This window comes from Entelurus aequoreus, linkage group LG04, assembly GCF_033978785.1.
Source record: "Entelurus aequoreus isolate RoL-2023_Sb linkage group LG04, RoL_Eaeq_v1.1, whole genome shotgun sequence".
Lineage (NCBI taxonomy): Eukaryota > Metazoa > Chordata > Actinopteri > Syngnathiformes > Syngnathidae > Entelurus > Entelurus aequoreus.
Genome location: NC_084734.1, coordinates 3,794,100 through 3,910,934, shown reverse-complemented (window position 1 = coordinate 3,910,934; position 116,835 = coordinate 3,794,100). Strand labels below are relative to the sequence as shown.

General features: G+C 39.0%; 20 protein-coding genes and 2 pseudogenes across 20 annotated transcripts; all 22 read right to left on the bottom strand.

Annotated features, from left to right (window-relative positions):
• Positions 1–438: 438 nt before the first annotated feature.
• LOC133648116 (protocadherin beta-16-like) lies at positions 439–2,880 on the bottom strand. The gene has a single exon (XM_062043897.1). It carries the CDS (start codon positions 2,878–2,880, stop codon positions 439–441), a length of 2,442 nt encoding a protein of 813 aa, XP_061899881.1.
• Positions 2,881–3,873: 993 nt separating this feature from the next.
• On the bottom strand, positions 3,874–7,650 carry LOC133648115 (protocadherin beta-16-like). The gene is made up of 2 exons (XM_062043896.1): positions 5,159–7,650; positions 3,874–3,927 (listed from the first exon to the last, which is right to left on the bottom strand). The coding sequence occupies exons 1-2, from the start codon at positions 7,550–7,552 to the stop codon at positions 3,874–3,876; spliced, it is 2,448 nt and encodes an 815-aa protein (XP_061899880.1). The 5' UTR covers positions 7,553–7,650.
• Positions 7,651–10,344: 2,694 nt separating this feature from the next.
• LOC133648114 (protocadherin gamma-A12-like) lies at positions 10,345–12,664 on the bottom strand. Its single transcript, XM_062043895.1, has 3 exons — positions 12,645–12,664; positions 10,602–12,438; positions 10,345–10,365 (listed from the first exon to the last, which is right to left on the bottom strand). Exons 1-3 carry the CDS (start codon positions 12,662–12,664, stop codon positions 10,345–10,347), a joined length of 1,878 nt encoding a protein of 625 aa, XP_061899879.1.
• A 679-nt stretch (positions 12,665–13,343) lies between these two features.
• On the bottom strand, positions 13,344–15,997 carry LOC133648113 (protocadherin beta-16-like). The gene is made up of 2 exons (XM_062043894.1): positions 13,601–15,997; positions 13,344–13,355 (listed from the first exon to the last, which is right to left on the bottom strand). Exons 1-2 carry the CDS (start codon positions 15,995–15,997, stop codon positions 13,344–13,346), a joined length of 2,409 nt encoding a protein of 802 aa, XP_061899878.1.
• Positions 15,998–17,236: 1,239 nt separating this feature from the next.
• Positions 17,237–20,039, bottom strand: LOC133648112 (protocadherin beta-16-like). Its single transcript, XM_062043893.1, has 2 exons — positions 17,646–20,039; positions 17,237–17,332 (listed from the first exon to the last, which is right to left on the bottom strand). Exons 1-2 carry the CDS (start codon positions 20,037–20,039, stop codon positions 17,237–17,239), a joined length of 2,490 nt encoding a protein of 829 aa, XP_061899877.1.
• Positions 20,040–21,314: 1,275 nt separating this feature from the next.
• LOC133648111 (protocadherin beta-16-like) lies at positions 21,315–24,772 on the bottom strand (annotated as a pseudogene).
• Positions 24,773–26,434: 1,662 nt separating this feature from the next.
• Positions 26,435–30,293, bottom strand: LOC133648110 (protocadherin beta-15-like). Its single transcript, XM_062043892.1, has 2 exons — positions 27,800–30,293; positions 26,435–26,506 (listed from the first exon to the last, which is right to left on the bottom strand). Exons 1-2 carry the CDS (start codon positions 30,191–30,193, stop codon positions 26,435–26,437), a joined length of 2,466 nt encoding a protein of 821 aa, XP_061899876.1. The 5' UTR covers positions 30,194–30,293.
• Positions 30,294–32,006: 1,713 nt separating this feature from the next.
• Positions 32,007–34,521, bottom strand: LOC133648109 (protocadherin gamma-A11-like). The gene has a single exon (XM_062043890.1). The coding sequence runs from the start codon at positions 34,392–34,394 to the stop codon at positions 32,007–32,009; it is 2,388 nt and encodes a 795-aa protein (XP_061899874.1). The 5' UTR covers positions 34,395–34,521.
• Positions 34,522–37,508: 2,987 nt separating this feature from the next.
• On the bottom strand, positions 37,509–41,271 carry LOC133648108 (protocadherin beta-16-like). The gene is made up of 2 exons (XM_062043889.1): positions 38,776–41,271; positions 37,509–37,520 (listed from the first exon to the last, which is right to left on the bottom strand). The coding sequence occupies exons 1-2, from the start codon at positions 41,170–41,172 to the stop codon at positions 37,509–37,511; spliced, it is 2,409 nt and encodes an 802-aa protein (XP_061899873.1). The 5' UTR covers positions 41,173–41,271.
• A 1,423-nt stretch (positions 41,272–42,694) lies between these two features.
• LOC133648107 (protocadherin beta-16-like) lies at positions 42,695–45,193 on the bottom strand. The gene is made up of 2 exons (XM_062043888.1): positions 42,800–45,193; positions 42,695–42,709 (listed from the first exon to the last, which is right to left on the bottom strand). The coding sequence occupies exons 1-2, from the start codon at positions 45,191–45,193 to the stop codon at positions 42,695–42,697; spliced, it is 2,409 nt and encodes an 802-aa protein (XP_061899872.1).
• Positions 45,194–46,403: 1,210 nt separating this feature from the next.
• On the bottom strand, positions 46,404–49,466 carry LOC133648106 (protocadherin beta-16-like). Its single transcript, XM_062043887.1, has 2 exons — positions 46,963–49,466; positions 46,404–46,415 (listed from the first exon to the last, which is right to left on the bottom strand). The coding sequence occupies exons 1-2, from the start codon at positions 49,354–49,356 to the stop codon at positions 46,404–46,406; spliced, it is 2,406 nt and encodes an 801-aa protein (XP_061899871.1). The 5' UTR covers positions 49,357–49,466.
• A 522-nt stretch (positions 49,467–49,988) lies between these two features.
• LOC133648105 (protocadherin gamma-A4-like) lies at positions 49,989–53,531 on the bottom strand. The gene is made up of 2 exons (XM_062043886.1): positions 51,046–53,531; positions 49,989–49,997 (listed from the first exon to the last, which is right to left on the bottom strand). The coding sequence occupies exons 1-2, from the start codon at positions 53,437–53,439 to the stop codon at positions 49,989–49,991; spliced, it is 2,403 nt and encodes an 800-aa protein (XP_061899870.1). The 5' UTR covers positions 53,440–53,531.
• Positions 53,532–56,029: 2,498 nt separating this feature from the next.
• On the bottom strand, positions 56,030–58,554 carry LOC133648104 (protocadherin beta-15-like). The gene has a single exon (XM_062043885.1). It carries the CDS (start codon positions 58,460–58,462, stop codon positions 56,030–56,032), a length of 2,433 nt encoding a protein of 810 aa, XP_061899869.1. The 5' UTR covers positions 58,463–58,554.
• A 1,382-nt stretch (positions 58,555–59,936) lies between these two features.
• LOC133648103 (protocadherin beta-15-like) lies at positions 59,937–63,844 on the bottom strand (the record flags this gene model as incomplete). The annotated part of the gene is made up of 3 exons (XM_062043884.1): positions 59,937–60,053; positions 61,091–63,452; positions 63,816–63,844. Coding segments are annotated over 3 exons (2,508 nt in total), but the record flags the coding sequence as incomplete, so codon positions are not given.
• A 556-nt stretch (positions 63,845–64,400) lies between these two features.
• On the bottom strand, positions 64,401–68,512 carry LOC133648102 (protocadherin beta-15-like). The gene is made up of 2 exons (XM_062043882.1): positions 66,077–68,512; positions 64,401–64,505 (listed from the first exon to the last, which is right to left on the bottom strand). Exons 1-2 carry the CDS (start codon positions 68,468–68,470, stop codon positions 64,401–64,403), a joined length of 2,499 nt encoding a protein of 832 aa, XP_061899866.1. The 5' UTR covers positions 68,471–68,512.
• Positions 68,513–69,942: 1,430 nt separating this feature from the next.
• On the bottom strand, positions 69,943–73,865 carry LOC133648101 (protocadherin beta-15-like; the record flags this gene model as incomplete). Its single annotated transcript, XM_062043881.1, has 3 exons — positions 69,943–70,059; positions 71,111–73,472; positions 73,837–73,865. Coding segments are annotated over 3 exons (2,508 nt in total), but the record flags the coding sequence as incomplete, so codon positions are not given.
• A 440-nt stretch (positions 73,866–74,305) lies between these two features.
• Positions 74,306–78,576, bottom strand: LOC133648100 (protocadherin beta-15-like). Its single transcript, XM_062043880.1, has 2 exons — positions 76,134–78,576; positions 74,306–74,332 (listed from the first exon to the last, which is right to left on the bottom strand). Exons 1-2 carry the CDS (start codon positions 78,525–78,527, stop codon positions 74,306–74,308), a joined length of 2,421 nt encoding a protein of 806 aa, XP_061899864.1. The 5' UTR covers positions 78,528–78,576.
• Positions 78,577–81,307: 2,731 nt separating this feature from the next.
• LOC133648099 (protocadherin beta-15-like) lies at positions 81,308–83,755 on the bottom strand (annotated as a pseudogene).
• A 1,648-nt stretch (positions 83,756–85,403) lies between these two features.
• LOC133648098 (protocadherin beta-15-like) lies at positions 85,404–90,393 on the bottom strand. Its single transcript, XM_062043879.1, has 2 exons — positions 86,558–90,393; positions 85,404–85,520 (listed from the first exon to the last, which is right to left on the bottom strand). The coding sequence occupies exons 1-2, from the start codon at positions 88,949–88,951 to the stop codon at positions 85,404–85,406; spliced, it is 2,511 nt and encodes an 836-aa protein (XP_061899863.1). The 5' UTR covers positions 88,952–90,393.
• A 183-nt stretch (positions 90,394–90,576) lies between these two features.
• Positions 90,577–93,700, bottom strand: LOC133648192 (protocadherin beta-15-like). The gene has a single exon (XM_062044029.1). It carries the CDS (start codon positions 93,612–93,614, stop codon positions 91,176–91,178), a length of 2,439 nt encoding a protein of 812 aa, XP_061900013.1. The 5' UTR covers positions 93,615–93,700; the 3' UTR covers positions 90,577–91,175.
• A 2,195-nt stretch (positions 93,701–95,895) lies between these two features.
• Positions 95,896–98,564, bottom strand: LOC133648097 (protocadherin beta-16-like). Its single transcript, XM_062043878.1, has one exon. It carries the CDS (start codon positions 98,332–98,334, stop codon positions 95,896–95,898), a length of 2,439 nt encoding a protein of 812 aa, XP_061899862.1. The 5' UTR covers positions 98,335–98,564.
• A 217-nt stretch (positions 98,565–98,781) lies between these two features.
• Positions 98,782–102,568, bottom strand: LOC133648096 (protocadherin gamma-A12-like). The gene is made up of 2 exons (XM_062043876.1): positions 100,174–102,568; positions 98,782–98,787 (listed from the first exon to the last, which is right to left on the bottom strand). Exons 1-2 carry the CDS (start codon positions 102,559–102,561, stop codon positions 98,782–98,784), a joined length of 2,394 nt encoding a protein of 797 aa, XP_061899860.1. The 5' UTR covers positions 102,562–102,568.
• Positions 102,569–116,835: the final 14,267 nt, after the last annotated feature.

Below are 116,835 nucleotides of genomic sequence, written 5' to 3'. Positions count from 1 at the left end.
CAACAGCCTTAATCAATGCAACTATTTTACACCTGTCCCAAAAATGCTAAGTAAGAAATATGACAGCTGGGAAAGTAAATTATTTCTAACAGTTTATAAGTGTCACTGATTACTTTGGATGCATATTAAAATATTGAACAACAGCAGTCAATGAAAATGTACTTATATGAATAGGAATGTTCAAGCACAAAAATAGCTTAATAAATATAACCACTGCTGACACTGAACCTGTGTTGGATCACAACAGGGAAGCACACTAAAAAATGGGACAACAAACTCCTATCTTGTCGTGGCTAAATTGGAAAGCAGATCTAAAGAAACACAAATATATTCAGCAGAATAACTGCAAGATTAAAATCAACATTCAAATTGAGAAAATATTTTGAACTGTTGAGAAATGGCTCAATTACATTAATGTTTGTTTTTGAAATGACAGGTTTAAGCGTATCCTGCACAATAATGGTTTATAATGATAAAGGTTCCTACCTCCAAAGGATCAAAAGAGTCATGAAGTTCATCATCAAAGTCAGAAGGAATTTTCCTCAGAGTCTGGTCAGCAGGCAGCGTGTTGTCATTGTAAGAAGACACAAACTTGAAGTCACTGGTTCTAGAACCTGTTGTCAAGTAGGCGTCATAGTTGTAGGTGCTGCGTAAAGTTCCTGTGCCATCAACATCTGCGTAATTAGGAGGCAGATACGCGCTGGGGATGGCAACTGCTCCATCAAACAACAGTCTGGGCTTTCTCCTGCGACAAAACCTCACACCCAGGACGATGATGATGAAGGTCAGAAAGAAGGTGGACACAGACACCAGCGCGATGATCAGATAAGACGTCAGTTTGGAATTCTTCTCCTCATAAGAAATGTCCTTCAGTTCTGGCACCTCAGCCAAGTTATCAGAAATAAGTAAATACATGGAGCAGGTGGCAGAGAGAGGGGGCTGTCCGTTATCTTTCACTGCCACAATCAGGTTCTGTTTCATGCTGTCAGATTCAGAAATGTCCCGCTGGGTCCTGATCTCGCCACTGTGGAGACCAATGGTGAAAAGTCCTGGATCAGTGGACTTGACTATATGATAGGACAGCCAGGCGTTCTGTCCGGAGTCTGCATCCACCGCTATCACTTTGGACACCACAGAGCCTCCGTGTGCAGCTTTGGGGACCAGCTCGGTCATGAAGGAGTTACCCTCTGGGGAGGGGTACAGTATCTGAGGAGAGTTGTCATTCACATCCGATATGAACACACTGACGCTCACGTTGCTGCTCAGTGGAGGAGAACCGTTGTCTCTGGCCATGACGTGGACTTTAAAACTCCTCAAGTGTTCATAATCAAATGACCTGACAGCGTGGATCACACCTGTGTCTCCGTTAACAGACACATAGGAGGACACCGAGGCACCGTTCACATCAGCGGCTAACAGTGAATAAATCACGGTACCATTCTGTCTCCAGTCGGGGTCTTGAGCACTAACGGAACATAAAGTGGATCCAGCTTTGTTATTTTCACTCACATATGCACTGTAGGACTGTTCCTCAAACACAGGTGGGTTGTCGTTGATGTCTGCTACAGATAAGTGAAGACTTTTAGAGGAGGATAGAGGAGGAGAGCCCTCGTCAGTGGCACTGATTGTAATGTTGTAATCAGACGCTAGTTCACGGTCCAGTTGTCCAGTAGTCACCAGAGAATAATAGTTTTTAACAGAAGGAACTAACTTGAAGGGTACATTTTCTTGAACGGAGCAGCGGACTTGTCCATTCTGCTCAGAGTCTCTGTCCTGAACATTAATGATGCCCACCTCTGTACCAGGTGACACATTCTCTGGTACTGGATTAGACAGTGACTTTATATTAATCAAAGGAGCGTTGTCATTTACGTCAATAAGATCAATAATTAATGTTGAATAAGACACTAATCCAAGACCATCTTTAGCGCTTATTTGCATTTCATATGATGACATTTTCTCATAATCAACAACACCAGCAACTCTAACATCTCCAGTTTTGGGATGCAATGTAAATGCATGTCTTTTGTCATCAGAAACATGATCAAATGCATATGTAATTTCACTATTCAATCCTTCATCTGCATCACTTGCACTCACTGTGATCACCAATGTATCAAGAGGAGAGTTTTCAGGCAGACTGGCTTTATAGACTGTCTGACTAAACACTGGTACATTATCATTAGCATCCAGCACAGTGACATGTATGACTACTGTACCTGATCTCTGAGGAGAGCCGCCATCATATGCAGTCAGAGAGAGCGTGATGTCTTTTTCATCTTCTCTATCTAATTCTTTGTCTAAGACCAATTCACAGTACTTCCGTCCACCTGGTTTAGTGTTTACATTTAATTTGAAATGATCATTCTGCTGCAAAGTGTAGCTTTGAACAGCATTTTCACCAATGTCTCCATCCTGTGCTTCCCCAAGAAGAAAACGAGCACCTTTGTCTGCTGATTCTCCGATTTCAAATTTGAGTGAATCCTCATTGAACTGTGGTGAATTATCATTAATATCTACAACACGAATATTAATACGCTGCAGCTCTAATGGATTTTCCAGCACAAGTTCTTGTTTTAGAACACATGAAGCCTTTTTGTCACAAAGCCCTTCTCTGTCAATCCTCTCCTGAACAACCAAGTCACCAGTGTTGAGGTTGATGCCGCAGTGCTGAACGTTGTCATCCTCAGGATCAATGCGTGCTTTACGAGCAGATAACTGGCCCAAATCAAGTCCCAAATCCTTGGCGATATTCCCAATTACAGATCCACGTTTCATCTCCTCTGGGATAGAGTAGCTCACGTCTCCATTGATGGTGTTGAGGAAAAGGAAAAGAAAGGCGAGGCAGTAGCCATTGGATGCAAATCTTTTGTTCTCCATTGCATCAAAAAATGGATGAATCAAAATCTAAAACAATATGGTTATAATATCCTCAAATATCCACAGATTTTTGCATCACCGTCATGTTAACAAGCGTCTCAGCCAGAGCTAAATAATACTAAAATATGGTACGTGTGCTGCTATATATGGATGGGAAAATAACATTTGTTCATGAGTGCATACTGACCCCTAGAGTGCAATAGTTGACATAGCATTTAGTTGTGTTGATAAGATTCTCCATAAAATTGTCACAACCCCACATCAGTGGTACGTATGTTTTGCATGACTGTTCATTTGGGAAATTGTGCAGTTTTTAAAGCAATTGTAAGCATTCTACAATATCAACATTTATATGTTAACAAATAATAAAGGTTACTGCAACACACATCCAAAGTTTTACAATAGAGAAATTGGGTAAAAATACATAAGAATCAGCAGAGAAAAGTCAGACAATATTGAGTTCAGCACAATGGACAGAGATATGTGCTTTTATGTGCTCGTTAAATGTTCATAATGTGTTCAAAGCCAGCAACGCAGATAATAAAGAGAAGACACTTATTGAACTTGTAAATGAGCAATTCAAACTGCACATTTTCAATTATTTATGTATCACACAATTCATCGCTTCGAGCCTTTCTCCCTTAGTTTGTAACAATAGCCACCTGTAGCTCCAGCAATTCTCAACACATTTCCAAGTGTTTTCACTTAGCCACAAAGTAATATGAATAAAAATAAAGTTACAACGTGATGCCTTGTGATTTTCACTTGGTAAATTTAGATACATGCTTTTTTAATGGATTGGAAAGCAGATATAACCTATGCACTGTAAATAGACTTGAGTCTTTCAAAGCACAAAACAATCTTTGAAAAAAAAAAAAAATCATAATTTTTCGACTGAAGTTTAAACTTGACCCTATTTTTTGTATAATTTTTACATGTTTTTCTACCTATAAGAAATCAGGAAATATTACAAAACAATGCTTTTTTTTTTTTTTAAACGAAGGCCCTGTACTTGGCCTCTTGATGGGAGAGTGGGTTGCCTTTTAGCTTTAGAGTCAGGGGTTTGAGCATTTAACACCCAGTGTGGGCATTTCTATTTGGAATTTACATCTCCTCATGCATGGGTTTTGTACAGGTGCTCTGGTTTCTAGCTCTTAATTTACCAAAATATGCTCTTTGTCTTTGTGTGTCCTGCCATTGGCTGGAGACCAATCCAATGTGTACCTCTCTTCTTGCATAAAGCCATCTGGGATAGACTCTAGCTTAACTGTGACCCTAATGAGAATAAGCGGTATAAGTAATAATGAAAATAATGAAGACCCTGAGCTGTTAAAACATGACTTTGTGCCAGTGAAGCATGAACCATAAGGCATTTTTGTATGAGTTAAGTGTAGAAATAATGAGGAAGTCTGAGCTTAGGATTCAGACAATCGAGATAGTGAGCCAACATACTATCAAACTTAATATCAGTGACCGCTAACCTCAAAAACTACTGAATGAACCAACATTTGCCATGGACACAATTCAACAATATGCATGTATATACTATTTCCAGAAGAGTGGAAACTATTGTCTGAATGGTGGACCCAAGGTTTTTCTCTATTTTCAATTCAATTGGATGTAGTGACCATATGTTTCATTACTATTAGTGATTAAAAGGAACAAAGCAACAACCTTTATGTATTGTACATCTGCCCAAAATATGCTAAGAAAGAAATATGACAGCGGGATAGTCATTTTCTATACATTAGTAGTCAATAATAAAGTATTTACCTGCATATGAATGTTCATGCACACAAATAGCTTAAAAAATACAACCATTAATTACATTGAATTTAGGTATAATCAAAACAAGGAAGCCCAATAAATACATGGGATACAAAACTACTATTTTGTCATAGCTGTATAGTAAAGCAAGTATAAAAAACACAAATATCGTCAGCAGAACAATTGCAATATTCAAATTAATATTCAAATTGAGAAAGCATTTCTACTTCATAAAGAATAGCGCAACAAATGATTATATATATTTTTTTGTTTTTAAAATGGCAGGTTTTAGCTTATTCAGCACAATTTAATTCATATTGATAAAGAAATGTGAGTGTGAATGTTGTCTGTCTATCTGTGTTAGCCCTGCGATGAGGTGGCGACTTGTCCAGGGTGAACCCAGCCTTCCGCCCGATTGTAGCTGAGATAGACTCCAGTGCCTCCCGCGACCCGAAGGGAAAAAGCGGTAGAAAAATGGATGGATGGATGGATGGATGATAAAGGTACCTACCTCCAAAGGATCAAACGAGTCATGAAGGTCATCATCGAAGTCAGAAGGACTTTTCCTCAGAGTCTGGTCAGCAGGCAGCGTGTTGTCATTGTAAGAAGACACAAACTTAAAGTCACTGGTTCTAGAACCTGTTGTCAAGTAGGCGTCATAGTTGTAGGTGCTGCGTAAAGTTCCTGTGCCGTCAACATCTGCGTAATTAGGAGGCAGATACGCGCTGGGGATGGCAACTGCTCCATCAAACAACAGTCTGGGCTTTCTCCTGCGACAAAACCTCACACCCAGGACGATGATGATGAAGGTCAGAAAGAAGGTGGACACAGACACCAGGGAGATGATCAGATAAGACGTCAGCTTGGAATTATTCTCCTCATAAGAAATGTCCTTCAGTTCTGGCACCTCAGCCAAGTTGTCAGAAATAAGTAAATACATGGAGCAGGTGGCAGAGAGAGGGGGCTGTCCGTTATCTTTCACTGCCACAATCAGGTTCTGTTTCATGCTGTCAGATTCAGAAATGTCCCGCTGGGTCCTGATCTCTCCACTGTGGAGACCAATGGTGAAAAGTCCCGGATCAGTGGACTTGACTATATGATAGGACAGCCAGGCGTTCTGTCCGGAGTCTGCGTCCACCGCTATCACTTTGGACACCACAGAGCCTCCATGTGCAGCTTTGGGGACCAGCTCGGTCATGAAGGAGTTACCCTCTGGGGAGGGGTACAGTATCTGAGGAGAGTTGTCATTCACATCCGATATGAACACACTGACACTCACGTTGCTGCTCAGTGGAGGAGAACCGTTGTCTCTGGCCATGACGTGGACTTTAAAACTCCTCAAGTGTTCATAATCAAATGACCTGACAGCGTGGATCACACCTGTGTCTCCGTTAACAGACACATAGGAGGACACCGGGGCACCGTTCACCTCAGCGGCTAACAGAGAATAAATCACGGTACCGTTCTGTCTCCAGTCGGGGTCTCGAGCACTAACAGAACATAAAGTGGAGCCAGCTTTGTTATTTTCACTCACATATGCGCTGTAGGACTGTTCCTCAAACACAGGTGGGTTGTCATTGATGTCTGCTACAGTCAGGTGAAGCCTTTTAGAGGAGGACAGAGGAGGAGAGCCCTCGTCAGTGGCACTGATTGTAATGTTGTAATCAGACACTAGTTCACGGTCCAGTTGTCCAGTAGTCACAAGATGATAATAGTTTTTAATAGAAGGAACTAACTTAAAGGGAACATTTTGCTGAATAGAGCTGTGGATCTGTCCATTCATCTCAGAGTCTCTGTCCTGAACATTAATGATGCCCACCTCTGTACCAGGTGACACATTCTCTGGTATTGGATTAGACAGTGAGTTTAAATTAATCACAGGAGCGTTGTCATTTGTGTCAATAACTTCAATAATCAAAGAACTATATGAAATCAATCCTAGACCGTCAATTGCGCTTATTTGCATTTCATATGATGACATTTTCTCATAATCAACAACACCAGCCACTCTAACATCTCCAGTTTTGGGATGCAATGTAAATACATTATTATTGTCATCAGAAACATGATCAAATGCATATGTAATTTCACTATTTAATCCTTCATCTGCATCACTTGCACTCACTGTGATCACCAATGTATCTAGAGGAGAGTTTTCAGGCAGACTGGCTTTATAGACTGTCTGACTAAACACTGGTACATTATCATTAGCATCCAGCACAGTGACATGTATGACTACTGTACCTGATCTCTGAGGAGAGCCGCCATCATATGCAGTCAGAGAGAGCATGATGTCTTTTTCATCTTCTCTATCTAATTCTTTGTCTAAGACCAATTCACAGTACTTCCGTCCACCTGGTTTAGTGTTTACATTTAATTTGAAATGATCATTCTGCTGTAAAGTGTAGCTTTGAACAGCATTTTCTCCGATGTCTCCATCATGTGCTTCTCTAAGAAGGAAATGAGCACCCTTCACCGCTGATTCTTGGATTTCAAATTTAACTGAATCCTCGTTAAACTGTGGTGAATTGTCATTAATATCTAAAATACGGATATTAATATGTTGCAGCTCTAATGGATTTCCCAGCACAAGTTCTTGTTTGAGAACACATGAAGTCTTTTTGCCACAAAGCCCTTCTCTGTCAATCCTCTCCTGAACAATCAAGTCACCAGTGTTGAGGTTGATGCCGCAGTGCTGAACGTTGTTACCCTCAGGATTAATGCGTGCTTTACGAGCAGAAAACTGGTCCAAGCTAAGTCCCAAATCCTTGGCGATATTTCCAATGACAGATCCACGTTTCATCTCCTCTTGGATGGAGTAGCTCACGTCTCCATTGATGGTGTGGAGGAAGAAGAAAAAAAAGGCGAGGCTGTAGCCTAAAGACGCTAATCTTTTGCTCTCCATTGTAACAAAATCATAAGAAGAAAATGTCTCACTCTAGAACAACATTGTTATAGTCTCCACGGATATTAAAAGCCTTTTACAGGACATATGTGTTACCGAGCGTTTCCACCGGAGCTACACAAATACTAAAATCTGGTACGTGTGTTGATGTAAATGGGTGGGAAATAGGGATTTTTTTTTCATTAGTGCATACTGACCCCTAGAGTGCAATTGTCGACATCGCAGCTTGTGTGATTGAAATAATATCAGTAAGATTGTCATGTTTATTTGTTTAAGATAATTCATGATGGTTTATTTAGCAAAAGTGTGACATTTTAAAGTAATTCTGGTTATACAGGACTAAATCAATCAAAACGAATATGTGTTTTAAAAACATTCAAGAAAACGTTATCACAAATGTAAAGTCAAAATGATTTAAATGTGATATTCTGAAAAAAATGGTTTCAATGACACGGAAGAAAAGGTGACAATAATTTCAGCACCATGGACAGAGGTACATGCACTGGCAGCTTCTTAAAGAGTCAGACTAAGTTTAAAACCAGTAAAGTAGACACACATTCCAAAGCTTGTCTTCTTCCTTCAAAATATAATGTAGCAGCTCTGACAGTTACATTTACGCATGTTTTAAACGATAAATATTGTGAAGTTCTTCTCTTTCAGGTCATACCAACAACAAACTCCAGCAACATGTCTTAATATTTGGTTAAAGTTTGTCTATTGAGCTGACAGACAAAACTTGTATAATACAAATTTAAATGGATGGATGAGTGTAACATGAAGCTTAAAGGGGAACTGCACTTTTTTTTTGGAATGTTTTTTTGGAATCGTTCAAAATCCTTATGAGAGACAACAACACAAGTACATTGTTTTGGTTTGTTTTGTTTTTGCATGGATATCAATGCTGCTAATGGCAGCAATCTATTCTGCTTCCAAATCACTCTAAAAATACACCGAAAAAAAGTCAGCAATCCTTAATTTAAGTTCTTTAACCTGCATAATAACTAAGCTGTATAGCGACATTGTCATTATAAGCACAAACACTGCGGTACTGTTTGTTTTAGCGTAGTAACACATCACCTTGTGAGGACGTGCTATAGCATTTGCCATAAGTTAGCTTCTGCGTCAAAAGCTGAATGGCTTTTGAGTTTGTAATGCACAACACAATGTGATAGGACACCAATTTGTACTGACTAAAACGTGAGTAATCATATTACGGTATCTATAAAGTATCAGACCACATTTCGCGTTTTGTTTGAACACAGCCAGCTTGCCCGAGGGCAGGTGTGGCACGCTTCCGTGAAGCAATGCAACAGTGGAGCCTCACGGACAGTGCCCACTGTAAATGTGGAGAACCCCAACAGAATGTGGAACATTTTATAACCAGCTGCCCAAAACACCGCACACCACATGGCGACCGAGGCCTGATAAACTTAGATGACGAGACGCTGGACTGGCTTACTGCAAAGGAGCTGGCGATCTGAGGACATACACAAGAAGAGGAAGCTAAAGCTCGACAGTGTTTGTAGTTGTACTCACAACAAGCATGACCTACTGCATGTATTATGGGCTATATTATAGTGACTCACTCGATACATGGACATGTTTCCTTTTGGTCAAGCGGGCTGGAGATGTTGTTTTGTTGTTAACTTTGGGTATGCACTCCATTTCGTTCGGCATATCTTGGCTTCAAGCTCTATATTTAGATTGTCAGGTCACGGCGGTTCTGACTCTTTTGGCTTCCGTTTGTGCCACTGTTTCACCCTCTCTTTGTGGTCGCTCAGCTTCTATAACCAGCAATTCAGCCTCTGTATGTTCAGGTTCAAAAATATTAGGTTGTAAATCGTAATTTTCCAAAAATAGCCATCTTTATCGTGTGTTACCAAGTCCGACATGATAGAAAAACCCACACGTGTGTTGCCCGAAGTCAGAAGTGCGTTGCTATGGGCACTGAAAGAAATGTGCATAGGAAGTAAGTTCAGGTAATGTTTAAAATGACGAAAGTAGGTAAATATTGTACACATTACAATATGTCATGAACATGACTGTTACTATATTATATAATAATAATACTAATACTAATAATACATTTTATTTGGTATACCACTTTTCAGGGTAAAAATGTAAATATAAAACAGTTCAAAGTAATAATTATTTTACTTGCAGTGTGCATGTAAAACATTGAAGGAGGGTTTTGAAGTGGATTTAGAGGGCTTTGAAGACGACAATGGTGCCATTAGTCGCATCTTGGAAGCGTTTTTATTTTCTTTAGCTTAAATAATGACGTGTGTTTGTGTCTCACATAATGATTGTGAATGACAGGCAAAACCCCAATAAAGTGCAGTTTCCTTTAATTACATATCATTTTCTAAATGATTTCCAAAGGAATCATAAATCAACTTAAATATTCCGGATTTTCTCAACAATGAAAGAACAACAACACTATAACAACACAACTATATGTGTAGCCCGTATTCTAAAATATAATTCATTTGTCTAAAATTTAATTGGATCCTATAATCTCATATCATATTTATTGTCTTAATACCATTTTAAGACAATACAAGACCATGTTCCCAATGTTTTATTAAACTAAAAACAAAGGGGTGCCCTGTACATGTCCAGCATGACCAAGCATGGAACATGAAAACATTCTTAGGTGAGTTTGATACAAAACTGATGAAGAGGCCAAACCTTAGCATCAAACAAAAGCAATTGTAAGCAGGCAACACCCTTAATAATGTCTAACATCAGTGACATCTGACCTCACAAACATTTTGAATTAAACACAAATCTCAAGCATTGAGCTTCTCTAACTGTAAAAAAGTCAGAAGTAGGAAAAACAAAAGGTTAATTGACATGGTAGCACATCAAATAAAACAAAAACATCATAAGCGAGGAAAAACCTTGTTATCTCAAACATTAACATTCATATTGAGAGAATATTTGAGTGGATGAGGAAACGACCAAAACAAATTACAAAAATATTTGTGTATGTAAAATACAAAATCTTAACTGGCACCATCTGGTCTATATTGTCAAAGGTTCTTACCTCCAAAGGGTCAAAAGAATCATGAAGATCATCATCAAAGTCAGAAGGGTTTTTCCTCAGAGTCTGGTCCGCAGGCAGCGTGTTGTCATTGTAAGAAGACACAAACTTAAAGTCACTGGTTCTAGAACCTGTTGTCAAGTAGGCGTCATAGTTGTAGGTGCTGCGTAAAGTTCCTGTGCCGTCAACATCTGCGTAATTAGGAGGCAGATACGCGCTGGGGATGGCAACTGCTCCATCAAACAACAGTCTGGGCTTTCTCCTGCGACAAAACCTCACACCCAGGACGATGATGATGAAGGTCAGAAAGAAGGTGGACACAGACACCAGCGCGATGATCAGATAAGACGTCAGTTTGGAATTCTTCTCCTCATAAGAAATGTCCTTCAGTTCTGGGACCTCAGCCAAGTTGTCAGAAATAAGTAAATACATGGAGCAGGTGGCAGAGAGAGGGGGCTGTCCGTTATCTTTCACTGCCACAATCAGGTTCTGTTTCATGCTGTCAGATTCAGAAATGTCCCGCTGGGTCCTGATCTCTCCACTGTGGAGACCAATGGTGAAAAGTCCTGGATCAGTGGACTTGACTATATGATAGGACAGCCAGGCGTTCTGTCCGGAGTCTGCGTCCACCGCTATCACTTTGGACACCACAGAGCCTCCGTGTGCAGCTTTGGGGACCAGCTCGGTCATGAAGGAGTTACCCTCTGGGGAGGGGTACAGTATCTGAGGAGAGTTGTCATTCACATCCAATATGAACACACTGACGCTCACGTTGCTGCTCAGCGGAGGAGAACCGTTGTCTCTGGCCATGACGTGGACTTTAAAACTCCTCAAGTGTTCATAATCAAATGACCTGACAGCGTGGATCACACCTGTGTCTCCGTTAACAGACACATAGGAGGACACCGGGGCACCGTTCACCTCAGCAACTAACAGAGAATAAATCACGGTACCATTCTGTCTCCAGTCAGGGTCTCGAGCACTAACAGAACATAAAGTGGATCCAGCTTTGTTATTTTCACTCACATATGCACTGTAGGACTGTTCCTCAAACACAGGTGGGTTGTCGTTGATGTCTGCTACAGATAAGTGAAGACTTTTAGAGGAGGACAGAGGAGGAGAGCCCTCGTCAGTGGCACTGATTGTAATGTTGTAATCAGACAATAGTTCACGGTCCAGTTGTCCAGTAGTCACCAGAGAATAATAGTTTTTAATAGAAGGAACTAACTTAAAGGGGACATTTTGTTGAACGGAGCAGTGGACCTGTCCATTCTGCTCAGAGTCTCTGTCCTGAACATTAATGATGCCCACCTCTGTACCAGGTGACACATTCTCTGGTATTCCAATATTCAATGATTTTAGTTGTATAACTGGGGTGTTGTTGTTTTTGTCAGTGACTTCAATAATCAAAGAACCATATGAAATCAATCCAAGACCATCTATTGCGCTTATTTGCATTTCATATGATGACTTTTTTTCATAATCAACAACACCAGCCACTCTAACATCTCCAGTTTTAGGATGCAATGTAAATACATTAATATCGTCATCAGATGCATGATCAAATGCATATGCAATTTCACTATTTAATCCTTCATCTGCATCACTTGCACTCACTGTGATCACCAATGTATCAAGAGGAGAGTTTTCAGGCAGACTGGCTTTATAGACTGTCTGACTAAACACTGGTACATTATCATTAGCATCCAGCACAGTGACATGTATGACTACTGTACCTGATCTCTGAGGAGAGCCGCCATCATATGCAGTCAGCGAGAGCATGATGTCTTTTTCATCTTCTCTATCTAATTCTTTGTCCAAAATCAAGCGTAACAAGGGGCTTAAAAAAAGCAAGTGTAAGTCAAGTTCCTCAAGTGAGAAATATTATTCCTACAGGAACCGTTAGTCAACATAATTACTCCACATATTCACAACAATAAAAAACTAAACTATGACAACACAACTGTATGTGTAGCCCTTCATTAGTCATTAGTCTAAGTTTGAACCAGACCCTATATTCACTTCATAGCAAATGTATTATCTTACTGATAACGTAAAACATCCATCTATCCATCTATTTTCTACCACTTATCCGGAGGGTGTTGGAGCCTATCCCAGCTGCACTCAGGCGGTAGGCGGGGTACACCCTGGACAAGTTGCCATCTCATTGCAGGGCCAACATAGATAGACGGACAGCAATTACACTCACATTCACACACTAGGGCCAATTTAGTGTTGCCAATCAACCTATCCACAGGTGCATGTCTTTGGAGGTGGGAGGAAGCCGGAGTACTCGGAGGGAACCCACGCAGTCACAAGGAGAACATGCACACAGAACGACCCCAAGCCCAGGGGGGTCACACACTAACCCCAATACCACCGTGTTCCCCTAACTTAAGACAATACAAGACAAATCCAACTCCGTTACAGTATAAACAGGCAGGATCCATCCATCCATTTTCTACCGCTTATTCCCTTCGGCGTCGCGGGGGGCGCTGGAGCCTATCTCAGCTACAATCGGGCGGAAGGCGGGGATGCGCTATTTTATTCCAGCACTACCAAGCGTGGAATAGAAAATAATTATTGGATGAGTTTTGTATGGAAGTAAGGAAGAGCCTGAACCAATCATCAAACAAAAGTGATTGTGAGCCAGCACACCCTTTATCATGTCTAATATCAGTGCACTCTGACCTCACAAATATTGTTGTGAATGAAATGAATATTCGAGCAAAAACACTCAACATCTCAAGCATTGAGCTTATAGCAACACAATAATGTGCAATAAATCAGAGTAAGGACAAATAACCAATTGGTTGACACGGAAGCTTATCAAAAGAATCAGAAAGATATTAACCAATAAAGTGTAATTTCAACATTGACATACATATTGAGAGATATTTTGCCTGTTTAAGGAAGTGAGTGAATTAAATGAACACATTAATATGTTGTGTGTGAAATACACTTACACAATATGGTCTACAATATATTGTAAAGGTTCCTACCTCCAGAGGGTCGAACGAATCGTGAAGATCATCATCAAAGTCAGAAGGACTTTTCCTCAGAGTCTGGTCAGCAGGCAGCGTGTTGTCATTGTAAGAAGACACAAACTTAAAGTCACTGGTTCTAGAACCTGTTGTCAAGTAGGCGTCATAGTTGTAGGTGCTGCGTAAAGTTCCTGTGCCGTCAACATCTGCGTAATTAGGAGGCAGATACGCGCTGGGGATGGCAACTGCTCCATCAAACAACAGTCTGGGCTTTCTCCTGCGACAAAACCTCACACCCAGGACGATGATGATGAAGGTCAGAAAGAAGGTGGACACAGACACCAGCGCGATGATCAGATAAGACGTCAGTTTGGAATTCTTCTCCTCATAAGAAATGTCCTTCAGTTCTGGCACTTCAGCCAAATTATCCGAAATAAGTAAATACATGGAGCAGGTGGCAGAGAGAGGGGGCTGTCCGTTATCTTTCACTGACACAATCAGGTTCTGTTTCATGCTGTCAGATTCAGAAATGTCCCGCTGGGTCCTGATCTCTCCACTGTGGAGACCAATGGTGAAAAGTCCCGGATCAGTGGACTTGACTATATGATAGGATAGCCAGGCGTTCTGTCCGGAGTCTGCATCCACCGCTATCACTTTGGACACCACAGAGCCTCCATGTGCAGCTTTGGGGACCAGCTCTGTCATGAAGGAGTTACCCTCTGGGGAGGGGTACAGTATCTGAGGAGAGTTGTCATTCACATCCGATATGAACACACTGACGCTCACGTTGCTGCTCAGCGGAGGAGAACCGTTGTCTCTGGCCATGACGTGGACTTTAAAATTCCTCAAGTGTTCGTAATCATATGATCTTACAGCGTGGATCACACCTGTGTCTCCATTAACAGACACATAGGAGGACACCGGGGCACCATTCACCTCAGCGGCTAACAGAGAATAAATCACGGTACCGTTCTGTCTCCAGTCGGGGTCTCGAGCACTAACAGAACATAAAGTGGAGCCAGCTTTGTTATTTTCACTCACATATGCACTGTAGGACTGTTCCTCAAACACAGGTGGGTTGTCGTTGATGTCTGCTACAGATAAGTGAAGACTTTTAGAGGAGGACAGAGGAGGAGAGCCCTCGTCAGTGGCACTGATTGTAATGTTGTAATCAGACACTAGTTCACGGTCCAGTTGTCCAGTAGTCACCAGAGAATAATAGTTTTTAATAGAAGGTATTAACTTAAAGGGGAAATGTTGTTGAATGGAACAGCGGACCTGTCCATTCTGCTCAGAGTCTCTGTCCTGAACATTAATGATGCCCACCTCTGTACCAGGTGACACATTCTCTGGTATTGCAATAGACCGTGATTTTAGTTGTATAACAGGAGTATTATCATTTACATCAGTAAGATCAACAAGTAATGTTGAATAAGACACTAATCCAAGCCCATCTTTAGCGCTTACTTGTATTTCATATGATGACATTTTCTCATAATCAACAACACCAGCCACTCTGACGTCTCCAGTTTTGGGATGCAATGTAAATGCATGTCTTTTGTCATCAGAAACATGGTTAAATGCATATGTAATTTCACTATTTAATCCTTCATCTGCATCACTTGCACTCACTGTGATCACCAATGTATCAAGAGGAGAGTTTTCAGGCAGACTGGCTTTATAGACTGTCTGACTAAACACTGGTACATTATCATTAGCATCCAGCACAGTGACATGTATGACTACTGTACCTGATCTCTGAGGAGAGCCGCCATCATATGCAGTCAGAGAGAGCATGATGTCTTTTTCATCTTCTCTATCTAATTCTTTGTCTAAGACCAATTCACAGTACTTCTGTCCCCCTGCTGGTTTAGTGTTTACATTTAATTTGAAATGATCATTCTCCTGTAAAATGTAGCTTTGAACAGCATTTTCACCGATGTCTCCATCATGTGCTTCCCCGAGAAGAAAACGAGCACCTTTGTCTGCTGATTCTCGGATTTCAAATGTAAGTGAATCCTCATTAAACTGTGGTGAATTATCATTAATATCTAAAATACGGATATTAATACGATGCAGCTCTAATGGATTTTCCAGCACAAGTTCTTGTTTAAGAACACATGAAGCCTTTTTGCCACAAAGCTCTTCCCTGTCAATCCTCTCCTGAACAATCAAGTCACCAGTGTTGAGGTTGATGCCGCAGTGCTGAACGTTGTCATCTTCAGAATTAGTGCGTGCTTCACGAGCAGATAATTTTCCCAAATCAAGTCCCAAGTCCTTGGCGATATTCCCAATGACAGATCCACGTTTCATCTCCTCTGGGATGGAGTAGCTCACGTCTCCATTGATGGTGTGGAGGAAGAAGAAAAGAAAGGCGAGGCTGTAGCCTAGTGGCGCAAATCTTTTGTTCTCCATAGTGGCAACAAAACAAAAAATACAAATGTCTAAATGTAAATCAAAACAGGTTATAATCTCCCACTCGATGGCCAGAGCCTTTTACACGGTAGAGATGTTCACGAGCGTCTCCAAAAGATTTTCACAAGACTAAAATCCGGTACGTGTGTTGATATAAATGGGTGGGAAATTAAGGACATTCTGTCAATGAGTGCATACTGACCTCTAGAGCACAACTGTCGAAATGACAGCTTGTTTGGGGAAAAGAATAACAGTAAGATTGTCATATATCTACATCTGTGGTATTTAAACATGTCAATGCCGTTCATTTGAAAAACTGTGTTATTTTGAAGCAGTTCATTTCTAATTTTGAAATAATAACTATTACAACTAAAATGTTTCTGAAGATAAAAAGGAATACTCTATCACAAATATAAAGTCCAGTTCATTTTAAAATGTATTATCTAAAAAATAAGTTGGGTAAAAAGACTCAAAAGAAACAGCGACAATGAATTCAGAACCATGGACAGAGATCACGCATGCAGTCGTTTGTAAAAGAGTCAGAATATGTTCAAAGTGAGTCAAGTAAATAACAAATGAACAGGTAATCTCTTTCTTTGACACTGTAATGTAGCAACATTTCAGCATGTTTCAAACATATTTCATGAAGTTTTCCTAGCTCAGGTCATAATAATTATTGCACACAGCAATATTTCTCAATATTTGTTTAAGTAGTTTTTCTATCAAATTGATGGACAAACTTGTGTCAATAAAATTCAAATTGTAAGTTGAATTTTAAATGCGTGTCATTTTCTCAAGTAAAATACATTATTTCAGAAAGGATCATAATTCAAATTAATTATTCAGCATATTCACTACAATTAAAAAAACAACAACATATGTGTTGGCCCTGCGATGAGGTGGCGACTTGTCCAGGGTGTAACTCGCCTTCCTCCCGAATGCAGCTGAGATAGGCTCCAGCACCCCCCGTGACCTCAAACAGGACAAGTGGTAGAAAATGGATGGATGGATGGACTATAACAACACAACTATATCTGTAGCCTTTATTACAAAGGATACTTCAGTCGTGTAAGTTTGAACTGGACTGTTTATATTCTTCTTATATCTTATTCATTGTCTTACTAGTAACTTAAAACAATACAAAACAATCATCCCAACTTTGAAGTTGTAATAAGCAGAGTACATCCTATACTTTTACATCATGACCAAGCATGGCATATAAAACTGTTATTGAATGTGTTACGTATAGAAATGAGGAAGAGCCTGAACATTAGTGTCAAAGAAAGGGTATTGTGAGCCATCAAAACCTTTTATCAAATCCAATATCAGTGACCTCTGACCACACAAACATGTTTTGCTTAAACGAAAATCCCAACAGAAACAGTTCAATAGCTCAAGCAGTGAGCTTCTCTGTATTAAATCTAAAATGAAAGCGACAAGCGGTAGACAATGGATGAATGGAAGTTTTTTGATATGGAAGCACATCAAAACAATAAGAAAGACTGTCTGCAAGAAACTGTAATCTCAAAATTGACATCTGTATTGAGAGATGACTTGACTGTAAACACATTAAAACATAAATATTACTTAATGTGAAATATAAAAGATTAACTGGCCCAATATGGCCGATAATATTAAAGGTTCCTACCTCCAAAGGGTCGAAAGAATCATGAAGCTCATCATCAAAGTCAGAAGGACTTTTCCTCAGAGTCTGGTCAGCAGGCAGCGTGTTGTCATTGTAAGAAGACACAAACTTAAAGTCACTGGTTCTAGAACCTGTTGTCAAGTAGGCGTCATAGTTGTAGGTGCTGCGTAAAGTTCCTGTGCCGTCAACATCTGCGTAATTAGGAGGCAGATACGCGCTGGGGATGGCAACTGCTCCATCAAACAACAGTCTGGGCTTTCTCCTGCGACAAAACCTCACACCCAGGACGATGATGATGAAGGTCAGAAAGAAGGTGGACACAGACACCAGCGCGATGATCAGATAAGACGTCAGTTTGGAATTCTTCTCCTCATAAGAAATGTCCTTCAGTTCTGGCACCTCAGCCAAGTTGTCAGAAATAAGTAAATACATGGAGCAGGTGGCAGAGAGAGGGGGCTGTCCGTTATCTTTCACTGCCACAATCAGGTTCTGTTTCATGCTGTCAGATTCAGAAATGTCCCGCTGGGTCCTGATCTCTCCACTGTGGAGACCAATGGTGAAAAGTCCCGGATCAGTGGACTTGACTATATGATAGGACAGCCAGGCGTTCTGTCCGGAGTCTGCGTCCACCGCTATCACTTTGGACACCACAGAGCCTCCGTGTGCAGCTTTGGGGACCAGCTCTGTCATGAAGGACTTACCCTCTGGGGAGGGGTACAGTATCTGAGGAGAGTTGTCATTCACATCCGATATGAACACACTGACGCTCACGTTGCTGCTCAGTGGAGGAGAACCGTTGTCTCTGGCCATGACGTGGACTTTAAAACTCCTCAAGTGTTCATAATCAAATGACCTGACAGCGTGGATCACACCTGTGTCTCCGTTAACAGACACATAGGAGGACACCGGGGCACTGTTCACCTCAGCAGCTAACAGAGAATAAATCACGGTACCATTCTGTCTCCAGTCGGGGTCTTGAGCACTAACAGAACATAAAGTGGAGCCAGCTTTGTTATTTTCACTCACATATGCACTGTAGGACTGTTCCTCAAACACAGGTGGGTTGTCGTTGATGTCTGCTACAGTTAAGTGAAGACTTTTAGAGGAGGACAGAGGAGGAGAGCCCTCGTCAGTGGCACTGATTGTAATGTTGTAATCAGACACTAGTTCACGGTCCAGTTGTCCAGTAGTCACCAGAGAATAATAGTTTTTAACAGAAGGAACTAACTTGAAGGGTACATTTTCTTGAACGGAGCAGCGGACTTGTCCATTCTGCTCAGAGTCTCTGTCCTGAACATTAATGATGCCCACCTCTGTACCAGGTGACACATTCTCTGGTACTGGATTAGACAGTGACTTTATATTAATCAAAGGAGCGTTGTCATTTACGTCAATTAGATCAATAATTAATGTTGAATAAGACACTAATCCAAGACCATCTTTAGCGCTTATTTGCATTTCATATGATGACATTTTCTCATAATCAACAACACCAGCAACTCTAACATCTCCAGTTTTGGGATGCAATGTAAATGCATGTCTTTTGTCATCAGAAACATGATCAAATGCATATGTAATTTCACTATTTAATCCTTCATCTGCATCACTTGCACTCACTGTGATCACCAATGTATCAAGAGGAGAGTTTTCAGGCAGACTGGCTTTATAGACTGTCTGACTAAACACTGGTACATTATCATTAGCATCCAGCACAGTGACATGTATGACTACTGTACCTGATCTCTGAGGAGAGCCGCCATCATATGCAGTCAGAGAGAGCATGATGTCTTTTGTATCTTCTCTATCTAATTCTTTGTCTAAGACCAATTCACAGTACTTCCGTCCACCTGGTTTAGTGTTTACGTTTAATTTGAAATGATCATTCTGCTGTAAAGTGTAGCTTTGAACCGCATTTTCACCAATGTCTCCATCCTGTGCTTCTCCGAGAAGAAAGCGAGCACCTTTGTATGCTGATTCTCTGATTTCAAATTTGAGTGAATCATCATTGAACTGTGGTGAATTATCATTAATATCTACAACACGAATATTAATACGGTGCAGCTCTAATGGATTTTCCAGCACAAGTTCTTGTTTAAGAACACATGAAGCCTTTTTGTCACAAAGCCCTTCTCTGTCAATCCTCTCCTGAACAACCAAGTCACCAGTGTTGAGGTTGATGCCGCAGTGCTGAACGTTGTCATCCTCAGGATCAATGCGTGCTTTACGAGCAGATAACTGGCCCAAATCAAGTCCCAAATCCTTGGCGATATTCCCGATTAAAGATCCACGTTTCATCTCCTCTGGGATAGAGTAGCTCACGTCTCCATTGATGGTGTTGAGGAAAAGGAAAAGAAAGGCGAGGCAGGAGCCAATGGATGCAAATCTTTTGTTCTCCATTGCATCAAAAAATGGATATATCAAAATCTAAAACAATATGGTTATAATATCCTCAAATATCCACAGTTTTGTGCATCACCGTCATGTTAACAAGCGTCTCAGCCAGAGCTAAATAATACTAAAATATGGTACGTGTGCTGCTATATATGGATGGGAAAATAACATTTGTTCATGAGTGCATACTGACCCCTAGAGTGCAATAGTTGACATAGCATTTAGGTGTGTTGATAAGATTCTCCATAAAATTGTCACAACCCCACATCAGTGGTACATATGTTTTGCATGACTGTTCATTTGGGAAATTGTGTATTTTTTAAAGCAATTGTAAGCATCCTACAATATCAACATGTATATATTAACAAATAATAAAGGTTACTGCAACACACATCCAAAGTTTTACAATAGAGAAATTGGGTGAAAATACATACGAATCAGCAGAGAAAAGTCAAGACAATATTGAGTTCAGCACAATGGACAGAGATATGTGCTTTTATGTGCTCGTTAAATGTTCATAATGTGTTCAAAGCCAGCAACGCAGATAATAAAGAGAAGACACTTATTGAACTTGTAAATGAACAATTCAAACTGCACATTTTCAATTTTAAATTTTGAATGTATCACACAATAAATCGCTTCGAGCCTTTCTCCCTTAGTTTGTAACAATAGCCACCTGTAGCTCCAGCAATTCTTAAAACATTTCCAAGTGTTTTCACTTAGCCACAAAGTAATATGAATAAAAATAAAGTTACAACGTGATGCCTTGTGATTTTCACTTGGTAAATTTAGATACATGTTTTTAATGGATTGGAAAGCAGATATAACCTATGCACTGTAAATAGACTCGAGTCTTTCAAAGCACAAAACAATCCTTAAAAAAAAAAAAAAAAACATAATTTTTCGACTGAAGTTTAAACTTGACCCTATTTTTTGTATAATTTTTACATGTTTTTCTACCTATAAGAAATTAGGAAATATTACAAAACAATGCTTTTTTTTTTTTTTTTTTAAAGCGAAGGCCCCGTACTTGGCCTCTTGATGGGAGAGTGGGTTGCCTTTTGGCTTTAGAGTCAGGGGTTTGAGCATTTAACACCCGGTGTGGGCATTTCTATTTGGAATTTACATCTCCTCATGCATGGGTTTTGTACAGGTGCTCTCGTTTCTAGCTCTTACATTACCAAAATATGCTCTTTGTCTTTGTGTGTCCTGCCATTGGCTGGAGACCAATCCAATGTGTACCCCTCTTCTTGCATAAAGCCAGCTGGGATAGACTCTAGCTTAACTGTGACCCTAATGAGAATAAGCGGTATAAGTAATAATGAAAATATAGAAGACCCTGAGCTGTTAAAACATGACTTTATGCCAGTGAAGCATGAACCATAAGGCATTTTTGTATGAGTTAAGTGTAGAAATAATGAGGAAGTCTGAGCTTAGGATTCAGACAATCGAGATAGTGAGCCAACATACTATCAAACTTAATATCAGTGACCGCTAACCTCAAAAACTACTGAATGAACCAACATTTGCCATGGACACAATTCAACAATATGCATGTATAAACTATTTCCAGAAGAGTGGAAACTATTGTCTGAATGGTGGACCCAAGGTTTTTCTCTATTTTCAATTCAATTGGATGTAGTGACCATATGTTTCATTACTATTAGTGATTAAAAGGAACAAAGCAACAACCTTTATGTATTGTACATCTGCCCAAAATATGCTAAGAAAGAAATATGACAGCGGGATAGTCATTTTCTATACATTAGTAGTCAATAATAAAGTATTTACCTGCATATGAATGTTCATGCACACAAATAGCATAAAAAATACAACCATTAATAACATTGAATTTAGGTCTAATCAAAACAAGGAAGCCCAATAAATAAATGGGATAGCAAACTACTAATTTGTCGTAGCTATATAGTAAAGCAAGTATAAAAAACACAAATATCGTCAGCAGAACAATTGCAATATTCAAATTAATATTCAAATTGAGAAAGCAAATCTACTTCATAAAGAATGGCGCAACAAATGATTATATATATTTTGTTGTTTTTAAAATGGCAGGTTTTAGCTTATTCAGCACAATTTGATTCATATTGATAAAGGAATGTGAGTGTGAATGTTGTCTGTCTATCTGTGTTGGCCCTGCGATGAGGTGGCGACTTGTCCAGGGTGTACCCAGCCTTCCGCCCGATTGTGGCTGAGCTAGACTCCAGCGCCCCCCGCGACCCGAAGGGAATAAGCGGTAGAAAAATGGATGGATGGATGGATGGATGAAAAGGTACCTACCTCCAAAGGATCAAACGAGTCATGAAGGTCATCATCGAAGTCAGAAGGACTTTTCCTCAGAGTCTGGTCAGCAGGCAGCGTGTTGTCATTGTAAGAAGACACAAACTTAAAGTCACTGGTTCTAGAACCTGTTGTCAAGTAGGCGTCATAGTTGTAGGTGCTGCGTAAAGTTCCTGTGCCGTCAACATCTGCGTAATTAGGAGGCAGATACGCGCTGGGGATGGCAACTGCTCCATCAAACAACAGTCTGGGCTTTCTCCTGCGACAAAACCTCACACCCAGGACGATGATGATGAAGGTCAGAAAGAAGGTGGACACAGACACCAGCGCGATGATCAGATAAGACGTCAGTTTGGAATTCTTCTCCTCATAAGAAATGTCCTTCAGTTCTGGCACCTCAGCCAAGTTGTCAGAAATAAGTAAATACATGGAGCAGGTGGCAGAGAGAGGGGGCTGTCCGTTATCTTTCACTGCCACAATCAGGTTCTGTTTCATGCTGTCAGATTCAGAAATGTCCCGCTGGGTCCTGATCTCTCCACTGTGGAGACCAATGGTGAAAAGTCCCGGATCAGTGGACTTGACTATATGATAGGACAGCCAGGCGTTCTGTCCGGAGTCTGCATCCACCGCTATCACTTTGGACACCACAGAGCCTCCGTGTGCAGCTTTGGGGACCAGCTCTGTCATGAAGGAGTTACCCTCTGGGGAGGGGTACAGTATCTGAGGAGAGTTGTCATTCACATCCGATATGAACACACTGACGCTCACGTTGCTGCTCAGTGGAGGAGAACCGTTGTCTCTGGCCATGACGTGGACTTTAAAACTCCTCAAGTGTTCATAATCAAATGACCTGACAGCGTGGATCACACCTGTGTCTCCGTTAACAGACACATAGGAGGACACCGGGGCACCGTTCACCTCAGCAGCTAACAGAGAATAAATCACGGTACCGTTCTGTCTCCAGTCGGGGTCTCGAGCACTAACAGAACATAAAGTGGAGCCAGCTTTGTTATTTTCACTCACATATGCACTGTAGGACTGTTCCTCAAACACAGGTGGGTTGTCGTTGATGTCTGCTACAGATAAGTGAAGACTTTTAGAGGAGGACAGAGGAGGAGAGCCCTCGTCAGTGGCACTGATTGTAATGTTGTAATCAGACACTAGTTCACGGTCCAGTTGTCCAGTAGTCACCAGAGAATAATAGTTTTTAATAGAAGGAACTAACTTAAAGGGGACATTTTGCTGAATGGAGCAGTGGACCTGTCCATTCTTCTCAGAGTCTCTGTCCTGAACATTAATGATGCCCACCTCTGTACCAGGTGACACATTCTCTGGTATTGGATTAGACAGTGAGTTTAAATTAATCACAGGACCATTGTCATTTGTGTCAATAACTTCAATAATCAAAGAACTATATGAAATCAATCCTAGACCGTCAATTGCGCTTATTTGCATTTCATATGATGACATTTTCTCATAATCAACAACACCAGCCACTCTCACATCTCCAGTTTTGGGATGCAATGTAAATACATTACTATCGTCATCAGAAACATGATCAAATGCATATGTAATTTCACTATTTAATCCTTCATCTGCATCACTTGCACTCACTGTGATCACCAATGTATCGAGAGGAGAGTTTTCAGGCAGACTGGCTTTATAGACTGTGTGACTAAACACTGGTACATTATCATTAGCATCCAGCACAGTGACATGTATGACTACTGTACCTGATCTCTGAGGAGAGCCGCCATCATATGCAGTCAGAGAGAGCATGATGTCTTTTTCATCTTCTCTATCTAATTATTTGTCTAAGACCAATTCACAGTACTTCCGTCCACCTGGTTTAGTGTTTACATTTAATTTGAAATGATCATTCTGCTGTAAAGTGTAGCTTTGAACAGCATTTTCTCCGATGTCTCCATCATGTGCTTCTCTAAGAAGAAAATGAGCACCCTTCATTGCTGATTCCCGGATTTCAAATTTAACTGAATCCTCGTTAAACTGTGGTGAATTATCATTAATATCTAAAATACGGATATTAATATGTTGCAGCTCTAATGGATTTCCCAGCACAAGTTCTTGTTTAAGAACACATGAAACCTTTTTGCCACAAAGCCCTTCTCTGTCAATCCTCTCCTGAACAATCAAGTCACCATTGTTGAGGTTGATGCCGCAGTGCTGAACGTTGTTACCCTCAGGATTAATGCGTGCTTTACGAGCAGAAAACTGGTCCAAGTTAAGTCCCAAATCCTTGGCGATATTTCCAATGACAGATCCACGTTTCATCTCCTCTTGGATAGAGTAGCTCACGTCTCCATTGATGGTGTGGAGGAAGAAGAAAAAAAAGGCGAGGCTGTAGCCTAATGGCGCTAATCTTTTGCTCTCCATTGTAACACAATTATTTTAAAAAAATATGTCACTCTAGAACAACATTGTTATAGTCTCCACGGATATTCAAAGCCTTTTACAGGACATATGTGTTACCGAGCGTTTCCACCGGAGCTACACAAATACTAAAATCTGGTACGTGTGTTGATGTAAATGGGTGGGAAATAGGGAATATTTTTTCATTAGTGCATACTGACCCCTAGAGTGCAATTGTCGACATTGCAGCTTGTGTGATTGAAATAATATCAGTAAGATTGTCATGTTTATTTGTTTAAGATAATTCATGATGGTTTATTTAGCAAAAGTGTGACATTTTAAAGTAATTCTGGTTATACAGGACTAAATCAATCAAAACGAATATGTGTTTTAAAAACATTCAAGAAAACGTTATCACAAATGTAAAGTCAAAATGATTTAAATGTGATATTCTGAAAAAAATGGTTTCAATCACACGGAAGAAAAGGTGACAATAATTTCAGCACCATGGACAGAGGTACATGCACTGGCAGCTTCTTAAAGAGTCAGACTAAGTTTAAAACCAGTAAAGTAGACACACATTCCAAAGCTTGTCTTCTTCCTTCAAAATATAATGTAGCAACTCTGACAGTTACATTTACGCATGTTTTAAACGATAAATATTGTGAAGTTCTTCTCTTTCAGGTCATACCAACAACCAACTCCAGCAACCTGTCTTAATATTTGGTTAACGTTTGTCTATCGAGCTGACAGACAAAACTTGTATAATACAAATTTAAATGGATGGATGAGTGTAACATGAAGCTTAAAGGGGAACTGCACTTTTTTTTTGGAATGTTTTTTTGGAATCGTTCAAAATCCTTATGAGAGACAACAACACAAGTACATTGTTTTGGTTTGTTTTGTTTTTGCATGGATATCAATGCTGCTAATGGCAGCAATCTATTCTGCTTCCAAATCACTCTAAAAATACACCGAAAAACAGTCAGCAATCCTTAATTTAAGTTCTTTAACCTGCATAATAACCAAGCTGTATAGCGACATTGTCATTATAAGCACAAACACTGCGGTGCTGTTTGTTTTAGCGTCGTAACACATCACCTTGTGAGGACATGCTATAGCATTTGCCATAAGCTAGCTTCTGCGTCAAAAGCTGAATGACTTTTGAGTTTGTAATGCACAACACAATGTGATAGGACACCGATTTTTACTGACTAAAACGTGAGTAATCATATTACGGTATCTATAACGTATCAGACCACATTTCATGTTTTGTTTGAACACAGCCAGCTTGCCTGAGGGCAGGTGTGGCACGCTTCCGTGAAGCAATGCAACAGTGGAGCCTCACGGACAGTGCCCACTGTAAATGTGGAGAACCCCAACAGAATGTGGAACGTTTTAAAACCAGCTGCCCAAAACACCGCCCACCACATGGCGACCGAGGCCTGATAAACTTAGATGACGAGACGCTGGACTGGCTTACTGCGAAGGAGCTGGGGATCTGAGGACATACACAAGAAGAAGAAGCTATAGCTCGACAGTGTATGTAGTTGTACTCACAACAAGCATGACCTACCGCATGTATTATGGGCTATATTATAGTGACTCACTCGATACATGGACATGTTTCCTTTTGGTCAAGCGGGCTGGAGATGTTGTTTTGTTGTTAACTTTGGGTATGCACTCCATTTCGTTCGGCATATCTTGGCTTCAAGCTCTATATTTAGACTGTCAGGTCACAGCGGTTCTGACTCTTTTGGCTTCTTTTTGTGCCACTGTTTCACCCTCCCTTTGGGCTCGCTCAGCTTCTATAACCAGCAATTCAGCCTCTGTATGTTCAGGTTAAAAAATATTAGGTTGTAAATCGTAATTTTCCAAAAATAGCCATCTTTATCGTGTGTTACCAAGTCCGACATGATAGAAAAACCCACGCGTGTGTTGCCCGAAGTCAGAAGTGCGTTGCTATGGGCACTGAAAGAAATGTGCATAGGAAGTAAGTTCAGGTAATGTTTAAAATGACAAAAGTAGGTAAATATTGTACACATTACAATATGTCATGAACATGACTGTTACTATATTATATAATAATAATACTAATACTAATACTAATAATACATTTTATTTGGTAAACCACTTTTCAGGGTAAAAATGTAAATATAAAACAGTTCAAATTAATAATTATTTTACTTGCAGTGTGCATGTAAAACATTGAAGGAGGGTTTTGAATTGGATTTAGAGGGCTTTGAAGACGACATTGGTGCCATTAGTCGCATCTTGGAAGCGTTTTTATTTTTTTTAGCTAAAATAAAGACGTGTGTTTGTGTCTCACATAATGATAATGAATGACAGGCAAAACCCCAATAAAGTGCAGTTTCCTTTAATTACATATCATTTTCTAAATGATTTCCAAAGGAATCATAAATCAACTTAATAAAATAGTCCAGATTTTCTCAACAATGAAAGAACAACAACACTATAACAACACAACTATATGTGTAGCCCGTATTCTAAAATATAATTCATTTGTCTAAAATTTAATTGGATCCTATAATCTCATATCATATTTATTGTCTTAATACCATTTTAAGACAATTCAAGACCATGTTCCCATTGTTTTATTAAACTAAAAACAAAGGGGTGCCCTGTACAGATCCAGCATGACCAAGCATGGAACATTAAAACATTCTTAGGTGAGTTTGATATAAAACTGATAAAGAGGCCAAACCTTAGCATCAAACAAAAGCAACTATAAGCAGGCAACACCCTTAATAATGTCTAACATCAGTGACATCTGACCTCACAAACATTTTGAATTAAACACAAATCTCAAGCATTGAGCTTCTCTATGTCAGAAATATTGTATAACTGTAAAAAAGTCAGAGTGAGGAAAAACAAAAGGTTATTTGACATGGAAGCACATCAAATGAATCAAAAACATCATAAGCGAGGAAAAACCTTGTTATCTCAAACATTAACATTCATATTGAGAGAATATTTGAGTGTATGATGAAACGACCAAATCAAATTACAAAAATAATTGTGTATGTAAAATACAAAATCTTAACTGGCACAATCTGGTCTATATTGTCAAAGGTTCTTACCTCCAAAGGGTCGAAAGAATCATGAAGATCATCATCAAAGTCAGAAGGGTTTTTCCTCAGAGTCTGGTCAGCAGGCAGCGTGTTGTCATTGTAAGAAGACACAAACTTAAAGTCACTGGTTCTAGAACCTGTTGTCAAGTAGGCGTCATAGTTGTAGGTGCTGCGTAAAGTTCCTGTGCCGTCAACATCTGCGTAATTAGGAGGCAGATACGCGCTGGGGATGGCAACTGCTCCATCAAACAACAGTCTGGGCTTTCTCCTGCGACAAAACCTCACACCCAGGACGATGATGATGAAGGTCAGAAAGAAGGTGGACACAGACACCAGCGCGATGATCAGATAAGACGTCAGTTTGGAATTCTTCTCCTCATAAGAAATGTCCTTCAGTTCTGGCACCTCAGCCAAGTTGTCAGAAATAAGTAAATACATGGAGCAGGTGGCAGAGAGAGGGGGCTGTCCGTTATCTTTCACTGCCACAATCAGGTTCTGTTTCATGCTGTCAGATTCAGAAATGTCCCGCTGGGTCCTGATCTCTCCACTGTGGAGACCAATGGTGAAAAGTCCCGGATCAGTGGACTTGACTATATGATAGGACAGCCAGGCGTTCTGTCCGGAGTCTGCGTCCACCGCTATCACTTTGGACACCACAGAGCCTCCGTGTGCAGCTTTGGGGATCAGCTCGGTCATGAAGGAGTTACCCTCTGGGGAGGGGTACAGTATCTGAGGAGAGTTGTCATTCACATCCGATATGAACACACTGACGCTCACGTTGCTGCTCAGTGGAGGAGAACCGTTGTCTCTGGCCATGACGTGGACTTTAAAACTCCTCAAGTGTTCGTAATCAAATGACCTGACAGCGTGGATCACACCTGTGTCTCCGTTAACAGACACATAGGAGGACACCGGGGCACTGTTCACCTCAGCGGCTAACAGAGAATAAATCACGGTACCGTTCTGTCTCCAGTCGGGGTCTCGAGCACTAACGGAACATAAAGTGGAGCCAGCTTTGTTATTTTCACTCACATATGCACTGTAGGACTGTTCCTCAAACACAGGTGGGTTGTCGTTGATGTCTGCTACAGATAAGTGAAGACTTTTAGAGGAGGACAGAGGAGGAGAGCCCTCGTCAGTGGCACTGATTGTAATGTTGTAATCAGACACTAGTTCACGGTCCAGTTGTCCAGTAGTCACCAGAGAATAATAGTTTTTAATAGAAGGAACTAACTTAAAGGGGACATTTTGTTGAATGGAGCAGCGGACCTGTCCATTCTGCTCAGAGTCTCTGTCCTGAACATTAATGATGCCCACCTCTGTACCAGGTGACACATTCTCTGGTATTGCAATATTCAATGATTTTAGTTGTATAACTGGGGTGTTGTCGTTTTTGTCTGTGACTTCAATAATCAAAGAACCATATGAAATCAATCCAAGACCATCTATCGCGCTTATTTGCATTTCATATGATGACTTTTTTTCATAATCAACAACACCAGCCACTCTCACATCTCCAATTTTAGGATGCAATGTAAAAACATTACTATCGTCATCAGATGCATGATCAAATGCATATGCAATTTCACTATTTAATCCCTCATCTGCATCACTTGCACTCACTGTGATCACCAATGTATCGAGAGGAGAGTTCTCAGGCAGACTGGCTTTATAGACTGTCTGACTAAACACTGGTACATTATCATTAGCATCCAGCACAGTGACATGTATGACTACTGTACCTGATCTCTGAGGAGAGCCGCCATCATATGCAGTCAGAGAGAGTGTGATGTCTTTTTCATCCTCTCTATCTAATTCTTTGTCTAAGACCAACTCACAGTATTTCCGTCCACCTGGTTTAGTGTTTACATTTAATTTGAAATGATCATTTTGCTGTAATGTGTAGCTTTGAACAGCATTTTCACCGATATCTCCATCATGTGCTTCTCTAAGAGGAAAACGAGCTCCCCTGACTGCTGATTCTCGGATTTCAAATTTGAGTGAATCCTCATTAAATTGTGGTGAATTATCATTGATATCTCCAACACGAATATTAATATGGTGCAGCTCTAATGGATTTTCCAGCACAAGTTCTTGTTTAAGAACACACAAAGCCTTTTTGCCACAAAGCCCTTCTCTGTCAATTCTCTCATGTACAATCAAGTCACCAGTGTTGAGGTTGATGCCGCAGTGCTGAACGTTGTTTCCCTCAGGATCAATCCGTGCTTCACGAGCAGATAACTGGCCCAAATCAAGTCCCAAATCCTTGGCGATATTCCCAATGACAGATCCACGTTTCATCTCTTCTTGGATAGAGTATCTCACGTCTCCGTTGATGGTGTGAAGGAAGAGGAAAATAAAGGCGAAGCAGTAGCCGTGAGGCGCTAATCTATTGTCCTCCATTGTAATACATATATCAAGAAAAAATCTCCAAGTGTAAAACAAAATGGTTAAATGTAGTCTTGGAAATCTAATTTCTTTCACAGATCGGACATGTTCACAACAGTCTCCACCAGAGCTGCACAATAGTAAAATATGATACGTGTGCTTAAACAAAAGGGTGGGGAATTAAGCACTTTCCGTTCATGAGTGCATACTGACCCCTAAAGTGCAATTGTTGACATAACAACTAGTTTGGTGGAAATAATAACAGTTAGATGGTCATAAACCTATATGAGGTATTTAAGGAAATTATTATCATTAATTTGCAAAACTCTGCTGTGTTCATGCAATTATGGGCATGAAATAAATAAAAGTTAACATATTTTCTTAAGTATATAAAAGGATACTTTATCACAAATGTAAATTCTAGATGATCTAAAATGTGTTTTCCAAAAAAAGAGGTTGGGTAAAAAGAGCACATAACAATGATTCCAACATTCTGAACAGAGAAGCATGCATGCAGTGGTTTTTAAAAGAGTCAGAATGTGTTCAAAGCGAGGAAAACAGATACAAAATGAACAGTTAGTTTACTTCCTGCACAATAAAGTAACATCTTGCTTCGCTATATTTCAGCATGCATGTTCCCCACAATACATTGTCTGAAGTTTTCCTTCCTCGGGTCATAACAACAATCACATGCAGAAATATATATTAATTCTTGTTTAAGTAAGTTTTTTTTTCTCTGGACAAACTTGTGTCAATAAAAATCAAGCGTAACAAGGGGCTTAAAAAAATCAAGTGTAAGTCAAGTTCCTCAAGTGAGAAATATTATTCCTACAGGAACCGTTAGTCAACTTAATTACTCCACATATTCACAACAATGAAAAAACTAAACTATGACAACACAACTGTATGTGTAGCCCTTCATTAGTCAATAGTCTAAGTTTGAAATGGACCCTATATTCACTTCATAGCAAATGTATTATCTTACTGATAACGTAAGACATCCATCCAGCCATCTATTTTCTACCACTTATCCGGAGGGTGTTGGAGCCTATCCCAGCTGCACTCAGGCGGAAGGCGGGGTACACCCTGGACAAGTTGCCATCTCATTGCAGGGCCAACATAGATAGACCGACAACAACTACACTCACATTCACACACTAGGGCCAATTGAGTGTTGCCAATCAACCTATCCACAGGTGCATGTCATTGGAGGTGGGAGGAAGCCGGAGAACCCGGAGGGAACCCACGCAGTCACAAGGAGAACATGCACACAGAAAGAACCCAAGCCCAGGGGGGTCACACACTAACCCCAATACCACCGTGCTGCCCTAACTTAAGACAATACAAGACAAATCCAACTCCGTTACAGTATAAACAGGCGGGATGAGCTATTTTATTCCAGCACTACCAAGCGTGGAATAGAAAATAATTATTGGATGAGTTTTGTATAGAAGTAAGGAAGAGCCTGAACCAATCATCAAACAAAAGTGATTGTGAGCCAGCACACCCTTTATCATGTCTAATATCAGTGCACTCTGACCTCACAAATATTGTTGAATGAAATGAATATTCGAGCAAAAACACTCAACATCTCAAGCATTGAGCTTATATCAACACAATAATGTGCAATAAATCAGAGTAAGGACAAATAACCAATTGGTTGACACGGAAGCTTATCAAAAGAATCAGAAAGATATTAACCAATAAAGTGTAATTTCAACATTGACATACATATTGAGAGATATTTTGCCTGTTTAAGGAAGTGAGTGAATTAAATGAACACATTAATATGTTGAGTGTGAAAAACACTTACACAATATGGTCTACATTATATTGTAAAGGTTCCTACCTCCAGAGGGTCGAACGAATCGTGAAGATCAACAAAGTCAGAAGGACTTTTCCTCAGAGTCTGGTCAGCAGGCAGCGTGTTGTCATTGTAAGAAGACACAAACTTAAAGTCACTGGTTCTAGAACCTGTTGTCAAGTAGGCGTCATAGTTGTAGGTGCTGCGTAAAGTTCCTGTGCCGTCAACATCTGCGTAATTAGGAGGCAGATACGCGCTGGGGATGGCAACTGCTCCATCAAACAACAGTCTGGGCTTTCTCCTGCGACAAAACCTCACACCCAGGACGATGATGATGAAGGTCAGAAAGAAGGTGGACACAGACACCAGCGCGATGATCAGATAAGACGTCAGTTTGGAATTCTTCTCCTCATAAGAAATGTCCTTTAGTTCTGGCACCTCAGCCAAGTTATCAGAAATAAGTAAATACATGGAGCAGGTGGCAGAGAGAGGGGGCTGTCCGTTATCTTTCACTGCCACAATCAGGTTCTGTTTCATGCTGTCAGATTCAGAAATGTCCCGCTGGGTCCTGATCTCTCCACTGTGGAGACCAATGGTGAAAAGTCCCGGATCAGTGGACTTGACTATATGATAGGACAGCCAGGCGTTCTGTCCGGAGTCTGCATCCACCGCTATCACTTTGGACACCACAGAGCCTCCGTGTGCAGCTTTGGGGACCAGCTCGGTCATGAAGGAGTTACCCTCTGGGGAGGGGTACAGTATCTGAGGAGAGTTGTCATTCACATCCGATATGAACACACTGACACTCACGTTGCTGCTCAGTGGAGGAGAACCGTTGTCTCTGGCCATGACGTGGACTTTAAAACTCCTCAAGTGTTCATAATCAAACGATCTGACAGCGTGGATCACACCTGTGTCTCCGTTAACAGATACATAGGAGGACACCGGGGCACCATTCACCTCAGCGGCTAACAGAGAATAAATCACGGTACCGTTCTGTCTCCAGTCGGGGTCTCGAGCACTAACAGAACATAAAGTGGAGCCAGCTTTGTTATTTTCACTCACATATGCACTGTAGGACTGTTCCTCAAACACAGGTGGGTTGTCGTTGATGTCTGCTACAGATAAGTGAAGACTTTTAGAGGAGGACAGAGGAGGAGAGCCCTCGTCAGTGGCACTGATTGTAATGTTGTAATCAGACACTAGTTCACGGTCCAGTTGTCCAGTAGTCACCAGAGAATAATAGTTTTTAATAGAAGGAACTAACTTAAAAGGGGCATTTTGTTGAATCGAACAGCGGACCTGTCCATTCTTCTCAGAGTCTCTATCCTGAACATTGATAATCCCCACCTCTGTACCAGGTGACACATTTTCTGGTACTGGGTCATTCAGCGATTTCAAGTAAATAATTGGAGCGTTGTCATTTGTGTCAATGATTTCTATAATTAATGTGGCATATGAGGCCAATCCTAGACCATCTTTGGCACTTATTTGAAGCTCATAGGATGTTTCCCTTTCATGATCAATGGAACCTAACACTTTGATGTCACCTGTTTTCGGACTGAGAGAGAAAACTTGATGTTCATCAACATTGTCAAATCCATAGAAAACATCTCCATTTACTCCATCATCAGGGTCAGTAGCAGTCACTGTGATCACCAATGTATCAGGAGGAGAGTTTTCAGGCAGACTGGCTTTATAGACTGTCTGACTAAACACTGGTACATTATCATTAGCATCCAGCACAGTGACATGTATGACTACTGTACCTGATCTCCGGGGAGAGCCGCCATCATATGCAGTCAGAAGAAGTATTATTTCATTTTGATTTTCTCTGTCTAATTCTTTATCGAGTACTAATTCACTATATTTACGTCCAGTTCCCTTTGTTTTGACATTTAATGAGAAAAAGTCATTCTTCTGAAGGGAGTAGTCCTGGACAGCATTTTCACCAATATCTGCATCATGTGCCTCATCCAAAAGAAAATGTGCACCCTTGTCAGCAGATTCATGGATTTCCAATTTTAGAGAATTTTCTTTAAACTGTGGTGAATTATCATTTATATCCTGAACACGGATGTTAATGCGATGCAGTTCCAGCGGGTTTTCCAGAAAAAGGTCCTGTTTCAGCACACAAGACGGCTTTTTTGCACACAGCCCCTCTCTGTCGATCCTTTCTTGCACAACCAAGTCTCCGGTACTGAGATTAATTCCGCAGCATTTCACATTGCTATTCTCCGTGTCGATGCGGGCTTTGCGAGCGGCGAGCTTGCCTGAATCAAGGCCCAGATCCTTAGCAATGTTCCCGATTATAGATCCACGTTTCATCTCCTCGGGAAGAGAATAGCTCACAGCTCCTTGGACGGATTGCAGGATGAAAAACCCAAACGTGAGGACAAAGAGTAGCGCCATTATGTTGTGTCCTATTGCACTGCAGGGCAGACACAATATTCCAGGTCGAATATTCAAACTTAGCTGCTAAAAAATGTTCACAAAAAATATAATTTATCAAGTAAAAGAGAGTCCCAGCAGTCAAACAAGAAACGATGGTGGACAACAGCGGCACAAAACCAGACTGAGCCTATAAAGTCATTCACACAAAGAAAGGTGCGGCCAACATGTGTTGGTGTATACTGACATCAAGAGCATGTCTTTGGTATAACAACAGAGTTTGTGCTTCCATTTGGTTTAAACAAATGTTAATGTTAAAGTACCAATGATTGTCCCCATTATCCATGAATAAATATTTTTTGTAGAACTCTGCACGACATGTACGTTGGTTTACTTTGTGCTTATAATACATAATAATGATGATAATAGGTGTCAGAAAGGAGGAGGAGTCATAAGGATATATGTCCTATAATGTTATACCTGAGCTCCTTCCTTTCAGTTTCAGTTGGTCATGTTGTCCAATATCTAAAAAGTTGTTACTTATTAAAATCAGAAGAAGTCCAGAAACTATTCGACTCTTTAGTCCTGAACAAAAAAATAATAATGTTGTTCGAATAGAAAATACATTCCAACGGCGTATCAGCAGGGTGAACAAAAACACATTTTAGAGGTCATAATAAATATGAAAATGTTAGCAAGACATCTCACAATAATATAAACAACTTTAAGGGGCATGAAGGAAAACTTAAATTTTGAATTAAGCAAAACATAACAAACATACATCTGTATTGTGCCTATATTTACCGTTGTTGTCTGGGTGGATCGGAATTATTGTGTGTGGGAAAACAACTACAAATGTGCTTTTCATTCACTAACTAAACAGAAAAACGTCAGCATAGTTTGGTACAATTTCAAACAACTCAAATGATGAGAATTAACGCAAACAAGAACCTGCTACATAAAGTGTACAACATATTACTTATTATGTCAATCAAAAATACATTCATTTTCTTTCTAAATCAGTATTTATCTCATTAATTTGGTTAATTAATTTGGTGATTAATTCTAACTATTTAAAATAATAATTATATTATTATTGTTATTATTATTATTAGTATTACTATTATTATTACAGTGTTATTATTATACTACTAATACAACATTAATAATGTATTAATAGTATTGTTATTATTACTATTGTTATTATTGTGTTATTATACTACTACTACTACTAATAATAATAGTATGCTATTATTATTATTATCATTATCATTATTATACTTATGTTAAAGAGACAAAGCTGCTGGGAGATAGCCTGAAAAACAAAATATATGCAACACTTTGACCAAAGAACCACCTTTTCGTGTTATGTAAACCACAAGGAAAACATTTAAATTTAGAAAAATATTATGACCCCTTTAACATAAAAAATAATGACATCACAAAATCAAATGTTATTGTTTTAGGTCCCTCATAAACTTAGCTAAGTCACTGCATCTCACATCAGTGAATGTGAAGAGCCTCCTGCTCCTCGCCCAACTTTTTTTTTCCAGGAAAAACCAGCAAATGAGGTTTTAAGGTGTGGGCGTAAATATTTACTGCAGAAGTCCTACAGCCATGTTCTAGTATTTAGCGCTTTCATATCGAGTCTACTACTACATTGACAGACATTATGCTATTGTTTATTAGAAATTGCAACAGCGGATGATTTTAAAATGTATGTGCTTACACGAGCCAGTGTGCCCCACAAATGGATAAAGGAAAAGCAGGAACTAATTGACTACACTTTCGACTCAATAGTGATTGCTCCAGGGCTGCAAGGGAGGCTAAAATATTAAAAAAGGGGTCAAATATGTAATTTTGTGGTTACATTTCATTTACTTTGCACTAGAATAATGTCAAATTTTGTTAAGAATCATCTACTTTGTGACAGCTGACACAGCTTTCTTCTCATTCATTCTTGTAGCGTCACAGTCCATGAAAGAGTGTTGAAGCCGAGCGTCCATTGACTTCAACGGGGGAGCATAAAGTGGGTTGTTTCACTGCAGCAAAACGAGACAATCATTGGATGAATGCTCGGTTTTGTCCCGCCCGCAAACGTCACGTGTCTGCAAGTGCATGAAAATTGGGCTCGGCTTCTGCTGGCCTGGACACCAGACTCCTGCATGATTGGATACTCTGAGGTGGAATCCTTTTCAATTGACATTAAAATGAGCACATCAGCAGGCTTGAAATGTTAACCACTGCCAGAGCAATTTTCAAGTTTCATTCCGTTGTACCATGTTCATATGGAGCATTTTACAATTATGTTAGTTTGTTTTCTATGTAAAATCCAGCGTCTTTATATCATGTATCTGTTATTATTCGTGTTTAGAGAGTAGCTGAAAATGAGCTTACTTTACTAGAAAGACCAGCAGTCGCCACTGAACTACAACTGAATAAAAATGAGTCGCATGAGGTAAAGCTCTGCCATGTATGGAAATAACCACTGAAGTAACAAAGGCAAAATGTGTCAATAAAGTCTCAAATTCTAAAGCAATGTCATCCTACAAATATCTCTTCCATTCCTCCATGGTTTGATATCAAATCTTCAAGACTCACGGGGATCCCAAATACAGAAACACAGCTAACAAATGTTGGTTTTGCTCATAAAGAACTTAGATTATTTGGCACATTTGCCTTATTTTTGCAAGTATACCTGACATCGTATACAATAAAGTTGAAGGAAGTGGGCACCTTGAGGGAGACTCAAGTGCTGGGAACCTTAATCATTAGTTGTGAGAACAATCATGTCAAGAAAATAATTTACCACGTACACCACATCATTATATAACCCTTGCCAAATTATTCCTAACCCTTCAACCTTTACAAATGTTGCCTCGTTACAACTACAGAAATAAATGTTGTATTCTGATTTAATGTGAACAACGGATGAAAAGGGCTCACAGTTGTGAAGTAAAAGGAAAATGATACAATGTTTGTTTTTCTTTGTTTTTTTCAAATTAAAACAGTCAAATACTCAGCCCCTTTACTCTAAGTGCAACTATGCTTCTTTCATAGTTGCCCGATGATTGCGGATTAAATGTTGACACACTTAAATCGAGTCCACCTCTGTGTAATCTAATCCCAGAATAATTACAGGTGTTCCTGTAACACAGACACAGAGGTTTGTTAAGACGGTATTCAGGAACAAACAGCATCATTAATCAAAGGAACAGGCACTATGCAGGACAGGGATAACATTGTGGAGAAGTTTTAAAGCATGGTCGTCATCCAACAATAGAAAGACTATGGTACCACTGTAAGCCAACCAAAACACACTGACACACATTTCAGGTGAGGCAATATGTCCACCGGACAACAACCCGTCATGCACTACACAATACTGACCTTAACGAACGAGTGGCAAGAAGACAGCCAGTGTTAAAAGAGAACCATGGGATGTAATGTTTGCAGTTTACCAGAAGTTATGAGGGGGATCAGCCAACATGTGGAAGGTTCACCGATCAGATGAGACCAAAATTGAATAGTTGTAAAGTACATGTTATTGACACAGCGTGAATGTAAACACACCATAACAACTGTCAGACATGGTGGTTGTGACATTGTGCTGTGCATTGATGCTTTTCTTCAGCAGAGAATATGCATAGTTAGAGTTCATGGGAAGATGCCAATTACAGGGCAATCTTGGAGAAAAAAAAAACCTTGGAATCTGCAAAAGGTTTGAGAGAGCGGCAATGATTCACCTTCCACACCAGCCAGAGTTATTGCCATATTTAAAACAAGACATATTCAGTTGTAGAAATTTCCCAGTCAAATTCTACACTTAAATTCAACCATGGATTTGTGACAGTGTCTGGAAAATGTTGTTCACGAACACACTTAGACTTAAACTTAGACTAAGACTTAGACTTCCTTGTATTGTCATTCAAATTTGAACTTAACAATACAGATAAGAACAACATTTTGTTGCATTAGCTCGTTCCATGAAATCTGACTGAGCTTGAGATGTTTTAAAAAAAAATGGGCGAACATTTCAGTGTCCAAGTGTGGAAAGTTGCACCATTAAAAAAAAAACCTAAAACATGCAGCTGTGATTGTAGTGAAAGGCAGTTCCAAAAAATGATTAAATCAGTAAGATGAAAAGAATTGCATTTTTTTCATTAATAAGAAATATTGAAAACTGCATGACCTATTTCCTCTACTTCATTTTATGTTGGTCTTTCTCAGCGAGTCCTGATGAAATATATTTATGTTGTGGTCATATAGAGAAATACGTGTGAAACAGTTAAAGGGGTAGGGAAACTTCTATAAGCCACTGTGTGTAACGGAACACGTATACTGTAGTTCTTATTAGATAAAAACATTGCATTATTTAAAAAGTACTTTAAAATGTATCTACCTCAAGAGGATCCAAGGAGTCATGAAGCTCATCATCAAAGTCAGAAAGACTTTTCCTCAGAGTCTGGTCAGCAGGCAGCGTGTTGTCATTGTAAGAAGACACAAACTTGAAGTCACTGGTTCTAGAACCTGTTGTCAAGTAGGCGTCATAGTTGTAGGTGCTGCGTAAAGTTCCTGTGCCGTCAACATCTGCGTAATTAGGAGGCAGATACGCGCTGGGGATGGCAACTGCTCCATCAAACAACAGTCTGGGCTTTCTCCTGCGACAAAACCTCACACCCAGGACGATGATGATGAAGGTCAGAAAGAAGGTGGACACAGACACCAGCGCGATGATCAGATAAGACGTCAGTTTGGAATTCTTCTCCTCGTAAGAAATGTCCTTCAGTTCTGGCACCTCAGCCAAGTTATCAGAAATAAGTAAATACATGGAGCAGGTGGCAGAGAGAGGGGGCTGTCCGTTATCTTTCACTGCCACAATCAGGTTCTGTTTCATGCTGTCAGATTCAGAAATGTCCCGCTGGGTCCTGATCTCTCCACTGTGGAGACCAATGGTGAAAAGTCCCGGATCAGTGGACTTGACTATATGATAGGACAGCCAGGCGTTCTGTCCGGAGTCTGCGTCCACCGCTATCACTTTGGACACCACAGAGCCTCCGTGTGCAGCTTTGGGGACCAGCTCGGTCATGAAGGAGTTACCCTCTGGGGAGGGGTACAGTATCTGAGGAGAGTTGTCATTCACATCTGATATGAACACACTGACGCTCACGTTGCTGCTCAGTGGAGGAGAACCGTTGTCTCTGGCCATGACGTGGACTTTAAAACTCCTCAAGTGTTCGTAATCAAATGTTCTGACAGCGTGGATCACACCTGTGTCTCCGTTAACAGATACATAGGAGGACACCGGGGCACCGTTCACCTCAGCAGCTAACAGAGAATAAATCACGGTACCGTTCTGTCTCCAGTCAGGGTCTCGAGCACTAACAGAACATAAAGTGGAGCCAGCTTTGTTATTTTCACTCACATATGCACTGTAGGACTGTTCCTCAAACACAGGTGGGTTGTCGTTGATGTCTGCTACAGATAAGTGAAGACTTTTAGAGGAGGACAGAGGAGGAGAGCCTTTGTCAGTGGCACTGATTGTAATGTTGTAATCAGACACTAGTTCACGGTCCAGTTGTCCAGTAGTCACCAGAGAATAATAGTTTTTAATAGAAGGAACTAACTTAAAGGGGACATTTTGTTGAAGGGAGCAGCGGACCTGTCCATTCTGCTCAGAGTCTCTGTCCTGAACATTAATGATGCCCACCTCTGTACCAGGTGACACATTCTCTGGTATTGCAATAGACCGTGATTTTAGTTGTATAACAGGAGTATTATCATTTACATCAGTAAGATCAACAAGTAATGTTGAATAAGACACTAATCCAAGCCCATCTTTAGCGCTTACTTGTATTTCATATGATGACATTTTCTCATAATCAACAACACCAGCCACTCTGACGTCTCCAGTTTTGGGATGCAATGAAAATGCATGTCTTTTGTCATCAGAAACATGGTTAAATGCATATGTAATTTCACTATTTAATCCTTCATCTGCATCACTTGCACTCACTGTGATCACCAATGTATCAAGAGGAGAGTTTTCAGGCAGACTGGCTTTATAGACTGTCTGACTAAACACTGGTACATTATCATTAGCATCCAGCACAGTGACATGTATGACTACTGTACCTGATCTCTGAGGAGAGCCGCCATCATATGCAGTCAGAGAGAGCATGATGTCTTGTTCATCTTCTCTATCTAATTCTTTGTCTAAGACCAATTCACAGTACTTCTGTCCCCCTACTTGTTTAGTGTTTACATTTAATTTGAAATTATTATTATCCTGTAAAGTGTAGCTTTGAACAGCATTTTCACCGATGTCTCCATCCTGTGCTTCCCCGAGAAGAAAACGAGCACCTCTGTATGCTGATTCTCGGATTTCAAATTTAAGTGAATCCTCATTAAACTGTGGTGAATTATCATTAATATCTAAAATACGGATATTAATACGGTGCAGCTCTAATGGATTTTCCAGCACAAGTTCTTGTTTAAGAAGACATGAAGCCTTTTTGCCACAAAGCCCTTCTCTGTCAATCCTCTCCTGAACAACCAAGTCACCAGTGTTGAGGTTGATGCCGCAGTGCTGAACGTTGTCATCTTCAGAATTAGTGCGTGCTTCACGAGCAGATAACTTTCCCAAGTCAAGTCCCAAATCCTTGGCGATATTCCCAATGACAGATCCACGTTTCATCTCCTCTGGGATGGAGTAGCTCACGTCTCCATTGATGGTGTGGAGGAAGAAGAAAAGAAAGGCGAGGCTGTAGCCTAATGGCGCAAATCTTTTGTTCTCCATAGTGGCAACAAAACAAAAAATACAAATGTCTAAATGTAAATCAAAACAGGTTATAATCTCCCACTCGATGGCCAGAGCCTTTTACACGGTAGAGATGTTCACGAGCGTCTCCAACAGATTTTCACAAGACTAAAATCCGGTACGTGTGTTGATATAAATGGGTGGGAAATTAAGGACATTCTGTCAATGAGTGCATACTGACCTCTAGAGCACAATTGTCGACATGACAGCTTGTTTGGGGAAAAGAATAACAGTAAGATTGTCATATATCTACATCTGTGGTATTTAAATATGTCAATGCCGTTCATTTGAAAAACTGTGTTATTTTGAAGCAGTTCATTTCTAATTTCAAAATAATAACTATTACAACTAAAATGTTTCTAAAAATAAAAAGGAATACTCTATCACAGATATAAAGTCCAGTTCATTTTAAAATGTATTATCTAAAAAATAAGTTGGGTAAAAAGACTCAAAAGAAACATCGACAATGAATTCGGAACCATGGACAGAGATCACGCATGCAGTCGTTTTTAAAAGAGTCAGAATATGTTCAAAGTGAGTCAAGTAAATAACAAATGAACAGGTAATCTCTTTCTTTGACACTGTAATGTAGCAACATTTCAGCATGTTTCAAACATATTTTATGAAGTTTTCCTAGCTCAGGTCATAATAATTATTGCACACAGCAATATTTCTCAAAATTTGTTTAAGTAGTTTTTCTATCAAATTGATGAAACAACTTGTGTCAATAAAATTCAAAGTATAAGTTGAATTTTAAATGCGTGTCATTTTCTCAAGTAAAATACATTATTTCAAAAAGGATCATAATTCAACTTAATTATTCAGCATATTCACTACAATTAAAAAAACAACAACATATGTGTTGGCCCTGCGATGAGGTGGCGACTTGTCCAGAGTGTACCCCGTCTTCCGCCCGAATGCAGCTGAGATAGGCTCCAGCACCGCACGTGACCTCAAACGGGACAAGCGGTAGAAAATGGATGGATGGATGGACTATAACAACACAACTATATCTGTAGCCTTTATTACAAAGGATACTTCAGTCGTGTAAGTTTGAACTGGACTGTTTATATTCTTCTTATATCTTATTTATTGTCTTACTAGTAACTTAAAACAATACAAAACAATTATCCCAACTTTGAAGTTGTAATAAGCAGAGTACATCCTATACTTTTACATCATGACCAAGCATGGAATATAAAACTGTTATTGAATGTGTTACGTATAGAAATGAGGAAGAGCCTGAACATTAGCGTCAAAGAAAGGGTATTTTGAGCCACCAAAACCTTTTATCAAATCCAATATCAGTGACCTCTGACCACACAAACATGTTTTGCTTAAACGAAAATCCCAACAGAAACAGTTCAATAGCTCAAGCAGTGAGCTTCTCTGTATTAAATCTAAAATGAAAGCGACAAGCGGTAGGCAATGGATGAATGGACGTTTTTTGATATGGAAGCACATCAAAACAATAAGAAAGACTTTCTGCAAGAAACTGTATTCAGAGATGACTTGACTGTAAACAAATTAAAACATAAATATTACTTAATGTGAAATATAAAAGATTAACTGGCACAATATGGCCAATAATATTGAAGGTTCCTACCTCCAAAGGGTCGAAAGAATCATGAAGCTCATCATCAAAGTCAGAAGGACTTTTCCTCAGAGTCTGGTCAGCAGGCAGCGTGTTGTCATTGTAAGAAGACACAAACTTAAAGTCACTGGTTCTAGAACCTGTTGTCAAGTAGGCGTCATAGTTGTAGGTGCTGCGTAAAGTTCCTGTGCCGTCAACATCTGCGTAATTAGGAGGCAGATACGCGCTGGGGATGGCAACTGCTCCATCAAACAACAGTCTGGGCTTTCTCCTGCGACAAAACCTCACACCCAGGACGATGATGATGAAGGTCAGAAAGAAGGTGGACACAGACACCAGCGCGATGATCAGATAAGACGTCAGTTTGGAATTCTTCTCCTCATAAGAAATATCCTTCAGTTCTGGCACCTCAGCCAAGTTATCAGAAATAAGTAAATACATGGAGCAGGTGGCAGAGAGAGGGGGCTGTCCGTTATCTTTCACTGCCACAATCAGGTTCTGTTTCATGCTGTCAGATTCAGAAATGTCCCGCTGGGTCCTGATCTCTCCACTGTGGAGACCAATGGTGAAAAGTCCTGGATCAGTGGACTTGACTATGTGATAGGACAGCCAGGCGTTCTGTCCGGAGTCTGCGTCCACCGCTATCACTTTGGACACCACAGAGCCTCCGTGTGCAGCTTTGGGGACCAGCTCGGTCATGAAGGAGTTACCCTCTGGGGAGGGGTACAGTATCTGAGGAGAGTTGTCATTCACATCCGATATGAACACACTGACGCTCACGTTGCTGCTCAGTGGAGGAGAACCGTTGTCTCTGGCCATGACGTGGACTTTAAAACTCCTCAGGTGTTCATAATCAAACGACCTGACAGCGTGGATCACACCTGTGTCTCCATTAACAGACACATAGGAGGACACCGGGGCACCGTTCACCTCAGCAGCTAACAGAGAATAAATCACGGTACCGTTCTGTCTCCAGTCGGAGTCTCGAGCACTAACAGAACATAAAGTGGATCCAGCTTTGTTATTTTCACTCACATATGCACTGTAGGACTGTTCCTCAAACACAGGTGGGTTGTCGTTGATGTCTGCTACAGATAAGTGAAGACTTTTAGAGGAGGACAGAGGAGGAGAGCCCTCGTCAGTGGCACTGATTGTAATGTTGTAATCAGACACTAGTTCACGGTCCAGTTGTCCAGTAGTCACCAGAGAATAATAGTTTTTAATAGAAGGAACTAACTTAAAGGGGACATTTTCTTGAATGGAACAGCGGACTTGTCCGTTCATCTCAGAATCTTTGTCCTGAACATTAATGATGCCCACTTCTGTACCAGGTGACACATTCTCTGGTACTGGATTCGACAGTGACTTTAAATTAATCACAGGAGGGTTGTCATTTACATCAATAAGATCAATAATTAATGTTGAATAAGACACTAATCCAAGACCATCTTTAGCACTTATTTGCATTTCATATGATGACATTTTCTCATAATCAACAACACCAGCCACTCTAACATCTCCAGTTTTGGGATGCAATGTAAATACATTCATATTGTCATCAGAAACATGATCAAATTCATATAAAATTTCACTATTTAATCCTTCATCTGCATCACTTGCACTCACTGTGATCACCAATGTATCAAGAGGAGAGTTTTCAGGCAGACTGGCTTTATAGACTGTCTGACTAAACACTGGTACATTATCATTAGCATCCAGCACAGTGACATGTATGACTACTGTACCTGATCTCTGAGGAGAGCCGCCATCATATGCAGTCAGAGAGAGCATGATGTCTTTTTCATCTTCTCTATCTAATTCTTTGTCTAAGACCAATTCACAGTACTTCCGTCCACCTGTTTTAGTGTTTACATTTAATTTGAAATGATCATTTTGCTGCAAAGTGTAGCTTTGAACAGCATTTTCTCCGATGTCTCCATCATGTGCTTCCCCGAGAAGAAAACGAGCACCTTTGTGTGCTGATTCTTGGATTTCTAATTTTAGTGAATCCTCTTTGAACTGTGGTGAATTATCATTAATATCTACAACACGGATATTAATACGATGCAGCTCTAATGGATTTTCAAGCACAAATTCTTGTTTAAGAACACATGAAGCCTTTTTGCCACAAAGCCCTTCTCTGTCAATCCGCTCCTGAACAATCAGGTCACCAGTGTTGAGGTTGATGCCGCAGTGCTGAACGTTGTTGTCCTCAGGATCAATGCGTGCCTTACGAGCAGATAACTGGCCCAAATCAAGTCCCAAATCTTTGGCGATATTCCCAATGACAGATCCACGTTTCATCTCTTCTGGTATAGAGTAGCTCACGTCTCCATTGATGGTGTGGAGGAACAGGAAAAGAAAGGCGAGGCAGAAGCCACAGGACACAGATATTTTGTTCTCCATTGGATCAACAAATAAACCACTTCAAATTCGGTAGAAGCCCAGCAAAAATAGGATTTTTTCTTACACCGTGGCAGACATGTCGACCATGGACGCCCAACACAAAGCAAAAATCTCGTTTGTGTAACTGCCATACATTCAGTGTGAGAGCAGGTTGAACAGCTCCTGTTCATGATCCCACACTGACCCCTAGAGTGACTTAATCGTTATGACACCCAGTTGCTGCCAACATCCATCCATCCATTTTTTTACCGCTTGTCCCGTTCGGGGTCGCGGGGGGTGCTGGAGCCTATGTCAGCTGCATTCTGGCGGCCAACATATTAAAAGATAATTAAAAACCTTAAATTTAATTGTGGTTATGTATAATTTCCAAAATACATATCCAGTACATGTTAACTATTTGTGTTGTCGTTGCAGGCGTTACATACAATTACGAGGAACTTAATTTCGAGAGCAAAGATAACTAAAAATAAACTACTGTATATACTCGACATATGAAAATAGAAAGCAGTGGAAATGTTGAAGATACAGAAACAATAAATTACAAACATTCAGCACCATGGACAGAGAATGAGGTTGCGATAACTGCAGTATTTAACAGTTACTTTTCAACAATTTACCAGCATATTTGATTCAAGTGATAAATATGGGTCACAGGCAGTTTTGTAAAAAGGTCAATTTACTTCACCTGTGATTTTCAACAGCTCGTAGTCAGAAATAGAGCACACTCTGTTTAGCTTCAGGTGATAATTACAATGATACAATTTAAAACTACAAATCAATACACTATTATCAAAGTGTACAAAATGATAATGCATATTAGTAAAGGCTTATCATTAGATATGAAAGTGAAGACAGAACTTGTAGCATATATAGCAAGTTTGTCTGGTGTAGGACATTCATTTACACTACATTGGATCATTTGTAAACATTTTGTCAAAAACAATGTGACCAATAACTAGCAAAAGCACTTTTACCCATGGCCAAACCTGTCAACATTTAAGAAAATAAAATAGTAAAATATGATTAAAACTGGTAAAACGATGTTGAGTAAACTGAGTAAATGTGTCATAGATAAGAATTTTACAATTTAGTAGATTGTTTTAGTTGTCTGATTTTTTTTTTTTTCAGAGTCTCACCTCCCTCGGATTCCAGATGAAAATACACAACATAACTAATAGTGTTTACCACCATATTACTGAAAAACACAGTCTCATGATTGATGCTGCACGAAACACAAAGTCAAACGTAAGCATTTAAAAAAAAAAAAAATTAGTGATACAACTTCATATGCAAAACTAATTAAATAAATCATTATGACTATTGCAAGAAGACCAAAACTCAGTATGTGTGTCCAAAGACATTGCTCAAGCTAATAATTGAGGAAAACTCACACAAGGATGAAACATATGAAGATCCTAATGGACATTACAGATTGCTGAAGCATAGCATCAACAAGTATGACAAAAGTCAAAAATCTGCATACAGATATTTTCAAGTCACAACTGAGATAATCAAAAGCACCCACTCAAGCGAAACCATGACAACATGTTATGAATGTGTCACTTTAGTCTTTTTTCAGCTTTTCAGGATTTGTCATTTCAGTAAAAGTATATCTTGAGACAAAACTTGATATAAGACTCAGTATATTCAAACCATGAAAACAGTATTGCCCAAAGAACTGCCATTATATTCATTAAATCAATATTGATCTTCCAAAAATATGGGTTACTGTATCCAGGCATTGTCATTAAAACACAAAACGTTCTTACCTCCAGAGGGTCAAACGAATCATGAAGATCATCAACAAAGTCAAAAGGACTTTTCCTCAGAGTCTGGTCAGCAGGCAGCGTGTTGTCATTGTAAGAAGACACAAACTTGAAGTCACTGGTTCTAGAACCTGTTGTCAAGTAGGCGTCATAGTTGTAGGTGCTGCGTAAAGTTCCTGTGCCGTCAACATCTGCGTAATTAGGAGGCAGATACGCGCTGGGGATGGCAACTGCTCCATCAAACAACAGTCTGGGCTTTCTCCTGCGACAAAACCTCACACCCAGGACGATGATGATGAAGGTCAGAAAGAAGGTGGACACAGACACCAGCGCGATGATCAGATAAGACGTCAGTTTGGAATTCTTCTCTTCATAAGAAATGTCCTTCAGTTCTGGCACCTCAGCCAAGTTATCAGAAATAAGTAAATACATGGAGCAGGTGGCAGAGAGAGGGGGCTGTCCGTTATCTTTCACTGCCACAATCAGGTACTGTTTCATGCTGTCAGATTCAGAAATGTCCCGCTGGGTCCTGATCTCTCCACTGTGGAGACTAATGGTGAAAAGTCCCGGATCAGTGGACTTGACTATATGATAGGACAGCCAGGCGTTCTGTCCGGAGTCTGCGTCCACCGCTATCACTTTGGACACCACAGAGCCTCCGTGTGCAGCTTTGGGGACCAGCTCTGTCATGAAGGAGTTACCCTCTGGGGAGGGGTACAGTATCTGAGGAGAGTTGTCATTCACATCCGATATGAACACACTGACGCTCACGTTGCTGCTCAGTGGAGGAGAACCGTTGTCTCTGGCCATGACGTGGACTTTAAAACTCCTCAGGTGTTCGTAATCAAATGACCTGAAAGCGTGGATCACACCTGTGTCTCCGTTAACAGATACATAGGAGGACACCGGGGCACCGTTCACCTCAGCAGCTAACAGAGAATAAATCACGGTACCGTTCTGTCTCCAGTCGGGGTCTCGAGCACTAACGGAACATAAAGTGGATCCAGCTTTATTATTTTCACTCACATATGCACTGTAGGACTGTTCCTCAAACACAGGTGGGTTGTCGTTGATGTCTGCTACAGATAATTGAAGACTTTTAGAGGAGGACAGAGGAGGAGAGCCCTCGTCAGTGGCACTGATTGTAATGTTGTAATCAGACACTAGTTCACGGTCCAGTTGTCCAGTAGTCACCAGAGAATAATAGTTTTTCATAGAAGAAACTAACTTAAAGGGGACATTTTGTTCAATGGAGCAGCGGACCTGTCCATTCTGCTCAGAGTCTCTGTCCTGAACATTAATGATGCCCACCTCTGTACCAGGTGACACATTCTCTGGTACTGGATTAGACAGGGTATTCAGCAATATAACGGGAGTATTGTCATTTACATCAGTAAGATCAATATATAATGTTGAATAAGACACTAATCCAAGACCATCTTTAGCACTTATTTGCATTTCATAGGATGACATTTTCTCATAATCAACAACACCAGCCACTCTCACAGCTCCAGTTTTGGGATGCAATGTAAATACATTAATATTGTCATCAGAAACATGATCAAATGCATATGTAATTTCACTATTCAATCCTTCATCTGCATCACTTGCACTCACTGTGATCACCAATGTATCAAGAGGAGAGTTTTCAGACAGACTGGCTTTATAGACTGTCTGACTAAACACTGGTACATTATCATTAGCATCCAGCACAGTGACATGTATGACTACTGTACCTGATCTCTGAGGAGAGCCGCCATCATATGCAGTCAGAGAGAGCATGATGTCTTTTGTATCTTCTCTATCTAATTCTTTGTCTAAGACCAATTCACAGTACTTCCGTCCACCTGGTTTAGTGTTTACATTTAATTTGAAATGATTATTCTGCTGTAAAGTGTAGCTTTGAACAGCATTTTCACCAATGTCTCCATCATGTGCTTCCCCGAGAAGAAAGCGAGCACCCTTGACCGCCGATTCCTGAATTTCTAATTTAACTGAATCTTCATTAAACTGTGGTGAATTATCATTAACATCTAAAACACGGATATTAATTTGATGCAGCTCTAATGGATTTTCCAGCACAAATTCTTGTTTGAGAACACATGAAGCCTTTTTGCCACAAAGCCCTTCTCTGTCAATCCTCTCCTGAACAATCAAGTCACCATTGTTGAGGTTGATGCCGCAGTGCTGAACGTTGTTGTCCACAGAATTAATACGTGCTTTACGAGCAAATAACTGGCCCAAATTGAGTCCAAAATCCTTGGCGATATTCCCAATTACAGATCCACGTTTCATCTCCTCTGGTACAGAGTAGCTCAAGTCTCCATTGACGATGTGAAGGAAATGAAAAAGAAAGGCGAGGCAGTAGCCACAGGACACAAATCTTTTGTTCTTCATTGCATCCAAAAACTAAAATAATCCACTTCAAATTCGGCAGCAGATGAGCAAAACCTATGAATATGAGCTCCAATAATAACCACAGTTTTTTACACTGTGGCAGACGTGTCGACCAGATACACCCTACACAAAATAAAAATCTCGGTTTTGCGACTGACTTATTCAGTGTGAGAGCAGGTTGAACAGCTCCTGTTTATGATACCACACTGACCCCTAGAGTGACTTTATCGACATGACTTCCAGTTGCTGTCAAAATATTAAAATGTTATCAAAAACCTAACATTTAAATGTGGTTATGTATAATTTCTGACATATATGTATATATATATATAAATGCCAATTATGAGTGTTGTTGTTGTAGGCACAATACAACATTAATAGCAACTTAAATTCCAGAGCAAATGTAACTGTATGGTAAGTAGTATTACCTATGTTTTGTTCTACATACAAAATTAAAAATCAGGGAAAATGCTGAAGATACATAAAAGATACGGCCCAAACACTTCATCACCATGGGCGGAGAATGATGTTGCTACAACTGCAGTATTTAAGAGTAATATTTCAACAATTTACCAGAAAATATGATTCAAGTAATAAATATAGCTCACAGGCAGTTTTGTAAAAATATTAATTTACTTCACCTGTGATTGTCAACAGCTGGTGGTAAGAAAAGTTCACACTCTGTTTATCTTCAGTTGATTATTTTAATGATATAATTTAAAACTAATAATGTATACACTATTCTCAAAGTGTACAAAATGATAATGCGTATTAGTAAAGACCTATCATTAGATATGAAAGTGAAGACGGAACTTTTAGCATGTATGACACATTTGTCTGGTGTATGATGTCAATTTACACTAGCTTGGGTAATTTTAAATAGTTTTGTCTAAAACAATGTGACCAGTAACCAGCAAAAACATTTTTACCCATGGCCAAACTTGTCAACATTTCAAAAGATAAAAAAAGTAAAATATAAATAGAACTGGCAACACGATTTGGAGTAAACTGAATAAATGTGTTTTTACTTAAATAACTATGCTTGTTACAATATAGTATATTTTTAGTTTGCTGATTTTTTTTCGGATTCGCAGTTCCCTCTGCAATCAGAGGAAAATCCAATAATTACCTGTAAAACACAGTCCAACCTTTGATGATGTACAACATCCAAAACACAAAAGCATACACAAACAAAATGAGCAAAACACCTCATTTGCAAAAAAAATAATAAATAGGCCATTTCGACTATTACAGTCAGAAGGTCCAAGGTGTCCATAGACATCGCTCAAGCTGATATGTTACCGAAATCACACAATAATAACAACTTTGGAGATCGTGATGAATGATGTTAGTGGAAGAAGCATAGCTTTAGTAAGTATTGTAAAAAAATACAATTGTGTTATCAGTATTCTCAGGTCACAACCAAAAATAAAAGCAACCTGACAAGCAAAGCCATTGCAAAAAAGGTTATCAATGTGTCACTTTAGTATTTTTTCAGCTTTTTAGAATTTTTCATCTCAGAAAAACGATATATTGACCCAAAACTTTATATAGGACATCAGCATGATAAAATCATGATAACAATATTTCTCAAGAAACTGCCATGATAATTACTCAATGGAAATGTAACTTCATAAACAGTAGGTGAATTAATCCGGACATTGACATGACATTGCAAAAGGTTCTTACCTCCAAAAGGTCAAAAGAATGAGGAAGATCATTATCAAAGTCAGAAGGACTTTTCTTCAGAGTCTGATCAGCAGGCAGCGTGTTGTCATTGTAAGAAGACACAAACTTAAAGTCACTGGTTCTAGAACCTGTTGTCAAGTAGGCGTCATAGTTGTAGGTGCTGCGTAAAGTTCCTGTGCCGTCAACATCTGCGTAATTAGGAGGCAGATACGCGCTGGGGATGGCAACTGCTCCATCAAACAACAGTCTGGGCTTTCTCCTGCGACAAAACCTCACACCCAGGACGATGATGATGAAGGTCAGAAAGAAGGTGGACACAGACACCAGCGCAATGATCAGGTAAGACGTCAGTTTGGAATTCTTCTCCTCATAAGAAATGTCCTTCAGTTCTGGCACCTCAGCCAAGTTGTCAGAAATAAGTAAATACATGGAGCAGGTGGCAGAGAGAGGGGGCTGTCCGTTATCTTTCACTGCCACAATCAGGTTCTGTTTCATGCTGTCAGATTCAGAAATGTCCCGCTGGGTCCTGATCTCTCCACTGTGGAGACCAATGGTGAAAAGTCCCGGATCAGTGGACTTGACTATATGATAGGACAGCCAGGCGTTCTGTCCGGAGTCTGCGTCCACCGCTATCACTTTGGACACCACAGAGCCTCCGTGTGCAGCTTTGGGGACCAGCTCTGTCATGAAGGAGTTACCCTCTGGGGAGGGGTACAGTATCTGAGGAGAGTTGTCATTCACATCCGATATGAACACACTGACGCTCACGTTGCTGCTCAGTGGAGGAGAACCGTTGTCTCTGGCCATGACGTGGACTTTAAAACTCCTCAAGTGTTCATAATCAAATGACCTGACAGCGTGGATCACACCTGTGTCTCCATTAACAGACACATAGGAGGACACCGGGGCACCGTTCACCTCAGTGGCTAACAGAGAATAAATCACGGTACCGTTCTGTCTCCAGTCAGGGTCTCGAGCACTGACAGAACATAAAGTGGATCCAGCTTTGTTATTTTCACTCACATATGCGCTGTAGGACTGTTCCTCAAACACAGGTGGGTTGTCGTTGATGTCTGCTACAGATAAGTGGAGACTTTTAGAGGAGGACAGAGGAGGAGAGCCCTCGTCAGTGGCACTGATTGTAATGTTGTAATCAGACACTAGTTCACGGTCCAGTTGTCCAGTAGTCACCAGAGAATAATAGTTTTTAATAGAAGGAACTAACTTAAAGGGGACATTTTGTTGAAGGGAGCAGCGTACCCGTCCATTCATCTCAGAGTCTCTGTCCTGAACATTAATGATGCCCACCTCTGTACCAGGTGACACATTCTCTGGTACTGGATTAGACAATGACTTTAAATTGATCACAGGAGCGTTGTCATTTACATCATTTATATTAATTACAACTTTTGTCTCAGTAGAAAGTCCATAACCATCTTTAGCTTCGACATACACTTCATGCGTTGATCCCTCTTCATAATCAATCTCGCCTGTAACAAATATACCTCCAGTTTTATCACTGAGAGAAAAAATATTTCGTGATTTAACAGACATTCTGCTGAACCGGTAGGTTACTTCGCCATTTACACCCTCGTCTGCATCTGATGCACTCACAGTAATAACTGGTGTTTTAAGTGCAGCGCCTTCTTTGACAGATGACGTATAAACAGCCTGAGTAAAAACTGGGGCGTTGTCATTAGCATCAAGTACAATGATATGTATGACTACTGTACCAGATCTGGGAGGAGAACCACCATCCACTGCTGTAAGGAGTAATTTTAATTCCTGCTGTTCTTCTCTGTCTAATTCCTTATCCAAAATCAGTTCACCGTATTTACTGCCAGAATTGGTCGTCTGAATATGGAACACAAAATTAGCATTTCGTTGTAAAATGTAGCTTTGAACAGAATTTGTGCTGATATCTGCATCATGTGCTGCATTAAGGCGGTATTTAGCTCCTTTGACAGCAGACTCACGAATTTCCAGCCTCACAACATCATTAGGGAAAATCGGCACATTGTCATTCACGTCCTGCACTTGCAGAGACAACCTGTGTAGTTCCAAAGGATTCTCCAGCAGCAGATCGAATCTTAGAACACATGAAGGTTTTTCAGCGCAATGCTCCTCTCGGTCGATCCTGTCAGCAACCATTAAATCTCCTGTCCGGAGGTTTATTCCGCAATACTGTTTGTCATTTCTTTCCATGTCGACACGAGGCTTGCGAGCAGACAGTTTCCCCACCTCCAATCCGAGATCCTTGGCGATATTTCCAATGATAGATCCACGTTTCAGCTCCTCTTGTACAGAATAGCTCAGGTCCCCGTGTGCGCAATCGAGCAGAACAAAGAAAAAGATGAAGCTGCATCTGTGATCCATGCGTCGTGTGTGCGCCATCCTCTGATATTAACGCACAAAATGCAACACACTTCCAATTTTCAAAAGCTCATTCGACCATTAAAAACCCTTTTGCCTTCGTCCTCCTCCTTTAACGCTCTGAAGAACACTAGAATCCAACAATGAGTGTTGCACAGCACAAACGAAGCCTGCATGAATCTGCTGCTGGTCTCTACTGACACCATGTGTACTTTAAGAAAATTGCGGTTGTCATATATATGCTGCATTGTATTCATATCAACATACAATAATGAGAGAATATAGTTTTTTGTACAGCTATCGTCCGCTTTAATAATGATTTATGTTTCAGTCTTTCTCTTTGCTACTTCTGACCATTATTCCGCAAATGTCCGAGACCTTAGATAATTGTTTAATATTCAAAAAGAGTTAAAAAAAATGTATACACATTTTTAAAATCACGTCTTTAAAGAATTAAAACATTACACAATTATCATGTTATCTCACTGTTGTACAACAGTAGACTACTAAAATATTTAGGCGGTTACATCTTGCCAGCTTCCTTCTTAAAGCCTAAAATTGAATGATCTGCATCTTTAGCTTAGAAATGTTCTTTTAAAAATACATGTACAAACAAATTCAATGAATTCAAAATTTTACAAAGCATACACATTTTTCAGTGTTACAAAGTAATTAGGGGAAAGTTATGATATGATTATAAGAAGGAAAAGCAAGATAAAAACAAAGTCACTTTAAAAATACATTTAAAAAACAACAGCTGGTTTCAGCCCCAAAGCCACATTAATGAAGTATACATTATTGATCCATACACAACAGGAAGCTTTACCAATAGGATGTTTTGTTTCCTATCAGAGAAAAAAGGCAAACAAGGTCAATGTTCAAAAGATCTACATTGTTAGTGGTTAGAGCAGGTGCAAGATAAGAAAATAACAATTTTCAACACAAAGGCGAAATATTGAGGATTCCATACATGTATCGGTTTTCACTCAGAGTCATGATGGAGTCTATCCCAGGTGACTTGGTCAGAGAAGGTGGAACACCCTAAATAGATCACCAATAAATACTGTCAGATTACACCTTGGCAATTTAGTTTTTTTTTTTTTTTTACTGTAGACCTATAATATTTATAAAACAGAAAATTACAACAAATTACCACATTTTGCGAAATGTAATGTTGTGTAAATGTAAATGTTCATATAGGATGATCTGTATTTGAACGATACTGAATGTGTCATATTCACAATGTGCTAGTTTGCCAAAGGACTTATGAGTAAAGACAGACTACTGCATGTTTACGTTCTTTGCATTTTAACACAATATATATATTTACATACAAGTTGAACATCTTCTTAAAAATGTTGAATTAACGTTTTGTTTTGTGTGTTTTTTTTGTTTTTTTTTGTTACGGCATTTTCGCTTGATGTCCGTGATACACCCATAACTGTTTCCCACCAGTTCAAAAGGGCAAAAATAAAAAATATACAAACTCAAAAGTCTCAATTGAACAAGGACAGTGAGATCTGAAGCCAATTAGCCTCAAAAACTTTTAAAGGGGGGAACGTCATCCTCCCTTTCGATAGCTGGTAGCCAGAAATAGAGTCCACTTGGTTAAGCTTCAGTTGACGATAACAATGATACAATTTAAACATGATAATTGACATCTAAACTCAAAATGTACGACATGTTAAAAAACGAAAAACTAAAGGCCTACCAATTGATAAGAAAGTGTTGAGACATCTTGTAGCATATACAGAAAATCGCAATTGTCTGATGTGCGATAATATATCATACCACCTTCAATTGTAAACATTTTGTCAAAAACAAAATAACCAGTAACCAGCAAAAACATGTTTAGTTTAGTCCAAACCTGTTAACTTTTCAGAAAACAAATAGTAAATATATAATGATAACTGGTAAACCGATTTTGAGTAAACTGAGTAAATATGTTTTTACTTTCATAAATATGATTTTTACAATTTAGTGTTTGTTTTCAGTGCCTGATTTGTCTTTTCTTTTTACAGATTCTCACTTCCCTCTGCCTTCAGAAGACAATACACGGAATAACTATTTGTGATTGGCACCGTATTATTTAAAAAATGAAAAATAAAATAAAACAGTAAAACCGTTGATACTGTACAACATCCAAAAACCCGCTTCATTTTACAAACCCAAAATGAACAAAACACTTAAATTGCAAAACAAATTAAAAAGGCCGTAATGACAATTTCAGTCAGATTTAAATATAAAGGTCAAAGGTGTCAACAACCATTGCTTAAGCTGATAATTGAGACAATACCACAAAATTATAAAAAAATATAAAGATCTTGATTAACAATGTTGTTGGCAAAGACATGTACAATCAATTCTTCTCAAAGCAAAACTGAATAAACATAAGTGACCACACAGGTAAAGCCATTACAAAAAGGTTATGATTGTGTCATTTTAGTCTTTTTTTTACTTTTCAGTATAAGTTATCTCAGAAAAATGATATCTTGACACAAAATTATACATTAGGATATCAGTAATATCAAACCATGATAATAATGTTGCTGAAGAAACTGCCATGATAATCAATTAATAAATATATGTTCTTCCTAAGCAATGAGTGCATTTATTCAGGCATTGTCATAAAATGGCAAAAGGGTCCTACCTCCAAAGGGTCGAAAGAATCATGAAGCTCATCAACAAAGTCAGAAGGACTTTTCCTCAGAGTCTGGTCAGCAGGCAGCGTGTTGTCATTGTAAGAAGACACAAACTTAAAGTCACTGGTTCTAGAACCTGTTGTCAAGTAGGCGTCATAGTTGTAGGTGCTGCGTAAAGTTCCTGTGCCGTCAACATCTGCGTAATTAGGAGGCAGATACGCGCTGGGGATGGCAACTGCTCCATCAAACAACAGTCTGGGCTTTCTCCTGCGACAAAACCTCACACCCAGGACGATGATGATGAAGGTCAGAAAGAAGGTGGACACAGACACCAGCGCGATGATCAGATAAGACGTCAGTTTGGAATTCTTCTCCTCGTAAGAAATGTCCTTCAGTTCTGGCACCTCAGCCAAGTTGTCAGAAATAAGTAAATACATGGAGCAGGTGGCAGAGAGAGGGGGCTGTCCGTTATCTTTCACTGCCACAATCAGGTTCTGTTTCATGCTGTCAGATTCAGAAATGTCCCGCTGGGTCCTGATCTCTCCACTGTGGAGACCAATGGTGAAAAGTCCCGGATCAGTGGACTTGACTATATGATAGGACAGCCAGGCGTTCTGTCCGGAGTCTGCGTCCACCGCTATCACTTTGGACACCACAGAGCCTCCGTGTGCAGCTTTGGGGACCAGCTCGGTCATGAAGGAGTTACCCTCTGGGGAGGGGTACAGTATCTGAGGAGAGTTGTCATTCACATCCGATATGAACACACTGACGCTCACGTTGCTGCTCAGCGGAGGAGAACCGTTGTCTCTGGCCATGACGTGGACTTTAAAACTCCTCAGGTGTTCATAATCAAACGACCTGACAGCGTGGATCACACCTGTGTCTCCGTTAACAGATACATAGGAGGACACCGGGGCACTGTTCACCTCAGTGGCTAATAGAGAATAAATCACGGTACCATTCTGTCTCCAGTCGGGGTCTCGAGCACTAACGGAACATAAAGTGGAGCCTGCTTTGTTATTTTCACTCACATATGCACTGTAGGACTGTTCCTCAAACACAGGTGGGTTGTCGTTGATGTCTGCTACAGATAAGTGGAGACTTTTAGAGGAGGACAGAGGAGGAGAGCCCTCGTCAGTGGCACTGATTGTAATGTTGTAATCAGACACTAGTTCACGGTCCAGTTGTCCAGTAGTCACCAGAGAATAATAGTTTTTAATAGAAGGAACTAACTTAAAGGGGACATTTTGTTGAAGGGAGCAGCGTACCCGTCCATTCATCTCAGAGTCTCTGTCCTGAACATTAATGATGCCCACCTCTGTACCAGGTGACACATTCTCTGGTACTGGATTAGACAATGACTTTAAATTGATCACAGGAGCGTTGTCATTTACATCATTTATATTAATTACAACTTTTGTCTCAGTAGAAAGTCCATAACCATCTTTAGCTTCGACATACACTTCATGCGTTGATCCCTCTTCATAATCAATCTCGCCTGTAACAAATATACCTCCAGTTTTATCACTGAGAGAAAAAATATTTCGTGATTTAACAGACATTCTGCTGAACCGGTAGGTTACTTCGCCATTTACACCCTCGTCTGCATCTGATGCACTCACAGTAATAACTGGTGTTTTAAGTGCAGCGCCTTCTTTGACAGATGACGTATAAACAGCCTGAGTAAAAACTGGGGCGTTGTCATTAGCATCAAGTACAATGATATGTATGACTACTGTACCAGATCTGGGAGGAGAACCACCATCCACTGCTGTAAGGAGTAATTTTAATTCCTGCTGTTCTTCTCTGTCTAATTCCTTATCCAAAATCAGTTCACCGTATTTACTGCCAGAATTGGTCGTCTGAATATGGAACACAAAATTAGCATTTCGTTGTAAAATGTAGCTTTGAACAGAATTTGTGCTGATATCTGCATCATGTGCTGCATTAAGGCGGTATTTAGCTCCTTTGACAGCAGACTCACGAATTTCCAGCCTCACAACATCATTAGGGAAAATCGGCACATTGTCATTCACGTCCTGCACTTGCAGAGACAACCTGTGTAGTTCCAAAGGATTCTCCAGCAGCAGATCGAATCTTAGAACACATGAAGGTTTTTCAGCGCAATGCTCCTCTCGGTCGATCCTGTCAGCAACCATTAAATCTCCTGTCCGGAGGTTTATTCCGCAATACTGTTTGTCATTTCTTTCCATGTCGACACGAGGCTTGCGAGCAGACAGTTTCCCCACCTCCAATCCGAGATCCTTGGCGATATTTCCAATGATAGATCCACGTTTCAGCTCCTCTTGTACAGAATAGCTCAGGTCCCCGTGTGCGCAATCGAGCAGAACAAAGAAAAAGATGAAGCTGCATCTGTGATCCATGCGTCGTGTGTGCGCCATCCTCTGATATTAACGCACAAAATGCAACACACTTCCAATTTTCAAAAGCTCATTCGACCATTAAAAACCCTTTTGCCTTCGTCCTCCTCCTTTAACGCTCTGAAGAACACTAGAATCCAACAATGAGTGTTGCACAGCACAAACGAAGCCTGCATGAATCTGCTGCTGGTCTCTACTGACACCATGTGTACTTTAAGAAAATTGCGGTTGTCATATATATGCTGCATTGTATTCATATCAACATACAATAATGAGAGAATATAGTTTTTTGTACAGCTATCGTCCGCTTTAATAATGATTTATGTTTCAGTCTTTCTCTTTGCTACTTCTGACCATTATTCCGCAAATGTCCGAGACCTTAGATAATTGTTTAATATTCAAAAAGAGTTAAAAAAAATGTATACACATTTTTAAAATCACGTCTTTAAAGAATTAAAACATTACACAATTATCATGTTATCTCACTGTTGTACAACAGTAGACTACTAAAATATTTAGGCGGTTACATCTTGCCAGCTTCCTTCTTAAAGCCTAAAATTGAATGATCTGCATCTTTAGCTTAGAAATGTTCTTTTAAAAATACATGTACAAACAAATTCAATGAATTCAAAATTTTACAAAGCATACACATTTTTCAGTGTTACAAAGTAATTAGGGGAAAGTTATGATATGATTATAAGAAGGAAAAGCAAGATAAAAACAAAGTCACTTTAAAAATACATTTAAAAAACAACAGCTGGTTTCAGCCCCAAAGCCACATTAATGAAGTATACATTATTGATCCATACACAACAGGAAGCTTTACCAATAGGATGTTTTGTTTCCTATCAGAGAAAAAAGGCAAACAAGGTCAATGTTCAAAAGATCTACATTGTTAGTGGTTAGAGCAGGTGCAAGATAAGAAAATAACAATTTTCAACACAAAGGCGAAATATTGAGGATTCCATACATGTATCGGTTTTCACTCAGAGTCATGATGGAGTCTATCCCAGGTGACTTGGTCAGAGAAGGTGGAACACCCTAAATAGATCACCAATAAATACTGTCAGATTACACCTTGGCAATTTAGTTTTTTTTTTTTTTTACTGTAGACCTATAATATTTATAAAACAGAAAATTACAACAAATTACCACATTTTGCGAAATGTAATGTTGTGTAAATGTAAATGTTCATATAGGATGATCTGTATTTGAACGATACTGAATGTGTCATATTCACAATGTGCTAGTTTGCCAAAGGACTTATGAGTAAAGACAGACTACTGCATGTTTACGTTCTTTGCATTTTAACACAATATATATATTTACATACAAGTTGAACATCTTCTTAAAAATGTTGAATTAACGTTTTGTTTTGTGTGTTTTTTTTGTTTTTTTTTGTTACGGCATTTTCGCTTGATGTCCGTGATACACCCATAACTGTTTCCCACCAGTTCAAAAGGGCAAAAATAAAAAATATACAAACTCAAAAGTCTCAATTGAACAAGGACAGTGAGATCTGAAGCCAATTAGCCTCAAAAACTTTTAAAGGGGGGAACGTCATCCTCCCTTTCGATAGCTGGTAGCCAGAAATAGAGTCCACTTGGTTAAGCTTCAGTTGACGATAACAATGATACAATTTAAACATGATAATTGACATCTAAACTCAAAATGTACGACATGTTAAAAAACGAAAAACTAAAGGCCTACCAATTGATAAGAAAGTGTTGAGACATCTTGTAGCATATACAGAAAATCGCAATTGTCTGATGTGCGATAATATATCATACCACCTTCAATTGTAAACATTTTGTCAAAAACAAAATAACCAGTAACCAGCAAAAACATGTTTAGTTTAGTCCAAACCTGTTAACTTTTCAGAAAACAAATAGTAAATATATAATGATAACTGGTAAACCGATTTTGAGTAAACTGAGTAAATATGTTTTTACTTTCATAAATATGATTTTTACAATTTAGTGTTTGTTTTCAGTGCCTGATTTGTCTTTTCTTTTTACAGATTCTCACTTCCCTCTGCCTTCAGAAGACAATACACGGAATAACTATTTGTGATTGGCACCGTATTATTTAAAAAATGAAAAATAAAATAAAACAGTAAAACCGTTGATACTGTACAACATCCAAAAACCCGCTTCATTTTACAAACCCAAAATGAACAAAACACTTAAATTGCAAAACAAATTAAAAAGGCCGTAATGACAATTTCAGTCAGATTTAAATATAAAGGTCAAAGGTGTCAACAACCATTGCTTAAGCTGATAATTGAGACAATACCACAAAATTATAAAAAAATATAAAGATCTTGATTAACAATGTTGTTGGCAAAGACATGTACAATCAATTCTTCTCAAAGCAAAACTGAATAAACATAAGTGACCACACAGGTAAAGCCATTACAAAAAGGTTATGATTGTGTCATTTTAGTCTTTTTTTTACTTTTCAGTATAAGTTATCTCAGAAAAATGATATCTTGACACAAAATTATACATTAGGATATCAGTAATATCAAACCATGATAATAATGTTGCTGAAGAAACTGCCATGATAATCAATTAATAAATATATGTTCTTCCTAAGCAATGAGTGCATTTATTCAGGCATTGTCATAAAATGGCAAAAGGGTCCTACCTCCAAAGGGTCGAAAGAATCATGAAGCTCATCAACAAAGTCAGAAGGACTTTTCCTCAGAGTCTGGTCAGCAGGCAGCGTGTTGTCATTGTAAGAAGACACAAACTTAAAGTCACTGGTTCTAGAACCTGTTGTCAAGTAGGCGTCATAGTTGTAGGTGCTGCGTAAAGTTCCTGTGCCGTCAACATCTGCGTAATTAGGAGGCAGATACGCGCTGGGGATGGCAACTGCTCCATCAAACAACAGTCTGGGCTTTCTCCTGCGACAAAACCTCACACCCAGGACGATGATGATGAAGGTCAGAAAGAAGGTGGACACAGACACCAGCGCGATGATCAGATAAGACGTCAGTTTGGAATTCTTCTCCTCGTAAGAAATGTCCTTCAGTTCTGGCACCTCAGCCAAGTTGTCAGAAATAAGTAAATACATGGAGCAGGTGGCAGAGAGAGGGGGCTGTCCGTTATCTTTCACTGCCACAATCAGGTTCTGTTTCATGCTGTCAGATTCAGAAATGTCCCGCTGGGTCCTGATCTCTCCACTGTGGAGACCAATGGTGAAAAGTCCCGGATCAGTGGACTTGACTATATGATAGGACAGCCAGGCGTTCTGTCCGGAGTCTGCGTCCACCGCTATCACTTTGGACACCACAGAGCCTCCGTGTGCAGCTTTGGGGACCAGCTCTGTCATGAAGGAGTTACCCTCTGGGGAGGGGTACAGTATCTGAGGAGAGTTGTCATTCACATCCGATATGAACACACTGACGCTCACGTTGCTGCTCAGCGGAGGAGAACCGTTGTCTCTGGCCATGACGTGGACTTTAAAACTCCTCAGGTGTTCATAATCAAACGACCTGACAGCGTGGATCACACCTGTGTCTCCGTTAACAGATACATAGGAGGACACCGGGGCACTGTTCACCTCAGTGGCTAATAGAGAATAAATCACGGTACCATTCTGTCTCCAGTCGGGGTCTCGAGCACTAACGGAACATAAAGTGGAGCCAGCTTTGTTATTTTCACTCACATATGCACTGTAGGACTGTTCCTCAAACACAGGTGGGTTGTCGTTGATGTCTGCTACAGATAAGTGGAGACTTTTAGAGGAGGACAGAGGAGGAGAGCCCTCGTCAGTGGCACTGATTGTAATGTTGTAATCAGACACTAGTTCACGGTCCAGTTGTCCAGTAGTCACCAGAGAATAATAGTTTTTAATAGAAGGAACTAACTTAAAAGGGATATTTTGTTGAAGGAAGCAGCGGACCTGTCCATTCTTCTCAGAGTCTCTGTCCTGAACATTAATGATGCCCACCTCTGTACCAGGTGACACATTCTCTGGTACTGGATTAGACAGTGACTTTAAATTGATCACAGGAGCGTTGTCATTTACATCATTTATATTAATTACAACTTTTATCTCAGAAGAAAGTCCATAACCATCTTTAGCTTCAACAAACACTTCATGCATAGATCCCTCTTCATAATCAATCTCGCCTGTAACAAATATTTCTCCGGTTTTATCACTGAGAGAAAAAATATTTCGTGATTTATCAGACATTCTGCTGAACTGGTATGTTACTTCGCCATTCACACCCTCGTCTGCATCTGATGCACTCACAGTAATAACTGGTGTTTTAAGTGCAGCGTCTTCTTTGACAGATGATGTATAAACAGCCTGAGTAAAAACTGGGGCGTTGTCATTAGCATCAAGTACAATGATATGTATGACTACTGTACCAGATCTGGGAGGAGAACCACCATCCACTGCTGTAAGGAGTAATTTTAATTCCTGCTGTTCTTCTCTGTCTAATTCCTTATCCAAAATCAGTTCACCGTATTTATTGCCAGAATTGGTTGTCTGAATATGGAACACAAAATTAGCATTCCGTTGTAAAATGTAGCTTTGAACAGAATTTGTGCTGATATCTGCGTCATGTGCTGCATTAAGGCGATATTTAGCTCCTTTGTCAGCTGACTCACTAATTTCCAGCCTCACAACATCATTAGGGAAAATCGGCGCATTGTCATTCACGTCCTGCACTTGCAGAGACAACCTGTGTAGTTCCAAAGGATTTTCCAGCAGCAGATCGAATTTTAGAACACAAGAAGGTTTTTCACCGCAATGCTCCTCTCGGTCGATCCTGTCAGCAACCATTAAATCTCCTGTCCGGAGGTTTATTCCGCAATACTGTTTGTCATTTCTTTCCATGTCGACACGAGGCTTGCGAGCAGACAGTTTCCCCACCTCCAATCCGAGATCCTTGGCGATATTTCCAATGATAGATCCACGTTTCAGCTCCTCTTGTACAGAATAGCTCAGGTCTCCGTGTGCGCAATCGAGCAGAACAAAGAAAAAGATGAAGCTGCATCTGTGATCCATGCGTCGTGTGTGCGCCATCCTCTGATATTAATGCACAAAATGCAACACACTTCCAATTTTCAAAAGCTCATTCGACCACTAAAAACCCTTTTGCCTTCGTCGTCCTCCTTTAACGCTCTGAAGAACACTAGAATCCAACAATGAGTGTTGCACAGCACAAACGAAGCCTGCATGAATCTGCTGCTGGTCTCTACTGACACCATGTGTACTGTTAGAAAATTGCGGTTGTCATATATATGCTGCATTGTATTATTATCAACATACAATAATGAGAGAATATAGTTTTTTGTACAGCTATCGTCCGCTTTAATAATGATTTATGTTTCAGTCTTTCTCTTTGCTACTTCTGACCATTATTCCGCAAATGTCCGAGACCTTAGATAATTGTTTAATATTCAAAAAGAGTAAAAAAAAAATGTATACACATTTTTAAAATCACGTCTTTAAAGAATTAAAACATTACACAATTATCATGTTATCTCACTGTCGTACAACAGTAGACTACTAAAATATTTAGGCGGTTACATCTTGCCAGCTTCCTTCTTAAAGCCTAAAATTGAATGATCTGCATCTTTAGCTTAGAAATGTTCTTTTAAAAATACATTTACAAACAAATTCAATTAATTCAAAATTTTACAAAGCATACACATTTTTCAGTGTTACAAAGTAATTAGGGGAAAGTTATGATATAATTATAAGAAGGAAAAGCAAGATAAAAACAAAGTGACTTTAAAAATACATTTAAAAAACAACAGCTGGTTTCAGCCCCAAAGCCACATTAATGAAGTATACACTATTGATCCATACACAACAGGAAGCTTTACCAATAGGCTGTTTTGTTTCCTATCAGAGAAAAAAGGCAAACAAGGTCAATGTTCAAAAGATCTACGTTGTTAGTGGTTAGAGCAGGTGCAAGATAAGAAAATAACAATTTTCAACACAAAAGCGAAATATTGAGGATTCCATACATGTATCGGTTTTCACTCAGAGTCATGATGGAGTCTATCCCAGGTGACTTGGTCAGAGAAGGTGGAACACCCTAAATAGATCAGCAATAAATACTGTCAGATTAAGCCTGGGCAACTTAGTTGTTTTTGTTTACTGTAGACCTATAAGATTTATAAAACAGAAAACCAATAAATAAATACCACATTTTGCGAAATGTAATGTTGTGTAAATGTAAATGTTCATATAGGATGATCTGTATTTGAACGATACTGAATGTGTCATATTCACAATGTGTTAGTTTTCCAAAGGACTGAGTAAAGACAGACTATTGCATGTCTACGTCTTCTTAAAAATGTTGACTTAACGTTTTGTTTCGTGTGTTTATGTTTTTTTCTTTTTGTTAGTTTTTTTTTACAGCATTTTCGCTTGCTGTCCATAATGCACCCATAACTGTTTCCCACCAGTTCGAAAGTGCAAAAAGAAAAAATATGCACACTCAAACTCTCAATTAAACAAGGACAGTGAGATCTGAAGCCAATGATCCTCAAAAACCTTTAAAGGGGGAAACGTCATCCTCCCTTTCAACCGCTGGTAGTCAAAACTAGAGTCCACTTGGTTAAGCTTCAGTTGATGATTGCAATGATACCATTTAAAGATGATAATTGACACAAAACTTAAAGTGTACAAAATTTAAAAAAAATAAAAAATAAAGGCCTACCAATCAATAGGAAAGTCTACAGAAACACAATTGTCTAATGTACGATAATAAATCATACTATACCTTAGATCTTTTGTAAACATTTTGTCAAAAACAAATTGACCAGTAACCAGCAAAAACATGTTTAGTTAAGTCCAAACCTGTTAACATTTCTGAAAACAAATAGTACAAAAAATAATAACTTGTAAAACGATTTTGTGTAAACTGAGTAAATGTGTTTTTACTTTCATAAATATGATTTTTACAATTAAGTATATATTTTTAGTGCCTGATTTTTTTTGTTTTTTTTCCAGATTCGCAGTTCCCTCGGCATTCAGAGGAACATATATGGAAAAAGCTATGTGTGATTACCACCGTATTATTTAAAACATACAAAATAAAATGCAATGGTCCAAAGTTTGATACTGTACAGCATCCAAAAACCTGCAGCATTTTACAAACCCAAAATGAATAAAACACTTAAATTGCAAAACAAATTAAAATGAGCTGTAATGACTATTTCAGTCAGACATAAACAGAAAGGTTAAAGTTCACTATCTGTGTCCACAACCATTGCTGAAGCTGATAATTGAGACAATACCACACAATTATAAAAAATATATATAAAGATCTTGATTAACAATGTTGATTGACAATGCATAGCATCAAAAAATATGATTAAAATCGTAAATGTACAACAAGTTCTTCTCAAGTCACAACCTACTAAACAAAAGCGACCACAAAAAGGTTATAAATGTGTCATTTTAGTCTTTTTTTTGCTTTTCAGCATTTGTCACCTACGAAAAATATCTTGACACGAAATTATGCAATAGGATATCAGTAATATCAAACCATGATAATGTTGCTCAAGAAACTGCTGTGATAAACAATATATGAATATTGTTCTTCCTTAAAAATGACTGCATGTATCCAGGCAGTGTCATAAAATGGCAAAAGGGTCCTACCTCCAAAGGGTCGAAAGAATCATGAAGATCATCAACAAAGTCAGAAGGACTTTTCCTCAGAGTCTGGTCAGCAGGCAGCGTGTTGTCATTGTAAGAAGACACAAACTTAAAGTCACTGGTTCTAGAACCTGTTGTCAAGTAGGCGTCATAGTTGTAGGTGCTGCGTAAAGTTCCTGTGCCGTCAACATCTGCGTAATTAGGAGGCAGATACGCGCTGGGGATGGCAACTGCTCCATCAAACAACAGTCTGGGCTTTCTCCTGCGACAAAACCTCACACCCAGGATGATGATGATGAAGGTCAGAAAGAAGGTGGACACAGACACCAGCGCGATGATCAGATAAGACGTCAGTTTGGAATTCTTCTCTTCATAAGAAATGTCCTTCAGTTCTGGCACCTCAGCCAAGTTGTCAGAAATAAGTAAATACATGGAGCAGGTGGCAGAGAGAGGGGGCTGTCCGTTATCTTTCACTGCCACAATCAGGTTCTGTTTCATGCTGTCAGATTCAGAAATGTCCCGCTGGGTCCTGATCTCTCCACTGTGGAGACCAATGGTGAAAAGTCCTGGATCAGTGGACTTGACTATATGATAGGACAGCCAGGCGTTCTGTCCGGAGTCTGCGTCCACCGCTATCACTTTGGACACCACAGAGCCTCCGTGTGCAGCTTTGGGGACCAGCTCTGTCATGAAGGAGTTACCCTCTGGGGAGGGGTACAGTATCTGAGGAGAGTTGTCATTCACATCCGATATGAACACACTGACGCTCACATTGCTGCTCAGCGGAGGAGAACCGTTGTCTCTGGCCATGACGTGGACTTTAAAACTCCTCAAGTGTTCGTAATCAAATGACCTGACAGCGTGGATCACAGCTGTGTCTCCGTTAACAGATACATAGGAGGACACCGGGGCACCGTTCACCTCAGTGGCTAACAGAGAATAAATCACGGTACCGTTCTGTCTCCAGTCGGGGTCTCGAGCACTAACAGAACATAAAGTGGATCCAGCTTTGTTATTTTCCCTCACATATGCACTGTAGGACTGTTCCTCAAACACAGGTGGGTTGTCGTTGATGTCTGCTACAGATAAGTGAAGACTTTTAGAGGAGGACAGAGGAGGAGAGCCCTCGTCAGTGGCACTGATTGTAATGTTGTAATCAGACACTAGTTCACGGTCCAGTTGTCCAGTAGTCACCAGAGAATAATAGTTTTTAATTGAAGGAACTAATTTAAAAGGGACATTTTGCTGAAGAGAGCAGCGGACTTGTCCGTTCTTCTCAGAGTCTCTGTCCTGAACATTAATGATGCCCACCTCTGTACCAGGTGACACATTCTCTGGTACTGGATTAGACAGTGACTTCAAATTGATCACAGGAGCGTTGTCATTTACATCATTTATATTAATTACAACTTTTGTCTCTGTAGAAAGTCCATAACCATCTTTAGCTTCAACAAACACTTCATGCGTAGATCCCTCTTCATAATCAATCTCGCCTGTAACAAATATTTCTCCAGTTTTATCACTGAGAGAAAAAATATTTCGTGATTTATCAGACATTCTACTGAACTGGTATGTTACTTCGCCATTCACACCCTCGTCTGCATCGGATGCGCTCACAGTAATAACTGGTGTTTTAAGTGCAGCGTCTTCTTTGACAGATGATGTATAAACAGCCTGAGTAAAAACTGGGGCGTTGTCATTAGCATCAAGTACAATGATATGTATGACTACTGTACCAGATCTGGGAGGAGAACCACCATCCACTGCTGTAAGGAGTAATTTTAATTCCTGCTGTTCTTCTCTGTCTAATTCCTTATCCAAAATCAGTTCACCGTATTTATTGCCAGAATTGGTTGTCTGAATATGGAACACAAAATTAGCATTTCGTTGTAAAATGTAGCTTTGGACAGAATTTGTGCTGATATCTGCATCATGTGCTGCATTAAGGCGATATTTAGCTCCTTTGACAGCAGACTCACTAATTTCCAGCCTCACAACATCTTTAGGGAAAATCGGCGCATTGTCATTCACGTCCTGCACTTGCAGAGACAACCTGTGTAGTTCCAAAGGATTCTCCAGCAGCAGATCGAATCTTAGAACACAAGAAGGTTTTTCACCGCAATGCTCCTCTCGGTCGATCCTGTCAGCAACCATTAAATCTCCTGTCCGGAGGTTTATTCCGCAATACTGTTTGTCATTTCTTTCCATGTCGACACGAGGCTTGCGAGCAGACAGTTTCCCCACCTCCAATCCGAGATCCTTGGCGATATTTCCAATGATAGATCCACGTTTCAGCTCCTCTTGTACAGAATAGCTCAGGTCTCCGTGTGCGCAATCGAGCAGAACAAAGAAAAAGATGAAGCTGCATCTGTGATCCATGCGTCGTGTGTGCGCCATCCTCTGATATTAACGCACAAAATACAACACACTTCCAATTTTCAAAAGCTCATTCGACCACTAAAAACCCCTTTTGCCTTCGTCGTCCTCCTTTAACGCTCTGAAGAACACTAGAATCCAACAATGAGTGTTGCACAGCACAAACGAAGCCTGCATGAATCTGCTGCTGGTCTCTACTGACACCATGTGTACTGTAAGAAAATTGCGGTTGTCATATATATGCTGCATTGTATTCATATCAACATACAATAATGAGAGAATATAGTTTTTTGTACAGCTATCGTCCACTTTAATAATGATTTATGTTTCAGTCTTTCTCTTTGCTACTTCTGACCATTATTCCGCAAATGTCCGAGACCTTAGATAATTGTTTAATATTCAAAAAGAGTTAAAAAAAAAATGTATACACATTTTTAAAATCACGTCTTTAAAGAATTAAAACATTACACAATTATCATGTTATCTCACTGTCGTACAACAGTAGACTACTAAAATATTTAGGCAGTTACATCTTGCCAACTTCCTTCTTAAATCCTAAAAATGAATGATCTGCATCTTTAGCTTAGAAATGTTCTTTTAAAAATACATGTACAAACAAATTCAATTAATTCAACATTTTACGAAGCATACACATTTTTCAGTGTTACAAAGTAATTAGGGGAAAGTTATGATATAATTATAAGAAGGAAAAGCAAGATAAAAACAAAGTGACTTTAAAAATAATTTTAAAAAACAACAGCTGGTTTCAGCCCCAAAGCCACATTAATGAAGTATACATTATTGATCCATACACAACAGGAAGCTTTACCAATAGGCTGTTTTTTTTCAGAGAAAAAAGGAAAACAAGGTCAATGTTCAAAAGATCTACGTTGTTAGTGGTTAGAGCAGGTGCAAGATAAGAAGATAAAAATGTTCAACACAAAAGCGAAATATTGAGGATTCCATACATGTATCGGTTTTCACTCAGAGTCATGATGGAGTCTATCCCAGGTGACTTGGTCAGAGAAGGTGGAACACCCTAAATAGATTACCAATAAATACTGTCAGATTACACCTTGGCAATTTAGTTTTTTGTTTTTTTTACTGTAGACCTATAATATTTATAAAACAGAAAATTACAAAAAATTACCACATTTTGCGAAATGTAATGTTGTGTAAATGTAAATGTTCATATAGGATGATCTGTATTTGAACGATACTGAATGTGTCATATTCACAATGTGCTAGTTTTCCAAAGGACTTGTGAGTAAAGACAGACTACTGCACTTTTACGTTCCTTGCATTTTAACACAATATATATATTTACATACAAGTTGAACATCTTCTTAAAAATGTTAAACTAACGTTTTGTTTCGTGTGTTTTTTTTTTTTTTTGTTTTTTACAGCATTTTCACTTGCTGTCCATAATGCCATCATAACTGTTTCCCACCAGTTCGAAAGTGCAAAAAGAAAAAATATGCTCACTCAAAGTCTCAATTGAACAAGGACAGCGAGATCTGAAGCCAACTATCCTCAAAAACCTTTACAGGGGGAAACATCATCCTCCCTTTCAACAGCTGGTAGTCAAAAATTGAGTCCACTTGGTTAAGCTTCAGTTGATGATTACAATGATACAACTTAAAGATGATAATTGACACTAAACTCAAAGTGTACAAAATGTTAAAAAAATAAAATAGAATAAAGGCCTACCAATGAATAGGAAAGTGTAGAGAAGCATATATACCACAATTGTCTAATGTACGATAATAAATCATACTATACCTTAGATCTTTTGTAAACATTTTGTCAAAAACAAATTGACCAGTAACCAGCAAAAACATGTTTAGTTAAGTCCAAACCTGTTAACATTTCTGAAAACAAATAGTAAAAAAAGAATAACTTGTAAAACGATTTTGTGTAAACTGAGTAAATGTGTTTTTACTTTCATAAATATGATTTTTACAATTAAATATATATTTTCGGTGCCTGATTTTTCTGTTTTTTTTCCAGATTCGCAGTTCCCTCGGCATTCAGAGGAACATACATGGAAAAAGCTATGTGTGATTACCACCGTATTATTTAAAAAATACAAAATAAAATACAACAGTCCAAAGTTTGATACTGCACAACATCCAAAAACTTGCAGCATTTTACAAACCTAAAATTATTAAAACACTTAAATTGCAAAACAAATTACATGAGCCGTAATTACTATTTCAATCAGACTTAAACAAAAAGGTAAACAGGTCACTATCTGTGTCCACAACCATTGCTGAAGCTGATAATTGAGACAATACCACACAATTATAAAAAATATATATAAAGATCTTGATTAACAATGTTGATTGACAATGCATTGCATCAAAAAATATGATTAAAATCGTAAATGTACAACAAGTTCTTCTCAAGTCACAACCTACTAAACAAAAGCGACCACAAAAAGGTTATAAATGTGTCATTTTAGTCTTTTTTTTGCTTTTCAGCATTTGTCACCTACGAAAAATATCTTGACACGAAATTATGCAATAGGATATCAGTAATATCAAACCATGATAATGTTGCTCAAGAAACTGCTATGATAAACAATATATGAATATTGTTCTTCCTTAAAAATGACTGCATGTATCCAGGCAGTGTCATAAAATGGCAAAAGGGTCCTACCTCCAAAGGGTCGAAAGAATCATGAAGATCATCAACAAAGTCAGAAGGACTTTTCCTCAGAGTCTGGTCAGCAGGCAGCGTGTTGTCATTGTAAGAAGACACAAACTTAAAGTCACTGGTTCTAGAACCTGTTGTCAAGTAGGCGTCATAGTTGTAGGTGCTGCGTAAAGTTCCTGTGCCGTCAACATCTGCGTAATTAGGAGGCAGATACGCGCTGGGGATGGCAACTGCTCCATCAAACAACAGTCTGGGCTTTCTCCTGCGACAAAACCTCACACCCAGGACGATGATGATGAAGGTCAGAAAGAAGGTGGACACAGACACCAGCGCGATGATCAGATAAGACGTCAGTTTGGAATTCTTCTCCTCATAAGAAATGTCCTTCAGTTCTGGCACCTCAGCCAAGTTGTCAGAAATAAGTAAATACATGGAGCAGGTGGCAGAGAGAGGGGGCTGTCCGTTATCTTTCACTGCCACAATCAGGTTCTGTTTCATGCTGTCAGATTCAGAAATGTCCCGCTGGGTCCTGATCTCTCCACTGTGGAGACCAATGGTGAAAAGTCCCGGATCAGTGGACTTGATTATATGATAGGACAGCCAGGCATTCTGTCCAGAGTCTGCGTCCACCGCTATCACTTTGGACACCACAGCGCCTCCGTGTGCAGCTTTGGGGACCAGCTCTGTCATGAAGGAGTTACCCTCTGGGGAGGGGTACAGTATCTGAGGAGAGTTGTCATTCACATCCGATATGAACACACTGACGCTCACGTTGCTGCTCAGCGGAGGAGAACCGTTGTCTCTGGCCATGACGTGGACTTTAAAACTCCTCAAGTGTTCATAATCAAATGACCTGACAGCGTGGATCACACCTGTGTCTCCGTTAACAGACACATAGGAGGACACCGGGGCACCGTTCACCTCAGCAGCTAACAGAGAATAAATCACGGTACCGTTCTGTCTCCAGTCGGAGTCTCGAGCACTAACAGAACATAAAGTGGAGCCAGCTTTGTTATTTTCACTCACATATGCACTGTAGGACTGTTCCTCAAACACAGGTGGGTTGTCATTGATGTCTGCTACAGATAAGTGGAGACTTTTAGAGGAGGACAGAGGAGGAGAGCCCTCGTCAGTGGCACTGATTGTAATGTTGTAATCAGACACTAGTTCACGGTCCAGTTGTCCAGTAGTCACCAGAGAATAATAGTTTTTAATTGAAGGAACTAACTTAAAAGGGATATTTTGTTGAAGGAAGCAGCGGACCTGTCCGTTCTTCTCAGAGTCTCTGTCCTGAACATTAATGATGCCCACCTCTGTACCAGGTGACACATTCTCTGGTATTGGATTAGACAGTGACTTTAAATTGATCACAGGAGCGTTGTCATTTACATCATTTATATTAATTATAACTTTTGTCTCAGAAGAAAGTCCATAACCATCTTTAGCTTCAACAAACACTTCATGTGTTGATCCCTCTTCATAATCAATCTCGCCTGTAACAAATATTTCTCCAGTTTTATCACTGAGAGAAAAAATATTTCGTGATTTTTCAGACATTTTGCTGAACTGGTATGTTACTTCGCCATTCACACCCTCATCTGCATCGGATGCACTCACAGTAATAACTGGTGTTTTAAGTGCAGCATCTTCTTTAACAGATGATGTATAAACAGCCTGAGTAAAAACTGGGGCGTTGTCATTAGCATCAAGTACAATGATATGTATGACTACTGTACCAGATCTAGGAGGAGAACCACCATCCACTGCTGTAAGGAGTAATTTTAAATCCTGCTTTTCTTCTCTGTCTAATTCCTTATCCAAAATCAGTTCACCGTATTTATTGCCAGAATTGGTTGTCTGAATATGGAACACAAAATTAGCATTTCGTTGTAAAATGTAGCTTTGGACAGAATTTGTGCTTATATCTGCATCATTTGCTGCATTAAGGCGATATTTAGCTCCTTTGACAGCAGACTCACTAATTTCCAGCCTCACAACATCATTAGGGAAAATCGGCACATTGTCATTCACGTCCTGCACTTGCAGAGACAACCTGTGTAGTTCCAAAGGATTCTCCAGCAGCAGATCGAATCTTAGAACACATGAAGGTTTTTCACCGCAATGCTCCTCTCGGTCGATCCTGTCAGCAACCATTAAATCTCCTGTCCGGAGGTTTATTCCGCAATACTGTTTGTCATTTCTTTCCATGTCGACACGAGGCTTGCGAGCAGACAGTTTCCCCACCTCCAATCCGAGATCCTTGGCGATATTTCCAATGATAGATCCCCGTTTCAGCTCCTCTTGTACAGAATAGCTCAGGTCTCCGTGTGCGCAATCGAGCAGAACAAAGAAAAAGATGAAGCTGCATCTGTGATCCATGCGTCGTGTGTGCGCCATCCTCTGAAATTAACGCACAAAATGCAACACACTTCCAATTTTCAAAAGCTCATTCGACCACTAAAAACCCCTTTTGCCTTCGTCGTCCTCCTTTAACGCTCTGAAGAACACTAGAATCCAACAATGAGTGTTGCGCAGCACAAACGAAGCCTGCATGAATCGGCTGCTGGTCTCTACTGACACCATGTGTACTGTAAGAAAATTGCGGTTGTCATATATATGCTGCATTGTATTTATATCAACATACAATAATGAGAGAATGTAGTTTATTGTACAGCTATTGTCCGCTTTAATAATGATTTATGTTTCAGTCTTTCTCTTTGCTACTTCTGACCATTATTCCGCAAATGTCCGAGACCTTAGATAATTGTTTAATATTCAAAAAGAGTTAAAAAAAATGTATACACATTTTTAAAATCACGTCTTTAAATAATTAAAACATTACACGGTTATCATGTTATCTCACTGTCGTACAACAGTAGACTACTAAAATATTTAGGCGGTTACATCTTGCCAGCTTCCTTCTTAAATCCTAAAAATGAATGATCTGCATCTTTAGCTTAGAAATGTTCTTTTAAAAATACATGTACAAATAATTCAATTAATTCAACATTTTACAAAGCATACACATTTTTCAGTGCTACAAAGTAATTAGGGGAAAGTTATGATATAATTATAGGAAGGAAAAGCAAGATAAAAACAAAGTGACTTTAAAAATACATTTAAAAAACAACAGCTGGTTTCAGCCCCAAAGCCACATTAATGAAGTATACACTATTGATCCATACACAACAGGAAGCTTTACCAATAGGCTGTTTTGTTTCCTATCTGAGAAAAAAGGCAAACAAGGTCAATGTTAAAAAGATCTATGTCGTTAGTGGTTAGAGCAGGTGCAAGATAAGAAAATAACACCATTTTCAACACAAAAGCGAAATATTGAAGCTTCTATACATGTATCGGTTTTCACTCAGAGTCATGATGGAGTCTATCCCAGGTGACTTGGTCAGAGAAGGTGGAACACCCTAAATAGATCACCAATAAATACTGTCAGATTACAGCTGGGCAACTTAGTTTTTTTTTTTTTTTACTGTACACCTATAATATTTATAAAACAGAAAATTAAAAAAAAACAACACATTTTGCGAAATGTATTGTGTAAATGTAAATGTTCATATAGGATGATCTGTATTTGAACGATACTGAATGTGTCATATTCACAATGTGCTAGTTTGCCAAAGGACTTGTGAGTAAAGACAGACTACTGCATGTTTGTGTTCCTTGCATTTTAACACAATATATATATTTACATACAAGTTGAACATCTTCTTAAAAATGTTAAACTAACGTTTTGTTTCGTGTGTTTGTTTGTTTTTTTGTTTTTTACAGCATTTTCACTTGCTGTCCATAATGCACCCATAACTGTTTCCCACCAGTTCGAAAGTGCAAAAAGAAAAAATATGCACACTCAAACTCTCAATTAAACAAGGACAGTGAGATCTGAAGCCAATTATCCTCAAAAACCTTTAAAGGGGGAAACGTCATCCTCCCTTTCAACAGCTGGTAGTCAAAACTAGAGTCCACTTGGTTAAGCTTCAGTTGATGATTGCAATGATACAACTTAAAGATGATAATTGACACTAAACTCAAAGTGTACAAAATTTAAAAAAAATAAAAAATAAAGGCCTACCAATCAATAGGAAAGTCTACAGAAACACAATTGTCTAATGTACGATAATAAATCATACTATACCTTAGATCTTTTGTAAACATTTTGTCAAAAACAAATTGACCAGTAACCAGCAAAAACATGTTTAGTTAAGTCCAAACCTGTTAACATTTCTGAAAACAAATAGTAAAAAAAGAATAACTTGTAAAACGATTTTGTGTAAACTGAGTAAATGTGTTTTTACTTTCATAAATATGATTTTTACAATTAAATATATATTTTCGGTGCCTGATTTTTCTGTTTTTTTTCCAGATTCGCAGTTCCCTCGGCATTCAGAGGAACATACATGGAAAAAGCTATGTGTGATTACCACCGTATTATTTAAAAAATACAAAATAAAATACAACAGTCCAAAGTTTGATACTGCACAACATCCAAAAACTTGCAGCATTTTACAAACCTAAAATTATTAAAACACTTAAATTGCAAAACAAATTACATGAGCCGTAATTACTATTTCAATCAGACTTAAACAAAAAGGTAAACAGGTCACTATCTGTGTCCACAACCATTGCTGAAGCTGATAATTGAGACAATACCACACAATTATAAAAAATATATATAAAGATCTTGATTAACAATGTTGATTGACAATGCATTGCATCAAAAAATATGATTAAAATCGTAAATGTACAACAAGTTCTTCTCAAGTCACAACCTACTAAACAAAAGCGACCACAAAAAGGTTATAAATGTGTCATTTTAGTCTTTTTTTTGCTTTTCAGCATTTGTCACCTACGAAAAATATCTTGACACGAAATTATGCAATAGGATATCAGTAATATCAAACCATGATAATGTTGCTCAAGAAACTGCTATGATAAACAATATATGAATATTGTTCTTCCTTAAAAATGACTGCATGTATCCAGGCAGTGTCATAAAATGGCAAAAGGGTCCTACCTCCAAAGGGTCGAAAGAATCATGAAGATCATCAACAAAGTCAGAAGGACTTTTCCTCAGAGTCTGGTCAGCAGGCAGCGTGTTGTCATTGTAAGAAGACACAAACTTGAAGTCACTGGTTCTAGAACCTGTTGTCAAGTAGGCGTCATAGTTGTAGGTGCTGCGTAAAGTTCCTGTGCCGTCAACATCTGCGTAATTAGGAGGCAGATACGCGCTGGGGATGGCAACTGCTCCATCAAACAACAGTCTGGGCTTTCTCCTGCGACAAAACCTCACACCCAGGACGATGATGATGAAGGTCAGAAAGAAGGTGGACACAGACACCAGCGCGATGATCAGATAAGACGTCAGTTTGGAATTCTTCTCCTCATAAGAAATGTCCTTCAGTTCTGGCACCTCAGCCAAGTTGTCAGAAATAAGTAAATACATGGAGCAGGTGGCAGAGAGAGGGGGCTGTCCGTTATCTTTCACTGCCACAATCAGGTTCTGTTTCATGCTGTCGGATTCAGAAATGTCCCGCTGGGTCCTGATCTCTCCACTGTGGAGACCAATGGTGAAAAGTCCCGGATCAGTGGACTTGACTATATGATAGAACAGCCAGGCGTTCTGTCCGGAGTCTGCGTCCACCGCTATCACTTTGGACACCACAGAGCCTCCGTGTGCAGCTTTGGGGACCAGCTCGGTCATGAAGGAGTTACCCTCTGGGGAGGGGTACAGTATCTGTGGAGAGTTGTCATTCACATCTGATATGAACACACTGACGCTCACGTTGCTGCTCAGTGGAGGAGAACCGTTGTCTCTGGCCATGACGTGGACTTTAAAACTCCTCAGGTGTTCGTAATCAAGCGATCTCACAGCGTGGATCACACCTGTGTCTCCGTTAACAGATACATAGGAGGACACCGGGGCACCGTTCACCTCAGCAGCTAACAGAGAATAAATCACGGTACCGTTCTGTCTCCAGTCGGAGTCTCGAGCACTAACAGAACATAAAGTGGAGCCAGCTTTGTTATTTTCACTCACATATGCACTGTAGGACTGTTCCTCAAACACAGGTGGGTTGTCATTGATGTCTGCTACAGATAAGTGGAGACTTTTAGAGGAGGACAGAGGAGGAGAGCCCTCGTCAGTGGCACTGATTGTAATGTTGTAATCAGACACTAGTTCACGGTCCAGTTGTCCAGTAGTCACCAGAGAATAATAGTTTTTAATTGAAGGAACTAACTTAAAAGGGATATTTTGTTGAAGGAAGCAGCGGACCTGTCCGTTCTTCTCAGAGTCTCTGTCCTGAACATTAATGATGCCCACCTCTGTACCAGGTGACACATTCTCTGGTACTGGATTAGACAGTGACTTTAAATTGATCACAGGAGCGTTGTCATTTACATCATTTATATTAATTATAACTTTTGTCTCAGAAGAAAGTCCATAACCATCTTTAGCTTCAACAAACACTTCATGTGTTGATCCCTCTTCATAATCAATCTCGCCTGTAACAAATATTTCTCCAGTTTTATCACTGAGAGAAAAAATATTTCGTGATTTATCAGACATTTTGCTGAACTGGTATGTTACTTCGCCATTTACACCCTCGTCTGCATCGGATGCGCTCACAGTAATAACTGGTGTTTTAAGTGCAGCATCTTCTTTAACAGATGATGTATAAACAGCCTGAGTAAAAACTGGGGCGTTGTCATTAGCATCAAGTACAATGATATGTATGACTACTGTACCAGATCTGGGAGGAGAACCACCATCCACTGCTGTAAGGAGTAATTTTAATTCCTGCTGTTCTTCTCTGTCTAATTCCTTATCCAAAATCAGTTCACCGTATTTATTGCCAGAATTGGTTGTCTGAATATGGAACACAAAATTAGCATTTCGTTGTAAAATGTAGCTTTGGACAGAATTTGTGCTGATATCTGCATCATTTGCTGCATTAAGGCGATATTTAGCTCCTTTGACAGCAGACTCACTAATTTCCAGCCTCACAACATCATTAGGGAAAATCGGCACATTGTCATTCACGTCCTGCACTTGCAGAGACAACCTGTGTAGTTCCAAAGGATTCTCCAGCAGCAGATCGAATCTTAGAACACAGGAAGGTTTTTCACCGCAATGCTCCTCTCGGTCGATCCTGTCAGCAACCATTAAATCTCCTGTCCGGAGGTTTATTCCGCAATACTGTTTGTCATTTCTTTCCATGTCGACACGAGGCTTGCGAGCAGACAGTTTCCCCACCTCCAATCCGAGATCCTTGGCGATATTTCCAATGATAGATCCACGTTTCAGCTCCTCTTGTACAGAATAGCTCAGGTCCCCGTGTGCGCAATCGAGCAGAACAAAGAAAAAGATGAAGCTGCATCTGTGATCCATGCGTCGTGTGTGCGCCATCCTCTGATATTAACGCTTAAAATGCAACACACTTTCAATTTTCAAAATCTCATTCGACCACTAAAAACCCTTTTGCCTTCGTCCTCCTCCTTTAACGCTATGAAGAACACTAGAATCCAACAATGAGTGTTGCACAGCACAAACGAAGCCTGCATGAATCTGCTGCTGGTCTCTACTGACACCATGTGCACTGTAAGAAAATTGCGGTTGTCATATATATGCTGCTGTATTCATATCAAGATACAATAATGAGAGAAATAGCTTTTTGTACAGCTATCGTCCGCTTTAATAATGATTTATGTTTCAGTCTTTCTCTTCGCTACTTCTGACCATTATTCCGCAAATGTCCGAGACCTTAGATAATTGTTTAATATTCAAAAAGAGTTAAAAAAAAATGTATACACATTTTTAAAATCACGTCTTTAAATAATTAAAACATTACACAATTATCATGTTATCTCGCTGTTGTACAACAGTAGACTACAGTACTCCTGATTCAATGAGAAACTCTCATACGTTCAAATGTTGAACTTTATTGTGTTTTTTTGTTAAAAAGTAATATATGTATCAGGGGAAAACTTAGTTTAATGAAAACAAAGTACAGCAACTTTTTGTTTTTTTAAATTTGTATCCTGTTCTGAAACTTAACAGAATGCTTGTGTCAGAAAAATTGAAAATATTTGGGCGTTTAAATCTCTTCAGCTTCCTTCTTAAAGCCTATAACTTAATGATCTGCATATTTAGATTAGAAATATTCTTTTAAAAATGCATTTACAAACAAATTCAATTAATTCAGAAGTTTTACAAAGCATACAAATGTTTCAGTGTTACAAAGTAATTAGGGGAAAGTTATGATATAATTATAGGAAGAAATAGCAAGATAAAAACAAACTGTCTTTAAAAATTGTAAACAAACAAAAAAAAAACCATTTGGTTTCAGCCCCAAAGCCAAATTATTGAATTATACACTATTGATCCATGCACAACAGGAAGCTTTACCAATAGGCTGTTTTTTATTTCCATCAGAGAAAAAAGGAATTTAAGGTCAATGTTAAAAACACCTACGTCATTAGTGGTTAGAGCAGGTGCAAGATAAGAAAATAACACAATTTTTTCAACACAAAAGTTATATATTGAGTTTCCCATACATTTATCTGTTTTCACTCAGAGCTATAATGGAGTCTATACCAGGTGACTTGGTCAGAGATGGAGTACACCCTAAATAGATCACCAATAAATACCATCAGACGGGCAACTTAGTTTATTTTTTTTTAAATTGTAGACCTATAAGATTCATAAAACAGAAAATCAAAAGAAGACCACATTTTGCGAAATGTAATGTTGTGTAAATGTAAATGTTCATACAGGATGATCTGTATTTGAACAATACTGAATGTGTCATATTCACAATGTGCTAGTTTTCCAAAGGACTTGTGAGTAAAGACAGACTACTGCATGTTTACGTTCCTTGCATTTTAACACAATATATATATATGTACATACAAGTTGAACATCTTCTTAAAAATGTTGAATTAACGTTTTGTTTTGTGTGTTTTTGTTTTTTGTTTTTGTTACGGCATTTTCGCTTGATGTCCATAATATACCCATAACTGTTTCCCACCAGTTCAAAAGGGCAAAAATAAAAAATATACAAACTCAAAAGTCTCAATTGAACAAGGACAGCGAGATCTGAAGCCAATTAGCCTCAAAAACTTTTAAAGGGGGAAACGTCATCCTCCCTTTCAACAGCTGGTAGTCAGACATAGAGTCCACTTGGTTAAGCTTCAGTTGACGATAACAATGATACAATTTAAACATGATAATTGACATCTAAACTCAACGTGTACAACATGTTAAAAAACTAAAAACTAAAGGTCTACCAATGGATAAAAAAGTGTTGAGACTTCTTGTAGCATATACAGAAAATCGCAATTGTCTGATGTGCGATAATATATCATACCACCTTCAATTGTAAACATTTTGTCAAAAACAAAATGACCAGTAACGAGCAAAAACATGTTTAGTTTAGTCCAAACCTGTTAACTTTTCAGAAAACAAATAGTAAATATATAATGATAAATGGTAAACCGATTTTGAGTAAACTGAGTTAATGTGTTTTTACTTTCATTAACATGATTTTTACAATTTAGTATTTATTTTCAGAGCCTGATTTGTCTTTTCTTTTTACAGATTCTCACTTCCCTCGGCCTTCAGAAGACAATACACGGAATAACTATTTGTGATTGCCACCGTATTATTTAAAAAATGAAAAATAAAATAAAACAGTAAAACCGTTGATACCGTACAACATCCAAAAACCTGCTTCATTTTACAAACCCAAAATGAACAAAACACTTCAATTGCAAAACAAATTAAATAAGCCATAATGACAATTTCAGTCAGATTTAAATATAAAGGTCAAAGGCGTCCACAACCATTGCTTAAGCTGATAATTGAGACAATACCACACAATTATAAAAAATATAAAGATCTTGATTAACAATGTTGATTGGCAAAGACATGTAAAATCAGTTCTTCTCAAGTCACAACTGAATAAACAAAAGTGACCACACAAGTAAAGCCATTACAAAAAGGTTATGAATGTGTCATTTTAGTCTTTTTTTAGCTTTTCAGTATGTGTCATCTCAGAAAAATTATATCTTGACAAAAAATTATGCATTAGGATATCAGTAATATCAAACCATGATAACAATGTTGCTCAAGAAACTGCCATGATAATCAATATATAAATATATGTTCTTCCTAAACAATGAGTGCATTTATTCAGGCATTGTCATAAAATCACAAAAGGGTCCTACCTCCAAAGGGTCGAAAGAATCATGAAGCTCATCATCAAAGTCAGAAGGACTTTTCCTCAAGGTCTGGTCAGCAGGCAGCGTGTTGTCATTGTAAGAAGACACAAACTTAAAGTCACTGGTTCTAGAACCTGTTGTCAAGTAGGCGTCATAGTTGTAGGTGCTGCGTAAAGTTCCTGTGCCGTCAACATCTGCGTAATTAGGAGGCAGATACGCGCTGGGGATGGCAACTGCTCCATCAAACAACAGTCTGGGCTTTCTCCTGCGACAAAACCTCACACCCAGGACGATGATGATGAAGGTCAGAAAGAAGGTGGACACAGACACCAGCGCGATGATCAGATAAGACGTCAGTTTGGAATTCTTCTCCTCATAAGAAATGTCCTTCAGTTCTGGCACCTCAGCCAAGTTGTCAGAAATAAGTAAATACATGGAGCAGGTGGCAGAGAGAGGGGGCTGTCCGTTATCTTTCACTGCCACAATCAGGTTCTGTTTCATGCTGTCAGATTCAGAAATGTCCCGCTGGGTCCTGATCTCTCCACTGTGGAGACCAATGGTGAAAAGTCCCGGATCAGTGGACTTGACTATATGATAGGACAGCCAGGCGTTCTGTCCGGAGTCTGCGTCCACCGCTATCACTTTGGACACCACAGAGCCTCCGTGTGCAGCTTTGGGGACCAGCTCTGTCATGAAGGAGTTACCCTCTGGGGAGGGGTACAGTATCTGAGGAGAGTTGTCATTCACATCCGATATGAACACACTGACGCTCACGTTGCTGCTCAGCGGAGGAGAACCGTTGTCTCTGGCCATGACGTGGACTTTAAAACTCCTCAGGTGTTCATAATCAAGCGATCTCACAGTGTGGATAACACCTGTGTCTCCGTTAACAGATACATAGGAGGACACCGGGGCACCGTTCACCTCAGCAGCTAACAGAGAATAAATCACGGTACCGTTCTGTCTCCAGTCAGGGTCTCGAGCACTAACAGAACATAAAGTGGAGCCAGCTTTGTTATTTTCACTCACATATGCACTGTAGGACTGTTCCTCAAACACAGGTGGGTTGTCGTTGATGTCTGCTACAGATAAGTGGAGACTTTTCGAGGAGGACAGAGGAGGAGAGCCCTCGTCAGTGGCACTGATTGTAATGTTGTAATCAGACACTAGTTCACGGTCCAGTTGTCCAGTAGTCACCAGAGAATAATAGTTTTTAATCGAAGGAACTAACTTAAAGGGGATATTTTGTTGAAGGGAGCAGCGGACCTGTCCATTCTTCTCAGAATCTCTGTCCTGAACATTAATGATGCCCACCTCTGTACCAGGTGACACATTCTCTGGTACTGGATTAGACAGTGACTTTAAATTGATCACAGGAGCGTTGTCATTTACATCACTTATATTAATTACAACTTTTGTCACAGTAGAAAGTCCATAACCATCTTTAGCTTCAACATACACTTCATGCGTTGATCCCTCTTCATAATCAATCTCGCCTGTAACAAATATTTCTCCGGTTTTATCATTGACAGAAAAAATATTTCGTGATTTATCAGACATTTTGCTGAACTCGTATGTTACTTCGCCATTCACACCCTCGTCTGCATCGGATGCGCTCACAGTAATAACTGGTGTTTTAAGTGCAGCGTCTTCTTTGACAGATGATGTATAAACAGCCTGAGTAAAAACTGGGGCGTTGTCATTAGCATCAAGTACAATGATATGTATGACTACTGTACCAGATCTGGGAGGAGAACCACCATCCACTGCTGTAAGGAGTAATTTTAATTCCTGCTGTTCTTCTCTGTCTAATTCCTTATCCAAAATCAGTTCACCATATTTACTGCCAGAATTGGCCGTCTGAATATGAAACATAAAATTAGTATTTTGTTGTAAAATGTACCTTTGAACAGAATTTGTGCCGATATCTGCATCATTTGCTGCATTAAGGCGATATTTAGCTCCTTTGTCAGCTAACTCACTAATTTCCAGCCTCACAACATCTTTAGGGAAAAATCGGCACATTGTCATTCACGTCCTGCACTTGCAGAGACAACCTGTGTAGTTCCAAAGGATTCTCCAGCAGCAGATCGAATCTTAGAACACAGGAAGGTTTTTCACCGCAATGCTCCTCTCGGTCGATCCTGTCAGCAACCATTAAATCTCCTGTCCGGAGGTTTATTCCGCAATACTGTTTGTCATTTCTTTCCATGTCGACACGAGGCTTGCGAGCAGACAGTTTCCCCACCTCCAATCCGAGATCCTTGGCGATATTTCCAATGATAGATCCACGTTTCAGCTCCTCTTGTACAGAATAGCTCAGGTCCCCGTGTGCGCAATCGAGCAGAACAAAGAAAAAGATGAAGCTGCATCTGTGATCCATGCGTCGTGTGTGCGCCATCCTCTGATATTAACGCTTAAAATGCAACACACTTCCAATTTTCAAAATATCATTCGACCACTAAAAACCCTTTTGCCTTCGTCCTCCTCCTTTAACGCTATGAAGAACACTAGAATCCAACAATGAGTGTTGCACAGCACAAACGAAGCCTGCATGAATCTGCTGCTGGTCTCTACTGACACCATGTGCACTGTAAGAAAATTGCGGTTGTCATATATATGCTGCTGTATTCATATCAAGATACAATAATGAGAGAAATAGCTTTTTGTACAGCTATCGTCCGCTTTAATAATGATTTATGTTTCAGTCTTTCTCTTCGCTACTTCTGACCATTATTCCGCAAATGTCCGAGACCTTAGATAATTGTTTAATATTCAAAAAGAGTTAAAAAAAAATGTATACACATTTTTAAAATCACGTCTTTAAATAATTAAAACATTACACAATTATCATGTTATCTCGCTGTTGTACAACAGTAGACTACAGTACTCCTGATTCAATGAGAAACTCTCATACGTTCAAATGTTGAACTTTATTGTGTTTTTTTGTTAAAAAGTAATATATGTATCAGGGGAAAACTTAGTTTAATGAAAACAAAGTACAGCAACTTTTTGTTTTTTTAAATTTGTATCCTGTTCTGAAACTTAACAGAATGCTTGTGTCAGAAAAATTGAAAATTTTTGGGCGTTTAAATCTCTTCAGCTTCCTTCTTAAAGCCTATAACTTAATGATCTGCATATTTAGATTAGAAATATTCTTTTAAAAATACATTTACAAACAAATTCAATTAATTCAGAAGTTTTACAAAGCATACAAATGTTTCAGTGTTACAAAGTAATTTGGGGAAAGTTATGATATAATTATAGGAATAAATAGCAAGATAAAAACAAACTGTCTTTAAAAATTGTAAACAAACAAAAAAAAAAACATTTGGTTTCAGCCCCAAAGCCAAATTATTGAATTATACACTATTGATCCATGCACAACAGGAAGCTTTACCAATAGGCTGTTTTTTATTTCCATCAGAGAAAAAAGGAATTTAAGGTCAATGTTAAAAACACCTACGTCATTAGTGGTTAGAGCAGGTGCAAGATAAGAAAATAACACAATTTTTTCAACACAAAAGTTATATATTGAGTTTCCCATACATTTATCTGTTTTCACTCAGAGCCATAATGGAGTCTATCCCAGGTGACTTGGTCAGAGATGGAGTACACCCTAAATAGATCACAAATAAATACCATCAGACGGGCAACTTAGTTTATTTTTTTTAAAATTGTAGACCTATAAGATTCATAAAACAGAAAATCAAAAGAAGACCACATTTTGCGAAATGTAATGTTGTGTAAATGTAAATGTTCATACAGGATGATCTGTATTTGAACAATACTGAATGTGTCATATTCACAATGTGCTAGTTTGCCAAAGGACTTGTGAGTAAAGACAGACTACTGCATGTTTACGTTCCTTGCATTTTAACACAATATATATATTTACATACAAGTTGAACATCTTCTTAAAAATGTTGAATTAACGTTTTGTTTTGTGTGTTTTTGTTTTTTGTTTTTGTTACGGCATTTTCGCTTGATGTCCATAATATACCCATAACTGTTTCCCACCAGTTCAAAAGGGCAAAAAGAAAAATATACACACTCAAAAGTCTCAATTGAACAAGGACAGCGAGATCTGAAGCCAATTAGCCCCAAAAACTTTTAAAGGGGGAAACGTCATCCTCCCTTTCAACAGCTGGTAGTCAGACATAGAGTCCACTTGGTTAAGCTTCAGTTGACGATAACAATGATACAATTTAAACATGATAATTGACATCTAAACTCAAAGTGTACAACATGTTAAAAAACTAAAAACTAAAGGTCTACCAATGGATAGAAAAGTGTTCAGACTTCTTGTAGCATATACAGAAAATCGCAATTGTCTGATGTGCGATAATATATCATACCACCTTCAATTGTAAACATTTTGTCAAAAACAAAATGACCAGTAACGAGCAAAAACATGTTTAGTTTAGTCCAAACCTGTTAACTTTTCAAAAAACAAATAGTAAATATATAATGATAACTGGTAAACCGATTTTGAGTAAACTGAGTAAATATGTTTTTACTTTCATAAATATGATTTTTACAATATAGTATTTATTTTCAGTGCCTGATTTGTCTTTTCTTTTTACAGATCCTCACTTCCCTCGGCCTTCAGAAGACAATACACGGAATAACTATTTGTGATTGGCACCGTATTACTTAAAAAATTAAAAATAAAATAAAACAGTCCAACGGTTGACACTGTACAACATCCAAAAACCTGCTTCATTTTACAAACCCAAAATGAATAAAAAACTTAAATTGCAAAACAAATTAAATAAGCCGTAATGACAATTTCAGTCAGATTTAAATATAAAAGGTCAAAGGCGTCCACAACCATTGCTTAAGCTGATAATTGAGACAATACCACACAATTATAAAAAATATAAAGATCTTGATTAACAATGTTGATTGGCAAAGAAATGTAAAATCAGTTCTTCTCAAGTCAAAACTGAATAAACAAAAGTGACCACACAAGTAAAGCCATTACAAAAAGGTTATGAATGTGTCATTTTAGTCTTTTTTTAGCTTTTCAGTATGTGTCATCTCAGAAAAATTATATCTTGACACAAAATTATACATTAGGACATCAGTAATATCAAACCATGATAACAATGTTGCTGAAGAAACTGCCATGGTAATCAATATATAAATATTGTTCTTCCTAAACAATGAGTGCATTTATTCAGGCATTATCATAAAATAACAAAAGGGTCCTACCTCCAAAGGGTCGAAAGAATCGTGAAGATCATCAACAAAGTCAGAAGGACTTTTCCTCAGAGTCTGGTCAGCAGGCAGCGTGTTGTCATTGTAAGAAGACACAAACTTGAAGTCACTGGTTCTAGAACCTGTTGTCAAGTAGGCGTCATAGTTGTAGGTGCTGCGTAAAGTTCCTGTGCCGTCAACATCTGCGTAATTAGGAGGCAGATACGCGCTGGGGATGGCAACTGCTCCATCAAACAACAGTCTGGGCTTTCTCCTGCGACAAAACCTCACACCCAGGACGATGATGATGAAGGTCAGAAAGAAGGTGGACACAGACACCAGCGCGATGATCAGATAAGACGTCAGTTTGGAATTCTTCTCCTCGTAAGAAATGTCCTTCAGTTCTGGCACTTCAGCCAAGTTATCAGAAATAAGTAAATACATGGAGCAGGTGGCAGAGAGAGGGGGCTGTCCGTTATCTTTCACTGCCACAATCAGGTTCTGTTTCATGCTGTCAGATTCAGAAATGTCCCGCTGGGTCCTGATCTCTCCACTGTGGAGACCAATGGTGAAAAGTCCCGGATCAGTGGACTTGACTATATGATAGGACAGCCAGGCGTTCTGTCCGGAGTCTGCATCCACCGCTATCACTTTGGACACCACAGAGCCTCCGTGTGCAGCTTTGGGGACCAGCTCTGTCATGAAGGAGTTACCCTCTGGGGAGGGGTACAGTATCTGAGGAGAGTTGTCATTCACATCCGATATGAACACACTGACGCTCACGTTGCTGCTCAGTGGAGGAGAACCGTTGTCTCTGGCCATGACGTGGACTTTAAAACTCCTCAAGTGTTCATAATCAAATGACCTGACAGCGTGGATCACACCTGTGTCTCCGTTAACAGACACATAGGAGGACACCGGGGCACCGTTCACCTCAGTGGCTAATAGAGAATAAATCACGGTACCGTTCTGTCTCCAATCAGGGTCTCGAGCACTAACAGAACATAAAGTGGATCCAGCTTTGTTATTTTCACTCACATATGCACTGTAGGACTGTTCCTCAAACACAGGTGGGTTGTCGTTGATGTCTGCTACAGATAAGTGGAGACTTTTAGAGGAGGACAGAGGAGGAGAGCCCTCGTCAGTGGCACTGATTGTAATGTTGTAATCATACACTAGTTCACGGTCCAGTTGTCCAGTAGTCACCAGAGAATAATAGTTTTTAATAGAAGGAACTAACTTAAAGGGGACATTTTGTTGAAGGGAGCAGCGGACCCGTCCGTTCTTCTCAGAGTCTCTGTCCTGAACATTAATGATGCCCACCTCTGTACCAGGTGACACATTCTCTGGTACTGGATTAGACAGTGACTTTAAATTGATCACAGGAGCGTTGTCATTTACATCATGTATATCAATTACTACTTTTGTCACAGTAGAAAGTCCATAACCATCTTTAGCTTCAACAAACACGTCATGTGTTGATCTCTCTTCATAATCAATCTCGCCTGTAACAAATATTTCTCCGGTTTTATCATTGAGAGAAAAAATATTTCGTGATTTATCAGACATTCTGCTGAACTGGTATGTTATTTCACCATTAACACCCTCGTCTGCATCTGATGCGCTCACAGTAATAACTGGTGTTTTAAGTGTGGCGTCTTCTTTGACAGATGATGTATAAACAGCCTGAGTAAAAACTGGGGCGTTGTCATTAGCATCAAGTACAATGATATGTATGACTACTGTACCAGATCTGGGAGGAGAACCACCATCCACTGCCGTAAGGAGTAATTTTAATTCCTGCTGTTCTTCTCTGTCTAATTCCTTATCCAAAATCAGCTCACCATATTCACTGTCAGAATTGGTTGTCTGAATACGAAACACAAAATTAGCATTTTGTTGTAAAATGTACCTTTGAACAGAATTTGTGCTGATATCTGCATCATGTGCTGCATTAAGGCGATATTTAGCTCCTTTGTCGGCAGACTCACGAATTTCCAGCCTCACAACATCTTTAGGGAAAATCGGCGCATTGTCATTCACGTCCTGCACTTGCAGAGACAACCTGTGTAGTTCCAAAGGATTCTCCAGCAGCAGATCGAATCTTAGAACACAGGAAGGTTTTTCACCGCAATGCTCCTCTCGGTCGATCCTGTCAGCAACCATTAAATCTCCTGTCCGGAGGTTTATTCCGCAATACTGTTTGTCATTTCTTTCCATGTCGACACGAGGCTTGCGAGCAGACAGTTTCCCCACCTCCAATCCGAGATCCTTGGCGATATTTCCAATGATAGATCCACGTTTCAGCTCCTCTTGTACAGAATAGCTCAGGTCCCCGTGTGCGCAATCGAGCAGAACAAAGAAAAAGATGAAGCTGCATCTGTGATCCATGCGTCGTGTGTGCGCCATCCTCTGATATTAACGCTTAAATTGAACACACTTTCAATTTTCAAAATATCATTCGACCACTAAAAACCCTTTTGCCTTCGTCCTCCTCCTTTAACGCTATGAAGAACACTAGAATCCAACAATGAGTGTTGCACAGCACAAACAAAGCCTGCATGAATCTGCTGCTGGTCTCTACTGACACCATGTGTACTGTAAGAAAATTGCGGTTGTCATATATATGCTGCATTGTATTATTATCAAGATACAATAATGAGAGAACATATATGTTTATCTATTGTCCGCTTTAATAAATGATGTATGTTTCAGTCGTTCTATTTGCTGCAATTTAACCTATTTTCTGCAAATGAGTGAGACATAAATACATGTTTAACATTCAAAAGGAGAAACAAATATACAATAATATTAAATCACCTCTTAAAAGTAATAAAACATTACAAAATGATCATGTTATCTCATTGTTGTACAACAAGAGACTGCAGTTCTCGTGATTCAATGAAAAACTCTCCTATGTTCAAATGTTTGAATTTTATTGCATAATTTGAATAAAAAGTAATATATTTATCATGGGAAAACCGAGTTTTAACAACATAACATTTTAAAGTGGAGCAACAAAATGTGTATTAGAAAATGTGTATTATATTGTCAAACTGAACAGAATGCTTGCGTCAGACGGATTGAACATTTTCAGGCGGTTACATTGTGCCAGCTTCCTTCTTAACGTCTAAAATTGAATGATTTGCACCTTAAGCTTAACATGTTCTTCCAAAATGTTAAAAGCATACATGTGTGTCAGTGTTACAAAGGCACGAGGGGAAAGATATGACATAATTACAGTGAAGAAAAAGCAAGATAAGAAGAAAGTTACTTTAAAAATAACAAAGAACCACAGCGAGTTGCAGGCCCGATAATTGAAGTATACAGTATTGATCCATATACAACACAAAGCTTTACCAAAAGACCCTACCTTGTTAGTGGTTATATCAAGTGCAAGATAATAAAATAACACAAGTTGCAACACAAAAGCGACATGCGGATCCCATACATTTGTGTATCTGTTTTTATTCAGAGTCATGATGGAGTTTACCCCAGCTGACTTTGTCAGAACAGATAACCTGAACAGATCACCTATAATTACTCGATGTGACTTCGTAAGACTAAAATACACAGTCAGATTACACCTGGGTAATTGAGTTGTTGTTGTTGTTTTGTTACTGTAGGCCTATAAGATGTATAAAACATAAAATCAAAGAAATGATTACATTTTACTCAATGTAATGTGTAAATGTTCATCCCTATGGGACAATCTGAATTTGTACTTTACTGAATGTGTCATATTTACAATGTTCTAGTTTGCCAAAGCACACGGGAGTAAATACATCAGACTGCTGCATGTGTACGTTCCTTGAATTTTAACTATATATATATATATATATATATGTATATATATATATATATATATATATATATATATATATATATATATATATATATATATATATATATATATATATATATATATATATATATATATATATATATTTTTTTTTTTTTTTTTTTTTTTTTTTTTTTTTTTTTTTTTTTTTTATTTATTTATTTTTTTTTTGAATTTTTTTTTTTATATAAAAGTTAAATATCTTCTTTAAAATATTGAATTAACTTTTTGTTTAGTGTGTCTTTTTGTTTTTTTTTACGCTATTGTCCATGATGCACCCAGAACTGTTTCCCACCAGTTGAGAAGCGCAAAAATAAAAAACAGGCACACTGAAAGTCCCAATTAAACAGGGACAGCGAGATTTGAAGCCACTTCTCCTCAAAACAACTTTGAAGGGTGAAACTACATGAAATAAAGCATTCAGTTCAGCAAGAATGTTCTAAAGGAGCCACATGCCTTCACAAACAAATATATGGCATATAGGCCCTATTTACAACAATTTAAGCTTGAAGAACAAAGCAAAGCCAACATGTGTTAAACCTCTAAAACAAGCAAACTCAGACAAAGGGAATATATAAAACATGTTGACAGAACCACCAAAGTCCCGGATCAATAGTATCTACCTCAGTTCCTAAAGTGGATTGGACTACAACTGGCTGATCAGGACCAACCATTTCACAGTGAAGATGTTTATGAAATGTAAAATGGAAAGTGGTTAAGTTGTGGTTTATATCTTACAGAGAAAATAATATATCTGTTGAAGTTAACCAACTAATGAATACGGAAAAGGGTTTATGTAAAACAACATTGGCGTTCAAAGTGAGAAAAGTTACGTACCTCTAAAGGGTCAAAAGAATCATGAAGCTCATCAACAAAGTCGGAAGGACTTTTCCTCAGAGTCTGGTCAGCAGGCAGCGTGTTGTCATTGTAAGAAGACACAAACTTGAAGTCACTGGTTCTAGAACCTGTTGTCAAGTAGGCGTCATAGTTGTAGGTGCTGCGTAAAGTTCCTGTGCCGTCAACATCTGCGTAATTAGGAGGCAGATACGCGCTGGGGATGGCAAATGCTCCATCAAACAACAGTCTGGGCTTTCTCCTGCGACAAAACCTCACACCCAGGACGATGATGATGAAGGTCAGAAAGAAGGTGGACACAGACACCAGCGCGATGATCAGATAAGACGTCAGTTTGGAATTCTTCTCCTCGTAAGAAATGTCCTTCAGTTCTGGTACCTCAGCCAAGTTATCAGAAATAAGTAAATACATGGAGCAGGTGGCAGAGAGAGGGGGCTGTCCGTTATCTTTCACTGCCACAATCAGGTTCTGTTTCATGCTGTCAGATTCAGAAATGTCCCGCTGGGTCCTGATCTCTCCACTGTGGAGACCAATGGTGAAAAGTCCTGGATCAGTGGACTTGACTATATGATAGGACAGCCAGGCGTTCTGTCCGGAGTCTGCGTCCACCGCTATCACTTTGGACACCACAGAGCCTCCGTGTGCAGCTTTGGGGACCAGCTCGGTCATGAAGGAGTTACCCTCTGGGGAGGGGTACAGTATCTGAGGAGAGTTGTCATTCACATCCGATATGAACACACTGACGCTCACGTTGCTGCTCAGCGGAGGAGAACCGTTGTCTCTGGCCATGACGTGGACTTTAAAACTCCTCAGGTGTTCGTAATCAAGCGATCTCACAGTGTGGATCACACCTGTGTCTCCATTAACAGACACATAGGAGGACACCGAGGCACCGTTAACCTCAGCAGCTAACATAGAATAAATCACGGTACCGTTCTGTCTCCAGTCAGGGTCTCGAGCACTGACAGAACACAAAGTGGATCCAGCTTTGTTATTTTCACTCACATATGCACTGTAGGACTGTTCCTCAAACACAGGTGGGTTGTCGTTGATGTCTGCTACAGATAAGTGAAGACTTTTAGAGGAGGACAGAGGAGGAGAGCCCTCGTCAGTGGCACTGATTGTAATGTTGTAATCAGACACTAGTTCACGGTCCAGTTGTCCAGTAGTCACCAGAGAATAATAGTTTTTAATTGAAGGAACTAACTTAAAAGGGATATTTTGTTGAAGGAAGCAGCGGACCTGTCCATTCTTCTCAGAGTCTCTGTCCTGAACATTAATGATGCCCACCTCAGTACCAGGTGACACATTCTCTGGTACTGGATTAGACAGTGACTTTAAATTGATCACAGGAGCGTTGTCATTTACATCATTTATATTAATTATAACTTTTGTCTCAGTAGAAAGTCCATAACCATCTTTAGCTTCGACATACACTTCATGCCTTGATCCCTCTTCATAATCAATCTCGCCTATAACAAATATTTCTCCGGTTTTATCATTGAGAGAAAAAATATTTCGTGATTTATCAGACATTTTGCTGAACTCGTATGTTACTTCGCCATTTACACCTTCGTCTTTATCGTATGCACTCACAGTAATAACTGGTGTTTTAAGTGCGGCGTCTTCTTTGACAGATGATGTATAAACAGCCTGAGTAAAAACTGGGGCGTTGTCATTAGCATCAAGTACAATGATATGTATGACTACTGTACCAGATCTGGGAGGAGAACCACCATCCACTGCCTTAAGCAGTAATTTTAAATCCTGCTTTTCTTCTCTGTCTAATTCCTTATCCAAAATCAGCTCACCATATTTATTGCCAGAATTGGTCGTCTGAATATGGAACACAAAATTAGCATTTTGTTGTAAAATGTAGCTTTGAACAGAATTAGTGCCGATATCTGCATCATTTGCTGCATTAAGGCGGTATTTAGCTCCTTTGACAGCAGACTCACGGATTTCCAGCCTCACAACATCTTTAGGAAAAATCGGCGCATTGTCATTCACGTCCTGCACTTGCAGAGACAACCTGTGTAGTTCCAAAGGATTCTCCAGCAGCAGATCGAATCTTAGAACACAGGAAGGTTTTTCACCGCAATGCTCCTCTCGGTCGATCCTGTCAGCAACCATTAAATCTCCTGTCCGGAGGTTTATTCCGCAATACTGTTTGTCATTTCTTTCCATGTCGACACGAGGCTTGCGAGCAGACAGTTTCCCCACCTCCAATCCGAGATCCTTGGCGATATTTCCAATGATAGATCCACGTTTCAGCTCCTCTTGTACAGAATAGCTCAGGTCGCCGTGTGCATATTCGAGCAGAACAAAGAAAAAGATGAAGCTGCATCTGTGATCCATGCGTCGTGTGTGCGCCATCCTCTGATATTAACGCTTAAAATGCAACACACTTTCAATTTTCAAAATCTCATTCGACCACTAAAAACCCCTTTTGCCTTCGTCCTCCTCCTTTAACGCTCTGAAGAACACTAGAATCCAACAATGAGTGTTGCACAGCACAAACAAAGCCTGCGTGAATCTGCTGTTGGTCTCTACTGACACCATGTGTACTGTTAGAAAATTACGGTTGTCATATATGTGCTGTACTGTATTAAGATACAATAATGAGTGAATATATATATATATATTTTAAGGCTATCGTCCGCTTTAATAAATTATTTATGTTTCAGTAGTTCCCTTTGCTGCAATCTAACCTATTTTCTGCAAATGAGTGAGACATAAATAAATGTTTAACATTCAAAAAGAGGAAACAATATCAAATATTATTAAATCACCGCTTAAAAGTAATAAAACATAACAAAAGGATCATGTTATCTCATTGTTATACAACAAGAGACTGCAGTTATTGTGATTCAATGAGAAACTCCCTTATGTTCAAATAATTTTATAGCATAGTTTGATTAAAAAGCAATATCGTCATCAAAGGAAAACCGAGTTTTAACAAAATAACATTTTAAAGAAGAGCAACAAGTGTTTAGTAAAAAATGTGCATCTTATTCTTAAACTCAACAGAGTGCTTACGTCAGACAGATTGAAAATATTCAGGCTGTTACATTGTGCCAGCTTTCTTCTTAAGGCCTAAAATGTAATGATCTGCACTTTAAGCTTGAAATGTTATTTCAAAAATAAATTTAGAAAGAAATTCAAATAAATCCCAAGTTTTAAAAACCATACACGTGTGTCAGTGTTACAAAGTCATAAGGGGAAAGTTATGATATAATTATAGGAATGGCAAGCAAGATAAGAAGAAAGTGACTTTAAAAATAAAAAAATAACCACAGCGAGTTTCAGGCCCAAAGCTACACTATTGATCCATATACAACAGGAAGCTTTACCAATAAGCATTGTTTTCCCTATCAGAGAATAAAATAAAACAAAGTTAATGTTAAAAACATTTACTTCGTTAGTGGTTATATCAGGTGCAAGATAGGAAAATAACACAAGTTTCAACACAAAAGGGAAAATATGAGGATCCCATACATTGTTTTTATTCAGAGTCATGATGGAGTTTAGCCGAGCTGACTTGTTTGGAACAGATCACTTATCAAGTACTGGATGTGACAAATTGAGACTAATATACACAGTTAGATTACACCTGGGCAATTTATTTTATTTTATTATAAAGTTGTTTTTTTTACTGTAGGCCTATAAGATTTATAAAACAGAAAATCAAAACAATTACCATAGTTTGCTAAATGTAATGTTGTTTAAATGTAATCGTTCATCTGTATGGGACAATCTGTATTTGAACGATACTGAATGTGTCATTTTCACAATTAGCTCGTTTGCCAAAGTACTTGGGAGTAATTACATCAGACTGCTGCATCTTTACGTTATAAATGATAAATGATAAATGGGTTGTACTTGTATAGCGCTTTTCTACCTTCAAGGTACTCAAAGCGCTTTGACAGTATTTCCACATTTACCCATTCACACACACATTCACACACTGATGGCGGGAGCTGCCATGCAAGGCGCTAACCAGCAGCCATCAGAGGCAAAGGGTGAAGTGTCTTGCCCAAGGACACAACGGACGTGACTAGGAAGGTAGAAGGTGGGAATTGAACCCCAGTAACCAGCAACACTCCGATTGCTGGCACAGCCACTCTACCAACTTCGCCACACCGTTCCTTGCATTTTTTACTCAATATATATATAGTTTTTACTTACAAGTTAAATGTCTTCTTTAAAATTAAGAATTCACTTTTTGTTTAGTGTGTGTTGTTTTTTTACAGTATTTTGGCTTGTTGTCCATGATTCACCAAGAACTGTTTCCCACCAGTTGAGAAGAACACAAAGAAAAAAGAGGAACACTGAAAGTCCCAATCAAACAAGGACAGTGAGAGTTGAAGCCACTTCTCCTCAAAAAACTTTGAAGGGGCAAATTCCATAAAGCAATCAATTCAGCAAGAATGTTGTAAAGGAACCACATCTACCTTTTTGTCTACACCACCAAAGTCACAGATCGATAGTATCCACTTAAAGTGGATTGGACTACAACAGGCTGATCAGGACCAACATTTCAGAGTGAAGATGATGACAAAATGGGAAATTGCAAATGATTAAATTGTGGTTCATATCTTACAAAGAAAATAATTTATCTTTTGAAGTTAACCAAAACATATTTACATTAAAAGGTTTATGTTGAAGAACATTGACGTTCAAAGTGAGAAAAGTTACCTACCTCTAAAGGGTCAAATGAATCATGAAGCTCATCAACAAAGTCAGAAGGACTTTTCCGCAGAGTCTGGTCAGCAGGCAGCGTGTTGTCATTGTAAGAAGACACAAACTTAAAGTCACTGGTTCTAGAACCTGTTGTCAAGTAGGCGTCATAGTTGTAGGTGCTGCGTAAAGTTCCTGTGCCGTCAACATCTGCGTAATTAGGAGGCAGATACGCGCTGGGGATGGCAACTGCTCCATCAAACAACAGTCTGGGCTTTCTCCTGCGACAAAACCTCACACCCAGGACGATGATGATGAAGGTCAGAAAGAAGGTGGACACAGACACCAGCGCGATGATGAGATAAGACGTCAGTTTGGAATTCTTCTCGTCATAAGAAATATCCTTCAGTTCTGGCACCTCAGCCAAGTTGTCAGAAATAAGTAAATACATGGAGCAGGTGGCAGAGAGAGGGGGCTGTCCGTTATCTTTCACTGCCACAATCAGGTTCTGTTTCATGCTGTCAGATTCAGAAATGTCCCGCTGGGTCCTGATCTCTCCACTGTGGAGACCAATGGTGAAAAGTCCCGGATCAGTGGACTTGACTATATGATAGGACAGCCAGGCGTTCTGTCCGGAGTCTGCATCCACCGCTATCACTTTGGACACCACAGAGCCTCCATGTGCAGCTTTGGGGACCAGCTCTGTCATGAAGGAGTTACCCTCTGGGGAGGGGTACAGTATCTGAGGAGAGTTGTCATTCACATCCGATATGAACACACTGACGCTCACGTTGCTGCTCAGTGGAGGAGAACCGTTGTCTCTGGCCATGATGTGGACTTTAAAACTCCTCAAGTGTTCATAATCAAATGACCTGACAGCGTGGATCACACCTGTGTCTCCATTAACAGATACATAGGAGGACACCGGGGCACCGTTCACCTCAGCAGCTATCAGAGAATAAATCACGGTACCGTTCTGTCTCCAGTCAGGGTCTCGAGCACTAACGGAACATAAAGTGGAGCCAGCTTTGTTATTTTCACTCACATATGCACTGTAGGACTGTTCCTCAAACACAGGTGGGTTGTCGTTGATGTCTGCTACAGATAAGTGAAGACTTTTAGAGGAGGACAGAGGAGGAGAGCCCTCGTCAGTGGCACTGATTGTAATGTTGTAATCAGACACTAGTTCACGATCCAGTTGTCCAGTAGTCACCAGAGAATAATAGTTCTTAATAGAAGGAACTAATTTAAAAGGGTCATTTTCTTGAATGGAGCAGTGGACCTGTCCATTCTGCTCAAAATCTCTGTCCTGAACATGAAGGATGCCCACCTGTGTACCTGGTGGCACATTCTCTGGCACTGCAATAGACCGTGACTTCAGTTGTATAACTGGGGTGTTGTCATTTGTGTCAGTAACTTCTATAATTAAAGAACAATATGAAATTAATCCTAGACCGTCAATCGCATTTATTTGCATTTCATAGGATGACATTTTCTCATAATCAACAACACCAGCCACTCTCACATCTCCAGTTTTGGGATGCAATGTAAATACAGTACTATCGTCATCAGAAACATGATCAAATGCATATGTAATTTCACTATTCAATCCTTCATCTGCATCACTTGCACTCACTGTGATCACCAATGTATCAAGAGGAGAGTTTTCAGGCAGACTGGCTTTATAGACTGTCTGACTAAACACTGGTACATTATCATTAGCATCCAGCACAGTGACATGTATGACTACTGTACCTGATCTCTGAGGAGAGCCGCCATCATATGCAGTCAGAGAGAGCGTGATGTCTTTTTCCGCTTCTCTATCTAATTCTTTGTCTAAGACCAATTCACAGTACTTCCGTCCACCTGGTTTAGTGTTTACATTTAATTTGAAATGATCATTCTGCTGTAGCGTGTAGCTTTGAACAGCATTTTCACCAATGTCTCCATCATGTGCTTCTCTAAGAAAAAAACGTGCACCTTTGTCTGCGGATTCTCGGATTTCAAATTTAACTGAATCCTCGTTGAACTGTGGTGAATTATCATTAATATCTACAACACGTATATTAATACGTTGCAGCTCTAATGGATTTTCCAGCACAAGTTCTTGTTTAAGAACACATGAAGCCTTTTTGCCACAAAGCCCTTCTCTGTCAATCCGCTCGTGAACAATCAAGTCACCAGTGTTGAGGTTGATGCCGCAGTGCTGAACGTTGTTGTCCTCTGGATTAATGCGTGCTTCACGAGTAGATAACTGGCCCAAATCAAGTCCCAAATCCTTGGCGATATTTCCAATTACCGATCCTTGTTTCATCTCTTCCGGTATAGAATAGCTCACGTCTCCATTGATGGTGTGGAGGAAAAGGAACAGAAACGCAAGACCGTAGCTGTAAGACGCAAATCCTTTGTTCTCCATTCTACCAAAAACTACTATTTTTTAAATGTAAAACAGATGAAAACAATATGGTTGGTCCCTTCAAACATCCAAAGCTTTTAACTCCACAGTCATGTTATCCAGCATCTCGAGCAGATCCACACAATAAAAAAAATGTGGTAAGTGTGTGAATATAAAAGGGTGGATTATTCACGATTTCATGAGTGCATACTGACCCCTGGAGTACATTTGTCGACATAACAATTAGATGTAAACATATAAAAAAAAAATTTAAAAAATCTGAGATAATCCCGATAAGTGGGACTCAAGTTTTCCATAGCTGTTAAAATGGGATGTTCTAAGTTAGTTATAGGCATAATTAAATTAAAAGGAAATATTATTAGAGGAGATAGAAATTATTGAATAAAACAGATATCGAGAAGAAATAAAAACACCTGAAAAAATGGCAGTTTTCTAACAAGAGCTACATTACAGCTAAAATTTAAGGAGGCAGCACAGCAAAACGTGAACCTTGTTCCAGCACCACACATAGTGATATTAGCAAGCTCAAAAATATGGACACAAAATATTACAATCACAGAAGAAATTGTCTAAAGTTATCATTTCTCCGAGAGGATCCATAACTAACTTAATTTCTAACAATATTTTCCAATAGATGTTCAGGTATAATAAATATAGTGTTTGGTGTAGAATAACCACACATAATTATATTCAACACATTTGATGAACTGTAGAACAAAGGTGTTGAGGAAGCATGGTAGGTCCAATATTAGTGACCTTTACCTCACAAATGTTTATTAAAGTTAAAGTACCAATGATTGTCACACACACACTAGGTGTGGCGAAATTATTCTCTGCATTTTACCCATCACCCTTGATCACCTCCTGGGAGGTGAGGGGAGCAGTGAGCAGCAGCGGTGGACGTGTCCGGGAATCATTTTTGGTGATTTAACCCCCAATTCCAACCATTGATGCTGAGTGCCAAGCAAGGAGGTAATGGGTCTCATTTTTGTAGTCTTTGGAATGACTCGGCCGGGCTTTGAACTCACAACCTACCGAACTCAGGGCAGACACTCTAACCACTAGGCCACTTATCTGTATGAATGGTCAAAAAATCCCCACATACACACACTCCAACCAAATGCGGAAAGCCTTGCCGGAAAAGCGGAATCTTATGTAAAGCCAAAGGGGAAACAAATTCCTTATTGAATTTCAATCCACTTCCTGTCATCATAATGATCAGATGACAAAATATTTTGTTGTACAAAACTCAGTCAACCCCAAAGAAAGATACATTTTTCTGGGGCTTTCTAGGGCCAATACTTAAAACGTGAGCTGACAATAAAAAAGATGAACACAAGAAAATAATGCCAGGTCAATCATCGGAAGAAATACAACTGATTGAACAGCTTTTCATGGTTCCAACGTAAAATGTTAGTAATGGTCTTTTTATATTTACAATACAAAAGTCAATAATAATATTATTCAAAACACAGTTAGTCATTGAGAGAAGGACACTACTGTAAATACAAAGTAGAAGTCATATGTTTTTAATGCACGTTTAATGAAGACTGAATCCCTCAAAATGGAAAATACAAAGAACCAACTGTTCAAACGTGTACTCAAAGAGGAACCAGGAACGAATGAAATAACAGGAACTACAACAACCATGAGAAGCAGACATCAGAACATCTGTGAATTACTATGTCTTTGTTGTGTGCTAAAGTATGACTTAAATATGAGAAGGCACATGTTATTACGCATAAACATAAAGAAAACAATTATATTGCTAACATTCTCCAATGTTGATGCTGTTCCCAAACAGAAAGTGCATGTTTTCAAATGTGCACAGCTGCTTACCTCCAGAGGGTCAAACGAATCATGAAGCTCATCAACAAAGTCAGAAGGACTTTTCCTCAGAGTCTGGTCAGCAGGCAGCGTGTTGTCATTGTAAGAAGACACAAACTTAAAGTCACTGGTTCTAGAACCTGTTGTCAAGTAGGCGTCATAGTTGTAGGTGCTGCGTAAAGTTCCTGTGCCGTCAACATCTGCGTAATTAGGAGGCAGATACGCGCTGGGGATGGCAACTGCTCCATCAAACAACAGTCTGGGCTTTCTCCTGCGACAAAACCTCACACCCAGGACGATGATGATGAAGGTCAGAAAGAAGGTGGACACAGACACCAGCGCGATGATCAGATAAGACGTCAGTTTGGAATTCTTCTCCTCATAAGAAATGTCCTTCAGTTCTGGCACCTCAGCCAAGTTATCAGAAATAAGTAAATACATGGAGCAGGTGGCAGAGAGAGGGGGCTGTCCGTTATCTTTCACTGCCACAATCAGGTTCTGTTTCATGCTGTCAGATTCAGAAATGTCCCGCTGGGTCCTGATCTCTCCACTGTGGAGACCAATGGTGAAAAGTCCCGGATCAGTGGACTTGACTATATGATAGGACAGCCAGGCGTTCTGTCCGGAGTCTGCGTCCACCGCTATCACTTTGGACACCACAGAGCCTCCGTGTGCAGCTTTGGGGACCAGCTCTGTCATGAAGGAGTTACCCTCTGGGGAGGGGTACAGTATCTGAGGAGAGTTGTCATTCACATCCGATATGAACACACTGACGCTCACGTTGCTGCTCAGTGGAGGAGAACCGTTGTCTCTGGCCATGACGTGGACTTTAAAACTCCTCAAGTGTTCGTAATCAAATGTTCTGACAGCGTGGATCACACCTGTGTCTCCGTTAACAGATACATAGGAGGACACCGGGGCACCGTTCACCTCAGCGACTAACAGAGAATAAATCACAGTACCGTTCTGTCTCCAGTCGGGGTCTCGAGCACTAACAGAACATAAAGTGGATCCAGCTTTGTTATTTTCACTCACATATGCGCTGTAGGACTGTTCCTCAAACACAGGTGGGTTGTCGTTGATGTCTGCTACAGATAAGTGAAGACTTTTAGAGGAGGATAGAGGAGGAGAGCCCTCGTCAGTGGCACTGATTGTAATGTTGTAATCAGACACTAGTTCACGGTCCAGTTGTCCAGTAGTCACCAGAGAATAGTAATTTTTAATAGAAGGAACTAACTTAAAGGGGACATTTTGTTGAATGGAGCAGCGGACCTGTCCGTTCTTCTCAGAGTCTCTGTCCTGAACATTAATGATGCCCACATCTGTACCAGGTGACACATTCTCTGGTACTGGATTTGACAGTGACATTAAAATAATCACAGGAGCGTTGTCATTTACATCAGTGACATCTATTATAACTTCAGCATAGGATGTCAGCCCTAAACCGTCTTTCGCTTGCACTTTCATTTCATAAGAGTTGCTCTCCTCAAAGTCAGTCACACCAGATAGCTTAATTTCACCTGTTTTGGGGTTAATTGAGAATACATTTAAATCAGGATTAGAAACATGGCCAAAGTTATAAGTGACATCTCCATTAGCTCCTTCATCAGCATCAGTAGCACTGACTTTGATCACTATTGTACCAGGAGGAGAGTTTTCAGGCAGACTGGCTTTATAAACAGCTTGGCTAAAGATTGGTGCATTATCATTAGCATCCAGCACAGTGACGTGTATGACTACTGTACCTGATCTCTGAGGAGAGCCGCCATCTAAAGCTGTGAGAAGCAAATTCATCTCACTTAGCTTTTCTCGGTCAAGTTTTTTTTCCAAAATCAGTTCAACCTTGTTGTTGTCTACAGAAATAATAAAGTTATCATTTTTCTGTATATTATATCTTTGAACAGCAATTTGACCTATATCTGCATCATGCGCTTGTTCGATGGAAAAACGGCTGCCCTTCTCTGCCGACTCGCGTATTTCCATTTCAATGAACTGCTCCCGAAATTTTGGAGAGTTGTCATTTACATCCTGAATATGAATACTGACGCGCTGCAGCTCCAAAGGGTTTTCCAAAATCAGATCCACTTTGATGACACAGGAAGGTTTCGTTCCACATATGCTTTCTCTGTCAATCCTCTCCGACGTCATCAAATCGCCGGTGCCCAGATTGATCGCGCAGTATCTCCTCCGAGTCTCTTCAAAATTCAACCGAGGCTTGCGTGCAACAAACGTCTTCAAATCAACTCCGAGATCCTTGGCTATATTCCCGACCACCGTGCCCTGTTTCATTTCCTCAGGCACAGAATAACTCAGATCTCCGTTAACACGCAGGGCCATCATCACGATGGAAGAAACAAAGCAGAAGATGGAGACGCGCTCAGGAAATCCTTTGTCTCCCATCCCGTCACAAAACACGTCCGTTGTATGAGCAAATAGCCGCACAAGTTAACTTCCAAATATGACCTCGTAAAGGCATATATCAGTCATGAAACTGAGGAGCATGCATAGAAAAAAACAGCTTTTTTGCCGACTGATAGTAAATGTTGACTGCTCAGCCTGCAGTATAGGGTGGAGTGCTGAGCGTGTATTAAAAGGTCTGCAATCCTACAGCGACATCGTCAGTCTTTTTATCGTATTGCAGGGCATATTTTCAGCCAGGCATCATATTCAGTTATTTATTGCAAATATGCATTCAACTGCCTTTGTGTTGTTCCTCAGAGGCTTAAAAATATACTTTTCCATTTATTCGAGTTGTATATTTTTAAAAGCAGCCTGGAGGTTTGAAATGCACTTAAATAATATTCTCAAGATCTAAATATTGATCTTAAAATGTGCCGTACAGAAAATGCTGAAAAGTCAGTCATACTTGTGCTTTGGACATTTTTTTAAATTGCTACTTTTCTGACAACAACAAAGTGATGGTGTTAAAAGTAATGCAGTTGCAAGCTATATATGTTCTAAAATATATTCATAAACATTAAATTATATTTGCACATGTTTTAAATGAGACATTTTAAACATTTTATTTGCCATTTGTATGAAGTTACATTGAAACGCACTACTTGGGAAAAAATATGCACTACAATAATTAATGCCCTGTAACTGTTGTGATAGGACTAAACATATATATATATATATATATATATATATATATATATATATATATATATATATATATATATATATATATATATATATATATATATATATATATATATATATATATATATATATATATATATATATATATATATATATATATATACCCCTTGAACTGTGTCACATTTTGTCACATTACAACCAAAAACATAAATATACAGTACAGGCCAAAGTTTTGGACACACCTTCTTATTTAAAGGCCTACTGAAATGATTTTTTTTTATTTAAACGGGAATAGCAGATCCATTCTATGTGTCATACTTGATCATTTTGCGATATTGCCATATGTTTGCTGAAAGGATTTAGTAGAGAACAACGTCGATAAAGTTCGCAACTTTTGGTCTCTGATAAAAAAAAACCTTGCCCCTACCGAAAGTAGCGTGACGTTGTCAGTTGTTCACTCCCTCATATTTTCCTATTGTTTTCAACGCAGCTAGAGCTATTCGGACGATTACCCCATTAATTTGAGCGAGGATGAAAGATTCGTGGACGAGGAACGTTAGAGTGACGGACTAGAATGCAGTGAAATACTTTTTTTTTTTCGCTCTGACCGTAACTTAGGTACAAGTTGGCTCATTGGATTCCACACTCTCTCCTTTTTCTATTGTGGATCACGGATTTGTATTTTAAACCACCTGGGATACTATATCCTCTTGAAAATGAGAGTCGAGAACGTGAAATGGACATTCAGTGCCTTTTATCTCCACGACAATACATCGGCGAAACGCTTTAGCTACGAGCTAACGTGATAGAATCGTGCTTTAACTGCATATAGAAACAAAAGAAATAAACCCCTGACTGGAAGGATAGATAGAAAATCAACAATACTATTAAACCGTGGACATGTAAATACACGGTTAATGCTTTCCAGGCTGGCGAAGGTTAACAATGCTGTGCTAACGACACCATTGAAGCTAACTTAGCAACCGGACTTCACAGAGCTATGATAAAAACATTAGCTCTCCACCTACGCCAGCCAGCCCTCATCTGCTCATCAACACCCGTGCTCACCTGCGTTCCAGCGATCGACGGAAGGACGAAGGACTTCACCTGATGCGTTTGGTGGCCCGGAGACGTAGGAAGTCAAGGTGAGGTCGCCGGCTAGCGCCTCTGCTCTCCAACAAAGTCCTCCTGGTTGTGTTGCTGTAGTCCGCTGCTAATACACCGATCCCACCTACAACTGTCTTCTTTGCAGCCTTCATTGTTCATTAAAAAAATTGCAAAAGATGTCCAGAATACTGTGGGATTATGAAATGAAAACAGAGCTTTTTGTATAGGATTTTACGGGGTACCATAACTTCCGTTTAACTGACTATGTCACGCGCATACGTCATCATACCGCGACGTTTCAGCCGGATATTTCCCGGGAATTTTAAAATGTCACTTTATAAGTTAACCAGGCCGTATTGGCATGTGTTGCAATGTTAAGATTTCATCATTGATATATAAACTATCAGACTGCGTGGTCGCTAGTAGTGGCTTTCAGTAGCCCTTTAATGCATTTTCTTTATTTTCATGACTATTTACATTGTAGATTGACACTGAAGGCATCAGAAGTATGACTGAACACATGCGGAGTTATATACTTAACAAAAATAGGTGAAATAACTGAAAACATGTTTATATTCTAGTTTGCTCTTATTACTGCTTTGCACGCTCTTGGCATTCTCTCAATGAGCTTCAAGAGGTAGTCACCTAAAGTGGTTTTCACTTCACAGGTGTGCCTTATCAGGATTGTTTAGTGGAATGTATTGCTTTATCAATTTGGGACCATCATTTGTGTTGTGAATGAGAAGGTGTGTCCAAACTTTTGGCCTGTACTGTATATTTATATCCGGATTGTTTTACGGTTCTCAAAGTGAAGGCCTCAACGCATGTGATTAATCACAAAACATACTGTGTTAATCATGTACTAACACAGATTAATCACACATTGTATTTTGATCGGACATGCTTACTTACCATAGTCGTGCATAATGCTTACTTTAGATTGTTATGTTATCAAGTTTTAAGCAAATAAAAGACTTGCATTTATTTCTATTTTTTTTTAAATTGTTTGACATTCTGACAATAAAATTGCACTTGTGTCAAAATATTGGGGTATTTTTTTTAAAGTTAATTGAATCTCTATAAGCAAGTAAGTCACTGTGATTAATCAAAATGCATAGGTGTGATGTTCAAAAAATGACCGTTTTATGCGATGCCACCACAAAGCGGCACAACATTGTGAAGCAGAAGAAAATCGATCCATGATTTTCCTTTTATATTTACAAATTCAAAAACTGAAAATTAAGTGTTGTGTGAAAGAGTATGTTCAGCCCTCTTTTACTCTGAGTGCAACCAATTGCCATCCGCAGTAGCCTTATATTTGCTGAATGACCAAATATTGACCAAATAATTAAATAGTCCACCTATGTGAAATCTAACATCAAATACAGATGTTCTGAGATGCTTTAACACAGGGGTCACCAACGCGGTGCCCGCGGGCACCAGGTAGCCCGTAAGGACCAGATGAGTAGCCCGCTGGCCTGTTCTAAAAATAGCTCAACTAGCAGCACTTACCAGTGAGCTGCCTCTATTTTTAAATTGTATTTATTTACTAGCAAGCTGGTCTCGCTTTGCTCGACATTTTTAATTCTAAGAGAGACAAAACTCAAATAGAATTTGAAAATCCAAGAAAATATTTTAAAGACTTGGTCTTCACTTGTTTAAATAAATTCATTATTTTTTTTACTTTGCTTCTTATAACTTTCAGAAAGACAATTTTAGAGAAGAAAAAATACAACCTTAAAAATGATTTTAGGATTTTTAAACACATATACCTTTTTACCTTTTAGATTCATTCCTCTTCTTTCCTGACAATTTAAATCAATGTTCAAGTAAATTTATTTTTTATTGTAAAGAATAATAAATACATTTTAATTTAATTCTTCATTTTAGCTTCTGTTTTTTCGACGAAGAATATTTGTGAAATATTTCTTCAAACTTATTATGATTAAAATTCAAAAATATTATTCTTGCAAATCTAGAAAATCTGTAGAATCAAATGTAAATCTTATTTCAAAGTCTTTTGAATTTCTTTAAAAAAAAAATTGTTCTGGAAAATCTAGAAGAAATAATGATTTGTCTTTGTTAGAAATATAGCTTGGTCCAATTTGTTATATATTTTAACAAAGTGCAGATTGGATTTTAACCTATTTAAAACATGTAATCAAAATTCTAAAATTAATCTTAATCAGGAAAAATTACTAATGATGTTCCATAAATTATTTTTTTTATTTTTTCAAAAGGATTCGAATTAGCTGGTTTTTCTCTTCTTTTTTTTGGTTGAATTTTGAATTTTAAAGAGTCGAAATTGAAGATAAACTATGTTTCAAAATGTAATTGTGATTTTTTTTGTGTTTTCTCCTCTTTTAAACCATTCAATTAAGAGTAAATATCATTAATTATTAATAATAACATAGAGTTAAAGGTAAATTGAGAAAATTGGCTATTTCTGGAAATTTATTTAAGTGTGTATCAAACTGGTAGCGCTTCGCATTAATCAGTACCCAAGAAGTAGCTCTTGGTTTCAAAAAGGTTGGTGACCCCTGCTTTAACAAGATTTGTTTGGAGTATATTGGATGACAAACAGCATCACAGAGACCGAGGAACACATTAGACGGGTCGAACAAGCTCCTTCAGTTTTGTTCAAGTGTTCGATTCAAGAACTCTTTCATTCCACACTCCATCCAGCTGTATAATCACTCGCCATACAGCAATAGATACTGTATGTCCATTACCTGATTGCTTCTATATTAGCTACCTCACTTTGTTTATGATGTATATTTTCTGCTGGATCTACTCTCTATTTTATGCTGCTTTTTTTTTTTTGCTGTAGCTGATACATACAATGTAAGATTGTACATGGTAATTGGGATTTGTTATATATTGTATTAAATACAAATATAATATAATATATCAGTATATATGATATACTGTATATATAATATCTAAATATTACATGTATTTTATATTTTATATTGCTACTATGGTATATTTTTTGTCAACTTTATACCTTTTGTTTTCGCCCTCTTTGTGTGCCCTTGTGTGCATTATCCTTTCCATCATTACCCTTTCCACCCTTGTAACTGAGCTACTGTGTGGAACCATTTCCCTTTTGGATCAATAAAGTTTGTCTAAGTATAAGGTTAGGGAGAAAAAGTGTGGTTTAAAACAGGGTTAGGTTAGAAAATTATTTAATAGCTTTGAAAAAGTGGGTGACATTGTTATCACCATATTCACCATAATGGTAATATAAAATAAAAATGTTTAATATAATTTTGTAATTGTTCGTTACCGCCTTTACATTTAATTGCATTGCTATAGTGCCTGTAGTGCAGATGCGCCTGGTGTACCTAATGTTGTGGCTGGTGAGTGTGGGTGTCTATTCAAGACTCACATTAAATTGAGGTTACCATGGCATGATGGGGAAAAAAAAACATGAAAACAAAATATATTCCAAAGTCTATAATTGTTATTGTAGAGCTCCACTGAAATGTTAAGGCGCTGAATAGCAGCTTTGAGTCCCAGCATGCAGTTCCAAGAGATGGCTGTTGAAGGCACTCCTGCTCCCGTTCAATCTGAACCATGTGAAAGTAGGAGGGATCACTCCAGAGTCCAGACCTGTCTGCTGTGGGAAAACATCATGGATTATAATATCTAACCTAAATTAGAAATTAAAAAAAACACATTCAACTATTTTTGAGCTTCAGATGTAACGTGGAGTCTTGAAGGATGACGTCCACGTTGTCTTTAGGATTAATTGGAGCAATGATCATTTCCTCTCTTCTGGACTACCTCATTGGGTAAGATGTGCTGCGATGTTTTGCCCAGGAGATGGCGCCTACTGCTAACCACCTTTTAAAAAATGGGATACATGCATTTCACAATTCTCCTGTGCTCTTCCACCAGCAGGCTTGTGCACACAGAGGTAGACAGTTTCAGGGCATTTATGATGGAACACATATCTGTCATTTCAATAAGTGAGATAAACAAATTGTGCAACATTGCAGCTTCTCATTAACATGCATGATATTAAGTTTATTTGGTGAGATTTGAAATAACTTTGATTATTCCCTTATACACAGAGCACATTCCAAATGAGTTCTTCATGTGATGGGGCAGATCAACCGATTTGGGTCACCTATTTCCTGTCAAATGATTGCCTTAAAATCAATGATTTTACAATCATGAGCCTTTAATGACCAGTTTGCCTTAGAGGCTCGTTCTATATACAAGTCGATTTAAAGGAAATGCACAAATAATGACATGCTGTGTTGTCGAATCCAAAAAAAATATGGAGACTTAACTTGCATTGGTGGGAAATCGCATGCGCTTCTGTGATATATGTTTTAATTTATATAGACAATCTCTCCATCGACATGTTTATTTTTTATGGCCCTTCGCCTCACAGTCGCTGGATGATGCTTTGGTGAGTCACTGCAGATGATGTCAGCCTGTAAATCAAACAAACACCTCAAATCCCACAGAGTACACATGGTAGTTGGTTTAATCATATTTGCAACTACAAATACCTTTTATAGAAAATGTACTGTACTATCATGAAAGTAACACCGCATCCATACAAAGTCCCAATATGTGTTCCTATTCATTAGCAATTCCAAACCCTGCAGTCATTTTTTTATTTTTTTTTTGCAAACACCACCCTTTATTTGTTTGTTTGCATACTGAAAGGAGCAGAAACTCATGTTCTTGACTACTTGTTAGGCTATGTTGATTACTGATCCTATATCAGTGGTTCTTAACCTTGTTGGAGGTACCGAACCCCACCAGTTTCATATGCGCATTCACTGAACTCAGGCCCGGCCCTAACCAATCTGGCGCCCTCTGCAAGATTTTAGGTGGCGCCCCCCCCCCACATCGGCAGTGAAGTGTATATACTCACAAGAAACCGAATAGCTTTGTCTTTGACCTTTTTTTTTTTACTTAAAGAAAGCAAATTAACAATCAGAATAGTTAAGATAAAAAAAAATATGGATAAATAAATGAATACAAAAAATAAAAAATGAATATATGAAATACAATATTTTTTACATACATAAACACAAAACAAAACGTGTCAACAAGTTGCATAAAATAAATTAAAAATACAATATAAATAAGGCACTGCACAAAACAAGATATCAAACTAGTATGACTTTAACAACTATATTACAAAAAAAGGGGATCCTACAGAGTTCTCTATTTGTGCTTTTTAATATTGCATTAACTAGAATGACTTAAAAATGACTGTACACCAGGGAGTACTGTAATTACCTAATGTTACATTATTATTTTCCATAACAATTTAGCCCCCTCCACAATATTAACCCGACGTTAAAACAGAACTAGCTATTTATTGATCAGCAATTGCCGAATCATGTAACATTAGCTTAATGCTAAAAATCCAGGTTACTATCACATTCTGTAACAGACAAATAATTTCATGCAGGCTAACGTTACCTACCTGCTACCTCTGTCTTTTTCTCGTTTCTCCTCTTCTTTTCTCTTTTTTCTTCCCTGGGCACCTGACAGTTTTGGCCGTTTTGATATCTTGTGTTGATTTTTTTGATGTGGTGACGTCCAAAAAGAGTCATGATACGGGAAGGGAGGGGGCGCACCGTGCCGGCGGATGGGGGGCGTAATGTTGTAACAAATAACATTTCTATTAAATAGGCTTTACTTTGCATTTTAATTAACGTGGGATTATTTTATGTATTTAGAAATAATAGTACCAACTTTTATTTTTTTTAATTTTTTTTTCCTCCAACATTTGTGGCACTGGTGTGGCGCCCCCTGATGGACAGCGCCCTTAGGATTTGCCTATACGGCCTATGCCACGGGCCGGCCCTGACTGAACCCTTCTTTAGTGGAAAAATCTATATATATATATTTTTTTTTCAAATTCAAGACAAAGTTATATGTTTTTGGTTACACTTTAGCATGGGGGACATATTCCAAGTAACAAAGACTTAATTTAGAGTTGTTTGGACACTAGGGGAACATATTCTAAGTAACAAAGACTTAATTTAGAGTTATTTGGTTAGGGTTAGGGTTAGAGGGGTAGGGCCAGGGTTAGAGGGTTAGGGTTATAATAAGGTCATGCCGAATAAGGCATTAATAAGTACTTAATAATGACTAGTTAAGAGCCAATATGTTACTAATTTGCATGTTAATAAGCAACTAATTAATGGTGAATATGTTCCCCATACTAAAGTGTTACCATGTTTTTTTTTACTGGTGCACACCTTGTTGTGCATAAACTCACAACAAATTACAGACTTCTGCTGTTGCCGTATCCGTAATACGCCGATAGGGAGAAGTTTGTATTTACACGATGAGTCGGGTGTGTCTTGACCTCCGCCGAACCCCTGAGCCCGACTTCGATCGAACCCAGGTTAAGAACCACTGTCCTATATACGTAGTTCATGCTATTAACTCAACAGCCTGTGTAGTACTGTCTTCAGACATTTAAAATGGCAGAGCCTTGACCCCACCTGGACATCTGGGGCCGTACTTATCAAGCTTCTTAGAATTACTCCTAAGAAGTCTGCTAAGAGTTGACTTAAGAGTAAATAAATTCTTCGCTGAAAGCTGCACTTAAAAGTTAGTTATCAAGCGTCTTACTCACACTTTCAGCGAAGTGTAGGACTGAATCTTAAGTGTCACACTCAGAGCTGAATTACGACATTACTATGTGCCGTAAACGCAATTTTAGGTGACGTCATTTCTGTGTCCATAGAAATGACCAATCACGGAAAGGAATCCCTTGTCTAAGAATAAAGAAATATCTTGGAAATATTTAAGTGGACAATGGGAGTGTATATTTTGACAATAAACTACAAAATAATACAAAACAAACTAGTCCCCGCCGGCACTCACGCTACCGCTCCCTCTCTTCTATCGCCCACACACTCACTGACGTCACTCACCTCACGGCCACACACATACGCTACCGTCATAACATTTTTTTTCCAATTCATTAATTAGGCAACTAATTTGAAACTGGTGTGGGTGGCTCTATATATACTAGCCCACTGCAGACACATGCAGAAATCAACAAGGAATCGAAAAGTATTAAATCTGTGACAAAAATAATATCCGCTCTGTCTAAACGATACCGTTTGATCAGCTGCTCGTCATCAAAAAAAACCAAAACATTGTTCCGTTCCCTGAACGTTCGCGCACGTCTCTCTCGCCTCAGTGCCATCCCCTGCTGGCAACTCCTAACCACTTAAGACACCTCTGAAGGTCTCTTAAATATCGTGGAGAGTAGGAGTGATTCTTAGACTTAAGAACGTTGATAAAAAGCTTTTATTCTTAAGTTTGAGAGTAGGACTAAATTTCGCAAATTCTCAGGACTTAACTGTAAAATGGCACTCTGAGAAGCTTGATAAGTACGGCCCCAGATCATGTGTTTAGCTAATGTCGGAGAGTGACCCCGATAGCTATATCAAATGTCTGTTTCAGGGGAAAGGTGATGAAGACAAACATTTGTCCTTCCCACAAGCACAGCATGAACTATTGAACCTCACTCTTCTGTCTGAAAGGGTGTCAAACTCAATGCCCTAATTTTATGTGCCCCAAAAACCTGTCAAAGTGTGTCAATAAGGCATTCCTTCCTTTGCAAAATGTGTTTAACGTTTAACAGATTTTGTTTAATTGCATGCAACTGCAGTTCTCCTTAACTCAATATTTTCTGATGCAAAAAGCTACTCCAAGCGTTTGTAAAATTAATTCCACATGGGTTAAACTTTATTATCTGCTTCTCACTGTGATTTCTGATTGCAAAGTTTTCCATCAGTGTGTTAGCATAAAATGTGGTACTAATCAAATGAAAGGGGCAGTTGTGTAACATCATAAGATGAGCATACGTTTATATAATTTCGCCGTTAGAACTGGCCCACTGAAGGTAGCCGTAACAACAACAAAGAAAATGTATTTGACACCTCTGCTATAGATGAAAAAGCTTAACACTACACCAGGGGTGCCTACACTTTTTCTGCAGGCCAGCTACTTTTCAATTGACCAAGTGGAGGGGATCTACCTCATTCATATATATCATTTATTTGTATTTATTTATGAAAGAGACGTTTTTGTTAACAAGTTAAAGGTGTTTACGTCACAATCCGTTACCCGGGTCATGGCATGATTTATGTTTGGTAGTTTTTCTGTTAGTCTGTTTCCTGGGTGCACCGTCTTTCCCTGTTTTCTGTTGGTTTCCATGGCCACGGATTCTCCTCACCTGTCTTAGTTTTGCAATTAGTGTTCCCACCAGGTGTTTTGGTTAATCACTCGCCTTTATAGTTTCCTGTCACCCAGCAGTAGTTGCTGGGTCAATGTTTGCGGTTTGATTGATTGATTAAAACTTTTAATAGTAGGTTGCACAGTACAGTACATATTCTGTACAATTGACCACTAAATGGTAACACCCAAATAAGTTTTTCAACTTGTTTAAGTCGGGGTCGATTTAAATTGATTCATGATACAGATATATACTATTTTCAATCCAATCCAATCCACTTTATTTATATAGCACATTTACACAACAAGAATGTTTCCAAAATGCTGCACAGTCATGTTAAAAACAATATTAAAAACAATATTAAAAACAATATTAAAAACAATATTATGCTACACCAATGACTGAATAAAAACAAAGAATAAATAAATAGAAAACCAATACAAAAACAATATGAAAAATAAATATGATTAAAAACGATTTTAAAGGGTATAACCAATTAAAACAGTAAAATAGACATCAAAATGTATTTAAAAAACCCCACAGAGGACAACAGAGGACAGAAGACCACACAACTCACGTAGTGTTAAAAGCCAAAGAATAAAAGTGGGTCTTAAGACGAGACTTAAAACATAACAAATAACATAACATAACAAATTTTCATAATACAGTCATCACACAAGATAATCATCAGAGTATATACAATGAATTATTTACATTATTTACAATCCGGGGTGTGGGATATGGAGGGGGGGTTAGGATTGGTTGGTATCAACACTTCAGTCATCAACAATTGCATCATCAGAGAGAGTTAGTTTAGGGTTGAAGTTGTCCTGGAGGTGTAGGCAACAGTAACGTTCTCCCGGTTTATCTCCTTGCTCTAGTTATTTTGGTACAGACTATAACTTTCCTCGTTTTTTCACCCTTGGTGACATTTTGATTTTCTTTAGCTTCATGCTTGCTAGCGTCCTCAGTTTTGTATTTTTGTCCTGCATTTCATTTATTAAAGAAAATACGTAATCTTACCTGCACGCTACTCCCGCTTGTTTCCTGCGTTGGAGGGGAACACGACAATGGCAGCCATGCATCGAAGACGTAACAGTTTATTGATACTACAAGCATGTTTAACACATATAGATTCCTTTCTTTCATGAAGACAAGAATATAAGTTGGTGTATTACCTGATTCTTGGAATCAGACAGTAGTGCTGATAACGTCCGCATTTTGAAGGAGGAAAAAAAAGACCTACTTTCTGTCCAATACCACATGAAAGTGGTTGGTTTTTGGCATCTTATTTGTCCAGCTTCCATACTCCTTTTTATGCACTTTACAAGAAATACATTGGCGGCTTGTTTTGTGAAGATAGGAACTATGCAGTCGGTCTTTAGAGTTTTGACGGCAGGTACGGCGCGAGAGTCTGTTGAAATAAAAACTCTTTCTCGCCTTCCTGTCGGTAATTTTTTCTTAATAATGATCTGGCAGCAGCCAGCGTCATCTCACAAGTCCCCCGGGTGCCGTGAATGTCAATCAAGTGACGAAAGTGAAGTCTTGGCGAAGATTGATGATCGCTCATTTTTAGGTCTATTTTTTTTAATGCCTGGCTGGCGACGGACTGACACACCCTCCGCAATCGCCCGGTAGCTCGCGATCGACGTAATGGGCAACCCTGCTATACATGATAGAGTTACATTAGTGAGGCAGCAGTAGCAGAAAGCTACTACCGTAATTTCCGGACTATAAGCCGCTACTTTTCCCCCTCGTTCTGGTCCCTGCGGCTTATACAAGGGTGCAGCTTATATACGGCCTGTTCTTCTCCGACACCCACGAAGAGGATTTCGGTGGTTTGAGTACGCAGGAGGAAGACGATGACACAATGATTAAAGACTGACTTTTCATATACCGGTAGGCTGGTTATTTTTATAACGTACAGGCGAGCACTTTGTATTACTTTGCACCGTTGTATTATTTGTACTCTGCACGAATGCTGTTCGCCATGTCAAAGATGTGAAAGTTTGATTGAATGATTGAAAGATTTATTGTTAATAAATGGGACGCTTTGCGTTCCCAAACAGTCATCTCTGTCCCGACAATCCCCTCCGTGGTAGCAGGAACCCCTATATCAGGGGTCACCAACCTTTTTGAAAGCAAGAGCTACTTCTTGGGTACTGATTAATGCGAAGGGCTACCAGTTTGATACACGCTTAAATAAATTGCCAGAAATAGCCAATTTGCTCAATTTACCTTTAACTCTATGTTATTATTAATAATTAATGATATTTACACTTAATTGAACGGTTTAAAAGAGGAGAAAACACGAAAAAAATGACCATTAAGTTTTGAAACATAGTTTATCTTCAATTTCGACTCTTTAAAATTCAAAATTCAACCGAAAAAAAGAAGAGAAAAACTAGCTAATTGCAATCTTTTTGAAAAAATAAAAAAAAGAATTTATGGAACATCATTAGTAATTTTTCCTGATTAAGATTAATTTTAGAATTTTGATGAGATGTTTTAATTAGGTTAAAATCCAGTCTGCACTTTGTTAGAATATACAACAAATTGGACCAAGCTATATTTCTAACAAAGACAAATCATTATTTCTTCTAGATTTTCCAGAACAAAAATTTTAAAAGAAATTCAAAAGACTTTGAAATAAGATTTAAATTTGATTCTACAGATTTTCTAGATTTGCAAGAATATATATTTTTTTAATTTTAATCATAATACGTTTGAAGAAATATTTCACAAATATTCTTCGTCGAAAAGACAGAAGCTAAAATGAAAAATTAAATTAAAATGTGTTCATTATTCTTTACAATAAAAACAATTAATTTAATTGAACATTGATTTAAATTGTCAGGAAAGAAGAGGATGGGATTTAAAAGGTAAAAAGGTATATGTGTTTAAAAATCCTAAAATCATTTTTAAGGTTGTATTTTTTCTCTAAAATTGTCTTTCTGAAAGTTATAAGAAGCAAAGTAAAAAAATTAATGAATTTATTTGAACAAGTGAAGACCAAGTCTTTAAAATATTTTCTTGGATTTTCAAATTCTATTTGAGTTTTGTCTCTCTTAGAATTAAAAATGTCGAGCAAAGCGAGACCAGCTTGCTAGTAAATAAATACAATTTAAAAAATAGAGGCAGCTCACTGGTAAGTGCTGCTATTTGAGCTATTTTTAGAACAGGCCAGCGGGCTACTCATCTGGTCCTTACGGGCTACCTGGTGCCCGCGGGCACCGCGTTGGTGACCCCTGCCCTATATACTACGGTAATTACACATCAAAACCCTGCGGCTTATAGTCGGGTGCGGCTTATATATGGAGCAATCTGTATTTTCCCCCAAATTTAGCTGGTGCGGCTTATAGTCAGGTGCGGCTTATAGTCCGGAAATCACGGTACATGAACAGGTCAAATTATTCTCATTGTGGCCACCTTTTAAGATCTCAAATGAGTATCTTGTGGCGGGTAATATGACACAAAGAGGCAATAGATGTCAAAGCATATAAACAGACAATCACCATTTTCAAAAATAATCTTCTGTTGATGTTATTTTCAGTCTTAAAATAATCAGTCTTTTTCTTCTTTGTTTTTATCATAGGCATTTTAAATCACAACCATATCAACACAAATGCGAAAATATACTTCCTATAGTGAAGCCCCAAATAACGTTTTCATTATGTTTATAGTTGATATCTCCTCATTTGATAATAAACTCACCCTCTGGGATCCAGTACATCAATTTAGCCACTCTGTCTAATTAGGCTGCTGTATGTCTGAAAGCTTCCAGTCACTTGGGACTGCAGGGACCATCTGCGACCATGGCATTGGACAAGGAGAGTTGCAGCAGGCAGGTCAATCAGCTTGCACCTCTCACCTCCGCAGGGAATGTTCTTTTATTCCGGGTGCAGACAAAGAGAAGGATGTGGTGGAGGGCATATACTGTAGTTGTTTGGATTTAGTCACAATGCAAGTTAAAAATTAGATACATTTGGACATAACCTTTTTCTTCAGCTCGCTCCGTCATCTTAGAGCCTGGCCCTAACCAATCTGGCGCCCTAGGCAAGATTTTAGGTGGCGCCACCCCCCCCCCAAACATCAGCAGAGAAGTGTATATACTCACAAGAAACCGAATAGCTTTGTCTTTGACCTTTTTTTTTACTTAAAGAAAGCAAATTAACATATTATATGAGAATGTTATGTTATGATTATCTTTAACCGAATCACAGCAGTGC

Bases quoted from the DNA above. Each gene is read 5' to 3' on its own strand.
- LOC133648116 (XM_062043897.1), bottom strand. From the start codon at position 2,880: ATGGAGAACAAAAGATTTGCATCCAATGGCTACTGCCTCGCCTTTCTT.
- LOC133648115 (XM_062043896.1), bottom strand. From the start codon at position 7,552: ATGGAGAGCAAAAGATTAGCGTCTTTAGGCTACAGCCTCGCCTTTTTT. The intron at 3,928-5,158 runs GTAGGTACCTTT...CTGACTCTAAAG, and splicing joins ACTCGTTTGATCCTTTGGAG to CTAAAAGGCAACCCACTCTC.
- LOC133648114 (XM_062043895.1), bottom strand. From the start codon at position 12,664: ATGGATGTTTTACGTTATCA. The intron at 12,439-12,644 runs GTAAGATAATAC...GCTTTTTTTAAG, and splicing joins ATGGATGTTTTACGTTATCA to CCCCTTGTTACGCTTGATTT. The intron at 10,366-10,601 runs GTAAGAACCTTT...ACTTTTTTACAG, and splicing joins ATTCTTTTGACCCTTTGGAG to TTAGAGAAGCTCAATGCTTG.
- LOC133648113 (XM_062043894.1), bottom strand. From the start codon at position 15,997: ATGGAGAACAAAAGATTTGCGCCACTAGGCTACAGCCTCGCCTTTCTT.
- LOC133648112 (XM_062043893.1), bottom strand. From the start codon at position 20,039: ATGGAGAACAAAAGATTTGCATCCATTGGCTCCTGCCTCGCCTTTCTT. The intron at 17,333-17,645 runs GTAGGAACCTTT...TTGTGTGGTCAG, and splicing joins ATTCTTTCGACCCTTTGGAG to AGGTCACTGATATTGGATTT.
- LOC133648110 (XM_062043892.1), bottom strand. From the start codon at position 30,193: ATGGAGGACAATAGATTAGCGCCTCACGGCTACTGCTTCGCCTTTATT. The intron at 26,507-27,799 runs GTAAGAACCTTT...TGCTGGTTATAG, and splicing joins ATTCTTTCGACCCTTTGGAG to AAGCTGAGCGAGCCCAAAGG.
- LOC133648109 (XM_062043890.1), bottom strand. From the start codon at position 34,394: ATGGCGCTACTCTTTGTCCTCACGTTTGGGTTTTTCATCCTGCAATCC.
- LOC133648108 (XM_062043889.1), bottom strand. From the start codon at position 41,172: ATGGAGAACAAAAGATTTGCGCCATTAGGCTACAGCCTCGCCTTTCTT.
- LOC133648107 (XM_062043888.1), bottom strand. From the start codon at position 45,193: ATGGAGAACAAAATATCTGTGTCCTGTGGCTTCTGCCTCGCCTTTCTT.
- LOC133648106 (XM_062043887.1), bottom strand. From the start codon at position 49,356: ATGAAGAACAAAAGATTTGTGTCCTGTGGCTACTGCCTCGCCTTTCTT.
- LOC133648105 (XM_062043886.1), bottom strand. From the start codon at position 53,439: ATGGCGCACACACGACGCATGGATCACAGATGCAGCTTCATCTTTTTC.
- LOC133648104 (XM_062043885.1), bottom strand. From the start codon at position 58,462: ATGGCGCACACACGACGCATGGATCACAGATGCAGCTTCATCTTTTTC.
- LOC133648102 (XM_062043882.1), bottom strand. From the start codon at position 68,470: ATGGCGCACACACGACGCATGGATCACAGATGCAGCTTCATCTTTTTC. The intron at 64,506-66,076 runs GTAGGACCCTTT...TGATCTATTTAG, and splicing joins ATTCTTTCGACCCTTTGGAG to GGTGTTCCACCTTCTCTGAC.
- LOC133648100 (XM_062043880.1), bottom strand. From the start codon at position 78,527: ATGGCGCACACACGACGCATGGATCACAGATGCAGCTTCATCTTTTTC. The intron at 74,333-76,133 runs GTAGGACCCTTT...CTTTTTTCTCAG, and splicing joins ATTCTTTCGACCCTTTGGAG to ATAGGAAACAAAACAGCCTA.
- LOC133648098 (XM_062043879.1), bottom strand. From the start codon at position 88,951: ATGGCGCACACACGACGCATGGATCACAGATGCAGCTTCATCTTTTTC. The intron at 85,521-86,557 runs GTAGGACCCTTT...CGTCAACTGAAG, and splicing joins ATTCTTTCGACCCTTTGGAG to CTTAACCAAGTGGACTCTAT.
- LOC133648192 (XM_062044029.1), bottom strand. From the start codon at position 93,614: ATGGCGCACACACGACGCATGGATCACAGATGCAGCTTCATCTTTTTC.
- LOC133648097 (XM_062043878.1), bottom strand. From the start codon at position 98,334: ATGGAGAACAAAGGATTTGCGTCTTACAGCTACGGTCTTGCGTTTCTG.
- LOC133648096 (XM_062043876.1), bottom strand. From the start codon at position 102,561: ATGGGAGACAAAGGATTTCCTGAGCGCGTCTCCATCTTCTGCTTTGTT.